This window comes from Rattus norvegicus, chromosome 18, assembly GCF_036323735.1.
Source record: "Rattus norvegicus strain BN/NHsdMcwi chromosome 18, GRCr8, whole genome shotgun sequence".
In the NCBI taxonomy this organism is placed as follows: Eukaryota; Metazoa; Chordata; class Mammalia; order Rodentia; family Muridae; genus Rattus; species Rattus norvegicus.
This window is the reverse complement of record NC_086036.1, coordinates 439,777-575,096: the sequence shown is the minus strand read 5'-3', so window position 1 is coordinate 575,096 and position 135,320 is coordinate 439,777. Positions and strand designations below refer to the sequence as shown.

The window sequence follows — 135,320 nt, the reverse complement described above, 5'->3', positions numbered from 1 at the left end:
TTTTAAAGGAAGACACATGCTTGTATTTTCGCACCAATTTCCTTTTAGCAGTGACATCTCTTGTTTTGGATTAATAATTAAGTACTCATATATTCATACCTCAATACCTCTTGTTTAATACCTTCAGCTGTCACAGAAGGCAGCTGAACTTCATGCTCCTACAATATCTTCCCTGGTGGCACTTTTGGCTGATAAGAAGCTGAAAATACAGTTATATTAAAGATGGCTTTACCAACCAAGGGCATTTTATTTCTACAAAAAATATACTAGACAACACAAGGAGACATGTTTTTCTCTGCTGGAAAACTCACCCTAATGGATTAACAACAGACACTAGAGGAAATGCTAATAGAAACACAAATTGTGCCTCAAGGTTCTGTGAAATTTTCTATATATTTCTTTATTTCTTTTTCCTCTATCATTCTCATATTATTTTAATACTTTACACCTATATACCATGTATTTGAAGATTCAGATGTTTCAGGAATGCAAGATGTAGAACTAGTCCAAGAGGAGATTTACAGTTTTATTGTGTACCTGTAAATTAGTACAATCTAGTAGTTAGAACTATACTAGAAATTCTTAGGCAAATGGATGGACCAAGAAAGTATCATCCTGAGTGAGGTACCCCAGTCATAATACAACACACACGGTATGGAATCACTGATAACTGGATATTAGCCCCAAATCTCAGAATGCCTAAAATACAATTCACAGGCTAAATGAAGCTCAAGATAAGGATGCTTGCAGCGAAACATCAGACTGAGCACACAGACCCCACTGGAGGAGATAGAGAAAGGACTGAAGGAGCTGAAGGGGTTTCTAAAACCATAGGAAGAAAAACAAGATCAACTAACCAGACACCCCAGAGCTCATGGGGACTAAACCACCAACCAAAGAGTGCACATGCAGAGACCCCTGGCTCCAGACACATATGTAGCAGATGAAATCATTGTCTGGCATAAATAGGAAGAGAAGCACATCTTCCTGAGAAGACTCCCTTCCTCAGTATAGGGGAATGCCAGTTGAGTTGGTAATGGGTGGGTTGAAGTGGGATCTTCTTCATAGAAGCAGGGAGAGGGTGGAAGAGGGATGAGAGAAGGGGGATAATATTTGAAATTTAAATTCGTAAAATATCTGATTTTAAAAATATAAAGAAAAATGCTGTACCTAAGAATATCTAGATGCATGGCACAATATCGCCCGATGAAAATACACTGCCCAAGAAGCTTTTAGTTCTAGGAAGATGGAAGTTGCTATCTCTTAAAATGTATTGTATAGTATTGTAAACTTTCTAAAATAGAAACACATTGGTTTAATAATTGAACACTATCTTTGTATGCTCTTGCCTCCAATAAATACTCAGCTCTGATTCTGCATGTTTTTTTTTCATTGATCAATTTTTTTTATTAACTTGAGTATTTCTTTTTTTTTTATTAACTTGAGTATTTCTTATATACATTTCGAGTGTTATTCCCTTTCCCGGTTTCCGGGCAAACATCCCCCTCCCCCCTCCCCTTTCTTATGGGTGTTCCCCTCCCAACCCTCCCCCCATTGCTGCCCTCCCCCCATAGACTAGTTCACTGGGGGTTCAGTCTTAGCAGGACCCAGGGCTTCCCCTTCCACTGGTGCTCTTACTAGGATATTCATTGCTACCTATGGGGTCAGAGTCCAGGGTCAGTCCATGTATAGTCTTTAGGTAGTGGCTTAGTCCCTGGAAGCTCTGGTTGCATGGCATTGTTGTACTTTTGGGGTCTCGAGCCCCTTCAGCTCTTCCAGTTCTTTCTCTGATTCCTTCAATAGGGGACCTATTCTCAGTTCAGTGGTTTGCTGCTGGCATTCGCCTCTATATTTGCTGTATTCTGGCTGTGTCTCTCAGGAGCGATCTACATCCGGCTCCTGTCGGTCTGCACTTCTTTGCTTCATCCATCTTGTCTAATTGGGTGGCTGTATATGTATGGGCCACATGTGGGGCAGGCTCTGAATGGGTGTTCCTTCAGTCTCTGTTTTAAACTTTGCCTCTCCCTTCCCTGCCAAGGGTATTCTTTTTCCTCATTTAAAGAAGGAGTGAAGCATTCACATTTTGATCATCCGTCTTGAGTTTCGTTTGTTCTAGGGATCTAGGGTAATTCAAGCATTTGGGCTAATAGCCACTTATCAATGAGTGCATACCATGTATGTCTTTCTGTGATTGGGTTAGCTCACTCAGGATGATATTTTCCAGTTCCAACCATTTGCCTACGAGTTTCATAAACTCCTTGTTTTTGATAGCTGAGTAATATTCCATTGTGTAGATGTACCACATTTTCTGTATCCATTCCTCTGTTGAAGGGCATCTGGGTTCTTTCCATTTTCTGGCTATTATAAATAAGGCTGCGATGAACATAGTGGAGCACGTGTCTCTTTTATATGTTGAGGCATCTTTTGGGTATATGCCCAAGAGAGGTATAGCTGGATCCTCAGGCAGTTCAATGTCCAATTTTCTGAGGAACCTCCAGACTGATTTCCAGAATGGTTTTACCAGTCTGCAATCCCACAAACACTGGAGGAGTGTTCCTCTTTCTCCACATCCTCGCCAGCATCTGCTGTCACCTGAGTTTTTGAACTTAGCCAATCGCACTGGTGTGAGGTGAAATCTCAGGGTTGTTTTGATTTGCATTTCCCTTATGACTAAAGATGTTGAACATTTCTTTAGGTGTTTCTCAGCCATTCGGCATTCCTCAGCTGTGAATTCTTTGTTTAGCTCTGAACCCCATTTTTTAATAGGGTTATTTGTTTCCCTGCGGTGTAACTTCTTGAGTTCTTTGTATATTTTGGATATAAGGCCTCTATCTGTTGTAGGATTGGTAAAGATCTTTTCCCAATCTGTTGGTTGCCGTTTTGTCCTAACCACAGTGTCCTTTGCCTTACAGAAGCTTTGCAGTTTTATGAGATCCCATTTGTCGATTCTTGATCTTAGAGCATAAGCCATTGGTGTTTTGTTCAGGAAATTTTTTCCAGTGCCCATGTGTTCCAGATGCTTCCCTAGTTTTTCTTCTATTAGTTTGAGTGTGTCTGGTTTGATGTGGAGGTCCTTGATCCACTTGGACTTAAGCTTTGTACAGGGTGATAAGCATGGATCGATCTGCATTCTTCTACATGTTGCCCTCCAGTTGAACCAGCACCATTTGCTGAAAATGCTATCTTTTTTCCATTGGATGGTTTTGGATCCTTTGTCAAAAATCAAGTGACCATAGGTGTGTGGGTTCATTTCTGGGTCTTCAATTCTATTCCATTGTTCTATCTGTCTGTCTCTGTACCAATACCATGCAGTTTTTATCACTATTGCTCTGTAATACTGCTTGAGTTCAGGGATAGTGATTCCCCCTGAAGTCCTTTTATTGTTGAGGATAGCTTTAGCTATCCTGGGTTTTTTGTTATTCCAGATGAATTTGCAAATTGTTCTGTCTAACTCTTTGAAGAATTGGATTGGTATTTTGATGGGGATTGCATTGAATCTGTAGATTGCTTTTGGTAAAATGGCCATTTTTACTATATTAATCCTGCCAATCCATGAGCATGGGAGATCTTTCCATCTTCTCAGGTCTTCTTCAATTTCTTTCCTCAGTGTCTTGAAGTTCTTATTGTACAGATCTTTTACTTGCTTGGTTAAAGTCACACCGAGGTACTTTATATTATTTGGGTCTATTATGAAGGGTGTCGTTTCCCTAATTTCTTTCTCGGCTTGTTTCTCTTTTGTATAGAGGAAGGCAACTGATTTATTTGAGTTAATTTTATACCCAGCCACTTTGCTGAAGTTGTTTATCAGCTTTAGTAGTTCTCTGGTGGAACTTTTGGGATCACTTAAATATACTATCATGTCATCTGCAAATAGTGATATTTTGACCTCTTCTTTTCCGATCTGTATCCCTTTGATCTCCTTTTGTTGTCTGATTGCTCTGCTTAGAACTTCAAGAACTATATTGAATAAGTAGGGAGAGAGTGGGCAGCCTTGTCTAGTCCCTGATTTTAGTGGGATTGCTTCAAGTTTCTCTCCATTTAGTTTAATGTTAGCAACTGGTTTTCTGTATATGGCTTTTACTATGTTTAGGTATGGGCCTTGAATTCCTATTCTTTCCAGGACTTTTATCATGAAGGGGTGTTGAATTTTGTCAAAGGCTTTCTCAGCATCTAATGAAATGATCATGTGGTTCTGTTCTTTCAGATTGTTTATATAATGGATCACGTTGATAGTTTTTCGTATATTAAACCATCCCTGCATGCCTGGGATGAAGCCTACTTGATCATGGTGGATGATTGTTTTGATGTGCTCTTGAATTCGGTTTGCCAGAATTTTATTGAGTATTTTTGCGTCGATATTCATAAGGGAAATTGGTCTGAAGTTCTCTTTCTTTGTTGTGTCTTTGTGTGGTTTAGGTATAAGAGTAATTGTGGCTTCGTAGAAGGAATTCGGTAGGGCTCCATCTGTTTCAATATTGTGGAATAGTTTGGATAATATTGGTATGAGGTCTTCTATAAAGGTTTGATAGAATTCTGCACTAAGCCCATCTGGAACTGGGCTCTTTTTGGTTGGGAGACCTTTAATGACTGTTTCTATTTCCTTAGGAGTTATGGGGTTGTTTAACTGGTTTATCTGTTCCTGATTTAACTTCGATACCTGGTATCTGTCTAGGAAATTGTCCATTTCCTGAAGATTTTCAAATTTTGTTGAATATAGGTTTTTATAGTAAGATCTGATGATTTTTTGAATTTCCTCTGAATCTGTAGTTATGTCTCCCTTTTCATTTCTGATTTTGTTAATTTGGACACACTCTCTGTGTCCTCTCGTTAGTCTGGCTAAGGGTTTATCTATCTTGTTGATTTTCTCAAAGAACCAACTTTTGGTTCTGTTGATTCTTTCTATGGTCCTTTTTGTTTCTACTTGGTTGATTTCAGCTCTGAGTTTGATTATTTCCTGCCTTCTACTCCTCCTGGGTGTATTTGCTTCTTTTTGTTCTAGAGCTTTTAGGTGTGCTGTCAAGCTGCTGACATATGCTCTTTCCTGTTTCTTTCTGCAGGCACTCAGCGCTATGAGTTTTCCTCTTAGCACAGCTTTCATTGTGTCCCATAAGTTTGAGTATGTTGTATCTTCATTTTCATTAAATTCTAAAAAGTTTTTAATTTCTTTCTTCATTTCTTCCTTGACCAGGTTATCATTGAGTAGAGCATTGTTCAATTTCCACGTATATGTGGGCATTCTTCCCTTACTGTTATTGAAGACCAGTTTTAGGCCGTGGTGGTCCAATAGCACGCATGGGATTATTTCTATCTTTCTGTACCTGTTGAGGCCCGTTTTTTGACCAATTATATGGTCAATTTTGGAGAAAGTACCATGAGGAGCTGAGAAGAAGGTATATCCTTTTGCTTTAGGATAGAATGTTCTATAAATATCCGTTAAGTCCATTTGGCTCATGACTTCTCTTAGTCTGTCTACATCACTGTTTAATTTCTGTTTCCATGATCTGTCCATTGATGAGAGTGGGGTGTTGAAATCTCCCACTATTATTGTGTGAGGTGCAATGTGTGTTTTGACCTTTAGTAAGGTTATTTTTACGTATGTAGGTGCCCTTGTATTTGGGGCATAGATATTTAGGATTGAGAGTTCATCTTGGTTGATTTTTCCTTTGATGAATATGAAGTGTCCTTCCTTATCTTTTTTGATGACTTTTAGTTAGAAAATGATTTTATTTGATATTAGAATGGCTACTCCAGCTTGCTTCTTCTGACCATTTGCTTGGAAAGTTGTTTTCCAGCCTTTCACTCTGAGGTAGTGTCTGTCTTTGTCTCTGACGTGTGTTTCCTGTAGGCAGCAGAATGCAGGGTCCTCGTTGCGTATCCAGTTTGTTAATCTATGTCTTTTTATTGGGGAGTTGAGGCCATTGATATTGAGAGATATTAAGGAATAGTGATTATTGCTTCCCGTTATATTCATATTTGGATGTGAGGTTATGTTTGTGTGCTTTCATTCTCTTTGTTTTGTTGCCAAGACGATTAGTTTCTTGCTTCTTCTAGGGTATAGCTTGCCTCCTTATGTTGGGCTTTACCATTTATTATCCTTTGTAGTGCTGGATTTGTAGAAAGATATTGTGTAAATTTGGTTTTGTCATGGAATATCTTGGTTTCTCCATCAATGTTAATTGAGAGTTTTGCTGGATACAGTAACCTGGGCTGGCATTTGTGTTCTCTTACGGTCCGTATGACATCAGGCCAGGATCTTCTGGCCTTCATAGTTTCTGGCGAGAAGTCTGGTGTGATTCTGATAGGTCTGCCTTCATAAGTTACTTGACCTTTTCCCCTTACTGCTTTTAATATTCTTTCTTTATTTTGTGCGTTTGGTGTTTTGACAATTATGTGACGGGAGGTGTTTCTTTTCTGGTCCAATCTATTTGGAGTTCTGTAGGCTTCTTGTATGCCTATGGGTATCTCTTTTTTTAGGTTAGGGAAGTTTTCTTCTATGATTTTGTTGAAGATATTTACTGGTCCTTTGAGCTGGGAGTCTTCACTCTCTTCTATACCTATAATCCTTAGGTTTGATCTTCTCATTGAGTCCTGGATTTCCTGTATGTTTTGGACCAGTAGCTTTTTCCGCTTTACATTATCTTTGACAGTTGAGTCAATGATTTCTATGGAATCTTCTGCTCCTGAGATTCTCTCTTCCATCTCTTGTATTCTGTTGGTGAAGCTTGTATCTACAGCTCCTTGTCTCTTCTTTTGGTTTTCTATATCCAGGGTTGTTTCCATGTGTTCTTTCTTGATTGCTTCTATTTCCATTTTTAATTCCTTCAACTGTTTGATTGTGTTTTCCTGGAATTCTTTCAGGGATTTTGGCGATTCCTCTCTGTAGGCTTTTACTTGTTTATTAATGTTTTCCTGTGCTTCCCTAAGTGTGTTCATGTCTTTCTTGAAGTCCTCCAGCATCATGATCAAATATGATTTTGAAACTAGATCTTGCTTTTCTGGTGTGTTTGGATATTCCATGTTTGTTTTGGTGGGAGAATTGGGCTCCGATGATGGCATGTAGTCTTGGTTTCTGTTTCTTGGGTTCCTGTGCTTGCCTCTCGCCATCAGATTATCTCTAGTGTTACTTTGTTCTGCTATTTCTGACAGTGGCTAGACTGTCCTATAAGCCTGTGTGTCAGGAGTGCTGTAGACCTGTTTTCCTCTCTTTCAGTCAGTTATGGGGACAGAGTGTTCTGCTTTCGGGCGTGTAGTTTTTCCTCTCTACAGGTCTTCAGCTGTTCCTGTGGGCCTGTGTCTTGAGTTCACCAGGCAGCTTTCTTGCAGCAGAAAATTTGGTCTTACCTGTGGTCCCGAGGCTCAGGTTTGCTCGTGGGGTGCTGCCCAGGGGCTCTCTGCAGCGGCAGCAACCAGGAAGACCTGTGCCGCCCCTTCCGGGAGCTTCAGTGCACCAGGGTTCCAGATGGTCTTTGGCTTTTTCCTCTGGCGTCCGAGATGTGTGTGCAGGGAGCAGTCTCTTCTGGTTTCCCAGGCTTGTCTGCCTCTCTGAAGGTTTAGCTCTCCCTCCCACGGGATTTGGGTGCAGAGAACTGTTTTTCCGGTCTGTTTCATTCAGGTTCCGGCGGTGTCTCTGGCAGGGGTCCTGCCGCTCTCCCACGGGAGCCCAGAGGCCTTATACAGTTTCCTCTTGGGCCAGGGATGTGGGCAGGGGTGAGCAGTGTTGGTGGTCTCTTCCGCTCTGCAGCCTCAGGAGTGCCCACCTGACCAGGCGGTTGGGTCTCTCTCTCACCGGGTCTGGGAGCAGAGAGCTGCTGGGGGCCGGGATCCGCGGGTGTGGGACTTCCGGTAAACACAGAACGTGCCCGGTCCTAGAGAAATTCTGCTTCCGTGTGTCCCAAGCTCACCAGGCAGCTTTCTTGCAGCAGATAATTTGGTCTTACCTGTGGTCCTGAGGCTCAGGTTTGCTCGTGGGGTGCTGCCCAGGGGCTCTCTGCAGCGGCAGCTACTTGAGTATTTCTTATATACATTTCAAGTGTTATTCCCTTTCCCGGTTTCCGGACAAACATCCCCCTCCCCCCTCCCCTTCCTTATGGTGTTCCCCTCCCAACTCTCCCCCCATTGCTGCCCTCCCCCCATAGTCTAGTTCACTGGGGGTTCAGTCTTAGCAGGACCCAGGACTTCCCCTTCCACTGGTGCTCTTACTAGGATATTCATTGCTACCTATGGGGTCAGAGTCCAGGGTCAGTCCATGTATAGTCTTTAGGTAGTGGCTTAGTCCCTGGAAGTTCTGGTTGCTTGACATTGTACTTTTGGGGTCTCGAGCACCTTCAAGCTCTTCCAGTTCTTTCTCTGATTCCTTCAACAGGGGACCTATTCTCAGTTCAGTGGTTTGCTGCTGGCATTCGCCTCTGTATTTGCTGTATTCTGGCTGTGTCTCTCAGGAGCGATCTATATCCGTCTCCTGTCGGTCTGCACTTCTTTGCTTCATCCATCTTGTCTAATTGGGTGGCTGTATATGTATGGGCCACATGTGGGGCAGGCTCTGAATGGGTGTTCCTTCAGTCTCTGTTTTAATCTTTGTCTCTCCCTTCCCTGCCAAGGGTATTCTTTTTCCTCATTTAAAGAAGGAGTGAAGCATTCACATTTTGATCATCCGTCTTGAGTTTCGTTTGTTCTAGGGATCTAGGGTAATTCAAGCATTTGGGCTAATAGCCACTTATCAATGAGTGCATACCATGTATGTCTTCATAGTTTCTGGCGAGAAGTCTGGTGTGATTCTGATAGGTCTGCCTTCATAAGTTACTTGACCTTTTTCCCTTACTGCTTTTAATATTCTTTCTTTATTTTGTGCATTTGGTGTTTTGACAATTATGTGACGGGAGATGTTTCTTTTCTGGTCCAATCTATTTGGAGTTCTGTAGGCTTCTTGTATGTCTATGGGTATCTCTTTTTTTAGGTTAGGGAAGTTTTCTTCTATGATTTTGTTGAAGATATTTACTGGTCCTTTGAGCTGGGAGTCTTCACTCTCTTCTATACCTATTATCCTTAGGTTTGATCTTCTCATCGAGTCCTGGATTTCCTGTATGTTTTGGACCAGTAGCTTTTTCCGCTTTACATTATCGTTGACAGTTGAGTCAATGATTTCTATGGAATCTTCTGCTCCTGAGATTCTCTCTTCCATCTCTTGTATTCTGTTGGTGAAGCTTGTATCTACAGCTCCTTGTCTCTTCTTTTGGTTTTCTATATCCAGGGTTGTTTCCATGTGTTCTTTCTTGATTGCTTCTATTTCCATTTTTAATTCCTTCAACTGTTTGATTGTGTTTTCCTGGAATTCTTTCAGGGATTTTTGTGTCTCCTCTCTATGGGTTTCTACTTTTTTATTTATGTATTCCTGGAATTCTTTCAGGGATTTTTGTGTGTCCTCTCTATGGGCTTCTACTTGTTTATTTATGTTTTCCTGGAATTCTTTCAGGCATTTTTGCGATTCCTCTCTGTAGACTTCTACTTGTTCTCTAAGGGAGTTCTTCACGTGTTTCTTGAAGTCCTCCAGCATCATGATCAAATATGATTTTGAAACTAGATCTTGCTTTTCTGGTGTGTTTGGATATTCCATGTTTGTTTTGGTGGGAGAATTGGGCTCCGATGATGGCATGTAGTCTTGGTTTCTGTTGCTTGGGTTCCTGCGCTTGCCTCTCGCCATCAGATTATCTTTAGTGTTAATTTGTTCTGCTATTTCTGACAGTGGCTAGACTGTCCTATAAGCCTGTGTGTCAGGAGTGCTGTAGACCTGTTTTCCTCTCTTTCAGTCAGTTATGGGGACAGAGTGTTCTGCTTTCAGGCGTGTAGTTTTTCCTCTCTACAGGTCTTCAGCTGTTCCTGTGGGCCTGTGTCTTGAGTTCACCAGGCAGCTTTCTTGCAGCAGAAAATTTGGTCTTACCTGAGGTCCCGAGGCTCAAGTTCGCTCGTGGGGTGCTGCCCAAGGGCTCTCTGCAGCGGCGGCAGCAACCAGGAAGACCTGTGCCGCCCCTTCCGGGAGCTTCAGTGCACCAGGGTTCCAGATGGTCTTTGGCTTTTTCCTCTGGCGTCCGAGATGTGTGTGCAGAGAGCAGTCTCTTCTGGTTTCCCAGGCTTGTCTGCCTCTCTGAAGGTTTAGCTCTCCCTCCCACGGGATTTGGGTGCAGAGAACTGTTTATCCGGTCTGTTTCATTCAGGTTCCGGCGGTGTCTCAGGCAGGGGTCCTGCCGCTCTTGGGACCTTCCCCACGGGAGCCCAGAGGCCTTATACAGTTTCCTCTTGGGCCAGGGATGTGGGCAGGGGTGAGCAGTGTTGGTTGTCTCTTCCACTCTGCAGCCTCAGGAGTGCCCACCTGACCAGGCGGTTGGGTCTCTCTCTCTCACCGATTCTGCATGTTTTAACACATTCTTTTAACTCTGGCTCTTAGGAGTCAGAGACAAGTGGATATCTGTGATTTGATAGGACGAGTCTCACACATGTATGTAGAAGCACCCCTGAATATTTTATTGATCTAACTACTAAGGATCTTGAAAACTTGTTGTGCATTTTTATTTGTTCGTGCTCTTCTCGTTTATATACTCAGCCTCCTGCTGCTGTTCATCTTTCTTTTTCTGTTATGAAAAGAGTGTTTTTTATTTGAGGCATAGTAATTTTCTCAGTATATTTTGTTCTACATTTTTTACTTTTATGCTTCTACCACACATCCATTTTCAGCAGTTGTATCACATCATTATTTATACAGTGTGTTTTATTGACTATCTTGCTTGTCTTAAATTAGAAAGCCATCGCATATTCAAGCAACCAATCCCTGACATTAGTAGTGATACTCTGTTATGCTTGCAGACAGGAACCTAGCATAACTGTCCTCTAAGAGGCTCTGACTGAAATAGGTACAGGTACACACAGCCAAACTTGTGATGGTGAGTAGTGACCCTTATGGAAGTGTGAGGGAAGGATGGGAGACCATGAATGGAATGGAACCCAGAGGCATGACCAAGAGATTCTACTGACCTGGAATCCAGGGCCTATCAGAGACTGAACCACCAACCAAGAAACATACAAGGACTGAAACACGTCCCCTGGTACATATGCTGCGGGTGTGCAGCTTAATTTTCTTTCGAGTCCAGAAAAAAGTGTTACAGAGGCTCTCACTAAAGTTGTAGCCTGATTGAGCTTTAGGGCTAACATCAACAGTATCAGTTGATCCACTCATGGTATCAGTAAGTGTATACCATGTGGTTTTTTTTGTGTTCCTGGATTATCTCACTCGGGATGATATTTTCTAGTTCCATCCATTACCCTAAGATTTTTATGAAGTCTTTGTTTTTAGTAGCTGAGTAGTACTCCATTGTATAAGTGCACCATATTTTCTATACCCTTTCCTCTGTTGAAGGCATCTGGGGTCTTTCCATCTTTTGGCTATTAGAAATAAGGCTGCTATGAACATAGTGGAGCATGTGTCCTTGTTATGTTTTTGGAGCTAATTATGGGTGTATGCCCAGGAGTAGTATAGCTGAGTCCTCAGGAAACACTATGGCCAATTTTCTGAGGAACCACCAGATAGATTCCCACCGTGGTTTTTCCAACTTGCATTCCCACCAACAATGGAGGAGTGTGCCTCTTTCTCCACATCCTCGCCTTTATCTACTGTCACCTGAGTTTTTATCTTAGTCATTCTGACTGGTGTGAGGTGCACACTCCCAGGTTGTTTTGATTTGCATTTCCCAGAAGACTAAGTATGTTGACCATTTCTTTAGTTATTTCTCAGCCATTCTATATTCCTCAGGTAAGAATTCATTGTTTAGCTCTGTACTCTTTTTTTTCTTTATTAACTTGAGTATTTCTTATTTACATTTCAATTGTTATTCCCCTTCCCACTTTCTGGGCCAACATTGAACTGCCTGAGGATCCAGCTATACCTCTCTTGGGCATATACCCAAAAGATGCCCCAACATATAAAAAGACACGATCTCCACTATGTTCATAGCAGCCTTATTTATAATAGCCAGAAGCTGGAAAGAACCTAGATGCCCTTCAACAGATGCATGGATACAGAAAATGTGGTACATCTACACAATGGAATATTACTCGGCTATCAAAAACAATGACTTTATGAAATTCGTAGGCAAATGGTTGGAACTGGAAAATATCATTCTGAGTGAGGTAACCCAATCACAGAGAAACACATATGGTATGCACTCATTGATAAGTGGCTATTAGCCCAAATTCCTGAATTACCCAAGATGCCTAGAACACAAGAAACTGAAGACAGATGATCAAAATGTGAATGCTTCACTCCTTCTTTAAAAGGCGAAGAAGAATACCCTTGGCAGGGAATAGAGAGGCAAAGATTAAAACAGAGACAGAAGGAACACCCATTCACAGCCTACCCCACATGTGGCCCATACATATACAGCCACCCAATTAGACAAGATGGATGAAGCCAAGAAGTGCAGGCAGACAAGATCCGGATGTAGATCTCTCCTGAGGGACACAGCCAGAATACAGCAAATACAGATGCGAATACCAGCAGCAATCCACTGAACTGAGAAAAGGACCCCCGTTGAAGGAATTAGAGAAAGAACTGGAAGACCTTGAAGGGGCTCGAGACCCCATATGAACAACAATGCCAAGCAACCACAGCTTCCAGGGACTAAGCCACTACCCAAAGAGTATACATGGACTGACCCTGGACTCTGACCTCATAGGTAGCATTGAATATCCTAGTAAGATCATCAGTGTAAGGGGAAGCCCTGGGTCCTGCTAAGACTGAACGTGATTATTGGGGGGAGGGTGGCAATGGGGGGAAGGATGGGGAGGGGAACACCCATAATGAAGGGAAGGGGGAGGGACTAGGGGGATATTGGCCCGTAAACCGGGAAAGGGAATAACAATCGAAATGTAAAAAAGAAATACTCAAGTTAAAAAAAATAAAAGAAAAAAAAAACACAATCCAAATGTAAGAAATACCCAGGTTAATAAAGATGGAAAATAAATTAATAATAAATAAATAAATTTTCCCAGTTAAAAAAAAAAAGAAGGGCATTTGGGTTCTTTCCAGCTCCTGGCTATTATAAATAAGGATGATATGAACATAGTAGAGCACGTGGCTTTGTTGTATGTTGGGGCATCTTTTGGGTACATGCCCAAGAGAGGTATAGCTGGATCCTCAGGTAATTCAATGTCCAATTTTCTGAGGAGCCTCCAGACTGATTTCCAGAATGGTTGTACCAGTCTGCAACAATGTACCCACCAACAATGGAGGAGTGTTCCTCTTTCTCCGCATCCTCGCCAGCATCTGCTGTCATCTGAGTTTTTGATCTTAGCCATTCTCACTGGTGTGAGGTGAAATCTCAGCGTTGTTTTGATTTGCATTTCCCTTATGGCTAAAGATGTTGAACATTTCTTTAGGTGTTTCTCAGCCATTCAGCATTCCTCAGCTGTGAATTCCTTGTTTAGCTCTGAAACCCATTTTTAATAGGGTTATTTGTCTCCCTGCGGTCTAACTTCTTGAGTTCTTTGTATATTTTGGATATAATTCCTCTATCTGTTGTAGGATTGGTAAAGATCTTTTCCCAATCTGTTGGTTGCCGTTTTGTCCTAACCACAGTGTCCTTTGCCTTACAGAAGCTTTGCAGTTTTAAGAGATCCCACTTGTCGATTCTTGATCTTAGAGCATAAGCCATTGTTGTTTTGTTCAGGTAATTTTCTCCAGTGCCCATGTGTTCGAGATGCTTCCCCAATTTTTCCTCTATTAGTTTGAGTGTATCTGGTTTGATGTGGAGGTCTTTGTTCCACTTGCACTTAAGCTTTGTACAGGGTGATAAGCATGGATCGATCTGCATTCTTCTCCATGCTGACCTCCAGTTGAACCAGCACCATTTACTGAAAATGCTATCTTTTTTCCATTGGATGGTTTGGGCTCCTTTGTCAAAAATCAAGTGACCATAGGTGTGCGGGTTCATTTCTGCGTCTTCAATTCTATCCCATTTGTCTATCTGTCTGTCTCTGTACCAATACCATGCAGTTTTTATCACTGCTCTGTAATACTGCTTGAGTTCAGGAATAGTAATTTTCCCTGAAGTCCTTTTATTGTTGAGGATAGTTTTAGCTATCCTGGGTTTTTTGTTTTTCCTGATGAATTTGCAAATTGTTCTGTCTAACTCTTTGAAGAATTGGATTGGTATTTTGATGGGGATTGCATTGAATCTGTAGATTGCTTTTGGTAAAATGGCCATTTTTACTATATTAATCCTGCCAATCCATGAGCATGGGAGATCTTTCCTTCTTCTGAGGTCTTCCTGAATTTCTTTCTTCAGAGGCTTGGAGATCTTTTACTTGCTTGGTTAAAGTCACACCGAGATACTTTATATAATTTGGGACTATAATGAAGGGTGTCATTTCCCTAATTTCTTTCTCAGCTTCTTTCTCTTTTGTGTAGAGGATGGCTACTGATTTATTTGAGTTAATTTTATACCCAGCTACTTTGCTGAAGTTGTTTATCAGCTTTACTAGTTCTCTCGTGGAACTTTTGGGATCACTTAAATATACTATCATATCATCTGCAAATAGTGATATTTTGACTTCTTCTTTTCCAATCTGTATCCCCTTGATCTCCTTTTGTTGTTTGATTGCTCTGGGTAGAACTTCAAGAACTATATTGACTAAGTAGGGAGCCAGTGGGCAGCCTTGTCTAGTCCCAGATTTTAGTGGGATTGCTTCAAGTTTCTCTACATTTATTTTAACCTTAGCGACTGGTTTGCTGTATATGGCTTTTACTATGTTTAGGTATGGGCCTTGAGTTCCTATTCTTTCCAGGACTTTTATCATGAAGGGGTGTTGAATTTTGTCAAATGCTTTGTCATCATCTAATGAAATGATCATGTGGTTTTGTTCTTTCAGTTTGTTTATATAATGGATCACGTTGATGGTTTTCCGTATATTAAACCATCCCTGCATGCCTGGGATGAAGACTACTTGATCATGGTGGATGATTGTTTTGATGTGCTCTTGGATTCTGTTTGCCAGAATTTTATTGAGTATTTTTCTGTCGATATTCATAAGGGAAAATGGTCTGAAGTTCTCTTTCTTTGTTGGGTCTTTGTGTGGTTTAGATATAAGAGTAATTGTGGCTTCATAGAAGGAATTCGGTAGTGCTCCATCTGTTTCAATTTTGTGGAATAGTTTGGATAGTATTGCTATGAGGTCTTCTATGAAGGTCTGATACAATTCTGCACTGAACCCATCTGGACCTGGGCTCCTTTTGGTTGTGAGACTTTTAATGACTGCTTCTATTTCTTTAGGAGTTATGGGTTTGTTTAAATGGTTTGTCTGTTCCTGATTTAACTTCGTTACCTGGTATCTCTCTGGGAAATTGTCAATTTCCTGTACATTTTCAAGTTTAGTTGAATATAACCTTTTGTAGTAGGACCTGATGATTTTTTGAACTTCCTCTGATTCTGTAGTTATGTCTCCCTTTTCATTTCTGATTTTCTTAATTTCGATACACTCTCTGTGTCTTCTCGTTAGTCTAGCTTAGGGCCAATCTATCTTGTTGATTTTCTCAAGGAACCAACTTTTGGTTCTGTTGATTCTTTCTATGGTCCTTTTTGTTTCTATTTGGTTGATTTCAGCTCTGAGTTTGATTATTTCCTGCCTTCTACTCCTCCTGGGTGCATTTGTTTCGTGTTGTTCTAGAGCTTTTAGGTGTGCTGTCAAGCTGCTGACGTATGCTCTCTCCTATTTCTTTCTGCAGGCACTCAGAGCTCTGAGTTTTCCTCTTAGCACAGCTCTCTTTGTGCCCCATAGGTTTGGGTATGTTGTACCTTCATTTTCATTAAATTCTAAGAAGTCTTTAATTTCTTTCTTTATTTCTTCCTTGACAAAGATATCGTTGAGTAGAGCATTGTTCAACTTCCATGTATATGTGGGCATTCTTCCCTTATTGTAGTTGAAGACCAGCTTTATCCCAGGGCGGTCTGATAGGACACATGGGATTTTTTCGATCTTTATATATCTGTTGAGGCCTGTTTTATGAACAGTTATATGGTCAAATTTGGAGAAAGTACCATGAGGTGGTGAGAAGAGGCTATATCCTTTTGTTTTAGGAGAGAATGTTCTATAAATATTTAAGTCCATTTGGTTCATGACTTCTCTTAGTCTGTCTACGTCTCTGTTTAATTTCTGTTTCCATGACCTGTCCATTGATGAGAATGGTGTGTTGAAATCTCCTCCTATTAATGTGTGAGGCACAATGTGTGTTTTGACCTAAATAAGGTTTCCTTCAACTCTGTAGGTGCCCTTGTATTTGGAGCATAGATATTTAGGATTGAGAGTTCACCTTGGTGCATTTTTCCTTTGATGAATGTGAAGTGTCCTTCTCATCTTTTTTGATGACTTTTAGTTGAAAATCAATTTTATTCGATATTAGAATGGCTACTCCAGCTTGCTTCTTCCTACCATTTGCTTGGAAAGTTGTTTTCCAGCCTTTTACTCTGAGGTAGAGTCTGTCTTTGTCTCTGACGTGTGTTTCCTGTAGGCAGTAGAATACAGGGTCCTCATTGTGTATCCAATTTGTTAATCTACATCTTTTTATTGGGGAGGTGAGACCATTGATGTTGAGAGATATTAAGGATTAGTGATTATTGCTTCCTGTCATATTCATATTTGGATGTGAGGTTATGTTTGTGTGCTTTTCTTCTCTTTGTTTTATTGCCAAGACGATTAGTTTCTTGCTTTTTCTAGGGTGTAGCTTGCCTCCTTATGTTGGGCTTTACCATTTATTATCCTTTGTATCACTGGATTTGTAGAAAGATTATTGTGTAAATTTGGTTTTGTCACGGAATATCTTGGTATCTCCATCTATGTTAATTGAGAGTTTTGCTGGATACAATAACCTGGGCTGAAATTTGTGTTCTCTTAGGGTCTGTATGACATCAGTCCAGGATCTTCTGGCTTTCATAGTCTCTGGCGAGACGTCTGGTGTGATTCTGATAGGTCTGCCTTTATATGTTACTTAACCATTTTCCCTTACTGCTTTTAATATTCTTTCTTTATTTTGTGCGTTTGGTGTTTTGACTATTATCTGACAGGAGGAGTTTCTTTCTGGTCCAATCTATTTGGAGTTCTGTAGGCTTCTTCTATGCTTATGGGCATCTCTTTCTTTAGGTTAAGGAAGTTTTCTTCTATGATTTTGTTAAAGATATTTACTGGTCCTTTGATCTGGGAGTCTTCACTCTCTTCTATACCTATTATGCTTAGCTTTGATCTTCTCATTGAGTCCTGGATTTTCTGTATGTTTTGGACCAGTAGCTTTTTCTGCATTACATTATCTTTGATAGCTGAGTCGATGATTCCTATAGAATCTTTTGCTCCTGAGAGTCTCTCTTCTATCGCTTGTATTCTGTTGGTGATGCTTGTATCTACAGCTCCTTGTCTCTTCCTTTGGTTTTCTATATCCAGGTTTGTTTGCCTGTGTTCTTACTTGATTGGTTCTATTTCCATTTTTTTTTTTTGGTTCTTTTTTTCGGAGCTGGGGACCGAACCCAGGGCCTTGCGCTTCCTAGGTAAGCGCTCTACCACTGTGCTAAATCCCCAGCCCCTCTATTTCCATTTTTAATTCCTTCCTGAATCCCATTCATTTTTTTAATTATCTTGAGTATTTCTTATATACATTTCGAGTGTTATTCCCTTTCCCGGTTTCCGGGCAAACATCCCCCTCCCCTTCTTTATGGGTGTTCCCCTCCCCATCCTCCCCCCATTGCCACCCTCCCCCCAACAATCTAGTTCACTGGGGGTTCAGTCTTAGCAGGACCCAGGGCTTCCCCTTCCACTGGTGCTCTTACTAGGATCTGAATCCCATTTTTTAATAGGGTTATGTGTCTCCCTGCGGTGTAACGTCATGAGTACTTTGTATATTTTGGATATAAGCCCTCTTTCTGTTGTAGGATTTGTAAAGATCTTTTCCCAATCTGTTGGTTGCCGTTTTGTCCTAACAACAGTGTCCTTTGCCTTACAGAAGCTTTGCAGTTTTATTAGATCCCATTTATCAATTCTTGATCTTAGAGCATAGGCCAATGGTGTTTTGTTCAGGAAATTTTCTCCAGTGCCCATGTGTTCAAGATGATTCCCCTTTTTCTCTTCTATTAGTTTGAGTGTATCTTGTTTGATGTAGAGGTTCTTGATCCACGTGGACTAAAGTTTTGTACAGGGTGATAAGCATGGATCGATCTGTATTCCTCAACATGCTGAACTCCAGTTGAACCAGCACCATTTGCCGAAAATGCTATCTTTTTTCCACTGAATGGTTTCGGCACTTTTGTTGAAAATCAAGTGACCATAGGTGTGTGGGTTCATTTTTGGGTCTTCAATTCTATTCTACTTGTCTATCTGTCTGTCTCTGTACCAATAACATGCAGTTTTTAATCACTATTGCTCTGTAATACTGCTTGAGTTGAGGGATAGTGATTCCCCCTGAAGTCTTTTATTGTTGAGGATAGTTTTAGCTATCCTGGGTTTTTTGTTATTCCTGATGAATTTGCAAATTGTTCTGTCTAACTCTTTGAAGAATTGGATTGGTATTTTGATGGGAATTGCATTGAATCTGTAGATTGTTTTTGATACAATGGCCATTTTTACTATATTAATCCTTCCAGTCCATGAGCATGGGAGATCTTTCCATCTTCTGAGGTCTTCTTCAATTTCTTTCTTCAGAAGCTTGAAGTTCTTACCATACCGATCTTTTACTTGCTTGGTTAAAGTCACACCGAGGTACTTTATATTATTTGGGACTATAATGATGGGTGTCATATCCCTAATTTCTTTCTTGGCTTGTTTCTCTTTTGTGTAGAGGAAGGCTACTGATTTATTTGAGTTAATTTTATACCCAGCTACTTTGCTGAAGTTGTTTATCAGCTTTAGTAGTTCTCTGGTGGAACTATTGGATCGCTTATATATACTATCATATCATCTGCAAATAGTGATATATTGACTTCTTCTTTTCCAATCTGTATCCCCTTGACCTCCTTTTATTGTCTGATTGCTCTGGGGAGAACTTCAAGAACTATATTGAATAAGTAGGGAGCCAGTGGGCAGCCTTGTCTACTCCCTGATTTTAGTGGGATTGCTTCAAGTTTCTCTCCATTTAGTTTAATGTTAGCGACTGGTTTGCTGAATATGGCTTTTACTATGTTTAGGTATGGGCCTTGAGTTCCTATTCTTTCCAGGACTTTTATCATGAAGGGGTGTTGAATTTTGTCAAAGGCTTTCTCAGCATCTAATGAAATGATCATGTGGTTTAGTTCTTTCAGTTTCTTTATATAATGGATCACGTTGATGGTTTTCTGTATATTAAACCATCCCTGCATGCCTGGGATGAAGCCTACTTGATCATGGTGGATGATTGTTTTGATGTGCTCTTGGATTCTGTTTGCCAGAATTTTATTGAGTATTTTTCTGTCGATATTCATAAGGGAAAATGGTCTGAAGTTCTCTTTCTTTGTTGGGTCTTTGTGTGGTTTAGTTATAAGAGTAATTGTGGCTTCATAGAAGGAATTCGGTAGTGCTCCATCTGTTTCAATTTTGTGGAATAGTTTGGATAGTATTGCTATGAGGTCTTCTATGAAGGTCTGATACAATTCTGCACTGAACCCATCTGGACCTGGGCTCCTTTTGGTTGTGAGACTTTTAATGACTGCTTCTATTTCTTTAGGAGTTATGGGTTTGTTTAAATGGTTTGTCTGTTCCTGATTTAACTTCGTTACCTGGTATCTCTCTGGGAAATTGTCAATTTCCTGTACATTTTCAAGTTTTGTTGAATATAACCTTTTGTAGTAGGATCTGATGATTTTTTGAACTTCCTCTGATTCTGTAGTTATGTCTCCCTTTTCATTTCTGATTTTCTTAATTTCGATACACTCTCTGTGTCCTCTCGTTAGTCTAGCTTAGGGCTTATCTATCTTGTTGATTTTCTCAAGGAACCAACTTTTGGTTCTGTTGATTCTTTCTATGGTCCTTTTTGTTTCTATTTGGTTGATTTCAGCTCTGAGTTTGATTATTTCCTGCCTTCTACTCCTCCTGGGTGCATTTGTTTCGTGTTGTTCTAGAGCTATTAGGTGTGCTGTCAAGCTGCTGATGTATGCTCTCTCCTATTTCTTTCTCCAGGCACTCAGAGCTATGAGTTTTCATCTTAACTCAGCTTTCATTGTGTCCCATAAGTTTGGATATGTTGTACCTTCATTTTCATTAAATTCTAAGAAGTCTTTAATTTCTTTCTTTATTTCTTCCTTGACCAGTTTATCGTTGAGTAGAGCATTGTTCAACTTCCATGTATATGTGGGCATTCTTCCCTTATTGTAGTTGAAGACCAGCTTTATCCCAGGGCGGTCTGATAGGACACATGGGATTTTTTCGATCTTTATATATCTGTTGAGGCCTGTTTTATGAACAGTTATATGGTCAAATTTGGAGAAAGTACCATGAGGTGGTGAGAAGAGGCTATATCCTTTTGTTTTAGGAGAGAATGTTCTATAAATATCTGTTAAGTCCATTCGGTTCATGACTTCTCTTAGTCTGTCTACGTCTCTGTTTAATTTCTGTTTCCATGACCTGTCCATTGAGAGTGGGGTGTTGAAATCTCCTCCTATTATTGTGTGAGGCGCAATGTGTGCTTTGAGCTTTCATAAGGTTTCATTTATGTAGGTAGGTGCCCTTTTATTTGGAGCATAGATATTTAGGATTGAGAGTTCATCTTGGTGCATTTTTCCTTTGATGAATATGAAGTGTTCTTCCTTATTTTTCTTGATGACTTTTAGTTGAAAATCAATTTTATTCGATATTAGAATGGCTACTCCAGCTTGCTTCTTCAGATCACTTGCCTTTCACTCTGAGGTAGTGTCTGTCTTTGTCTCTGAGGTGTGTCTCCTGTAGGCAGCAGAATGCAGGGTCCTCATCGCTTATCTAGTTTGTTAATCAATGTATTTTTTTTTGCAGCACAACATTTAATTGGGGCAGGCATACAAGTATAGAGGTTTAATCCATTATCATCAAGAAGAGAGCATGGTAGCATCCAGGGGGGCATGGTGCAGAATGATCTGAGTTCTACATCTTCACCCAAAGAAAGCCAGGAACAGACTAATCATCTGAGGGAGTAGGTAGAAGGAGCATCTCAAAGGCCATCACACAGTGACACACAACCTCAAACAAGGCCATCCCTGATAATAGTGCAAATCCCTGGGCCAAGCATATGCAAACCATCACAATTTATAATGAGATGAACATGGGTTTTTTCTTTGAGTTTGTTTATACAATGAATTACATTTATTGAGTTACATATACTTTACCATCCCTGCATTCCTTGGATGAAACCTTCTTGATCGGGATGGGTGATTATTTTGATGTGTTCTGGGATTTAGATTGCTAGAAATTTATTGAGTATTTTGTAATAGGTATTCTTATGGGAAATTGTTCTGGAGTTCTCTTTGATGGGTGTTTGTGTGCTCCCCTGCCGGGAAATTCCACCAGTTATACCTCCCCCACTCATTTGTGGTTTTATTACCTAGTTACATCCTCTCCTCTTGGTAGTCACATGACCGGTAGGAATGGCAGAGACTTTCCACCACCCGAAACCACAGCATTGTTCCAGGAACCAAGGACAATCTGACTATAGCTCCAAAAAAATCCTTGTGGGCCTTGATAGCCCCATCCCCATTCCTGTGGCTTTTTTTTTTTTGGTTGTTGTCCTTACATATAGCATATATCTGTAGAATGGGGTTCTTAGCCATCTTCTCCTGCTTGAAGGCTGAGGAACCCCGATGCCCCAGAATTAATAAACCTCTTGCTGATTGCATCAAATCTAGGCTCTGGTGGTCTTTGGTTACCTGTGGATCTTTGGTGGTATTCCTTCGGGTCCAAGAGTATCTGTGTAGAAAATTTTCCACTTTCTCCTGATGTTCAAGTTTTGTTGAGTATAGGTGTTTGGAATGGGATCTCATAATTATTTAGTATTTTCTGTTTCTGCTGTTTTTTCTCCCTTTTCATTTCTGATTTTGTTAATTTCGAAACAGTCAAGGTGCCCTCCCCTGAGTTTGGCAAAGGTTTTTCTACCTTGGCCATTTTCTCAAAGAACTAGCTTCTGGTTTTTTTCATTCTACATAGAGTTTGTTTTGTTGTTGTTGTTGTTGTTTCTTTGTATTTGTTTTGTTTGATTTTTCTTTTTGTTTTTCTTTCTTGTTTCTTTCTTTGTTTCCACTTGGTTGTTGACAGCACTGAGTTTCAGTATGCCATGCTGTCTTTTTGTGTATTTGTTCCATTTTGTTCTAGAGCTTGCAAGTGTGTTGTCAAGCTGCTGCTGTACTCTCTCCAGTTTGATTTTGGAGAAACTCAGAACTTTGAGTTCTCTTGTTAAGTGTGCTTTCATTGTGTCCCATGAGTTTGGGTATGTTGTCCCTTCATTTGCATTAAATTCTTAAAAGTCTTTAATTTTTTTCTTTCTTCCTTAACTAATTATGTTGTTGTAAAATTATTAAATATATAATGGTTGTCTTTTACTCCCTCTAGATCCAGCATTTGGGTCTTTCTTACTTACAGTTGGGTATTTCTTATTTACATTTCAATTATTATTACATTTACTGGTTTCCATGGAAACATCCACCTAACTCCTTCCCCTCTCCTTCTGTATGGGTATGGAGTATGCTAAGCAGTCCTGTTTAAGATTAGGATAGTAGTATATATGTTTGTTTAGCAGGATTGTCCAGATATTTGTCTCCAAACCATAAAAAAGGGGACAAATCTTGTTTAAACTCAGCGATAAGGCCCATGATGGTATAAAAAACAGGACCCTAATAAAATGCTCAAGATGAGATTAGAGTGCCACAAACAACATTGAGGCCTGGTCTTCCATATGGATACGATTATCAGTTCCAAGTCAAATGTGGACTTGGATAGGAATGTTTTTTGGATACTTAGGGTTCCCTTTGTACAGCACTGTTTTATTAGACTTCTCCTGAGTTTGTACCATTTTATGAGAGTTACTGACAGCTTCATAGAAATTTCCACTTGGTTCTACTTATCCCCTGTAAATAGTAAAAAACACGCTACTCTTCAGAAGCTCACTTCATATAAGACACAGCTTGTGCATGATCTACCCACCACAGCTGCTGCAGATTCTACCTTCTACCTTTCCTAGCATTGTCATCCTCTGGACCTCCAAATCAGGATCCCATCACTGGAAAAGAAACTACTATTTCAGGACTCTCATGCACTTAAGAAATGATTCTGGGGATCTTTGCTGTGTAAATCTGCTAGCTGCCTACGTAGCACTTGCAATCCTTATTTAAACTGTATTTCAACAACCTGAGGCCTTTTCTGGATAGAAAATCATCCATCCCAGCATATGTGGAATCCAAAACACTGTTTTTTGGCTAGCTCCTCTTTTAGCATTACACAGAACGGAGCCCATGGTATCATTAAATTGTTGATATTTTAATTGTATGGGAAGTGATTTCTTTCTGGGATATATTAACTCTGAGAGAGCTGTATCTTCTAGTCTGTATTGAAATGATTCTCAGACAATGTAGTCTTAGACTAGCCTAAGACTCAGGTAGCCTTGATCTTGGTCAGTTGCTCACCAGGGCGATGACCTTGCATTCTTTTACTGGAAATGCCTAAATTTTTGAGATAAAGGAATGAAGCAAAATGATTTTTTATACTTGCTTTTTTGAGTCATATAATGAACTGTCCATTTTTTCTACCTTCACATGAGAACCAGGGGAATTGTGTACTCTCTTAACTGTCAGATGAAAAAGGGTGGGCAATAGCTAGATCAACAACCAAAGTTGAAGGGAGTCTGCTGTAGCAGTCGCCATTCTGGAGAAGTACCTGATTCAGGCAGGGTGAAAAATTTGTAATTTCACATCACATATTAAATAATACATGTAATAAAAAAGTAGATTAGTGGATCCTTAATTTTTTTAATGTGGAAATCCATTGATATAATTCAGTATATAAAAACTGAAAAATGTCACATGATTATATCATTAGATGCTGAAAAATATCGCAAAATTCCATCATTTCTTTTTTTTTTTAAAGACACCTTCACACTTTTTACTCCCTTTACCTAATGCGTCCTTAATGCACAAACAACCTAAAGAATCCAATTAAAAGAATCGAAGTTTACAACACGGTGGGGCAGCGAGACCGCCATGGTTCTATATCATGACACAGTGAGTGAAGGGTTAATTTGGAATTTCTGCTCCATAAACTGTTCCCAAATGGTTTACTGCACCCATAAGAGATAAATACACAATACTGCCGCTGCTGATCCATAGCATGGCTTCTTTTCTTTTCTTTTCTTCTCTTTTCTTTTTTTTTAAGCTGAGCACAACTATTATCATTTTGTAATTAAAAGCATAAAATATATCTAACACCCAGTCCAACACTACATCAGTTGTACAGAATATTTAGTTATCCATTCCATTATTATCCATTATTTAAGAAAGGCCTAAAATCTATATTATATCTTGCTAGCTTGTACACTATCTGATAACTATCCAATAAAATATGTATTTTCAGAGTTAAACAGCCTGATAGGCTATGAAACTAGAATCAGTCTTCAACCCCATCAGAAATCTGAGAACGACCAAATATCTATACACATAGGAAGCCTAACATGGCTTCCAGAACTGAGAGGTTGTAGAGACAAATCTCCACTAGTGCAGTCGCCTGTTAGGAACATGTGAGTGCAAGTCTTCAGTCTTCGGGCCCAAAATCAACTGACAGACTCTTGAAATGGAGATTTTGGAGGGCTAATCACCCTGTCTTGGCAGTTTATCAGTCAAATATTCTGCATAATTTGTCCTTTTCTGGACAGTATAGTCTGCAGATGAAACAGGCAGTTTTGTCAAGTGGCTGCCTAGCCACAAATTATTTCCTCACCTGAAGGTAGAGATGTTCACATTCTTCGTTAAATCCACCAAAGGGGAACAGTTAGGAGCAGATATGACTCAAAAAAAGATAAATAACTTTAAATCTCATACTTTGTGGATTTCTGACGTTTGTGAAAACCATCTATGTATATGAGACTATCTGGACTGTTGTCTTTATATCTTTTTTCTTTTTCAGTTACTACTGTACATTATTGTGTTCAACCAAATCATCATGTTACAAAAATAGCAAGCTGCCATAATAAAAAATAAGGCTCCTCTATCCAGCACCAGATAGCATCATTTTACTTTCAAGCCTAGAAATTGCACACTTGTATATAAACCAACCGAAGATGAGCATTGAGAGTTCATCTTGTTGGATTTTTCCTTTGATGAATATGAAGTGTCCTTCCTTATCTTTTTTGATGACTTTTAATTGAAAGTTGATTTTATTTGATATTAGAATGGCTACCCCAGCTTGCTTCTTCTGACCATTTGTTGGGAAAGTTGTTTTCCAGCCTTTCACTCTGAGGTAGTGTCTGTCTTTGTCTCTGAGGTGTGTTTCCTGTAGGCAGCAGAATGCAGGGTCCTCATTGCGTATCCAGTTGTTAATCTATGTCTTTTTATTGGGGAGTTGAGGCCATTGATGTTGAGAGATATTAAGGAATAGTGATTATTGCTTCCTGTTATATTCATATTTGGATGTGAGGTTATGTTTGTGTGCTTTTCTTCTCTTTGTTTTGTTGCCAAGACGATTAGTTTCTTGCTTCTTCTAGGGTATACCTTGTCTCCTTATGTTGGGCCCTACCCTTTATTATCCTTTGTAGTGCTGTATTTGTAGAAAGATATTGTGTAAATTTCGTTTTGTCATGGAATATCTTGGTTTCTCCATCTATGTTAATTGAGAGTTTTGCAGGATACAGTAACCTGGGCTGGCACTTGTGTTCTCTTAGGGTCTGCATGACATCTGTCCAGGATCGTCTGGCCTTCATAGTTTCTGGTGAAAAGTCTGGTGTGATTCTGATAGGTCTGCCTTTATATGTTACTTGACCTTTCTCCCTTACTGCTTTTAATATTCTTTCTTTATTTTGTGCGTTTGGTGTTTTGACTATTATGTGACGGGAGGTGTTTCTTTTCTGGTCCAATCTATTTGGAGTTCTGTAGGGTTCTTGTATGTCTATGGGTATCTCTTTTTTTAGGTTAGGGAAGTTTTCTTCTATGATTTTGTTGAAGATATTTACTGGTCCTTTGAGCTGGGAGTCTTCACTCTCTTCTATACCTATTATCCTTAGGTTTGATCTTCTCATTGAGTCCTGGATTTCCTGTATGTTTGGACCAGTAGCTTTTTCTGCTTTACATTATCTCTGACAGTTGAGTCAATTATTTCTATGGAATCTTCTACTCCCGAGATTCTCCCTTCCATCTCTTGTATTCTGTTGGTGAAGCTTGTATCTACAGCTCCTTGTCTTTTCTTTTGATTTTCTATGTCCAGGGTTGTTTCCATGTGTTCTTTCTTGATTGCTTCTATTTCCATTTTTAATTCCTTCAACTGTTTGATTGTGTTTTCCTGGAATTCTTTCAGGGATTTTTGTGTCTCCTCTCTATGGGTTTCTACTTGTTTATTTATGTTTTCCTGGAATTCTTTCAGGCATTTTTGCGATTCCTCTCTGTAGGCTTCTACTTGTTCTCTAAGGGAGTTCTCCATGTCTTTCTTGAAGTCCTCCAGCATCATGATCAAATACGATTTTGAAACTAGATCTTGCTTTTCTGGTGTGTTTGGATATTCCATGTTTATTTTGGTGGGAGAATTGGGCTCCGATGGTGCCATGTAGTCTTGGTTTCTGTTGCTTGGGTTCCTGCGCTTGCCTCTCGCCATCAGATTATCTCTAGTGTTACTTTGTTCTGCTATTTCTGACAGTGGCTAGACTGTCCTATAAGCCTGTGTGTCAGGAGTGCTGTAGACCTGTTTTCCTGTTTTCTTTCAGGCAGTTATGTGGACAGAGTGTTCTGCTTTCGGGCGTGTAGTTTTTCCTCTCTACAGGTCTTCAGCTGTTCCTGTGGGCCTGTGTCTTGAGTTCACCAGGCAGGTTTCTTGCAGGTGAAAAGTTGCTCCTACCTGTGGTTCCAAGGCTCAAGTTTGCTCGTGGGGTACTGCTTAAGTCCTCTCCGTGGCGGCAGCAACCAGGAAGACCTGCGCCGCTCTTTCCGGGAGCCTCCGTGCACCAGGGTTCCAGATCGCGTTTGATGTTTTCCTCTGGCATCTGGATGTGTGCAGAGTGCAGTCTCCTCTGGCCTCCCAGGCGTGTCCGCCTCTCTAAAGGTTTAGCTCTCCCTCCCACGGGATTAGGGTGCAGAGAACTGTTTATCCGGTCTGTTTCCTTCAGGTTCCGGCGGTGTCTGAGGCGCAGGGGTCCTGCCGCTCCTGGGCCCTCCCCCACGGGAACCCAGAGGCCTTATACAGTTGCCTCTTGGCCAGGGATGTGGGCAGGGGTGGGCAGTGTTGGTGGTCTCTTCCACTCTGCAGCCTCAGGAGTGCCCACCTGACCAGGCGGTTGGGTCTCTCTCTCTCACCGATTCTGCATGTTTTAACACATTCTTTTAACTCTGGCTCTTAGGAGTCAGAGACAAGTGGATATCTGTGATTTGATAGGACAAGTCTCACACATGTATGTAGAAGCACCCCTGAATATTTTATTGATCTAACTACTAAGGATCTTGAAAACTTGTTGTGCATTTTTATTTGTTCGTGCTCTTCTCGTTTATATACTCAGCCTCCTGCTGCTGTTCATCTTTCTTTTTCTGTTATGAAAAGAGTGTTTTTTATTTGAGGCATAGTAATTTTCTCAGTATATTTTGTTCTACATTTTTTACTTTTATGCTTCTACCACACATCCATTTTCAGCAGTTGTATCACATCATTATTTATACAGTGTGTTTTATTGACTATCTTGCTTGTCTTAAATTAGAAAGCCATCGCATATTCAAGCAACCAATCCCTGACATTAGTAGTGATACTCTGTTATGCTTGCAGACAGGAACCTAGCATAACTGTCCTCTAAGAGGCTCTGACTGAAATAGGTACAGGTACACACAGCCAAACTTGTGATGGTGAGTAGTGACCCTTATGGAAGTGTGAGGGAAGGATGGGAGACCATGAATGGAATGGAACCCAGAGGCATGACCAAGAGATTCTACTGACCTGGAATCCAGGGCCTATCAGAGACTGAACCACCAACCAAGAAACATACAAGGACTGAAACACGTCCCCTGGTACATATGCTGCGGGTGTGCAGCTTAATTTTCTTTCGAGTCCAGAAAAAAGTGTTACAGAGGCTCTCACTAAAGTTGTAGCCTGATTGAGCTTTAGGGCTAACATCAACAGTATCAGTTGATCCACTCATGGTATCAGTAAGTGTATACCATGTGGTTTTTTTTGTGTTCCTGGATTATCTCACTCGGGATGATATTTTCTAGTTCCATCCATTACCCTAAGATTTTTATGAAGTCTTTGTTTTTAGTAGCTGAGTAGTACTCCATTGTATAAGTGCACCATATTTTCTATACCCTTTCCTCTGTTGAAGGCATCTGGGGTCTTTCCATCTTTTGGCTATTAGAAATAAGGCTGCTATGAACATAGTGGAGCATGTGTCCTTGTTATGTTTTTGGAGCTAATTATGGGTGTATGCCCAGGAGTAGTATAGCTGAGTCCTCAGGAAACACTATGGCCAATTTTCTGAGGAACCACCAGATAGATTCCCACCGTGGTTTTTCCAACTTGCATTCCCACCAACAATGGAGGAGTGTGCCTCTTTCTCCACATCCTCGCCTTTATCTACTGTCACCTGAGTTTTTATCTTAGTCATTCTGACTGGTGTGAGGTGCACACTCCCAGGTTGTTTTGATTTGCATTTCCCAGAAGACTAAGTATGTTGACCATTTCTTTAGTTATTTCTCAGCCATTCTATATTCCTCAGGTAAGAATTCATTGTTTAGCTCTGTACTCTTTTTTTTCTTTATTAACTTGAGTATTTCTTATTTACATTTCAATTGTTATTCCCCTTCCCACTTTCTGGGCCAACATTGAACTGCCTGAGGATCCAGCTATACCTCTCTTGGGCATATACCCAAAAGATGCCCCAACATATAAAAAGACACGATCTCCACTATGTTCATAGCAGCCTTATTTATAATAGCCAGAAGCTGGAAAGAACCTAGATGCCCTTCAACAGATGCATGGATACAGAAAATGTGGTACATCTACACAATGGAATATTACTCGGCTATCAAAAACAATGACTTTATGAAATTCGTAGGCAAATGGTTGGAACTGGAAAATATCATTCTGAGTGAGGTAACCCAATCACAGAGAAACACATATGGTATGCACTCATTGATAAGTGGCTATTAGCCCAAATTCCTGAATTACCCAAGATGCCTAGAACACAAGAAACTGAAGACAGATGATCAAAATGTGAATGCTTCACTCCTTCTTTAAAAGGCGAAGAAGAATACCCTTGGCAGGGAATAGAGAGGCAAAGATTAAAACAGAGACAGAAGGAACACCCATTCACAGCCTACCCCACATGTGGCCCATACATATACAGCCACCCAATTAGACAAGATGGATGAAGCCAAGAAGTGCAGGCAGACAAGATCCGGATGTAGATCTCTCCTGAGGGACACAGCCAGAATACAGCAAATACAGATGCGAATACCAGCAGCAATCCACTGAACTGAGAAAAGGACCCCCGTTGAAGGAATTAGAGAAAGAACTGGAAGACCTTGAAGGGGCTCGAGACCCCATATGAACAACAATGCCAAGCAACCACAGCTTCCAGGGACTAAGCCACTACCCAAAGAGTATACATGGACTGACCCTGGACTCTGACCTCATAGGTAGCATTGAATATCCTAGTAAGATCATCAGTGTAAGGGGAAGCCCTGGGTCCTGCTAAGACTGAACGTGATTATTGGGGGGAGGGTGGCAATGGGGGAAGGATGGGGAGGGGAACACCCATAATGAAGGGAAGGGGGAGGGACTAGGGGGATATTGGCCCGTAAACCGGGAAAGGGAATAACAATCGAAATGTAAAAAAGAAATACTCAAGTTAAAAAAAATAAAAGAAAAAAAAAACACAATCCAAATGTAAGAAATACCCAGGTTAATAAAGATGGAAAATAAATTAATAATAAATAAATAAATTTTCCCAGTTAAAAAAAAAAAGAAGGGCATTTGGGTTCTTTCCAGCTCCTGGCTATTATAAATAAGGATGATATGAACATAGTAGAGCACGTGGCTTTGTTGTATGTTGGGGCATCTTTTGGGTACATGCCCAAGAGAGGTATAGCTGGATCCTCAGGTAATTCAATGTCCAATTTTCTGAGGAGCCTCCAGACTGATTTCCAGAATGGTTGTACCAGTCTGCAACAATGTACCCACCAACAATGGAGGAGTGTTCCTCTTTCTCCGCATCCTCGCCAGCATCTGCTGTCATCTGAGTTTTTGATCTTAGCCATTCTCACTGGTGTGAGGTGAAATCTCAGCGTTGTTTTGATTTGCATTTCCCTTATGGCTAAAGATGTTGAACATTTCTTTAGGTGTTTCTCAGCCATTCAGCATTCCTCAGCTGTGAATTCCTTGTTTAGCTCTGAAACCCATTTTTAATAGGGTTATTTGTCTCCCTGCGGTCTAACTTCTTGAGTTCTTTGTATATTTTGGATATAATTCCTCTATCTGTTGTAGGATTGGTAAAGATCTTTTCCCAATCTGTTGGTTGCCGTTTTGTCCTAACCACAGTGTCCTTTGCCTTACAGAAGCTTTGCAGTTTTAAGAGATCCCACTTGTCGATTCTTGATCTTAGAGCATAAGCCATTGTTGTTTTGTTCAGGTAATTTTCTCCAGTGCCCATGTGTTCGAGATGCTTCCCCAATTTTTCCTCTATTAGTTTGAGTGTATCTGGTTTGATGTGGAGGTCTTTGTTCCACTTGCACTTAAGCTTTGTACAGGGTGATAAGCATGGATCGATCTGCATTCTTCTCCATGCTGACCTCCAGTTGAACCAGCACCATTTACTGAAAATGCTATCTTTTTTCCATTGGATGGTTTGGGCTCCTTTGTCAAAAATCAAGTGACCATAGGTGTGCGGGTTCATTTCTGCGTCTTCAATTCTATCCCATTTGTCTATCTGTCTGTCTCTGTACCAATACCATGCAGTTTTTATCACTGCTCTGTAATACTGCTTGAGTTCAGGAATAGTAATTTTCCCTGAAGTCCTTTTATTGTTGAGGATAGTTTTAGCTATCCTGGGTTTTTTGTTTTTCCTGATGAATTTGCAAATTGTTCTGTCTAACTCTTTGAAGAATTGGATTGGTATTTTGATGGGGATTGCATTGAATCTGTAGATTGCTTTTGGTAAAATGGCCATTTTTACTATATTAATCCTGCCAATCCATGAGCATGGGAGATCTTTCCTTCTTCTGAGGTCTTCCTGAATTTCTTTCTTCAGAGGCTTGGAGATCTTTTACTTGCTTGGTTAAAGTCACACCGAGATACTTTATATAATTTGGGACTATAATGAAGGGTGTCATTTCCCTAATTTCTTTCTCAGCTTCTTTCTCTTTTGTGTAGAGGATGGCTACTGATTTATTTGAGTTAATTTTATACCCAGCTACTTTGCTGAAGTTGTTTATCAGCTTTACTAGTTCTCTCGTGGAACTTTTGGGATCACTTAAATATACTATCATATCATCTGCAAATAGTGATATTTTGACTTCTTCTTTTCCAATCTGTATCCCCTTGATCTCCTTTTGTTGTTTGATTGCTCTGGGTAGAACTTCAAGAACTATATTGACTAAGTAGGGAGCCAGTGGGCAGCCTTGTCTAGTCCCAGATTTTAGTGGGATTGCTTCAAGTTTCTCTACATTTATTTTAACCTTAGCGACTGGTTTGCTGTATATGGCTTTTACTATGTTTAGGTATGGGCCTTGAGTTCCTATTCTTTCCAGGACTTTTATCATGAAGGGGTGTTGAATTTTGTCAAATGCTTTGTCATCATCTAATGAAATGATCATGTGGTTTTGTTCTTTCAGTTTGTTTATATAATGGATCACGTTGATGGTTTTCCGTATATTAAACCATCCCTGCATGCCTGGGATGAAGACTACTTGATCATGGTGGATGATTGTTTTGATGTGCTCTTGGATTCTGTTTGCCAGAATTTTATTGAGTATTTTTCTGTCGATATTCATAAGGGAAAATGGTCTGAAGTTCTCTTTCTTTGTTGGGTCTTTGTGTGGTTTAGATATAAGAGTAATTGTGGCTTCATAGAAGGAATTCGGTAGTGCTCCATCTGTTTCAATTTTGTGGAATAGTTTGGATAGTATTGCTATGAGGTCTTCTATGAAGGTCTGATACAATTCTGCACTGAACCCATCTGGACCTGGGCTCCTTTTGGTTGTGAGACTTTTAATGACTGCTTCTATTTCTTTAGGAGTTATGGGTTTGTTTAAATGGTTTGTCTGTTCCTGATTTAACTTCGTTACCTGGTATCTCTCTGGGAAATTGTCAATTTCCTGTACATTTTCAAGTTTAGTTGAATATAACCTTTTGTAGTAGGACCTGATGATTTTTTGAACTTCCTCTGATTCTGTAGTTATGTCTCCCTTTTCATTTCTGATTTTCTTAATTTCGATACACTCTCTGTGTCTTCTCGTTAGTCTAGCTTAGGGCCAATCTATCTTGTTGATTTTCTCAAGGAACCAACTTTTGGTTCTGTTGATTCTTTCTATGGTCCTTTTTGTTTCTATTTGGTTGATTTCAGCTCTGAGTTTGATTATTTCCTGCCTTCTACTCCTCCTGGGTGCATTTGTTTCGTGTTGTTCTAGAGCTTTTAGGTGTGCTGTCAAGCTGCTGACGTATGCTCTCTCCTATTTCTTTCTGCAGGCACTCAGAGCTCTGAGTTTTCCTCTTAGCACAGCTCTCTTTGTGCCCCATAGGTTTGGGTATGTTGTACCTTCATTTTCATTAAATTCTAAGAAGTCTTTAATTTCTTTCTTTATTTCTTCCTTGACAAAGATATCGTTGAGTAGAGCATTGTTCAACTTCCATGTATATGTGGGCATTCTTCCCTTATTGTAGTTGAAGACCAGCTTTATCCCAGGGCGGTCTGATAGGACACATGGGATTTTTTCGATCTTTATATATCTGTTGAGGCCTGTTTTATGAACAGTTATATGGTCAAATTTGGAGAAAGTACCATGAGGTGGTGAGAAGAGGCTATATCCTTTTGTTTTAGGAGAGAATGTTCTATAAATATTTAAGTCCATTTGGTTCATGACTTCTCTTAGTCTGTCTACGTCTCTGTTTAATTTCTGTTTCCATGACCTGTCCATTGATGAGAATGGTGTGTTGAAATCTCCTCCTATTAATGTGTGAGGCACAATGTGTGTTTTGACCTAAATAAGGTTTCCTTCAACTCTGTAGGTGCCCTTGTATTTGGAGCATAGATATTTAGGATTGAGAGTTCACCTTGGTGCATTTTTCCTTTGATGAATGTGAAGTGTCCTTCTCATCTTTTTTGATGACTTTTAGTTGAAAATCAATTTTATTCGATATTAGAATGGCTACTCCAGCTTGCTTCTTCCTACCATTTGCTTGGAAAGTTGTTTTCCAGCCTTTTACTCTGAGGTAGAGTCTGTCTTTGTCTCTGACGTGTGTTTCCTGTAGGCAGTAGAATACAGGGTCCTCATTGTGTATCCAATTTGTTAATCTACATCTTTTTATTGGGGAGGTGAGACCATTGATGTTGAGAGATATTAAGGATTAGTGATTATTGCTTCCTGTCATATTCATATTTGGATGTGAGGTTATGTTTGTGTGCTTTTCTTCTCTTTGTTTTATTGCCAAGACGATTAGTTTCTTGCTTTTTCTAGGGTGTAGCTTGCCTCCTTATGTTGGGCTTTACCATTTATTATCCTTTGTATCACTGGATTTGTAGAAAGATTATTGTGTAAATTTGGTTTTGTCACGGAATATCTTGGTATCTCCATCTATGTTAATTGAGAGTTTTGCTGGATACAATAACCTGGGCTGAAATTTGTGTTCTCTTAGGGTCTGTATGACATCAGTCCAGGATCTTCTGGCTTTCATAGTCTCTGGCGAGACGTCTGGTGTGATTCTGATAGGTCTGCCTTTATATGTTACTTAACCATTTTCCCTTACTGCTTTTAATATTCTTTCTTTATTTTGTGCGTTTGGTGTTTTGACTATTATCTGACAGGAGGAGTTTCTTTCTGGTCCAATCTATTTGGAGTTCTGTAGGCTTCTTCTATGCTTATGGGCATCTCTTTCTTTAGGTTAAGGAAGTTTTCTTCTATGATTTTGTTAAAGATATTTACTGGTCCTTTGATCTGGGAGTCTTCACTCTCTTCTATACCTATTATGCTTAGCTTTGATCTTCTCATTGAGTCCTGGATTTTCTGTATGTTTTGGACCAGTAGCTTTTTCTGCATTACATTATCTTTGATAGCTGAGTCGATGATTCCTATAGAATCTTTTGCTCCTGAGAGTCTCTCTTCTATCGCTTGTATTCTGTTGGTGATGCTTGTATCTACAGCTCCTTGTCTCTTCCTTTGGTTTTCTATATCCAGGTTTGTTTGCCTGTGTTCTTACTTGATTGGTTCTATTTCCATTTTTTTTTTTTTGGTTCTTTTTTTCGGAGCTGGGGACCGAACCCAGGGCCTTGCGCTTCCTAGGTAAGCGCTCTACCACTGTGCTAAATCCCCAGCCCCTCTATTTCCATTTTTAATTCCTTCCTGAATCCCATTCATTTTTTTAATTATCTTGAGTATTTCTTATATACATTTCGAGTGTTATTCCCTTTCCCGGTTTCCGGGCAAACATCCCCCTCCCCTTCTTTATGGGTGTTCCCCTCCCCATCCTCCCCCCATTGCCACCCTCCCCCCAACAATCTAGTTCACTGGGGGTTCAGTCTTAGCAGGACCCAGGGCTTCCCCTTCCACTGGTGCTCTTACTAGGATCTGAATCCCATTTTTTAATAGGGTTATGTGTCTCCCTGCGGTGTAACGTCATGAGTACTTTGTATATTTTGGATATAAGCCCTCTTTCTGTTGTAGGATTTGTAAAGATCTTTTCCCAATCTGTTGGTTGCCGTTTTGTCCTAACAACAGTGTCCTTTGCCTTACAGAAGCTTTGCAGTTTTATTAGATCCCATTTATCAATTCTTGATCTTAGAGCATAGGCCAATGGTGTTTTGTTCAGGAAATTTTCTCCAGTGCCCATGTGTTCAAGATGATTCCCCTTTTTCTCTTCTATTAGTTTGAGTGTATCTTGTTTGATGTAGAGGTTCTTGATCCACGTGGACTAAAGTTTTGTACAGGGTGATAAGCATGGATCGATCTGTATTCCTCAACATGCTGAACTCCAGTTGAACCAGCACCATTTGCCGAAAATGCTATCTTTTTTCCACTGAATGGTTTCGGCACTTTTGTTGAAAATCAAGTGACCATAGGTGTGTGGGTTCATTTTTGGGTCTTCAATTCTATTCTACTTGTCTATCTGTCTGTCTCTGTACCAATAACATGCAGTTTTTAATCACTATTGCTCTGTAATACTGCTTGAGTTGAGGGATAGTGATTCCCCCTGAAGTCTTTTATTGTTGAGGATAGTTTTAGCTATCCTGGGTTTTTTGTTATTCCTGATGAATTTGCAAATTGTTCTGTCTAACTCTTTGAAGAATTGGATTGGTATTTTGATGGGAATTGCATTGAATCTGTAGATTGTTTTTGATACAATGGCCATTTTTACTATATTAATCCTTCCAGTCCATGAGCATGGGAGATCTTTCCATCTTCTGAGGTCTTCTTCAATTTCTTTCTTCAGAAGCTTGAAGTTCTTACCATACCGATCTTTTACTTGCTTGGTTAAAGTCACACCGAGGTACTTTATATTATTTGGGACTATAATGATGGGTGTCATATCCCTAATTTCTTTCTTGGCTTGTTTCTCTTTTGTGTAGAGGAAGGCTACTGATTTATTTGAGTTAATTTTATACCCAGCTACTTTGCTGAAGTTGTTTATCAGCTTTAGTAGTTCTCTGGTGGAACTATTGGATCGCTTATATATACTATCATATCATCTGCAAATAGTGATATATTGACTTCTTCTTTTCCAATCTGTATCCCCTTGACCTCCTTTTATTGTCTGATTGCTCTGGGGAGAACTTCAAGAACTATATTGAATAAGTAGGGAGCCAGTGGGCAGCCTTGTCTACTCCCTGATTTTAGTGGGATTGCTTCAAGTTTCTCTCCATTTAGTTTAATGTTAGCGACTGGTTTGCTGAATATGGCTTTTACTATGTTTAGGTATGGGCCTTGAGTTCCTATTCTTTCCAGGACTTTTATCATGAAGGGGTGTTGAATTTTGTCAAAGGCTTTCTCAGCATCTAATGAAATGATCATGTGGTTTAGTTCTTTCAGTTTCTTTATATAATGGATCACGTTGATGGTTTTCTGTATATTAAACCATCCCTGCATGCCTGGGATGAAGCCTACTTGATCATGGTGGATGATTGTTTTGATGTGCTCTTGGATTCTGTTTGCCAGAATTTTATTGAGTATTTTTCTGTCGATATTCATAAGGGAAAATGGTCTGAAGTTCTCTTTCTTTGTTGGGTCTTTGTGTGGTTTAGTTATAAGAGTAATTGTGGCTTCATAGAAGGAATTCGGTAGTGCTCCATCTGTTTCAATTTTGTGGAATAGTTTGGATAGTATTGCTATGAGGTCTTCTATGAAGGTCTGATACAATTCTGCACTGAACCCATCTGGACCTGGGCTCCTTTTGGTTGTGAGACTTTTAATGACTGCTTCTATTTCTTTAGGAGTTATGGGTTTGTTTAAATGGTTTGTCTGTTCCTGATTTAACTTCGTTACCTGGTATCTCTCTGGGAAATTGTCAATTTCCTGTACATTTTCAAGTTTTGTTGAATATAACCTTTTGTAGTAGGATCTGATGATTTTTTGAACTTCCTCTGATTCTGTAGTTATGTCTCCCTTTTCATTTCTGATTTTCTTAATTTCGATACACTCTCTGTGTCCTCTCGTTAGTCTAGCTTAGGGCTTATCTATCTTGTTGATTTTCTCAAGGAACCAACTTTTGGTTCTGTTGATTCTTTCTATGGTCCTTTTTGTTTCTATTTGGTTGATTTCAGCTCTGAGTTTGATTATTTCCTGCCTTCTACTCCTCCTGGGTGCATTTGTTTCGTGTTGTTCTAGAGCTATTAGGTGTGCTGTCAAGCTGCTGATGTATGCTCTCTCCTATTTCTTTCTCCAGGCACTCAGAGCTATGAGTTTTCATCTTAACTCAGCTTTCATTGTGTCCCATAAGTTTGGATATGTTGTACCTTCATTTTCATTAAATTCTAAGAAGTCTTTAATTTCTTTCTTTATTTCTTCCTTGACCAGTTTATCGTTGAGTAGAGCATTGTTCAACTTCCATGTATATGTGGGCATTCTTCCCTTATTGTAGTTGAAGACCAGCTTTATCCCAGGGCGGTCTGATAGGACACATGGGATTTTTTCGATCTTTATATATCTGTTGAGGCCTGTTTTATGAACAGTTATATGGTCAAATTTGGAGAAAGTACCATGAGGTGGTGAGAAGAGGCTATATCCTTTTGTTTTAGGAGAGAATGTTCTATAAATATCTGTTAAGTCCATTCGGTTCATGACTTCTCTTAGTCTGTCTACGTCTCTGTTTAATTTCTGTTTCCATGACCTGTCCATTGAGAGTGGGGTGTTGAAATCTCCTCCTATTATTGTGTGAGGCGCAATGTGTGCTTTGAGCTTTCATAAGGTTTCATTTATGTAGGTAGGTGCCCTTTTATTTGGAGCATAGATATTTAGGATTGAGAGTTCATCTTGGTGCATTTTTCCTTTGATGAATATGAAGTGTTCTTCCTTATTTTTCTTGATGACTTTTAGTTGAAAATCAATTTTATTCGATATTAGAATGGCTACTCCAGCTTGCTTCTTCAGATCACTTGCCTTTCACTCTGAGGTAGTGTCTGTCTTTGTCTCTGAGGTGTGTCTCCTGTAGGCAGCAGAATGCAGGGTCCTCATCGCTTATCTAGTTTGTTAATCAATGTATTTTTTTTTGCAGCACAACATTTAATTGGGGCAGGCATACAAGTATAGAGGTTTAATCCATTATCATCAAGAAGAGAGCATGGCAGCATCCAGGGGGGCATGGTGCAGAATGATCTGAGTTCTACATCTTCACCCAAAGAAAGCCAGGAACAGACTAATCATCTGAGGGAGTAGGTAGAAGGAGCATCTCAAAGGCCATCACACAGTGACACACAACCTCAAACAAGGCCATCCCTGATAATAGTGCAAATCCCTGGGCCAAGCATATGCAAACCATCACAATTTATAATGAGATGAACATGGGTTTTTTCTTTGAGTTTGTTTATACAATGAATTACATTTATTGAGTTACATATACTTTACCATCCCTGCATTCCTTGGATGAAACCTTCTTGATCGGGATGGGTGATTATTTTGATGTGTTCTGGGATTTAGATTGCTAGAAATTTATTGAGTATTTTGTAATAGGTATTCTTATGGGAAATTGTTCTGGAGTTCTCTTTGATGGGTGTTTGTGTGCTCCCCTGCCGGGAAATTCCACCAGTTATACCTCCCCCACTCATTTGTGGTTTTATTACCTAGTTACATCCTCTCCTCTTGGTAGTCACATGACCGGTAGGAATGGCAGAGACTTTCCACCACCCGAAACCACAGCATTGTTCCAGGAACCAAGGACAATCTGACTATAGCTCCAAAAAAATCCTTGTGGGCCTTGATAGCCCCATCCCCATTCCTGTGGCTTTTTTTTTTTGGTTGTTGTCCTTACATATAGCATATATCTGTAGAATGGGGTTCTTAGCCATCTTCTCCTGCTTGAAGGCTGAGGAACCCCGATGCCCCAGAATTAATAAACCTCTTGCTGATTGCATCAAATCTAGGCTCTGGTGGTCTTTGGTTACCTGTGGATCTTTGGTGGTATTCCTTCGGGTCCAAGAGTATCTGTGTAGAAAATTTTCCACTTTCTCCTGATGTTCAAGTTTTGTTGAGTATAGGTGTTTGGAATGGGATCTCATAATTATTTAGTATTTTCTGTTTCTGCTGTTTTTTCTCCCTTTTCATTTCTGATTTTGTTAATTTCGAAACAGTCAAGGTGCCCTCCCCTGAGTTTGGCAAAGGTTTTTCTACCTTGGCCATTTTCTCAAAGAACTAGCTTCTGGTTTTTTTCATTCTACATAGAGTTTGTTTTGTTGTTGTTGTTGTTGTTTCTTTGTATTTGTTTTGTTTGATTTTTCTTTTTGTTTTTCTTTCTTGTTTCTTTCTTTGTTTCCACTTGGTTGTTGACAGCACTGAGTTTCAGTATGCCATGCTGTCTTTTTGTGTATTTGTTCCATTTTGTTCTAGAGCTTGCAAGTGTGTTGTCAAGCTGCTGCTGTACTCTCTCCAGTTTGATTTTGGAGAAACTCAGAACTTTGAGTTCTCTTGTTAAGTGTGCTTTCATTGTGTCCCATGAGTTTGGGTATGTTGTCCCTTCATTTGCATTAAATTCTTAAAAGTCTTTAATTTTTTTCTTTCTTCCTTAACTAATTATGTTGTTGTAAAATTATTAAATATATAATGGTTGTCTTTTACTCCCTCTAGATCCAGCATTTGGGTCTTTCTTACTTACAGTTGGGTATTTCTTATTTACATTTCAATTATTATTACATTTACTGGTTTCCATGGAAACATCCACCTAACTCCTTCCCCTCTCCTTCTGTATGGGTATGGAGTATGCTAAGCAGTCCTGTTTAAGATTAGGATAGTAGTATATATGTTTGTTTAGCAGGATTGTCCAGATATTTGTCTCCAAACCATAAAAAAGGGGACAAATCTTGTTTAAACTCAGCGATAAGGCCCATGATGGTATAAAAAACAGGACCCTAATAAAATGCTCAAGATGAGATTAGAGTGCCACAAACAACATTGAGGCCTGGTCTTCCATATGGATACGATTATCAGTTCCAAGTCAAATGTGGACTTGGATAGGAATGTTTTTTGGATACTTAGGGTTCCCTTTGTACAGCACTGTTTTATTAGACTTCTCCTGAGTTTGTACCATTTTATGAGAGTTACTGACAGCTTCATAGAAATTTCCACTTGGTTCTACTTATCCCCTGTAAATAGTAAAAAACACGCTACTCTTCAGAAGCTCACTTCATATAAGACACAGCTTGTGCATGATCTACCCACCACAGCTGCTGCAGATTCTACCTTCTACCTTTCCTAGCATTGTCATCCTCTGGACCTCCAAATCAGGATCCCATCACTGGAAAAGAAACTACTATTTCAGGACTCTCATGCACTTAAGAAATGATTCTGGGGATCTTTGCTGTGTAAATCTGCTAGCTGCCTACGTAGCACTTGCAATCCTTATTTAAACTGTATTTCAACAACCTGAGGCCTTTTCTGGATAGAAAATCATCCATCCCAGCATATGTGGAATCCAAAACACTGTTTTTTGGCTAGCTCCTCTTTTAGCATTACACAGAACGGAGCCCATGGTATCATTAAATTGTTGATATTTTAATTGTATGGGAAGTGATTTCTTTCTGGGATATATTAACTCTGAGAGAGCTGTATCTTCTAGTCTGTATTGAAATGATTCTCAGACAATGTAGTCTTAGACTAGCCTAAGACTCAGGTAGCCTTGATCTTGGTCAGTTGCTCACCAGGGCGATGACCTTGCATTCTTTTACTGGAAATGCCTAAATTTTTGAGATAAAGGAATGAAGCAAAATGATTTTTTATACTTGCTTTTTTGAGTCATATAATGAACTGTCCATTTTTTCTACCTTCACATGAGAACCAGGGGAATTGTGTACTCTCTTAACTGTCAGATGAAAAAGGGTGGGCAATAGCTAGATCAACAACCAAAGTTGAAGGGAGTCTGCTGTAGCAGTCGCCATTCTGGAGAAGTACCTGATTCAGGCAGGGTGAAAAATTTGTAATTTCACATCACATATTAAATAATACATGTAATAAAAAAGTAGATTAGTGGATCCTTAATTTTTTTAATGTGGAAATCCATTGATATAATTCAGTATATAAAAACTGAAAAATGTCACATGATTATATCATTAGATGCTGAAAAATATCGCAAAATTCCATCATTTCTTTTTTTTTTAAAGACACCTTCACACTTTTTACTCCCTTTACCTAATGCGTCCTTAATGCACAAACAACCTAAAGAATCCAATTAAAAGAATCGAAGTTTACAACACGGTGGGGCAGCGAGACCGCCATGGTTCTATATCATGACACAGTGAGTGAAGGGTTAATTTGGAATTTCTGCTCCATAAACTGTTCCCAAATGGTTTACTGCACCCATAAGAGATAAATACACAATACTGCCGCTGCTGATCCATAGCATGGCTTCTTTTCTTTTCTTTTCTTCTCTTTTCTTTTTTTTTAAGCTGAGCACAACTATTATCATTTTGTAATTAAAAGCATAAAATATATCTAACACCCAGTCCAACACTACATCAGTTGTACAGAATATTTAGTTATCCATTCCATTATTATCCATTATTTAAGAAAGGCCTAAAATCTATATTATATCTTGCTAGCTTGTACACTATCTGATAACTATCCAATAAAATATGTATTTTCAGAGTTAAACAGCCTGATAGGCTATGAAACTAGAATCAGTCTTCAACCCCATCAGAAATCTGAGAACGACCAAATATCTATACACATAGGAAGCCTAACATGGCTTCCAGAACTGAGAGGTTGTAGAGACAAATCTCCACTAGTGCAGTCGCCTGTTAGGAACATGTGAGTGCAAGTCTTCAGTCTTCGGGCCCAAAATCAACTGACAGACTCTTGAAATGGAGATTTTGGAGGGCTAATCACCCTGTCTTGGCAGTTTATCAGTCAAATATTCTGCATAATTTGTCCTTTTCTGGACAGTATAGTCTGCAGATGAAACAGGCAGTTTTGTCAAGTGGCTGCCTAGCCACAAATTATTTCCTCACCTGAAGGTAGAGATGTTCACATTCTTCGTTAAATCCACCAAAGGGGAACAGTTAGGAGCAGATATGACTCAAAAAAAGATAAATAACTTTAAATCTCATACTTTGTGGATTTCTGACGTTTGTGAAAACCATCTATGTATATGAGACTATCTGGACTGTTGTCTTTATATCTTTTTTCTTTTTCAGTTACTACTGTACATTATTGTGTTCAACCAAATCATCATGTTACAAAAATAGCAAGCTGCCATAATAAAAAATAAGGCTCCTCTATCCAGCACCAGATAGCATCATTTTACTTTCAAGCCTAGAAATTGCACACTTGTATATAAACCAACCGAAGATGAGCATTGAGAGTTCATCTTGTTGGATTTTTCCTTTGATGAATATGAAGTGTCCTTCCTTATCTTTTTTGATGACTTTTAATTGAAAGTTGATTTTATTTGATATTAGAATGGCTACTCCAGCTTGCTTCTTCTGACCATTTGTTGGGAAAGTTGTTTTCCAGCCTTTCACTCTGAGGTAGTGTCTGTCTTTGTCTCTGAGGTGTGTTTCCTGTAGGCAGCAGAATGCAGGGTCCTCATTGCGTATCCAGTTGTTAATCTATGTCTTTTTATTGGGGAGTTGAGGCCATTGATGTTGAGAGATATTAAGGAATAGTGATTATTGCTTCCTGTTATATTCATATTTGGATGTGAGGTTATGTTTGTGTGCTTTTCTTCTCTTTGTTTTGTTGCCAAGACGATTAGTTTCTTGCTTCTTCTAGGGTATACCTTGTCTCCTTATGTTGGGCCCTACCCTTTATTATCCTTTGTAGTGCTGTATTTGTAGAAAGATATTGTGTAAATTTCGTTTTGTCATGGAATATCTTGGTTTCTCCATCTATGTTAATTGAGAGTTTTGCAGGATACAGTAACCTGGGCTGGCACTTGTGTTCTCTTAGGGTCTGCATGACATCTGTCCAGGATCGTCTGGCCTTCATAGTTTCTGGTGAAAAGTCTGGTGTGATTCTGATAGGTCTGCCTTTATATGTTACTTGACCTTTCTCCCTTACTGCTTTTAATATTCTTTCTTTATTTTGTGCGTTTGGTGTTTTGACTATTATGTGACGGGAGGTGTTTCTTTTCTGGTCCAATCTATTTGGAGTTCTGTAGGGTTCTTGTATGTCTATGGGTATCTCTTTTTTTAGGTTAGGGAAGTTTTCTTCTATGATTTTGTTGAAGATATTTACTGGTCCTTTGAGCTGGGAGTCTTCACTCTCTTCTATACCTATTATCCTTAGGTTTGATCTTCTCATTGAGTCCTGGATTTCCTGTATGTTTGGACCAGTAGCTTTTTCTGCTTTACATTATCTCTGACAGTTGAGTCAATTATTTCTATGGAATCTTCTACTCCCGAGATTCTCCCTTCCATCTCTTGTATTCTGTTGGTGAAGCTTGTATCTACAGCTCCTTGTCTTTTCTTTTGATTTTCTATGTCCAGGGTTGTTTCCATGTGTTCTTTCTTGATTGCTTCTATTTCCATTTTTAATTCCTTCAACTGTTTGATTGTGTTTTCCTGGAATTCTTTCAGGGATTTTTGTGTCTCCTCTCTATGGGTTTCTACTTGTTTATTTATGTTTTCCTGGAATTCTTTCAGGCATTTTTGCGATTCCTCTCTGTAGGCTTCTACTTGTTCTCTAAGGGAGTTCTCCATGTCTTTCTTGAAGTCCTCCAGCATCATGATCAAATACGATTTTGAAACTAGATCTTGCTTTTCTGGTGTGTTTGGATATTCCATGTTTATTTTGGTGGGAGAATTGGGCTCCGATGGTGCCATGTAGTCTTGGTTTCTGTTGCTTGGGTTCCTGCGCTTGCCTCTCGCCATCAGATTATCTCTAGTGTTACTTTGTTCTGCTATTTCTGACAGTGGCTAGACTGTCCTATAAGCCTGTGTGTCAGGAGTGCTGTAGACCTGTTTTCCTGTTTTCTTTCAGGCAGTTATGTGGACAGAGTGTTCTGCTTTCGGGCGTGTAGTTTTTCCTCTCTACAGGTCTTCAGCTGTTCCTGTGGGCCTGTGTCTTGAGTTCACCAGGCAGGTTTCTTGCAGGTGAAAAGTTGCTCCTACCTGTGGTTCCAAGGCTCAAGTTTGCTCGTGGGGTACTGCTTAAGTCCTCTCCGTGGCGGCAGCAACCAGGAAGACCTGCGCCGCTCTTTCCGGGAGCCTCCGTGCACCAGGGTTCCAGATCGCGTTTGATGTTTTCCTCTGGCATCTGGATGTGTGCAGAGTGCAGTCTCCTCTGGCCTCCCAGGCGTGTCCGCCTCTCTAAAGGTTTAGCTCTCCCTCCCACGGGATTAGGGTGCAGAGAACTGTTTATCCGGTCTGTTTCCTTCAGGTTCCGGCGGTGTCTGAGGCGCAGGGGTCCTGCCGCTCCTGGGCCCTCCCCCACGGGAACCCAGAGGCCTTATACAGTTGCCTCTTGGCCAGGGATGTGGGCAGGGGTGGGCAGTGTTGGTGGTCTCCTCTGCTCTGCAGCCTCAGGAGTGCCCACCTGACCAGGCGGTGAGGTCTCTCTCCCACGGGGTTTGGGAGAAGAGAGCTGCTGCGGGCCGGGATCCGCGGGTGTGGGACTTCCGGTAAACACAGGAAGTGCCCTGTCCTAGAGGAATTTTGCCTCTGTGTGTCCTGAGTTCACCAGGCAGGTTTCTTGCAGGGGAAAAGTTGGTCCTACCTGTGGTTCCAAGGCTCAAGTTTGCTCGTGGGGTACTGCCTAAGTCCTCTCTGAGGCGGCAGCAACCGGGAAGATCTGCGCCGCTCCTTCCAGGAGCCTCTGTGCACCAGGTTTCCAGATGGTGTTTGGTGTTTTCCTCTGGCGTCTGGACGTGCGCAGAGTGCAGTCTCTTCTGGCCTCCCAGGCGCGCCCGCCTCTCTGAAGGTTCAGCTCTCCCTCCCACGGGATTTGGGTGCAGAGAACTGTTTATCCGGTCTGTTTCCTTCAGGTTCCGGCGGTGTCTGAGGCGCAGGGGTCCTGCCGCTCCTGGGCCCTCCGCTACGGGAACCCAGAGGCCTTATACAGTTGCCTCTTGGCCAGGGATGTGGGCAGGGGTGGGCAGTGTTGGTGGTCTCCTCTGCTCTGCAGCCTCAGGAGTGCCCACCTGACCAGGCGGTGAGGTCTCTCTCCCACAGGGTTTGGTAGCAGAGAGCTGCTGCCAATTAATGTATTTTTATTGGGGAGTTGAGACCATTGATGTTGAGAGATATTAAGGAATAGTGATTGTTGCTTCTTGTTATATTCATATTTGGATGTGAGATTATGCTTGTGTGCTTTTCTTCTCTTTGTTTTGTTGCTAAGACGATTAGTTTCTTGCTTTTTCTAGGTTGTAGCATGCCTCCTTGTGTTGGGCTTTGCTATTTATTATCCTTTGTAGGGCAGGATTAGTAGAAAGGTATTGTGTAAATTTGGTTTTGTCATGGAATATCTTGGTTTCTCCATCTATGTTAATTGAGAGTTTTGCTGGATACAGTAACTTGGGCTGTCATTTGTGTTCTCTTAGGGTCTGTATGACATCTGTCCAGGATCTTCTGGCTTTCATAGTCTCTTGTGAGAAGTCTGGCGTGATTCTCATAGGTCTGCCTTTATATATTACTTGACCTTTTTCCCTTACTGCTTTTAATATTCTCTTTTTTTTTTTTTTGCATTTGGTGTTTTGACTGTTATGTGATGGGAGGAGTTTCTTTTCTGGTCCAATCTATTTGTAGTTCTGTAGGCTTCTTGTATGTTTATGGGACTCTCTTTTTCTAGGTTAGGTAAATTTTCTTCTATGATTTTGTTGAATATATTTATTGGTCCTTTGAAATGGGAGTCTTTACTCTCTTCTACCTGTTATCCGTAGCTTTGATCTTCTCATTGAGTCCTGGATTTCCTGTAAGTTTTGGGCCAGTATCTTTTTCTGTTTTACATTATCTTTAACAGTTGTCTCAATGATTTCTATGGAATCTTCTGTTCCTGAGATTCTCTCTTCTTTCTCTTGCATTCTGTTTGTGATGCTGGTATCTATGGCTCCTTGTCTCTTCCTTCAGTTTTCTATATCCAGGGTTGTCTCCCTGTGTGCTTTCTTTATTGCTTCTTTTTTTTTTTCCGGAGCCGGGGACCGAACCCAGGGCTTTGCGGTTGCTAGGCAAGCGCTCTACCACTGAGCTAAATCCCCAACCCCCTCTTTATTGCTTCTATTTCCATTTTTAATTCCTTCACCTGTTTCATTGTGTTTTCCTGGAATTCTTTCAGGGATTTTTGTGATTCCTCTCTGTAGGCTTCTACTTGTTTATTTATGTTTCCTGCATTTCTCGAAGGGAGTTCTTTATTTCTTTCTTGAAGTCCTCCATCATCATGATCAAATGTGATTTTCCATCTAGATCTTGCTTTTCTGGTGTGTTTGGATATAGAGTGTTTCCCTTGGTTGGAGAATTGGGCTCCGATGATGCCATGTAGTGTTGCTTTCTGTTGCTTGGGTTCCTGTGCTTGCTTCTTGCCCTCAGGTTGTCTCTGGTGTTACCTTGTTCTGCTATTTCTGACAGTGGCTGGACCGTCCTACAGACCTGTGTGTCAGGAGTGCTGTAGACCTGTTTTCCTCTTTTCTTTCAGCCAGTTATGGGAACAGAGTGTTCTGCTTTCAGGCATGTAGTCTTTCCTGTCTACTGGTCTTAAGATGTTCTTGTGGGGCTGTGTCTGGAGTCCACCAGGCAGGTGGCTTGGAGCAGAAAAGTTGGTCTTACCTGTGGTCCTGTGGCAGAAGTCGTTCCTGGGGGGCTGCTTTTGAGCTCTCTTTTGGGCGGCAATCAGGAGGGCTGGCACCGCCTTTTCCTGAGTTCCCTGTGCATCAGGGTACCAGGTGGCACTAGCTGTTTTCCCCTGGAGTCAGAAATATGGGCAGAGTGTAGTCTCTTCTGGCTTCCCAGGCATTTCTGCCCCTCTGAAGGTTTAGCTCTCCCTCCCACGGGATTTGGGTGCAGGGCGTTTTTGATCAGGTCCCTTCAGATCCGGGCGGTGTCTGACCTGCAGAAGAGCTGCCGCTTGAGTGCCCCTATCTTCTGGTTCACAGATGCCCTATACAGTTTCCTCTTGGGCCAGGGATGTGGGCAGGGTGGGCCTTGACCTTACCCCAATGACTGTACTGTTGGAGGTAGAATAATGCTCACAGCTTGCTTATGTGACTCAGACCACTTGTCAATATTTCTCAGAAAAGTGTTAGAAGGCCTTGGCCACTTTCATTTTCCCTATCAATGAATATTGCTGGGCAAATATGAGGGGAACAAATTTTCTACAGAGAGAACATGACTTTAATGTATAGAAACACCAGAATGGTGATACAATCTTAATATGACTAAAGAATATATACAAGAAATGGAAAGATATGAGCTGATATGGAGCATCACTCTAACTAGAGTGCAGGTGTGTGCTTGGGTCACCTAGCTCTTCTAGACATCCTGCTAACTGGTGTGAGATGCAGGAACAGGGTTTCTGGTAGATCTCTCTTTGTTATTTAGACTGAATTCAAACTGACAGGACCCCTGTCTCAACCTGTTCAGTTCTGGCTACCATGCCATGCTGGAACATGAACTTAACTCACAAGCATATAGAGACAGTACTTTTGTTCCTTGAAGGTGGCTCATGCAGAGAAGAGTGTATAATTTGATGGCTGCATGTCTAACAAAATGTTCAACATCCTTAGTCTTCAGGGAAATGCAAATCAAAACAAGCCTGAGATTCCAACTCACACCAGTCAGCAGGGCTGAGATAAAAAAACTCAGATGACAACAGGTGCTAGTGAAGATGTGGAGAAAGAAGAAAACTAGTCCATTGTTGGTGGTATTCCAAGCTGGTACAACCACTCTGGGTATCAGTGTGGAGGTTGCCCAGAAAATTGGACATAGGACTACCTGAGAACCAAGCTATATAACTCCTGGGCATATACCCAAAATATGTTCCAACATATAGCAAGCACACATGCTCTCCTATGTTCAGAGCAGCCTTTTATAACAGCCAGAAGCTGGAAAGAACACAGATGTCCTTCAACAGACAGATGGTTACAGAAAATATAGCACATTGACACAATGGGAGACTTCACAGCTGTAAAAAAATGACTTCATGAAATTCATAGCCAAATGAATGGAACTAGAAAATATCTTCCTTTGTGTGGTAACCCAATCACAAAAATCACATATAGTATGCACTCACTGATAAGTGGCTGTTAGCACAAAAGTTTGGATTACCCAACATACAATACACAGATCACATGAAGCTAAAGGAAAAGGACAATGAGAATGTAGATGCTTCATTCCTTCTTAAAAGGGGGAACAAAACTATTCATAGGAGGAGATAAGGAGACAAAGTTTGGAGCAGAGACTGAAGGAATGGACATTCAAAGACTGCCCCAAATAGAGATCTAATCCATAAACACACAGCCACCAAACCCAGACAATGTTACTGATGCCAAGAAATTCATGCTGACAGGAGCCTGATATAGCTATCTCCTGAGATATCTGTCAAAGCATGACAAATACAGAGGTGACAGCTCACAGTCAATCATTGAACTGAGAACTTGGCCCGAATTGGAAGAGTTAGAGAAAGGATTGAAGGAGATTAAGTGGTTTGGAACCCCACAAGAACAAAAATACCAACCAACCAGTGCTCCCATGGACCAAACCACAACCCTAATAGTACACATTGACAGACCCATGGCTCCAGAAACATATGTAGCAGTGGATGACCATCTTGGGCACCAATAGGAGGAGAAGCACTTGGCCCTGCCAAGGCTGACCCCCCTCAAGTATAGGGGAATGTCAAGGTGCGAAAGCAGGAAGGTGTGGGTTGACAGGTAGCAGAACACACTATAGAAGATGGGTGAGAGGGTAGCGGCTGGGTGTTTAGGGATGGGAAACAGGGAAAGTGGATAAAATTTGAAAAGTAAATGAAAAAACTGGGGGGTGCCTGAACATGCCTTTTATCCAAGCTCCCTCTCCCTGCCCCAAAGCAGGTAGGTCTCTATAAGTTTGAGGCCACACTCATGTACAAAGAGAGTTCCAAAACAGCAAGTGACATACAGAGTAGATATATCTCAATGAAAAATAAAATTCTTTTTAAAGTTTAGAAAGAAAGAAAAAGAGAAAGAAAGAGTGAATGAATGAAAGTAAGAAATGACAGCACAGGAAAACTAATAGAAGTCCTTAAAGGAGAAACACAGTAATCCCTTAAAAATTACAGGAAAACACAAACAGGTGAAGGAATTGAACAAAACAATCCACGATCTAAAAATGAAAATAGAAACAAGAAAGTAATCACAATGGGAGGCAACACTGGAGATATAAAACCTAGGAAAGAGATCAAGAGACACAGACAAGCATCACCAACATAATACAAGAGATAGAAGAGAGAATTTCAGGGAAAGAAAATACCATAGAAAACATAGATACAACCATCAAAGAAAATGCAAAATGGAAAAGGCTCCCAAGCCAACACATCTAGGAACTCCTGGACACAAAGAGATGTTGCAGTAAAATTAAAAAGGAGGATTTTTTTATCCCTAGTAGTTCTGGAACCATAGTGCCACATGGAATCTATTGGATATTTTCATCTCAGTCAACAAACTGTTTCGCCTGCTAAGCTCCATCCCATATCACACTGCCAAAGACTACTCTCAGAACCTGGCAACAATCTCTCTACCCATCTAGTTTCCAAGGAAGGTTGCCACCATGCCACACACACACATCCCAATTCTGTAGCATCCCAGTGTATCCAATCACCACACGCTGGCTTAAACTCAATTAAACCGTCATATGAGAAACACACAACACAATAACCTCTGTTCCAATTGATAAGATATAATTTGATCATCTAGCCCTGTACACAAGCATGACTCAAATTAATCATAATAACCTGTAGATGTGCAAAGACAAATCTTAACATTCCCTGCCATGTACTCTCTCAGCTGTTTCCCTCTCATCTCCTTCCAGTCTCCTCTTCCTCTAAAATGTTGCTCCTGCCCATTGTTCCTTCTTGTCCAGTGACAGGCCCCATCCTGTACCTGCCTTCACCTGCATAAAGGCATCAACCTACAATGAAAAGACCAAACCTAAAGATAATAGGAATAGAAGAAAGTGACAATGCCCAAATTAAAGGTCCAGTAAATATCTTCAAAAAATTATAGAAGAAAACTTTCCTTACCTAAAGAAAGATGCCCATAATCATACATGGAGCCTACATAACTACAAATAGAATGGATTAGTAAAGAAATTCCTCTGATCCCATAATAGTCAAAACCTCAAATGCACCAAACTAAGAATATTAAAAGCAGTACAAGAAAAGTGTCAAATCATTTATAAACTCATATCTATGAAAATTATATCAGACTTCCCACCAGAGACTGTGAAATCCAGAACGTACTAAGCAGAGGTAATACAGAGAGAACATAAATGCTAACCCAGACTACTATGTCCAGCGAAATTCTCAATTAATATAGATGGAGAAACCAAGATATTCATGACAAATCCAAATTTACACAACATCTTTCAACAAATCCAGTCCTACAAAGCCTAATAGAGGAAAAACTCCAACACAAGGAGGGAAACTCCACCCTAGAAAAAGCAAGAAAGATATCTTACAACAAATCCAAAAGAAGGTAGCCACACAAATATAATTCCATCTCTAACTACAAAAATAAAAGGAAACAACAACCACTATTCCTTAATATCTCTTAACAACAGTGGACTCAACTCCCCGATAAAAAGACATGGACTAACAGATTGGACAAATAACCAGGAACCAGCATTTTGTTGGATACAGGAAATGCACCTCAGTGACAAAGACAGACACTACCTCGGGGTAAAAGGCTGGAAAAAAAATTCTGAGCATTTGGTCCCAAGAAAGAAGCTGGAGTAGCCATTGCAATATCAAACATAATTGATTTTCAACCAAAAAATATCAAAAATTATAAGGAAGAACTGAAATAATCCCATGCATCCTATAATATCACCATGGGCTAAGTCTGGTCTTCATTAATAACAAAAACAACAGGAACCCCACAAATGCATGGAAGCTGAACAATGTTCTATTCAATGACAACTTGGTCAAGAAAAAAAATAAAGATAGAAATTAAAGAACACATAGATACTAGGTGAAATTTTCCTAAACAGAAAACCAATGGAAATCAGTATGGCAGTTCCTAAAAATCTTGGACATAGTACTACCTGGGGACCCAGCTATACCACCCCTGGGCATACAACAAGAAGATACTTCAACATACAACAAGGATACATGCTTCCATATCTTCATAACAGCCTTATTTATAATAGGCAGAAGCTGGAAAGAACCCAAATATCCTTTATCAGAATAATGTATATACAAAATGTAGTAAATGTATACAATGGAATACTACTCAACTTCTAAAACAATGAATACATGAAATTCTTAGTAAAATGGATGGAACTAAAAGATATCATCTTAAGTGTGGTAACCCAGTTACAAAAGAACACACATGGTAAACAATTATTGATAAGTGGAAATTAGCCCAAAGGTTTGGAAAAAATTCAAAGACCATGTGAAGCTCAAGAAGAATTCCAAAGTGTGGGTGCTTCAGTACATCTTAGAAGGGAGAACAAAATATTCACTGGTGGAAATACAGGGATAAAGAGTAGACCAAGGACTAAAGAAAAGGTCATTCAGAAACTGCATAACTTGGGGATCCATCCCATATCGAGCCACCAAACCCTGACACTATTGCTTATGCCAAGAAGTGCTTGCTGACAGGAGCCTGACATGGAAGTCTCCTGAGAGGATCTGCCAGAGTACTACTGATACAGATGAGGATGCTTGCAGCTAAACATTTGACTGAACAAGGGGACCCCAATGGAGGAGTTAGAGGAAAGACTGCAGGAGCTGAATCAATAGATAGAAAAGCCTTTGGTTCTGTGATGACTTACTTCTACAGTGTAGAGCAATGCCAGGGCATTGAAGGGGACTTGGAGTGCTTCCTCATAGAAGAAGGGAGAGGAGGGAGGCATACTCAAGAATGGAGGAAGGGGATAACATTTGAAAGGTAAATACATAAAATATCCAAGAAAAATAAAAAATTTTAAAAAGTAAAAAATAAGAAAACAGAGATATGTTAGGACAATTTTCATAATATGAGTAAGCATATTGTCTCATCTTAAAGAAGAAATATGTTTAAAGAGCAAAAGTTCTGAAAAAATATACTAAAATATTTTCCCTTGGTTCCCAGTATTTCTTTCTGTTTTTTTCTCCCTCAAAAATTTGGGATTTTTAAAATTAAATTTTGGAAGTTGGATGTACTTGCTGGTTTTATATCGACTTGACATAGCCATGGGCATCTGGAAAAGAGGAATTTTGATTGATAAGATGTCTCTCAATAATTGGCTTGTAGGCAAGGTCCTAGGGTATTCTCTTCATGTGGGAGGGCTTAGATCACCGTGGTCAGTGCTACCTCTAAGCAGATGATCCTGGAATATATAAGAAAGCAGGTTGAGCAATCTGGTAAGCAGTACAATTCACTGCTCTGCATCAGCTCCTCCTTTCAGGTCCTTACCATGAGCTCCTGCCCCGAATTCTTCCAATGAAGAACAGTGATACAGAAGTATAAGTCAAATAAACCCTTTCCTCTCCAAAATAAAATGATGCTTCTGCTTTCTAAGAACACATTGAAGTTATAAATTATAATTTTATGTTAGAACAAATATTGCTCTTGTATCTAAAATTAAGAGAGATGTCTATTTGTGATTATAGAAGAGATGGCAGATTTCTTCTTTCTATAGAAACAGGAGAGGGACAGGTACAATTGTGCACAACTTTTATCCTGGCACTCACAGAGGCAGATGTGTCTCTGAGTTTGAGATCAAGATGGTCTACATAGTAGGTTACAAGATAGCAGGAGGTACATGGTGAGATACTGGCTCTAAAAAGCCTTAAAAGGGTAAAGTAAATCTAGCCTTCTCTGCAGATTACATCTTATTAGCTAAATCAAAAAAATCAACTAAAAACCTTCTACAAATGGCAGGCAGGTTTATCACTTTGATTTTCACCTTTTAACAAAACTATCTAAAGATGGATTAAACACATAAACCTGAAATAAAAACCTAGAAACAGTAGGAATAAATCATAAATTATGCTTTATATGTGTATCTGTAACTTTTTATCTATGATACCTATACTATATCATATCATTACATAGTTTATGCCTCTATATTTATCAGTAGAATTACAGATAAAAGATACATGTTTATATGAATTAACATTGATGTTACAGGTATATATGATTCAGATACACATATAGATAATTATACATGTTAATATAGGTAAACGTAGAGATAAATATATTACATATGTATGTATATTCATCTCTATAAATTCCCATTGTCAATTGTTGATCTTAATCTTGGAGAAAATGGAGTCCAACTTAGAAAATATATGTATATATTGCATATGTACATATGTAAATTGGCATTTAAATAGATATAATAGATACGTTTTCATATATTCCTTTATACAAAAGGTCTCTATATACAAATATATCTATGATATACCTATATAGACTTGAGGCACCAGAGAGTGGGGAGGTCTGGTGGGGTGGGTGAGACATGCCTTTGGAGTTTGGGAACAGTAATTGGATTAGAAACTGTTAGAGGGAAGAACAAGAGGGAGATAATGACTGGAATGTAGAAAACGATTAAAGATATTTTCCTTTAAAAAGAAAGAAAAGAAGAGCCAGAACACACAGAACAGGTAGGGACAACCAGAGTCCTGTCTGCAGCCACACCATGTGGCACAGATAAGAGGAATATAGCCAGAGGTCAGCCCACTGCTCCTCACATTGGGAACTGTTAGAATATGCAAGTGCATGATAGACAGATGGTAGAAAAATGAAAGTGGAATAGTTTCAGCAATGTGAATAAAGACAGAACTACAGAGTCAAGGATCGAGAAGAACAGACTGGTATGGATAGCCTGCCCTGACCCCTCAGGCCATGGTGAATTCCAAGTCCATGCTACAACTGATGGTCATGCCTGTGTCTATGCCCATGAAGCAGCAAGGGATTATGTGAATGACAATGGCTCATATTACCACTTAGGACCATGTGGTTCTCCTTGGTCTGGACTGCCATCTTGAATAATATGTGATACTGAAAGAACCTAGCTCGAGTCTCGGGATGGCGCACCCCAGGAAACACCAATTTCGGATGAGCCCCAAATTGAAAGATCCCCGAAGAGAGACCCTTACTCAAGTCTCGGGAAATTGCGGACCCCAGACACAGAGAGACCATTTTGCATGTAATAAGCAAAGACGAGGTTTATTACAGAGATCTATTACGGAAATCTCCAGGCCGACACGTATCCAGTGCAGGAGACAGAGGTGTAGACCCCGAAACTCAAAAGTCAGGGGTTTATATAGGGAAGGCTAGGGGTTTTGGTGCAGTTTCACATAATTGGCTGTTTCAAACAGTGGCGGCTAATTTTTGGCACGGCTGTAAGTGATTGGCTCATTTAAACATAGCAGTGAGATTACAGCACAGCCGAAGAGTACATGCTGACTGGGGCATTCAGGGTTTTAGAAGCTCGGGGCTTATCTGTGTTTGAAGGACAACTGGTTAAAGTGTGACTATGAGTAAGCTGGGGGAGGTGCCCTCCTGTCAAATGGTTTATGAGTCAGACCTGATAACTCAGGCTGGTTTTTGCATTCCTTTTCTTTATCTTTATGGTCTGTTAGTCCGGGCGGGGCTGCCTGGACTTGCTTTTCACAGTGTTTAGCCCTGAGTCTGTGAATTTTGAAACTTATTCTTTTAACTTCATATTTTTAAACCCTAAATCTGTATAATTTTCCTTTCAATAACCAATGGCTGTGTGGACCCCACCACTCACTGGCTGTAACATTGATGAGAGCTAAGCATATACTTTGCTGCTTGCAGGATTTGGGAAACACAATGCTGTACTTCAACTGGATACCAAAGTGGATCTGGCCTTGATTGTAATGGCACCATGGAGCAGACTGAGGGTGTGAGAACAGGAGTGCTGGCCCCTCTCTGATGCTACATGCAACATGCAGGAGAGAGGTATCCAAACCTCAACTGATCTGTAAATTATATCTGTTCCTGATAGTGAACTCATGTATAATCGAGCCTTTACAGCATGAGAGAGGTAGAACTTGCCAGCTGAGGCATTGGGTGAGCAAGTCTAGGCAGTGACAAGGGCTGACCCGAGTAGTAATGGTTGTGGAGAGCTGGTGGGCAAAGCAACTCAACTACCATTCATGCCCAAATCCAGGGCTATCCCCTTATCTGTTAATATATACTGTATGTGTCTTTTGTGGTCTGCTTTCCCTCACTCAAGAAGATATTTTCTAGTTCACAGACTAAGATTTTATATAATTAAATATAGTATACATCCATTTCTTAAAGCAAATTTAATTTCAGTACAGTTAAAAATGTATTAACTTAAAGAGATGGTAAATTTTCATTAACATGGACAAAGAACATTTTAAGAACTGAAAAAATAATCCCCATCAAAATACCAACCCAATTCTTCAGAGAGTTAGACCGAACAATTTGCAAATTCATCTGGAATAACAAAAAACCCAGGATAGCTAAAACAATAATAAAAGGACTTCCGGGGGAATCACTATCCCTGAACTCAAGAAGTATTACAGAGCAATAGTGATAAAAACTGCATGGTATTGGTACAGAGACAGACAGATAGACCAATGGAACAGAATTGAAGAACTAGAAATGAACCCACACACCTATGGTCACTTGATTTTTGACAAAGGAGCCAAAACCATCCAATGGAAAAAAGATAGCATTTTCAGCAAATGGTGCTGGTTCAACTGGAGGTCAGCATGGAGAAGAATGCAGATCGATCCATGCTTATCACCCTGTACAAAGCTTAAGTGCAAGTGGAACAAAGACCTCCACATCAAACCAGATACCCTCAAACTAATAGAAGAAAAAGTGGGGAAGAATCTCAAACACATGGCTACTGGAGATAATTTCCTGAACAAAAACACCAATGGCTTATGCTCTAAGATCAAGAATTGACAAATGGGATCTCATAAAACTGCAAAGCTTCTGTAATGCAAAGGACATCGTTGTTAGAACAAAACGGCAACCAACAGATTGGGAAAAGATCTTTACCAATCCTACAATAGGGGGCTTATATCCAAAATATACAAAGTACTCAAGAAGCTAGACTGCAGGGAGACAAATAACCCTATTAAAAAATGGGGTTTGGAGGTAAACAAAGAATTCACAGCTGAGGAATGCCGAATGGCTGAGAAACACCTAAAGAAATGTTCAATATCTTTAGTCATAAGGGAAATGTAAATCAAAACAACCCTGAGATTTCACCTCACACCAGTGAGAATGGCTAAGATCAAAAACTCAGGTGACAGCAAATGCTGGCGAGGATGTGGAGAAAGAGGAACACTCCTCCATTGTTGGTGGGGTTGCAGACTGGTACAACCATTCTGGAAATCAGTCTGGAGGTTCCTCAGCAAATTGCACATGAACTAATTGAGGACCCAGCTATACCTCTCTTGGACATATAGCCAAAAGATGCCCCAACATATAACAAAGCCACATGCTCCACTATGTTCATAGTGAAGAGTTCAATTTCAAAAAGTTAGTCATAAACAAGGTCCGAACTACCTGAGGGAAACTATAGGGCTTGCCGGACCATTTGGAGCTGAAGAGTTAAAATAAAAACTTCATAAAAACTGCAAAAGAACAGCAGATAAGGGGGCAGGACAGAGCTGGCCTGAGATGTGCCCAGCCAAGCCCAAAAACAAGGTCAAGGGATTGTTCCAGGAAGGGGGCCATCTGGACGGATGACTCCCTGCTCTACAGATAAAGATAAGACATTCTCCTATATCGAGAACACCCCAGCCTGCACGTACTGCTTGCACATGAGACCTTGTACCCATTTCCCTTGGTGATAACCACGCGAAACCCTCTGGCTTCTCCTATATAAACCCCTGCCTGAAGAGGCTCAGGGCCGATTCCCATGTCTCCTGTGTGAGATACGTGTCTGTCTGGGATCTCGTTAATAAACGCTACCTCTTGCTGTTACATCAAGAACGGCTACTCGCGTTTCTTGGGGGCACCTCAACCTGTGCCTGGAGCGAGAGTCTCCCCAAGTTTGGGGGTCTTTCATTTGGGGGCTCATCCGGGATGGGAGCGTGACCCTCCCGGAGACTCAAATGCCCCTTGTAGGTACGTCGGTATGTGTGTTGAGAAGTGGCCGCTGTGTGTGTGTGTGTGTGTGTGTGTGTGTGTGTGTGTGTGTGTGTGTACATGGTTTTTGTGCTGTAAATTGTGTCTTTTTCGGTACCGGTTTTCAGTTTGAGTGCACTCGGGTGGATGAAGGATTCCCAACCCGTATAGGCGCCTGAGAGTAGATGCAGGATTCCTACTCTGAGAGAGAGTAGATGCAGGATTCCTACTCTGAGAGAGAGTAGATGCAGGATTCCTACTCTGAGAGCAGATGCAGGATTCCTCCTCGGAGAGTAGATGTAGGGTTCCTACTCTGGGAGTCGATGCAGGATTCCTGCTCTGGGAGCAGATGCAGGATTCCTGCTCCGGGAGCAGATGCTGGATTCCTGCTCCAAACAACCACCCTTCTTAAATTTTTTTGACTGTGGACAGGGGGACACCCCGGTGCTACAGGCTCTGGAAGACGTTCCAAGAGCCGAACATAGTCGGGAGGATAGTAAAGAAGATCTGACTGTGACTTTCCGGAACCAGGGGGACGGAGAGCTCCTCCTACCAAGGCGGTCCTATTTTTCTTCACCATGGGACAGTCTGTGTCCACCCCGTTGAGTCAAACTTTGAATCATTGGTCAGAGGTTAAAGCTAGAGCTCGAAATTTATCTGTGGAAGTGAGAAAGGGACGCTGGCAGACTTACTGCACATCTGAGTGGCCAAGGTTTGGAGCAGGCTGGCCACAGAGGGCACCCTAGACAAAGCTATTATTTTGTCAATTAAAAAGATTGTTTTTCAGTCCGTACCTGGATCTCACCCGGATCAGGTCCCCTACATCGTGATATGGGAGAACCTCGCCTCCGACCCTCCCCCATGGCTGAAGCCCTGGTCCCGGGCATCCCCATCCCTGTCCTCACACATATTGGTAGCCCAGGAGCTGCAGACGGAGAAGAAGACGACTCCTCGAATTTATCCTGACATCGAAGGTCTTCCAGATGAAGATGAACCCACACCTGAACCCACACCGTGGGCGCCCAGTCCTCCCCCACCCCCTTATCAACATAACAAATCTGAGGGCCCCGCGGCCAGTACTAGAAGCCGGCGTGGAACAAATATAGTGAGTAAAAAAACTTTATTTTGTGGATCCCGCTCTAGTGGCGGTGTGTTGGTTGATAGCCAACGTTAATTTTTTAAAAAAACATATGTTTTATCTGTGCTTGTGCTCGCAGCCCACACAATAGGGGAAAGGGAAACTAGCTGCGGAGCTGCTGCAGCGAGCATGGGGACTTCTCAAGTCTCACCCAATTTTTCTGGCTCTTCAAGAGCTGTTTAAAAGAAAAAGGCTTAAGGTAAAAAGAAAGACTATAGTGAATTGCTACATCTTGGTTCGCTATCTCTGGAAATCTCACGGTAGACATCTGTAATAAGTGGAAAAGATTTAAATTTTGCTTGGGAGCAAAGAACCTTAAAGGGACAGGCTACATTAGAAATGCTACAGGAGGAATATCTGAAAAGGCTTAGAGCGAGGTGGGAGAGGACTCTAAGGAAAACAAGAACAAGAAAGGAATTTCTGACATTTGCTCACAGAAGGAGAGCGCTCATTAAGAGAAGTTCTTTAAGGAAGCCTGCCTTATCTGCTGGCCCTATTCCAAGAGAGGAGTCAGTCTCCAGCATTAAATTACTTTTTTCGTTGGTCATCATTAACATGGAGAGTGTCTTTGATCCTATTCCCACAGCAGCCAGTTCCTGCCCCTTTGGTCAAAATGCCCCAGGTTGGGGGACAAAAAGAGCCCCTAAAATAGTTTCAAAGAATCTACAACAAACTGAAAAAAAACCAACTATGTTTTGCCAGTCAAGATTTAGAATTCAGGCTTTGGCGGTGGCCAAGGTCAGGATTAATGTTTTCTTTTCCACGGGCCTTTAACCCAGTGAGACAGTTTGGTAAAGGGCTACTACTGAGGTCCTTATAGCCCCAGGTAAACTGGTTACAATTCTTTTGTCAGCCACCTGGCATTTAACACCCAGGTTCTAACGTCCCTCCATCCTTTTGTTATTAGTTCTTACTGGAAGCCTAGTGTCTTTTGGAGGCCGGTTCTCTTGAGAGGCAAAGCCACCAAGCAGACTCTGAAGAGAGACATTCCTTGAGAGAAAATCTAAGTCTAGAGAGATAGTCGATAACAGATCGGCTGCCTCTCTGCTCGCCTTTCTGGTTCATAGACAAAGCTTGTGCTTATTTGTACAATGGCCTTTTTGTCCAAGAAGGCCTCCTGGTTTAGCTGTGTGACTAAATGCTGTTTGCCCTCTTCAGTAGACCTCTATTCTCAAGATTCTCTTGTATTCTCACCATCCCATTTGAGATGCTTGTTAGTAACTATTACAGGCCTTCTTTACCACTGAGGAAAGACAGAATCCTACTGGAGGCCAGAAAGAATGTTCCAGACATAGATGGAAGGCCCGCACTTCTGCCTGTTGACTTCAATACACCTAAAGGTAGGGAGTGCCAGGTCTGCCACCAGGCTCCAAGGGTGGGTCTCTGAGGGGCTGGAAAATGCCCCACCAATCTGGCTAAGATAAGGAAAAGATATGAAGAAAAAGTTACAGAAACTTGAAGGGTTAAGCTAAGTTGCTGAGAGTTAGTGTAAGTTACAGAAAAAGTAAAGTTAAAGTGTGGTTACGTGGACAGCATCTAATAGCTGTAAAAGAAGATACAGAAGATATGAGAGAGACTGTGGAAGAGAAAGAGAAAAAAAGGTAAAAAGAACAGGAAGCTAGGGAAGAAAAGAGACAAAGAGAGGAGGTTAAAGAGCTAAAGAGAGATAAAAGACAAGAGAGAAACATATACTGGCCACAGTAGTTAGGGAACCTAGGAAGATAGTACCTGGCAACTGAAGAGAATTCCTGACTAAAGATCAATGTGCCTAATTCAAAGAAAAAGGACACTGGGTCAGGGACTGCCCAAGAAAGAACAAGAGGGGCCACTGGAGAGCTTCTTGGTCCTAGAGTGCTGGCTATGTACAGAGAGAGAAGAGAAGTGTGAATAGAGGGACCCAATGCTCTGTGCTCCTATGCCCCCCCCCCGTGGGCCAATATCCAAAGACCTTGAGTACAAGGGGCTACTGACAACAAACAATACTTATGGACTGCCCGAAGAACAGTGGACCTTGGCGTGGGCTGGGTAACCCACTTGTTCATGGTTATACCTGACTGCCCCTATCCTGAGAAATTTGCTCTCCAAAATGGCTTGCGTGGACTGAAATGGCTGGGTGAGGCCATGTATATGCATATCTACAGACTGTGTATGTGGAGCTTAAGACCTGTCTCAGTGCACCAGTACCTGATGCTGAGAGATGTGTGGCTTAGTCCTGTTCTGCCTGGAACACATTACTCCTGCCAGCCGGGCACTAACAATTATCACCCAATCCAGGACTTATACTGTGGTAGAGTGGCTGATGTTTTGCATTTAAATGAAATGTCCCAGAAGATGGGACCACTGGTCAGCTGCCATGGAGACAATCTGGTCACCTTGCTGCCCAATCCTGACCTGGAGCCACTGCAACATGAGTGTCAAGCACTGGCAGAAGCCCATGGGTGGAGAAAAGACCTCTGCGACTGGTTGATTGACCCCTGCTGAAAGCCGAGGCTACCTTGTCTACAGATGGAACAGTTCTCTTCATGAAGGTCAGAGATAAGTGGGTGCTGCCATGGTGGACAACACAATGTCATCTGGGATGGCTGAACCTCAACCCCCCAGCACATCAGTGCCGCAGATTCCTTTGCCATCTCTTGGATGCCCTGGTGAAGCCAACAACTGTGAGTACTATTCATTGCTCAGGATATCAGAAGGAAGAGATTCAGTGGCATGGGGCAGTAACAAAGCAGATAAAGTGGCTCAGGAAATGGCTATACAGGAGCCTATCCTGGTTACAGGCCTACAAGAGACAGCCACTGGGAACTGGGATTGGACTAAGTGATGGCCTCACTTAGAATGTACAACAGAAGAAAAGGCCCAAATTGCTTAAACAAACAAACAAACAAACAAACAAACAAAAAGACAATGGCACACTTGAGAAAGCTATACTCCTCAGAGAACAAAGAAAAAAACTCACTTTGCCAAATACAGAAATGGACTCATTTAAGAGATAAAAAGTTTGTCCAAGTAGTTAAGTATATGTAATAGACTTTAAGATTTTAGCCAGAGAGACAGTAAAAAATATAAGGTATGTCAATAAGTGAATACTTAACAAGCAAACAGGGCAAAGAGACCTAAAGAGTTTAGTGAAAAGTTGAAGTGAACTTCACTGAGACAAAAACCGGAAAATATGATCACAAGTATCTCCTAGTGCTTGTAGATACTTTTTCAGGAATAGATAGAAGCTTTCCTCACCAAACGAGAGACGGCCTCTACAATCATCAAGAAGATACTGGAAGAAATCTTCCCCAGGTCTGGAATGCCCAAGGTAATCTGGTCAGACAACGGCCCTACTCTCATTGCCAAGGTAAGCCAGGGTGTGGCCAAGTATTTAGAGGTCGATTAGAAATTACATTATATTTACAGACCTCAAAGTTCAGGATAGGTAGAATAAAAAAAATAAGACTCTAAAAGAGACCCTATTCAAATTGACCATGGAGACTGGCACAGAGTGGGTGACACTCCTTCCCTCTTGCTCTCTTCAGAGCAAGAAATACCCCTTCCAGATTCAGCTTTACCCCCTTTGAGATCTTATATGGGGCCTCAGCTCCTCTGACTGTATCAGATGATGTTACTGAACCAACATGTCATAGTAATAATGATTTGTATGCCAGGCTAAAAGACCTACAGGTGATATGGAAAGAAATCTGCTCACAGCTGACAGCAGCCTATGCCCCGGGGACCCCTGAGACATTTCATCAGTTCCAGGTCAGAGACTGCAGCTACACTGAGCCCAGACACTCGAGCCTCACTAGAAAGGACTGTACCTGGTGCTACTGACCACCCTGACAGCCATCAAGTCCCAGCCCTCACCAACAGCGTACTAGCTGTTGGAGCTGAGAGCTGGGACCTAGAGGGACACTCAGATCTTCAAAAAGCTCCCTAGGCTTAAGTGACTGGGAGGTTGCCAAAATGCAACAAGAATTTCATGTTTGCCCTGGGTTCCATCGGGATAGGTGAGGAGATAGGCTTGATTTAACATTACATATGTTAGTACTCCTAACACTTCTTGAGACTGTGCCTCAGGAATCACAATCTGTATAAGTTTAAAAGTTCTGAAAGCTGGTCATGACCTTGGTGTATAGGTTTAGATAGTGTCCAGATTAGAATCCTGATGCTAAAAACTTAATAAGACACAAAAGAGAGTTAAAAATTATTTAAGGCTATCTAGGTGCTACAAGGACAGCACAAGGACATCTGATGTTGCCCTACAATACAAGGCTTATAGAGAATTCAGAACTGTCATTGACTCTGACCTCCAAGAATATCTAACCTTCCTCTCAGAGGTAGTCCTTCAAAATAGGAGAAGATTAGACCTGATATTCCTTAAAGAAGGAGGGCTATGTGCTGCTTTGAAAAAAAAATGTTGTTTTTACCTCGATCACTCAGGGACCATTAAAGATTCTATGGCTAAACTTAGAGAGAGGCTAGACAAGAGACGACGAGAATGAGAAGCCACTTATAGCTGGTTTCAAAGCTGGTTCAATAGGTCCCCATGGCTTACCACCCTGTTGTCGGCCTTAGCCGGTCCCTTGATTATCCTCCTCCTTTTGCTCACTTTTGGACCTACATCATTAATCGCCTTTTAACATTTGTCAGGGAACGGATTAGTGCTATACATGTCCTCATGTTAAGACAACAGTATCAGGCTGTACGGGGTGAAGAGCCTCTAGATGCTGAACTCATCATGTAGTTCTAAGATTAGAACTACTCACAACAAGTAGAGAGGAATGAAGAGTTAAATTTAAAAAAGTTAGTCATAAACAAGGTCCGGTCTACCTAAGGGAGACTATAGGGCTTGCAGGACATTTGGAGCTGAAGAGTTAAAATAAAAACTTCATAAAAACTGCAAAAGAACAGCAGATAAGGGGGCAGGACAGAGCTGGCCTGAGATGTGCCCGGCCAAGCCTCAAAACAAGGTCAAGGAATTGTTCCAGGAAGGGGGCCATCTGGACAGATGACTCTCTGCTCTACAGATAAAGATAAGACATTCTCCTATATTGAGAACACCGCAGCCCACACGTACTGCTTGCAGATGAGACCTTGTACCCATTTCCCTTGGTGATAACCACGCAAAACCCCCTGGCTTCTCCTATATAAACCCCTGCCTGAAGAGGCTCGGGGCCGATTCCTCTGTCTCCTGTGTGAGATACGTGTCGGTCCGGGATCTCGTTAATAAACGCTACCTCTTGCTGTTACATCAAGACCAGCTACTCGCGTTTCTTGGGGGCTCCTCAACCTGTGACTGGAGCGAGAGTCTCCCCAAGTTTGGGGGTCTTTCAATAGCAGCCTTATTTATAATAACCAGAAGCTGGAAAGAACCCAGATGCCCTTCAAGAGAGGAATGGATACAGAAAATGTGGTACATCTACACAATGGAGTACTACTCAGCTTTCAAAAACAATGACTTTATGAAGTTCATAGGCAAATGGTTGGAACTGGAAAATATTATCCTGAGTGTGGTAACTCAATACTCGAAAAACATACATGGTATGCACTCATTGATAAGTGGATATTAGCCCAAAGGCTCGAATTACCCTAGATGCACAGAACACATGAAACTCAAGAAGGATGACCAAAGTTCAAATGCTTCACTCCTTCTTTATAAAGGGAACGAGAATACCTTTGGGAGTCAAAGTGCAGAACAGAGGCAGAAGGAACACCCATTCAGAGTCTGCCCCATGTGGCCCATATATATATACAGCCACCAAACTAGATAAGATGGATGAAGAAAGAAGTGCAGGCTGAAAGGAACTGGATGTAGATCTCTCCTGAGAGACACAGCCAGAATACAGCAAATACATAGGCGAATGCCAGCAGTAACCCACTGAACTGAGAATGGGACCCCCGTTGAAGGAATCAGAGAAAGGACTGAAAGAGCTTGAAGGAACTTGGGACCTCATATGAACAACAATGCCGACCAACCAGAGCTTCCAGGGACTAAGCCACTACCAAAAGACTATACATGGACTGACCCTGGGCTCCAACCTCATAGGTAGCAATGAATAGACTTGTAAGAGCACCAGTGGAAGGGGAAGCCCTTGGTCCTGCCAAGAATGAACCCCCAGTAAACGTGATATTTGGGGGGGATGGCGGTAATGTGGGAAGGATGTGGAGGGGAACACCCATATAAAAGGGGAGGGGGAGGGGTTAGGGGGATGTTGGCCTGGAAACCCAGAAAGGGAATAACAATCGAAATGTAAATAAGAAATACCCAAGTTAATAAAGACGGAGAAAAAAAAAAGATCTGAAGAAACAATATTTTCTGGGCTTCCAGGAAAGTAATCATTTCTGAATTTTAAGACTTGTACCAATGTCATAGCTTAGTTTATGAATATATTAAAGGAAACAATTCTAAGAATTGGTTTTATTTAGAAAAGGTTCTTTCTATGAATTTATGTCCATAAGATGTTATCTGTAAAGACTTGCTGATGTAATAATTTTTGTTTAATGAACTATAATTTTCCACCTTAATAAGAAAGTATGAATAAATTTCATTTGAAAGACTGAAAATACTTCTTTAACCAAAAAATTGTTGTCCTAAACGTGTCAATGGCAGAATATCTCCAGCAATGGAACTGATGCTGTGTCGAGGCAATATTTAAAACAGAAAAAAACAAACAAACGGACCTGTTTCAAAGATAGGACCTACTAGTGTTCTAGTGATTGAACTGCAGTGTTGACACACTGCACCCAGGAAGCTCAGCAGGATCATTACACACAGATTAACAGATTAACAAGGAAGCCAGTTTATACCAACAAACCAGAAGAGACTCAAGGTTAGAGTGAGTGTGTGTGTGTGTGTGTGTGTGTGTGTGTGTGTGTGTGTGTATGTGTGTGGTGTGTGTGTGTGTGTGTGTGTGTGACTAAGTACTTTCTTCATCTTTGTAGATAAAGTTTCCTTATGGGAGCAATACTTAGGACAAAACTTCTATGAGCAACACTTGTATGATATACAATATAAAGCACACTGCATGAATATGAATATTTTGGCCAATGGAGAAGTTGTTATGTTAAAGCTTCAACCCTCTCCTCCACAAATGGGTCCACATAGGATTTTTCACTAGAACAGAGACTAGGTTCTTTGAAATGTCAGTGAATTTATGCCTAAAACTTACACATGCATGCACACTCACACACACACACACACACAAACACATACACACACAGGCACACAAACTCAGATAGCCTGATGGTGTCCTTGGATCACCATATATATGCTTCATAATTACTGTCTGGAATTTGGGTAAAGCAATCAAATTTATGCTTTTGGGACAGGTTTCTCTTGGCATCATCAATCAGGAAATGGAATATATGAATGACTTCATCCTTGCACAAAATAGATACTAATCGCACTAAGGTAGTAGTAATGAAAAACTTGTAATATATTTATTAATAATTGTGACAAAGAAGGGATTAGTTTCAGATTAAAAATTACTCTATAAAAGCTTAAAGACAAACACCACAATAAAATCTACAGAAAATATATATCACAAAAACAAATATTCTATCAAACTAAACAATATAGAGCTTTAAACAACAGGTTTGTATAAGAATAGTTATTAATATTATTTTGGCTTAAATGCTTAAATTTTAAAATACTGTTATTTAATGAGTTTGAAAATGAAATCTATACTATCACTAATCAATGGTGTCAGATTAATGCTGGGTGAATTTTTTCATAGTTTATAGCTAATAAAACAACTTAAAATGTAGAAAGGGTCATTTCTGAATAAAATATTTCCAACTACTATCAAGTATATGCCTACCCTATGGGAATTATTTATAATGCTTTAGGTTTCAACAATATTTTTAAATAAGTATTTCTATATAAATATGCATAAAGTAATTACCTATTAAGTTAATCTTATGCATGGAGAAAGTTGATTCAAGGTTTGAACTTGTTCTAAATGATTAGCCATACTGTTTACATTTGTAAGGTTTCTCACCAGTATGCATGGTGTGCTGTATTTGAAGATATGATTACTTTGAACAAATATTTACATCCATTACATTAGTAATGTTTTTTCTACTTAATGGATTCTGTGGGGACCTTGAAGAGGTGAGGAACAGGAAAAGTATTTCTCACATTCATTATACTTATAAGGCTGCTTTCCAGGATGGATTCTTTGATGAATTTGAAGAGTTGAGAACCAGGAAAAGACTTGCCAACTTTTTTCATTAGTGAAGATTATCTCTTCTCTAGATCCTATAGTGAACTTAAAGATTTGAGGACTGGGTAAATGATATTCTACAGTGATTTCATTTAAATGGTTTTTCTCCAGTATGTAACCTGTTGTGACTTTTATGACTTCAGTAGTCTGTAAAAGATTCCCCACATTCATTACACTTGCAAGGTTTTTCTCCTGTATGGATTCTGTGGTGAATTTGAAGACTTAAGGAGTTTGTAAAAGATTTTCCACATCCATTACATTTGTAAGATTTGTTTCCAGTATGGATTATATGGTGAACATTAAGAGCTGAAGACTGTGTAAAAGATTTCCCACATTCATTTCATTTATAAGGTTTGTCTCCCCCATGGATTTTGTGGTGAGTTTTAAGATGTGAAGACTGTGTAAAGGATTTCCCACATTCATTACATTTGTATGGTTTATCTCCAGTATGGGTTCTGTGGTGAGTTCTGAGTTTTGAGTACTTGATAAAAGATTTGCCACATTCATTACATTTGTAAGGTTTTTCTCCTGTATGGATTCTGTGGTGAATTTTAAGGCTTGAAGACTCTGTAAAAGATTTGCCACATTCATTACATTTGTAAGGTTTGTTTCCAGTATGTATTCTGTGGTGAATTTTAAGACCTGAAGACCGTGTAAAAGATTTCCCACATTCATTACATTTGTAAGGTTTTTCTCCTGTATGGATTCTGTGGTGATTTTGAAGACTTAAGGAGTTTGTAAAAGGTTTTCCACATCCATTACATTTGTAAGGTTTGTTTCCAGTATGGATTCTATGGTGAACTTTAAGACCTGAAGACTTTGTAAAAGATTTGCCACATTCATTACATTTGTAAGGTTTTTCTCCAGCATGGATTCTGTGGTGAGTTTTAAGATTTGAAGACTGTGTAAAAGATTTGCCACATTCATTACATTTGTAAGGTTTTTCTCCAGTATGGATTCTGTGGTGAGTTTTAAGACTTGAAGACTGTGTAAAAGATTTCCCACATTCATTACATTTGTAAGGTTTGTCTCCAGTATGGGTTCTGTGGTGAGATCTGAGTTTTGAGTATTTGACAAAAGATTTGCCACACTCATTACATTTGTAAGGTTTTTCTCCTGTATGGATTCTGTGGTGAGTTTTAAGATTTGAAATCTGTGTAAAAGATTTGCCACATTCATTACATTTGTAAGGTTTGTCTCCAGTATGTATTCTGTGGTGAATTTTAAGACCTGAAGACCGTGTAAAAGATTTCCCACATTCATTACATTTGTAAGGTTTTTCTCCTGTATGGATTCTGTGGTGAATTTTAAGACTCGAGGAGCATGTAAAAGATTTCCCACACTTATTACATTTGTAAGGTTTGTCTCCAGTATGAAATCTGTAATGAATATGAAGATTTGAGAGACCTGTTAAGGATTCCTCCCATTCGTTATATTTGTAAGGTTTGTCTCTGGCATGGATTCTGTGATGACCTTTAAGTCTTAGGAACTGTGTAAAGATTTTTCCACATTCATTACACTTGAAAGTTGTCTCTTGAGTAGAAATTCTGTAGTGACCCTTAAGAGTTGAGGACTGAATTCTCTCAGGAGGAGAATCTGGAGATTCCTGAGCTTCTTCAGGAATGAAACAGATGACTTTTGCAAAGAAATCATTTCCATACTCATCTATTTCATGTTCTTCATTGTCATATCTACATTCCCAGAATTTCTCTCTATGTAGATCTGAAACGTCATTACATGCAAATCTTTGTATTATTTTCTTGAGAAAATAATCCTGTGTAAATGCCTTTGAGAATAGCTTCTTTGTAGAATCACAACACAGACCTGAAATTAATGAGAATATGTCATTATATGACACATTGCAATTGGTTGAAAATCATAAATATATATATATATATATATATATATATATATATATATATATATATATATATAATCATGACAGAAATATGCAACACCAAACTGCACAAATTTTGTCCAAAGAAACAAATATCATAGATATAATGTACATTAGGAGATATTTCATGAAATCTATGATATATTTTATATAAGTGAACTTCATCAATAATAACTCAATGGCAAATACATCAACAAGATATTTTTGTTTATATGTCTTTTTATTTATTCTTTATTTTTTTTACAGAACAAAATGTACCACATCAAGTTCCCCCCTATAAGTGTTGCACATCAAATACCAGTTTGAGACACTCCCAACACCAAGAAGATATCCCAACCCACACAAAAACCACTCTACCAGATAACCCCAATCCTTGAGGCCTCAAGTTTCTTGAGGATTAGATATATCTTCTATGGCTGAAGTCAGACCCTGCAGTGTTCTACTATAAAGTGTTGGGAGCCTCATATCCACTGGTGAATGTTGGCCGGTTGGTGGCTCAGTATCGGACAGATTTCATGGGTCCAGGTTAGTTGAGACTTACACACTTCCTATAGGGTTGTCCTGCTCCTCATTTTCTTCAAGTATTTCCTTAATTCAAAAACAGGGGTAGAAATCCTGTGGAGGAGAGAGCTGGACCCTCAGAAGTACAGACACTCCTGAGAATCCATAGTCGACAAAAACATTCTGCCCTCATTCCTGACCCTAGGGGACATCGCCTAGGCCCAGGGATATAGCAAGAGTCAGGGGCAGGACCCTATGAGATCCAGATGAAAGAAAACAGGTCAACAGGAGTTCTGTCACAGAGGCCTAATGGAAGGACAAGCCACTTTTACAGTCAGCAAGACAAGCCAACGCCAAAGAAAACCTGTTGGTGAGAGGCAAGCATGGGAACATAAGCATTAGAAACCAAGACTACTTGGCATCATCAGAGCCCAGTTCTCCCAAAAAAGCAAATACTGGATATACAAACATGCTGGTAAAGCAAGATTTGGATTTAAAACCAAATTTATGGTGATGATGGAGGACTTTAATAAGGACATAAATAATTCCCTTAAAGAAATACAACACAAGTACAAAAATAGAAACCCTTAAGGAGGAAACACAAAAATTCCATAAAAATGGCAATTTTGCCAAAAGAAATCTACAGATTCAATGCAATCTCTATCAAAATATCACCTGATTTCCCCATACAGTTAGATAGAGCTATTTGCAAATTACGTTGGAATAACAAAAACCCAGGATAGCGAAAAATATACTCAACAATAAAAGAACTTCTGGGGGAATCACCATCTCTGACCTCAAGCAGTATTACAGAGCAATAGTGTTAAAAAATTTTATGGTATTGGTACAAAGACAGGCAAGTAGATCAGTGGAATAGAATTAAGACCCAGAAATGAATCCACACACCTATGGTCATTTGATCTTGGACAAAGGAGGTAAAAAAATCCAATGGAAAAAGGATAGCATTTTCAAAAAATGGTTCTGGTTCAGCTGGAGGTCAGCATGAAGAAAAACACAATTTGACCCACTCATATCACCCTGTACAGAACTTATGTCCAAGTAGACAAGTACCTCCAAATCAAACCAGATACACTCAAACTAATAGAAGAAAAAGTAGGGAAGAGTCTCGATCACGTGGACACTTTGGAAAATTTCATGAAAGAAACACAAATGACTTATGCTCTAAGATCAATAATTGACAAATGAGACCTCATAAAGCTGCAAAGCTTATGAAAGGCAAAGGACATTGTCATTAGTACAAAAGAACAACCAACAAATTGGGAAAAGAAAACCTACATCAGAGGGAGTGCTAATATCAAAAAATAGACACTAGAGAGGCAAATAACAGTATTAAGAAATGGGGTAAAGGTATAACAAAAGAATTCTCAACTAAGGAATATCCAATGGCGGAGAAATACCTAAAGAAATGCAAACAAACAAACAGATAAAAACAAACAAAAACAAACAAGCAAAAAATGTGAAATTCCAACTCACACCAGTGAAAATGGCTAAGATTAAAAACTCAGATGACAACAGATGTTGGTGAGAATGTGGAGAAAGAGGAACACTCCTCCATTGTTGGTGGGATTGCAAACTGGTACAACCACTCTGGAAATCAGTCTGGAGGTTCCTCAGAAATTTTCATATTGCAATACCTGAGGACCCAGCTATACCTCTGCTGGGCATAAGCCCATAAGATGCTCCAACACACAATAAGACACATGCTCCACTATGTTCATAGTAGCCTTATTTATAAGAGCCAGAAGCTGGAAATAAAACAGATGCCCTTCAACAGAGGAATGGACACAGAAAATGTCATATATCTACACAGTGGAGTACTAAAAAGCTATCAAAAACAATGACTTCATGAAATTCATAGGCAAATGGAATGAACTAGAAAATATCATCCTGAGTGAAGTAACCAAATTCCAGAAAAACACACAAGGTATGCTCTCACTTATAAGTGGGTATTAGCCCAAAAGCTCTAATCACCCAAGGTACAATACCCAGACCACATTAAGCTCATGAAGAAGGATGTCCAAAGTGCAGATGCTTCACTCCTTCTTAAAAGGGGTAACAAAAATATTTGTAAAGGGTAAGTGGGGGCAAAGTTTGGAACAACGAATGAAGGAATAGCCATTCAAAGTCTGCCCCACATATGCCCCATATATGTACAGTCACCAAGACTAGGCAAAATTGATGAAGCTAAGAAAGGTATGCTGACAGGAACTAAATATGAATGTCTCCTGAGAGACACAGCTAGATCATGTCAAATACAGACATGAAGGGTAGCAGCAAACCACTGAACTGTGAACAGGACACATGTAGGAGGAATTAGAGAAGGGATTGAAAGAGCTGAAGGGGACTGCCACACCACAAGAACAGGAATGCCAACCAGGGAGTAAATTATTACCTAAGGACTATATACATGGAATGACACATGGCTCCCACTAAATATGGAGCAGAGAAAGGCCTTGTTGGGCAACAATGGAAGAATAATCCCTTGGTCTTATCAAGGTTGTATCCCCAATTTATGGAAATGTCAAGGAGTCAGTAAGAGGAGGTGGACGGGAAGGGGAACACTCTTATAGAAGATGGGGAGAGGGATGGAGCAGTGGTAGTATGTCCTGGAAACCAGGAAAGGAACGACATTTGAAATGGAAATAAAATATATCCAAGAAAAAAAGAAGAAAAAACACAGCTGAAAAAAAAAGAATTGACAAATGGAACCTAAGAAAACTGCAAAGCTTTCATAAGGCAACAAACACTATCATTAGATGAAAATGGCAAGGAACAGATTGGGAAAAGATCTTTCCCAATCCTCCATCTGTTAGAGATGCAAGAACTTAGACTCTAGAGAGACAAATAACTCTATAGAAAACTGGAGTACAGAGCTAAACAATGAATTCTTACCTGAGGAATATAGAATGGCTGAGAAGTAACTAAAGAAATGGTCAACATCCTTAGTCATCAGTTTAATGCAAATCAAAACAACTGTGAGATTCCACCTCACACCAGTCAGAATGGCTAAGATCAAAAACACAAGTGAAAAGAGATGCTGATGAGGACATCGACACCCGGCATTTTGCTGCATGCAAGAAATACACCTCAGAGAGAAAGACAGACACTCTACTCAGAGGAAATGGCTGGACAACAATTTTCCAAGCAAAAGGCCCGAAGAAACAAGCTGGAGTTGCCATTCTAATATCAAATAAAATTGACGTTTAACCAAAAGTCATTAAAAAAGATAAGGAAGGACACTTCATATCCATTAAAGTAAAAATCCACCAAGATGAACTCTCATTCCTAAATATCTATGCTCTGATTGCAAGAGCACCTACATTTATAAAAGAAACCTTACTAAAGCTCAAAGAACACATTGCCCCTCAGACGATAATACTAGGAGATTTCAACACCCCACTCTCATCAATGGACAAATCATAAAAACAGAAAAAAAAAACAGAGACATAGAGAAACTAACAGAAGTTATGAAACAAATGGTTTTAAGAGATATTTATAGAACATTCCATCCTAAATCACAAGGATATACCTTATTCTCAGTACCTCATGGAACCTTCTTCAAAATTGATGATATATTTGGTCAAAAAAGAGGCCTCAACATATACATGAAGATAGAAATAATCCTGTGCATCCTATCAGATCACCACGAACTAAGACTGGTCTTTAATAACAACAGTAATGACAGAAAGCCCACACAACATGGAAGTTTAACAATGCTCTACTCAATGACAACTTGGTCAAGGAAGAAATAAATGAATACATTAAAAACTTCTAAGAACTTAATGAAACTGAAGATACAACATTCCCGAACTTATAGGACACAATGAAAGCAATACTAAGAGGAAAATTCATAGCTCTGAGTGCCTAGAAAAAGACACAGGAGAGAATATATATCAGCAGCTTGGCAGCACACCTACAAGATCTAGAACAAAAAGAAATAAATAAACCCAAGAGGAGTAGAAGGCAGGAAAAAAATCAAACTGAGGGATGAAATCAACCAAGTAGAAACAAAAAGGACTATACAAAGAATCAACAAAAGCAAGAGCTGGTTCTTTGAGAAAATAAACAAGATAGATAAACCCTTAGCCAGATTATCCAGAGGTTACAGAGAATGTATCCAAATTAACAAAATCAGAAATAACAACAGAATCTGAAGAAATTTTTAAAAAATCATCAGATTCTATTACAAAAGCCTATATTCAACAAAACTTAAAAATCTGGAGGAAATGGACAATGTTCTAGACAGATACCAGGTACCAAAGTTAAATCAGGAACAGATAAACCATTTAAACAACCCCATAACTCCTACAGAAATAGAAGCATTCATTAAAGGTCTCTCAACCAAAAAGAGCCCAGGTCCAGACGGGTTCAGTGCAGAATTCTATCAGACCTTCATAGAAGACCACATATGAATACTGTCCAAACTATTCCACAAAATAAAAACAGACAGAACACTACCAAATTCCTTCCATGAAGCTAGAATTACAGTTATTCCAAAACCAAAGACCCAACAAAGAAAGAGAACTTCAGACCATTTATTAATATTGATGCAAAAATACTCATTAAAATTGTTGCAAACCGAATCCAAGAACACATAAAAATGATCATCCATCATGATGAAGTAGGATTCATCCCAGGGATGCAGGAATGTTTAATATACAAAAATCCATCAGTGTAATCCACTATATAAACAAATTCAAAGATAAGAACCACATGATCATTTCATTATATGCCAAGATGCATTTGACAAAATATAACACCCTTCATGATAAAAGCCCTGGAAAGATCAAGAATTCAAGGTCCATATCTAAACATATTAAAAGCAATATATGGAAAACCAATAGCTAACATCAAACGAAGTGGCAAGAAACTTGAAGCAATCCCACTGTAATCAGGGACTAGACAGGGCTGCCCACTCTCTCCCTACCTATTGAATATAGTACCTGAAGTCCTAGACAGAGCAATCAGACAGCAAAATGAGGTTAAAGGGATACAAGTTGGAAGGGAAAAAATCAAAATGTCACTGTTTGCAGATGACATGATAGTGCACTTAAGTGACCCCAAAAGTTCCACCAGAGAACTACTAAGCCTAATAAACAACTCCAGCAAAATGACTGGGTATAAAATTACCTAAAAACAAATCAGTAGCCTTCCTTTCCTGAAAAGATAAACAGCCTGAAAAAGAAATTTGGGGAATGACTCCCTTCACAATAGTTACAAATAACATAAAATACGTCAGTGTGACTCTAACCAAGCAAGTTAAAGATCTGTATGACAAGTACTTGAAATCTCTGAAGAAAGAAATTGAAGATACCAGCAGATGGAAAGAGTTCCCATACTCGTGGATTGACCAGATAGATGTAGTAAAAATGGCCATTTTGCCAAAAGCAACCTTCACAGTCAATGCAATCCCCATCAAAATCCCAATTCAATTCTTCAGAGAGTTAGAAAGAGCAATTTGTAAATTCATCTAAAATAACAAAAAAACCCAGGAGAGCAAAAACTATCCTCAACAATAAAAGAACTTCTGGGGGAATCACCATCCCTTACCTCAAGCAATATTACAGAGAAATGGTGATAAAAACTGTATGGTATTCATACAAAGACAGGCAGATAGATCATTGGGATAGAATTGAAGACCAAGATTTTAACCCACACTCCTATGGTCACTTGATCTTCGTCAAAGGAGCTAAAATTATCCAGTGGAAAAAGGATAGCATTTTCAACAAATTGTCCTAGTTGAAATGGAGGTCAGCATGCTGAGGAATACAAATCGATGCATTCTTAATGGCCGTGCATAAAACTTAAGTGTAAGTCAATCAAGGACTTCAACTTGAAACCAGACACACTAAAACTAATAGAAAAAATGGAGAAAAGCCTGGATTGCATGGGCACTGGGGAAGATTTCCTGAACAGAACACCAATGGCTTATGCTCTAAGATCAAAAATCAACAAATGGGACCTCATAAAACTGCAAAGCTTCTGTAAGGCAAAGGACACTCCCTTTAGGACAAATCAGTAACCAACAGATTGAAAAAAGGTCTTTACCAATCCTACATAAGATAGAAATATATACAAAGAAATATATACAAAGAAATCAAGAAGGTAGACCACAGAGAATCAAATAACCCTTATTAAAAATATCAAGTAGGACTCACAGGGATACAGGGATAGTTCAATACACAAATATCCATGAACCTAATCTACTGTAGAAACAATCTCAAAGAATATATATAATCATCTAATTAGATGCTGAGAAAGCATTTGAAAGATCTCAACATCCCTTCATGATAAAAGTCTTGGAAGATCAGGAATTCAATGCCCACAACTAAACATAGTAAAAGCAATATACAACAAACCCTTAGCAAACATCAATATAAAAGTACAGAAATTTGAAGCAATCCCACTAAATTCAGGGAATAGACAAGACTGCCCACTCTCTCCCGATCTATTCAGGATAGTACTTGAAGCCCTAAAGAACAAAAATAGGTCAAAGGGATACAAATTGGAAAGGAAGAAATCAAAATATCACTATTTGCAGATGATATGATAGTAAACTTAAGTGACCCAAAAGTTCCACCACAGAACATTTAAACCTGATAAACAAAGACGTCAAAGGGGTTGGATTAACAAAATAATGGAAAGAAAACAATAGGCTGTCTCTACTTAAAAGATAAAAAGGCTGAGAACGAAATTAGTGAAACAACACCCTTTACATTAGTTACAAATAATATGAAATAACTTGGTGTGACTTTAACCAAGCAAGTGAATGATTTGTATGACAAGAACTTCACTTCTCTGAGGAAAGAAATGGAAAAAGATCTCAGAAGATAGAAAGATCTCCTTTGCTCATGGATTGCCAAGATGGATATATTACAATGGCCATTTTGTCAAAAGCAATATAAAGATTAAATGCAATCGCATCAAAATCCCGACTCAATTCTTCATAACTTATAAAGAGCAATTTGCAAATTCATTTTGGAATAACCAAAAAGCCAGGATAGCAAAAAATATTTTTACAACAACAACAACGAACTTCTGAGAAAAACCACCATACCTGACCTCCAGCTATATTCCAGGGCAATTGTGATCAAACAAACAAACAAACAATGAACAAACCAACATGGTATTGGTAGAGAGACAGGCTAGTTGAGGAACAGAATAGATCAGTAGACCCAGAAATGAACCCACATACCTATTGTCACTTGACCACAGGAGCAAAAACCAGCAAATGGAAAAAATACACTGTTCTCAACAAATGGTGCTGGTTCAACAGGAGGTCAGCATGGAACAGAATGCAAATCATTCCATTCTTACTGCCTTGTACAAGGATCAAATCCAAGTGACTTAAGGACCTCTCATAAAACCAGATACACTGCAACTAACAGAAAACAAAGTGGTAAGAAGCCTTAATCACAGGGGAACAGGGGAAAGTTTTCTGAACAGAATACCAATGGCCTATGCTCTAAGATCAAGAATTGACAAATGTGACCAAATAAAAGTGCATAGCTTCTGAAAGGCAAAGGACACTGTCAATAGGACAAAGCTGCAACCAACAGATTGCAGCTTTACTAAGATACATAGTACTAATGAGTACCCAGTTACAAGACACCTTGCAATATACCCAAAATATGCTCCAACATATAACAAGAACACATACTCGACTATGTTCATAGTGGCCTTATATATAATACCCAGGAATTGGAAACGATGTGGATGCCCTTAGACAGAGGACTGGATACATAAAATGTGGTACATTTACACAATGGAGTACTACTCAACTATTAAAAGCAATGACTTCGTGTAATTCATAAGCAATGAATGGAACTAGAAAATATGATCATGATTGAAGTAACCCAATCACAAAAAAGGCACATGGTATATACTCACTGATTCTTGGATATTAGCCGAAAGGCTGGGAATACCCAAAATACAAATTACAGACCACATGAAGCTCAAGATTATGGAAGACCTAAGTGTGGATGCTTCAAGCCTGTCAAGAATGGGGAACAAAATACCCATAGGAAGAAATATGGAAACAAAATGTGGATTAGAGACTGAAGGAAAGGCCATCTAGAGACTGCCCCACCTGGGGATGTGTTCTATATACAGTCACCAAAACCAGGCACTATTGCTGATGCCAAGAACTACATGCTGACAGGAGCCTGATATAACTGTCACCTGAGAGGCTTGCCCAAGCCTTACAAATACAGAGATGATTAGTCATATCTAACCATGGCACTAAGAATGGGGTCCCCAATGGTGTAGGTGGATAAAGGACTGAAGGAGCTGAAGGAGTTTGAAATCCCATAGGAAGAACAACAATATCAACCAACCAGATACCCCAGAGTTCCCAGGGACTAGACCACCATCTCAAGAGTATAAAGGGATAGATCTATGTCTCCAGCACATATGTAACAGAGGATGGACTTGTCAGGCATCAATGAGAAGAGAGGCCTTTGGTCCTGTGAAGTCTCAATGACCCAGTGTAGGGGAATGCCATGGCAGGGAGGAGAAATAGCTTGGTTGGGTAGAGGTACACCCACATAGAATCAGGAGGAGGGGAGTTGGGATAGGGGATACCAAGAATGGTATAACATTTGAAATGTAAATAAAGACCTATCCAATCAAAGAAAAAAAGTGAATGTGTGAGTCACAGTGCATTCAAATATAAATGTTACTAAATGCTTATTCCAAGGACATATAAGAATGAAGAATCCTTATATAAAATGTAAAACCAAGATAAAGGTACTTAACATGTTAACTGTAAAGAAGATACTAATCAATCTGTAACAATTTAAGACACCTAATGATTAATGTAAGTCAGACCAAAACACTAAGTAGAGTTTTACAAATCCCTTAAGTAGAAATTACGAAAAAAAATTTCTCACCTGCAGAAACCAGGTTGTTATAATTCTCCAACATGACATCTCTGTACAAAGTCCGCTGAGCAGAATCCAGACATTCCCACTCCTCCCTAGAGAACTCTATAGCCACATCCATGAAAGTCAATAGACCCTGAAATTAAAATTAACAGTATCCCTTTGTATCCATTATCCAAGTTCTATATTTCACCCAAGGAAAGATTCATTAATTATGGAACTTGGTCTGGTATAAATAACTAGTATACATTTTTGATAAATTGTGCTCTGAATGAAAGAATGCTGTGCAAAGAATCTTTGCAAAGATTCAATATGCTATCAGTTCTCAACCTGTGGGTGGTGACCCCTTTGGAAATGAAACTGCATGACCCTCTAGTATATCTAATGGTAGTTGCCTATGGTACCAGAAAACAGAGGTATTTACTTTCTGCCTCATACACTAGAAAAATTGCAATTATGAAGTAGCAATAAAAATAAAATTATAGTTGGGATCACCATGACTTGAGGAACCCTAATAAAAGGTTGCAGCAGTAGGAAAGCAGAGAATTACTGCCTTGGGACTGAGATGCAACATTCATGAAACATGAGCCTTTATCTCAGGTAAAGAATGACACAAGCGACTCTGTAGAATTATACATTCACCTTTGCCATCATGTACATTCAGCTTTGTTAGCAGAAGCTTCACAAGATTTTCAGAATACATTTCCATATATATATTGAAAAATAAGTAGCCTGCAATAAGTAAAAACCTGTCTTTAGCACACCATTGACATAAGTTTTGAAAACTTAATTCTGAGAGTCATATGAAAAAATAGTGCTGTAAATGTGAGTCAGCATAGGAAAGTTTGGAAGTTTTGGCAATGAAGATTCTGTAAGAATACTCAACCTTTCCCATCATCATGCATACATTTACCTGACAAGAAGCCATCTTTCCTTTCTCCTTCAGAAGGGAATATCTCACAGAAGTTCACATTTCACATTTCACATTTCACAAAGTCACTCTGTACTTAGAGAGAGCAGGTCCTCCTGTTCCTTGTAAAACTGAAGAGCAGAAAGCAGGAATCAAAACTAACCACACACTGTGACTCGTCTCAGAGAAGAGATGGGAAAAATGATTTCTATAGGCAGAAATAAAACAAAAGATTTTCTTGTTCTGAATTTAGGTGCTGTTTTTCTAGAAAATGGTGTACTCTCTTCCGACCTGGAAATGCGGCTGCAGCGACATGCTATAAACCTAATTCAGGCAGATCAGAGTTGTAAATGCAGGATGAGCAGAGCCGTCAGTTGAACATGATGGTCACCTTTTCTTTCCTTATATTTTTCTCAGATGGTTATTCAAAATCAAGTGGAGGCATCCCTTTTCAATAATTGCCAGAATCTGTGAGGTGTCCACAGCTGAAGGCATTTTTCATGCTGGGAATGCATTAGAGTCTCCTGAGGCTGAGAAAAGCAAGTCAGTCAGTGCCTGTCTCACCAGTCTGAGAAGAGATAGTACTTTTGGAGTTTATGTCCTCTTCTAAGAGGCCATGATGTTGTCGTTTTAAAGGAAGACGCATGGCTGTATTTTCGCACCAATTTCCTTTTAGCAGTGACATCTCTTGTTTTGGATTCATAATTGAGTACTCATATATTCATACCTCAATATCTCTGCATCTTGTTTAATATCTTCAGCTGTCACAGAAGGCAGCTGAACTTCATGCTCCTACAATACCTTCCCTGGTGGGACTTTTGGCTGATAAGAGGCTGAAAATACAGTTATATTAAAGATGGCTTTACCAACCAAGGGCATTTAATTTCTACAAAAAAATATACTAGACAACACAAGGAGACATGTTTTTCTCTGCTGGAAAACTCACCCTAATGGATTAACAACAGACACTAGAGGAAATGCTAATAGAAACACAAATTGTGCCTCAAGGTTCTGTGAAATTTTCTATATATTTCTTTATTTCTTTTTCCTCTATCATTCTCATATTATTTTTAATACTTTACACCTATATACCATGTATTTGAGATTCAGGTGTTTCAGGAATGCAAGATGTAGAACTAGTCCAAGAGAGATTTCAAATTTTATTGTGTACCTTTAAATTAGTACAATCTAGTAGTTAGAACTATACTAGAAAAAAATACTGTACCTAGGGGAAAAAAGCAATGTCTTCATGAAATTCTTAGGCAAATGGATGGACCAAGAACGTATCATCCTGAGTGAGGTACCCCAGTCACAATACAACACACACGGTATGGAATCACTGATAACTGGATATTAGCCCCAAATCTCAGAATGCCTAAAATACAATTCACAGGCTAAATGAAGCTCAAGATAAGGATGCTTGCAGCGAAACATCAGACTGAGCACACAGACCCCACTGGAGGAGATAGAGAAAGGACTGAAGGAGCTGAAGGGGTTTCTAAAACCATAGGAAGAATAACAAGATCAACTAGTCAGACACCCCAGAACTCATGGGGACTAAACCACCAACCAAAGAGTGCACATTCAGAGATACCTGGCTCCAGACACATATGTAGCAGATGATATCATTGTCTGGCATAAATAGGAGGAGAAGCACATCTTCCTGAGAAGACTCCCTTCCTCAGTATAGGGGAATGCCAGTTGAGTTGGTAATGGGTGGGTTGAAGGGGGATCTTCTTCATAGAAGCATGGAGAGGGTGGCGGAGGGATGAGAGAAGGGGGAAAGGGGATAATATTTGAAATCTAAATTCGTAAAATATCTGATTTTAAAAATATAAAGAAAAATGCTGTACCTAAGAATATCTAGAGGCATGGCACAATATCTCCAGATGAAAATACACTGCCCAAGAAGCTTTCAGTTCTAGGAAGATGGAAGTTGCTATCTCTTAAAATGTATTGTTTTGTATTGTAAACATTCTAAAATAGAAACACATTGGTTTAATAATTGAACACTATCTTTGTATGCACTTGCCTCCAATAAATACTCAGCTCTGATTCTGCATGTTTTAACACATTCTTTTAACTCTGGCTCTTAGGAGTCAGAGACAAGTGGATATCTGTGATTTGATAGGACAAGTCTCACACATGTATGTAGAAGCACCCCTGAATATTCTATTACTCTAACTACAAAGGATCTTGAAAACTTGTCGTGCATTTTTATTTGTTCATGCTCTTCTTGTTTATATACTCAGCCTCCTGCTGCTGTTCATCTTTCTTTTTCTGTTATGAAAAGAGTGTTTTTTATTTGAGGCATAGTAATTTTCTCAGTATATTTTGTTCTACATTTTTTACTTTTATGCTTCTACCACACATCCATTGTCAGCAGTTGTATCACATCATTATTTATACAGTGTGTTTTATTGACTATCTTGCTTGTCTTAAATTAGAAAGCCATCGAATATGCAAGCAACCAATCCCTGACATTAGTAGTGATACTCTGTTATGCTTGCAGACCGGAACCTAGCATAACTGTCCTCTAAGAGGCTCTGACTGAAATAGGTACAGATACACACAGCCAAACTTGTGATGGTGAGTAGTGACCCTTATGGAAGTGTGAGGGAAGGATGGGAGACCATGAATGGAATGGAACCCAGAGGCATGACCAAGAGATTCTACTGACCTGGAATCCAGGGACCTATCAGAGACTGAACCACCAACCAAGAAACATACAAGGACTGAAACATGTCCCCTGGTACATATGCTGTGGGTGTGCAGCTTAATTTTCGTTCGAGTCCAGAAAAAAGTGTTACAGAGGCTCTCACTAAAGTTGTAGCCTGATTGAGCTTTAGGGCTAATATCAACAGTATCAGTTGATCCACTCATGGTATCAGTAAATGTATATACCATGTGGTTATCTCACTCAGGATGATATTTTGTAGTTCCATCCATTACCCTAAGATTTTTATGAAGTCTTTGTTTTTAGTAGCTGAGTAGTACTCCATTGTATAAGTGCACCATATTTTCTATACCCTTTCCTCTGTTGAAGGCATCTGGGGTCTTTCCATCTTTTGGCTATTAGAAATAAGGCTGCTATGAACATAGTGGAGCATGTGTCCTTGTTATGTTTTTGGAGCTAATTATGGGTGTATGCCCAGGAGTAGTATAGCTGAGTCCTCAGGAAACACTATGGCCAATTTCTGAGGAACCACCAGATAGATTCCCACCGTGGTTTTTCCAACTTGCATTCCCACCAACAATGGAGGAGTGTGCCTCTTTCTCCACATCCTCGCCTTCATCTACTGTCACCTGAGATTTTATCTTAGCCATTCTGACTGGTGTGAGGTGGAAACTCCCGGTTTGTTTTGCTTTGCATTTCCCTGAAGAGTAAAGATGTTAAACTTTTCTTTAGGTTTTTCTCAGCCATTCAGTACTCCTTAGTATAAAATTCTTTGATAGATCTGTACCCTTTTTCTAAAAGTAGGATTATTGTCTTCTCTGGGGTCTAACACCCAGACTTCTTTTTATATATTAGTTATTGGCTTTCTCTTGGATGTAGAATTGGTAAAGATCTTTTCTCAATCTGTTGATTGCTGTTTTGCACTACTGACTGTGATGATTGCACATGGGAGGGCTCATGGCTTCAGACGTATATGTAGCAAAGGATAGCATTGTCTGGCATCAATAGGAGGACAAACCCTTGGTCCTGGCAAGACTTGTTTCCCGAGTGAGTGGAAAACCAGTGTTTAGAGGTAAGAGTGGGGAGGTAGGAGAGGGAGTATTCTCAAAGAGACGGGGTGGGGGAGTATTAGAGAGGGGGAACTGGGAAAAGGGATAACATTTGAATTATACATACATAACATATTCAATTAAAAAAACTTAGGAGAGAAGAGCTAACGGTGGTGGTGCATATTTTTAGTCACAGAAACTGGGAGGTAGCATGAGATAAATCTCTGATTTCAAGGCCAGTCTAGTCTACAGAGTGAGTTCCAGGTCGTCCAGTGCTACACAGAGAAACCCTGTCTCTGCAACTCAAAAGCCATAAGATTTTAATTCATTCTGAAGCCAATCAGGCCTTTGAGATGTGAGAATTTTTAAATATTTAACTGTCAAATATCACAAATAATTATGCATGCATGCAGTGGGAACTACAGTGTGGAAAGAGGCTTCAAGATGTGAGGGTGCAGACATGTGACTATACATCACACATGACAAGTACTCACCGTGATGGTGGTAAAACCAAAGACCCCTCAGGTTTAGAATGTTATCCCTGAAGATTACTTTGTTATTCCCAGAGTACTTGACAACTCTTTCAATGACCTCTTACTGTTCATCAGTAATAAAGGAAGGGTCCATAGAACAGAAGACCCCATGGGTAAACCCAGGAATGCACCAGAAACATACTCTCTGCTCTGCCCACATTTCCTCTTTTGATCTGAAAGATCAGAATTCTCACTACTTGACTGATTCATAGTGAATGACATAAGAGAACATTCTTTTATTACTTAAATTAACATTCTCTTGAAAATTAAAACAAATAAACACAACAGAAAAACAAAACAAAAAACCCCCTTGTAATCTGTCTGTAGTATTTGAGTCCCCTATTCATTAAAATTACTATATGCTAACAAAACATTAAAAATTAATGCCTCATTGCCTTTACGTTGTAGTTAGACCTAGTGATAGGTGGAAGTTGAGCTTCTAGTACAAAGAATATTTTGTAGAGGAATTTAGGCATGGATAGGAATCAGAAAGGGGACCTCTGTGGTTGTCGCAGGAAAACTGGTATTATAGATGTTTTGAATTTAAAAGAAAGTAAAGATATTTAGCTTTAATAATTAGAAAAATGGTAAATTAAATTTCAAAGAGTGGCTGAAGAGGTGGCTCAGTAGATGAAGTGCTTTAAGCACATGAGAGAGGGTCTGAATTTAGATTTTTCAGTAGCCCATAAAATCAGGAATGGTAGGTGTTTTTCTGTAACCACAGCACTAGGAACATGGAGTAGTGAATAGAGACTAATTCCTAAAATTCCATGGTCAGCTGCTGTCACCAAAATTGTGAGCTCCAAGTATTATGAGAGACCTTGTTCCAGAAAAACTAGAAATACTAGAGCATATTAGTATCCAGAAGGCATATGATTTTGTCTTTTGCCTGCACAGTTTAAGGGTTATATGTATGTAGCTGGTTTTTATATAGGAACTTGAGATTCAAAAGTTTTTGTTCTCGTGCTTTGCCTGGTGCTTTTACCCACTGAGTCATGACACCATTCAAGATTAAGTACAATTTATTAATCTTTTATGAATTAATGTTAATTATTAACTCAATTGATAAAGAATAATAAACTATGCTTCCATAAACATACTCAAAGGAAATGCATTTTCAGTAGTTATTTTAGTTCACAAAATTTATATTAATTTATTTACTAATATTAAATACAAAACATTAAATATAAAACATTTCCCATAATTATTGATATATGTTATTTTAGCAATTCAGTAATAATTATTCCGACTGATTCTATTTCACCATATAATCAAGTTAGTATAACTGATTTGAAAAATTTTTATGGTTTTTTTTTCTATTTTGTTTTTGGGTAGTGCTTTTTTTAAATTATTTTATTTATATTTTATTTATTTACATTCCAGTCATTGCCCATGCACTTGGTGCCCCCCCCTACTTCTCTATACTTTATCCCCTTTCCATACCAGAGGATATACCCCCAGCAGGCCTCCCCCTTCACTGGGATCTCAATTATCTCAAGGATTAAGAATATCTTCTCCCACTAAGGCCCAAACAAGCAGACCTATGCTGTACATGTGACAAAGACCTTGGACCAACTGGTGTGTGTTCCTGTTGGATCAGGCCCTCAGAGATCCCCAGCAACTGGTTAGTTGAGACTGCTGGACTTCTTATAGGGTTGCTCTGTCCTTCAGTTCTTTCATTCTTATTCCTAATTCAACCATAAGGGACTTCAACTTCATTACTACGATTGGGTTTAAGAGTCTGCTTCTGTAACAGTCAGCTGCCAGTAGGGCTTCTCGGAGGACAGCCATGCCAGGCTCCTGTCTGTAAGCCCATCACAGCTTCAGTAATAATATCAGGCCTTGGTGTCCACCAACCATGAGATGGATCCCAATTTGGGTCAGTATTTGGACCACCTTTCATTCAGTCCCTTCTCCATTTTTGTCCATGCAGTTCTTTTAGACAGGAACAATTCTGGGTCAGAAATTTTGACTGTGGGTTGATAACCCTGTCCTTCCACTACAGGCTTAGGCATTCTACTCCTCTCTCCCCAGTATTGAACATTTTGCTTAAGGTAAGCCTAATTGAGTCTTGAGAGTCTATCACCTAGCTTCTGGTACTTGCTAGAGGGTCCCCTTACCTCCCACCACCCAAGGATGCTTACTTTTATTCATACCCCTGACCTTCTGGGCTCTTCTCCTGTTCCCCCAGACACATAACTGATCCCCTGCCTTTTTCCTCCTCCCCCTTCACACTTCCACCCAGGTCCATCCCTCCCTCTGTCCCCATGATCATTTTCCCCCTTTGTAAGTGGAATTGATGCATCCTCACTTTGGCATTCTTCCTGTTATATTTCATATGGTATGTGGGTTGTATTATAGATATTGTGTATATTTGACTAAGAACCACTAGTCAGTGAGTATGTACCATGCATGTTATTTTGAGTCTAAGATACCTCACTTAGGATGATATTTTCTAGATCCATCTATTTGCTGCAAAATGCATGGTACATACTCATTTTTAATAGCCAAGTAGAATTCCATTGTGTAAATGGACCACATTTTCTGTATCCATATTTGGGTGTGGATATCTGCTTTTCTCTTCTCTAAAGCTGAACATTGAAGGGCTGGAATGATGCTTCAGTGGTTAAGAGTTCTTTAAGTGGATACAAGTAAATTTAGATATCCTAGGTGTCTCCAATGGTCTATACTCCAGCTCCAGGGAAACTGATCACCTTCTCTGGTCTCTGCATATTTGTGCCATGAATTTACTCAAACATATATTCAGGTAAATAAAAATTATAATAAAATTTTTTTCATCTTTATTAACTTGACTATTTGTTATTTACATTTCAGTTGTTATTCCCCTTCCCGGTTTCCGGGCCAACATCCCCCTAACCCCTCACCCTCTATACGGGCTTCCCCTCCATATCCTCCCCCCATTACCACCCTCATCCCAAAAATCACATTCACTGGGAGTTCAATCATGGGAGGACCAAGGGCTTTCCCTTCCACTGGTGCTCTTAATAGGCTATTCATTGCTACCTATGAGGTTGGAGCCAAGGATCAGTCCATGTATAGTCTTTGGGTAGTGGCTTAGTCCCTGGAAGCTCTGGTTGGTTGGCATTATTGTTCATATGGGGTCTCGAGCCCCTTGAAGCTCTTCCAGTCCTTTCTCAGCTCAGTGGATTGCTGCTGGCATTCACCTATGTTTTTGCTGTATTCTGGCTGTGTCTCTCAGAAGAGATCTACATACGGTACCTGTTGGCATGCACTTCTTTGCCAATCCAAGAGCATGGGAAATCTTTCCCTCTCCTGAGATCTTCTTCAATTTCATTTGTTAGAGACTTGAAGTTCTTATTGTACAGATCTTTTACTTGCTTGGTTAAAGTCACATCGAGGTACTTTATATTATTTGGGACTGTTATGAAGGGTGTCATTTCCCTAATTTTCTTGGCTTGTTTCTCTTTTGTGTAGAGGAAGGTTAGTGATTTATTTGAGTTAACTTTATACCCAGCTACTTTGCTGAAGTTGTTTATCAGCTTTAGGAGTTCTCTGGTGGAACTTTTGGGATCACTTAAATATAATATCATATCATCTGCAAATAGTGATATTTTGACTTCTTCTTTTCCAATCTGTATCCCTTTGATCTCCTTTTGTTGTCTGATTGCTCTGGCTAGAACTTCAAGAACTATAATGAATAAGTAGAGAGCCAGTGGGCAGCCTTGTCTAGTCCCTGATTTTAGTGGGATTGCTTCAAGTTTCTCTCCATTTAGTTTAATGTTAGCAACTGGTTTGCTGTATATGGCTTTTACTATGTTTAGGTATGGGCCTTGAATTCCTATTCTTTCCAGGACTTTTATCATGAAGGGGTGTTGAATTTTGTCAAAAGCTTTCTCAGCATCTAATGAAATGATCATGTGGTTTTGTTCTTTAAGTTTGTTTATATAATGGATCACGTTGATGGTTTTCTGTATATTAAACCATCCCTGCATGCCTGGGATGAAGCCTACTTGATCATGGTGGATGATTGTTTTGATGTGCTCTTGGATTCGGTGTGCCAGAATTTTATTGAGTATTTTTCCATCGATATTCATAAGGGAAATTGGTCTGAAGTTCTCTTTCTTTGTTGGGTCTTTGTGTGGTTTAGGTATAGGAGTAATTGTGGCTTCATAGAAGGAATTCGGTAGTGCTCCATCTGTTTCAATTTTGTGGAATAGTTTGGATAGTATTGGTATGAGGTCTTCTATGATGGTCTGAAAGAATTTTGCACTAAACCTATCTGGACCTGGGCTCTTTTTGGTTAGGAGACCTTTAATGACTTCTTCTATTTCTTTAGGAGTTATGGTGTTGTTTAAATCGTTTATCTGTTCCTGATTTAACTTCGGTATGTGGTATCTGTCTAGGAAATTGTCCATTTCCTGCAATTTTCAAGTTTTGTTGAATATAGGCTTTTGTAGTAAGATCTGATATTTTTTTTAATTTCCTCTGATTCTGTAGTTATGTCTCCCTTTTTATTTCTGATTTTGTTAATTTGCACACATTCTCTGTGTCCTCTCGTTAGTCTGGCTAAGGATTTATCTATCTTTTTGATTTTCTCAAAGAACAAATTTTTGGTTCTGTTGATTCTTTCTATTTTCCTTTTTGTTTCTACTTGGTTGATTTCAGCTCTGAGTTTGATTATTTCCTGCCTTCTACTCCTCCTGAGTGTATTTGCTTCTTTTTGTTCTAGAGCTTTTAGGTGTGCTCTCAAGCTGGTGACATATGCTCTCTCCTGTTTCTTTCTGCAGGCACTCAGAGCTGTGAGTTTTCCTCTTACCACAGCTTTCTTTGTGCCCCATAAGTTTGGGTATGTTGTACCTTCATTTTTCATTAAATTCTAAGAAGTCTTTAATTTCTTTCTTTATTTCTTCCTTGACCAAGTTATCATTGAGTAGAGCATTGTTCAACTTCCATGTATATGTGGGCATTCTTCCCTTATTGTTATTGAAGACCAGCTTTAGCCGGTGGTGGTATGATAGGAGGCATGGGATTATTTCTATCTTTCTGTACCTGTTGAGGCCTGTTTTTTGACCAATTATATGGACAACTTTGGAGAAAGTACGATGAGTTTCTGAGAAGAATGTATATCCTTTTGCTTTAGGATAGAATGTTCTATAAATATCTGTTAAGTCCATTTGGTTCATGACTTCTCTTAATCTGTCTGTTTCTCTGTTTAATTTCTGTTTCCATGACCTGTCCATTGATGAGAGTGGCGTGATGAAATCTCCTCCTATTATTGTGTGAGGCACAATGTGTGTTTTGAGCTTTACTAAGGTTTCTTTCACTTATGTAGGTGACCTTGTATTTGGAGCATAGATATTTAGGATTGAGAGTTCATGTTGGTGGACTTTTCCTTGATGAATATGAAGTGTCCTTCTCATCTTTTTTGATGACTTTTAGTTGAGAATTGATTTTATTCGATATTAGAATGGCTACTCCAGCTTGCTTCTTCAGATCATTTGCTGGGAAAGTTGTTTTCCAGCTTTTCACACTGAGGTAGTGTTTGTCTTTGTCTCTGAGATGTGTTTCCTGTAGGCAGCAGAATGCAGGGTCCTCGTTGTGTATCCAGTTTGTTAATCTATGTCTTTTTATTGGGGAGTTGACGCCATTGATGTTGAGAGATATTAAGGAATAGTGATTATTGCTTCCTGTTATATTCATATTTGGATATGAGGTTATGTTTGTGTGCTTTTCTTCTCTTTGTTTTTTTGCCAGGACAATAAGTTTCTTGCTTCTTCTAGGGTATAGCTTGCCTCCTTATGTTGGGCTTTACCATTTATTATCCTTTGTAGCGCTGGATTTGTAGAAGATTATTGTGTAAATTTGGTTTTGTCATGGAATATCTCGGTTTCTCCATCCATGATAATTGAGAGTTTTGCAGGTTATCGTAACCTGGGCTGGCATTTGTGTTCTCTTGGAGTCTGTATGACATCTGTCCAGGACCTTCTGGCTTTCATAGTCTCTGGTGAGAAGTCTGGTATGATTCTGATAGGTCTGCCTTTATATGTTACTTGACATTTTTCCCTTACTGCTTTTAATATTCTTTCTTTATTTTATGCATTTGGTGTTTTGACTATTATGTGACGGGAGGAGTTTCTTTTCTGGTCCAATCTACTTGGAGTTCTGTAGGCTTCTTCTATGCTTATGGGCATCTCTTACTTTAGGTTAGGGAAGTTTTCTTTTATGATTTTGTTGAAGATATCTACTGGTCCTTTGATCTGGGAGTCTTCAGGCTCTCTATACCTGTTATCCTTAGGTTTGGTCTTTTCATTCAGTACTGGATTTTCTGTATGTTTTGGACCAGTAGCTTTTTCTGCTTTACATAATGTTTGACAGTTGTGTCGATGATTTCTATGGAATCTTCTGCTCCTGAGAGTCTCTCTTCTATCTCTTGTATTCTGTTGTTGATGCTTGTATCTACGGCTCCTTGTCTCTTCCTTTGGTTTTCTATATCCAGGTTTGTTTGCCTAGGTTCTTACATGATTGCTTCTATTTCCATTTTTAATTCCTTCCTGAATCCCATTTTTTAATAGGGTTATGTGTCTCCCTGCAGACTAACGTCATGAGTTCTTTGTATATTTGGATATAAGCCCTCTATCTGTTGTAGGATTTGTAAAGATCTTTTCCCAATATGTTGGTTGTCGTTTTGTCCTAACAACAGTGTCCTTTGCCTTACAGAACCTTGCAGTTTGATTAGATCCCCTATATAGATTCTTGATCTTAGAGCATAGGCCATTGGTGATTTGTTCAGGAAATTTTTTCCAGTGCCCATGTGTTCCAGATGCTTCCCCACTTTTTCTTCTATTAGTTTGAGTGAATGTGGTGTGATGTGGAGGTCCTTGATCCACTTGGACTTAAGCTTTGTACAGGGTGATAAGCATAGATCGATCTGCATTCTTCTACATGCTGACCTCCAGTTGAACCAGCACCATTTGCCGAAAATGCTATCTTTTTTCCACTGAATGGTTTTGGCTCCTAGGTTGAAAATCAAGTGACCATAGGTGTGTGGGTTCATTTCTGGGTCTTCAATTCTAGTCCACTGATCTATCTGTCTGTCTCTGTACCAATACCATGCAGTTATAATCACTATTGCTCGGTAATACTGCTTGAGTTCAGGGATAGTGATTCCCCCTGAAGTCCTTTTATTGTTGAGGATAGTTTTAGCTATTCTGTGTTTTTTGTTATTCCAGATGAATTTGCATATTGTTCTGTCTAACTCTTTGAAGAATTGGATTGGTATTTTGATGGGAATTGCATTGAATCTGTAGATCGTTTTTTATAAAATATCCATTTTTACTATATTAATCATGCCAGTCCATGAGCATGGGAGATATTTCCATCTTCTGAGGTCTTCTTCAATTTCTTTCTTCAGAGGCTTGAAGTTCTTACCATACAGGTCTTTTACTTGCTTGGTTAAAGTCACACCGAGCTATGTTATATTATTTGGGACTATAATGAAGGGTGTCATATCCCTAATTTCTTTCTCGGCTTGTTTCTCTTTTGTGTGGAGGAAGGCTACTGATTTATTTGAGTTAATTTTATACCCAGCTACTTTGCTGAAGTTGTTTATCAGCTTTAGGAGTTCTCTGGTGGAACTTTTGGGATCGCTTAAATATACTATCATATCTTCTGCAAATAGTGATATTTTGACTTCTTCTTTTCTAATCTGTATCCCCTTGATCTTCTTTTGTTGTCTGATTGCTCTGGCTAGAACTTCAAGAACTATAATGAATAAGTAGGGAGCCAGTGGGCAGCCTTGTCTAGTCCCTGATTTTAGTGGGATTGCTTCAAGTTTCTCTCCATTTAGTTTAATGTTAGCGACTGGTTTGCTGTATATGGCTTTTACTATGCTTAGGTATCAGCCTTGAATTCCTATTCTTTCCAGGACTTTTATCATGAAGGGGTGTTGAATTTTGTCAAAAGCTTTCTCAGCATCTAATGAAATGATCATGTGGTTTTGTTCTTTCAGTTTGTTTATATAATGGATCACGTTGATGGTTTTCTGTATATTAAACCATTCCTGCATGCCTGGGATGAAGCCTACTTGATCATGGTGGACAATAGTTTTGATGTGCTCTTGGATTCGGTGTGCCGGAATTTTATTGAGTATTTTTCCATCGATATTCATAAGGGAAATTGGTCTGAAGTACTCTTTCTTTGTTGGGTCTTTGTGTGGTTTAGGTATAGGAGTAATTGTGGCTTCATAGAAGGAATTCGGTAGTGCTCCATCTGTTTCAATTTTGTGGAATAGTTTGGATAGTATTGCTATGAGGTCTTCTATGAAGGTCTGATACAATTCTGCACTGAACCCATCTGGACCTGGGCTCCTTTTGGTTGTGAGACTTTTAATGACTGCTTCTATTACTTTAGGAGTTATGGGTTTGTTTAAATGGTTTGTCTGTTCCTGATTTAACTTCATTACCTGGTATCTGTCGGGGAAATTGTCAATTTCCTGTACATTTTCAAGTTTTGTTGAATATAAGCTTTTGTAGTAGGATCTGATGATTTTTTGAATTTCCTCTGATTCTGTAGTTATGTCTCCCTTTTCATTTCTGATTTTCTTAATTTGGATACACTCTCTGTGTCCTCTCATTATTCTGGCTAAGGATTTATCTATCTTGTTGATTTTCTCAAAGAACCAACTTTTGGTTCTGTTGATTCTTTCTATGGTCCTTTTTGTTTCTACTTGGTTGATTTCAACTCTGAGTTTGATTATTTCCTGCTTTCTACTTGTCCTGGGTGTATTTGCTTCTTTTTGTTCTCGAGATTTTAGGTGTGCTCTCAAGCTGGTGACATATGCTCTCCTGTTTCTTTCTGCAGGCACTCAGAACTATGAGTTTTCCTCTTTGCATAGCTTTCATTGTGTCCCATAGGTTTGGGTATGTTGTACCTTCATTTTCATTAAATTCTAAGAAGTCTTTAATTTCTTCCTTTATTTCTTCCTTGACCAGGTTATCATTGAGTAGAGCATTGTTCAACTTCCACATATATGTGGGCGTTCTTCCCTCATAGTTATTGAAGACCAGCTTTAGCCCGTGGTGGTCTGATAGGACGCATGGGATTATTTCTATCTTTCTGTACCTGTTGAGGCCTGATTTTGACCAATTATATGGTCAATTTTGGAGAAAGTACCATGAGGTGCTGAGAAGAATGTATATCCTTTCGCTTTAGGATAGAATGTTCTATAAATATCTGTTAAGTCCATTTGGTTCTTGACTTCTCTTAGTCTGTCTACGTCTCCATTAAATTTCTGTTTCCATGACCTGTCCATTGATGTGAGTGGTGTGATGAAATCTCCTCCTATTATTGTGTGAGTTACAATGTGTGTTTTGAGCTTTAGTAAAGTTTCTTTCACGTATGTAGGTGCCCTTTTATTTGGAGCATAGATATTTAGGATTGAGAGTTCATCTTGGTGGATTTTTCCTTTGGTGAATATGAAGTGTCCTTCTCATCTTTTTTGATGACTTTTAGGTGAAAATCAATTTTATTCATTATTAGAATGGCTACTCCAGCTTGCTTCTTCAGACCATTTGCTTGGAAAGTTGTTTTCCAGCCTTTTACTCTGAGGTAGAGTCTGTCTTTGTCTCTGACGTGTGTTTCCTGTAGGCAGCAGAATGCAGGGTCCTCATTGTGTATCCAGTTTGTTAATCTAGGTCTTTTTATTGGGGAGTTGACGCCATTGATGTTGAGAGATATTAAGGAATAGTGATTGTTGCTTGCTGGTATATTCATTGGATTTGAGATTATGTTTGTGTGCTTTTCTTCTCTTTGTTTTATTGCCAAGACGATTTGTTTCTTCCTTTTTCTAGGGTGTAGATTGCCTCCGTATGTTGCGCTTTGCTATTTATTATCCTTTGTAGGGCAGGATTAGTAGAAAGGTATCGTGTAAATTTGGGTTTGTCATGGAATATCTTGGTTTCTCCATCTATATTAAGTGAGAGTTTTGCTGGTACAGTAACCTGGGCTGGCATTTGTGTTCTCTTCGGGTCTGTATGACATCTATCCAGGATCTTCTGGCTTTCATAGTCTCTTGTGAGAAATCTGGTGTGATTCTCATAGGTCTGCCTTCATATATTACTTGACCTTTTTCCTTTACCACTTTTAATATTCTTTCTTTGTTTTTTGCATTTGGTGTTTTGACTGTTATGTGATGGGAGGAGTTTCTTTTCTGGTCCAATCTATTTGGAGTTCTGTAGGCTTCTTGTATGTTTATGGGACTCTCTTTCTCTATGTTAGGTAAGTTTTCTTCTATGATTTTGTTGAAGATATTTAATGGTCCTTTGAATTAGGAGTCTTTACTCTTTTCTACCTATTATCCTTAGGTTTGATCTTCTCATTGTGCCCTGGATTTCCTGTGTGTTTTGGGCCAGTATCTTTTTCTGTTGTACATTATCTTTGTCAGTTGTGTCGATGATTTCTATGGAATCTTCTGCTTCTGAGATTCTTTCTTCTTCCTTTGCATTCTGTTTGTGATGCTTCTATCTACGGCTCCTTGTCTCTTCCTTCAGTTTTCTATATCCAGGGTTGTCTCCCTTTGTGCTTTCTTTATTGCTTCTATTTCCATTTTTAATTCCTTCACCTGTTTGGTTGTGTATTCCTGGAATTCTTTCAGGGATTTTTGGGATTCCTCTCTATAGGCTTCTACTTGTTTATTTATGTTTCCTGCATTTCTCTAGGGGAGTTCTTTATTTCTTTCTTGAAGCCTCCATCATCATGATCAAATATGATTTTCCATCTAGATCTTGCTTTTCTGGTATGTTTGGATATTCAGTGTTTCCTTTGGTGGAAGAATTGGGCTCCGATGATGCCATGTAGTGTTGCTTTCTGTTGCTTGGGTTCCTGTGTTTGCTTCTTGCCATCAGGTTGTCTCTGGTGTTACCTTGTTCTGCTATTTCTGACAGTGGCTAGACTGTCCTACAGACCTGTGTGTCAGGAGTGATGTAGACCTGTTTTCCTGTTTTCTTTCAGCCAGTTATGGGAACAGAGTGTTCTGCTTTCAGGCGTGTAGTCTTTCCTGTCTACTAGTCTTCAGATGTTCTTGAGGGCCTGTATCTGGAGTCCACCAGGCAGGTCGTTTGGAACAGAAAAGTTGGTCTTACCTGTGGTCCCGTGGCTGAAGTCGTTCCTGGGGGGCTGCTTTTGAGCTCTCTTTTGGGCGGCAATCAGGAGGGCTGGCACCACCTTTTCCTGGGTCCCCCATGCATCGGGTACCCAGGTGGCACTAGCTGTTTTCCTCTGGAGTCAGAAATGTGGGCAGAGTGTAGTCTCTTCTTGCTTCCCAGGTGTGTCTGCTCCTCTGAAGGTTTAGCTCTCCCTCCCACGGGATTTGGGTGCAGGGGGCTTTTGATCGGGTCCCTTCAGATCTGGGCGGTGTCTGGCCTGCAGAAGACCTGCCACTTGAGTGCCCCTATCTTCCAGTTCCCAGATGCCCTATACAATTTCCTCTTGGGCCACAGATGTCGGCAGGGTGGGCCTTGACCTTACCCCAATGACTGTACTGTTGTAGGTAGAATAATGCTCACAACTTGCTTATGTGTTTCAGACCACTTGTCAGTATTTCTCAGAAAAGTATTAGAGGGCCTTGGCCACTTTCATTTTCCCTATCAATGCATATTGCTGGTCAAATATGAGTGGAACAAATTTTCTACAGAGAGAACATGACTTTAATGTACAGAAACATCAGAATGGTGATACAATCTTAATATGACTAAAGAATATATACAAGAAATGGAAAGATATGAGCTGATATGGAGCATCACTCTAACTAGAGTGCAGGTATGTCCTTGGGTCACCTAGCTCTTCTGGACATCCTGCTAACTGGTTGCCTTTGTGTGAGATGCAGGAACTGGGTTTCCGGTAGATCTCTCTTTGTTATTTAGACTGAATTCAAACTGACAGGACCTCTGTCTCAACCTATTCAGTGCTGGCTACCATGCCATGCTGGAACATGAACTTAACTCACAAGCATATAGAGACAGTATTTTTGTTCTTGAAGGTGGCTCATGCAGAGAAGAGTGTATAATTTGATGGCTGCATGTCTAACAAAATGTTCAACATCCTTAGTCTTCAGGGAAATGCAAATCAAAACAAGCCTGAGATTCCAATTCACACCAGTCAGTAGGGCTGAGATAAAAAAAAACTCAGATGAAAACAGGTGCTAGTGAAGATGTGGAGAAAGAAGAAAACTAGTCCATTGTTGGTGATATTCCAAGCTGGTACAACCACTCTGGGTATCAGTGTGGAGGTTGCCCAGAAAATTGGACATAGGACTACCTGAGAACCAAGCTATATAACTCCTGGGCATATACCCAAAATATGTTCCAAAATATAGGAAGGACACATGCTCTCCTATGTTCAGAGCAGCCTTTTATAACAGCAGAAGCTGGAAAGAACACAGATGTCCTTCAAAAGACAGATGGATACAGAAAATATAGCACATTGACACAATGGGTGACTTCACAGCTGTAAAAAATGACTTCATGAAATTCATAGCCAAATGAATGGAACTAGAAAATATCTTCCTTTGTGTGGTAACCCAATCACAAAAATCACATAGAGTATGCACTCACTGATAAGTGGATGTTAACACAAAAGTTTGGATTACCCAACATACAATACACAGATCACATGAAGCTAAAGGAAAAGGACGATGGTAATGTAGATGCTTCATTCCTTCTTAAAAGGGGGAAAAACTATTCATAGGAGGAGATAAGGAGACAAAGTTTGGAGCAGAGACTGAAGGAATGGACATTCAAAGACTGCCCCAAATAGAGATCTAATCCATAAACACACAGCCACCAAACCCAGACAATGTTACTGATGCCAAGAAATTCATGCTGACAGGAGCCTGATATAGCTATCTCCTGAGATATCTGTCAAAGCATGACAAATACAGAGGTGACAGCTCACAGTCAATCATTGAACTGAGTACTGGGTCCGAATTGGAAGAGTTAGAGAAAGGATTGAAGGAGGTTAAGTGGTTTGGAACCCCACAAGAACAAAAATACAAACCAACCAGCCTTCCCATAGACCAAACCACCACCCAATGTACACATTGAAAGACCCATGGCTCCAGTAGCATATGTAGCAGTGGATATCCATCTTGGGAACCAATGGGAGGAGAAGCACTTGGCCCTGCCAAGGCTGACCCCCCCCAAGTATAAGGGAATGTCAAGGTGGGAAAGCAGGAAGGTGTGGGTTGACAGGTAGCAGAACACACTATAGAAGATGGGTGAGAGGGTAGGGGTGGGGGTTTAGGGATGGGAAACAGGGAAAGTGGATAACATTTGAAAAGTAAATGAAAAAAAAACTGGGTGGTGCCTGAACATGCCTTTTATCCAAGCTCCTTCTCCCTGCCCCAAAGCAGGTAGGTCTCTGTAAGTTTGCGGCCACACTCGTGTACAAAGGGAGTTACAAAACAGCAAGTGCTATACAGAGAAGATATATCTCAATGAAAAATAAAATTCTTTTTAAAGTTTAGAAAGAAATAAAAAGAAAAAGAAAGAGTGAATAAATGAAAGTAAGAATGACAACACAGGAAAACTAATAGAAGTCCTTAAAGAAGAAACACAGAAATCCCTTAAAAATTACAGGAAAACACAAACAGGTGAAGGAATTGAACAAAACAATCCAGGATCTAAAAATGAAAATAGAAACAATAAAGTAATCACAAAGGGAGGAAACACTGGAGATATAAAACCTAGGAAAGAGATCAAGAGACACAGACAAGCATCACCAAAATAATACAAGAGATAGAAGAGAGAATGTCAGGGAAAGAAAATACCATAGAAAACATAGATACAACCATCAAAGAAAATGCAAAATGCAAAAGGCTCCCAAGCCAACACATCTAGGAACTCCTGGACACAAAGAAATCTTGCAGTAAAATTAAAAAGGAGGATTCTTTTATCCCCAATAGTTCTGGGACCATAGTGCCACATGGAATCTGTTGGATATTTTCATCTCAGTCAACAAACTGTTTTGCCTGCTAAGCTCCATCCCATATCACACTGCCGAAGACTACTCTCAGAACCTGGCAACAATCTCTCTACCCATCTAGTTTCCAAGGAAGGTTGCCACCATGCCAGACATACGCATCCCAATTCTGTAGCGTCCCAGGGTATCCAATCACCACACACTCACTTAAACTCAATTAAACCGTCATATGAAAAACACACAACGCAATAACCTCTGTTCCAATTGATAAGATATAATTTGCTCATCTAGCCCTGTACACAAGCATGACTTAAAAATAATCATAATAACCTGTAGATGTGCAAAGACAAATCTTAACATTCCCTGCCATGTACTCTATCAACTGTTTCCCTCTCATCTCCTTCCAGTCTCCTCTTCCTCTAAAATGTTGCTCCTGCCCATTGTTCCTTCTTATCCAGTGACAGGCCCCATCCTGTACCTGCCGTCACCTGCATAAAGGCATCAACGTACAATGAAAAGACCAAACCTAAAGATAATAGGAATAGAAGAAAGTGACAATGCCCAAATTAAGGGGCCAGTAAATATCTTCAAAAAATTATAGAAGAAAACTTTCCTTACCTAAAGAAAGATACCTATAATCATACATGCAGCCTACATAACTACAAATAGATTGGATTAGAAAAGAAATTCCTCTGATCCCATAATAGTCAAAACCTCAAATGCACCAAACTAAGAATATTAAAAGCAGTACAGGAAAAGTGTCAAATCATTTATAAAGTCATATCTATGAAAATTATATCAGACTTCCCACCAGAGACTGTGATATCCAGAACGTACTAAGCAGAGGTAATACAGAGAGAACATAAACGGTAGCCCAGACTACTATTTCCAGCGAAATTCTCAATTAATATAGATGGAGAAACCAAGATATTCCATGACAAATCCAAATTTACACAACATCTTTCAACATGTCCAGTCCTACAAAGCCTAATAGATGAAAAACTCCAACACAAGGAGGGAAACTCCACCCTAGAAAAAGCAAGAAAGATATCTTACAACAAAAAGAAGAAGGTAGCCACACAAACATAATTCCATCTCTAAATACAACAATAAAAGGAAACAACAACTACTATTCCTTAATATCTCTTATCAACAATGGACTCAACTCCCCGATAAAAAGACATGGACTAACAGATTGGACAAATAAGCAGGTACCAGCATTTTGTTGGATACAGGAAATGCACCTCAGTGACAAAGACAGACACTACCTCGGGGTAAAAGGCTGGAAAAAAAATTCTGAGCATTTGGTCCCAAGAAAGAAGCTGGAGTAGCCATTGCAATATCAAACATAATTGATTTTCAACCAAAAAATATCAAAAATTATAAGGAAGAACTGAAATAATCCCATGCATCCTATAATATCACCATGGGCTAAGTCTGGTCTTCAATAATAACAAAAACAACAGGAACCCCACAAATGCATGGAAGCTGAACAATGTTCTATTCAATGACAACTTGGTCAAGAAAAAAAATAAAGATAGAAATTAAAGAACACATAGATACTAGGTGAAATTTTCCTAAACAGAAAACCAATGGAAATCAGTATGGCAGTTCCTAAAAATCTTGGACATAGTACTACCTGGGGACCCAGCTATACCACCCCTGGGCATACAACAAGAAGATACTTCAACATATAACAAGGATACATGCTTCCATATCTTCATAACAGCCTTATTTATAATAGGCAGAAGCTGGAAAGAACCCAAATGTCCTTTATCAGAATAATGTATATACAAAGGGTAGTAAATGTATACAATGGAATACCACTCAGCTTCTAAAACAATGAATACGTGAAATTCTTAGTAAAATGGATGGAACTAAAAGATATCATCTTAAGTGTGGTAACCCAGTTACAAAAGAACACACATGGTAAACAATTATTGATAAGTGGAAATTAGCCCAAAGGTTTGAAAAAATTCAAAGACCATGTGAAGCTCAAGAAGTCCAAACTGTGCGTGCTTCAGTACATCTTAGAAGGGAGAAGAAAATATTCACTGGTGGAAATACAGGGATAAAAAGTGGACCAAGGAGTAAAGAAAAGGTCATTCAGAAACTGCCTTACTTGGGGATCCATCCCAAATCCAGCAACCAAACCCTGACACTATTGCTGATGCAAAGAAGTGCTTGCTGACAGGAGCCTGACATGGAAGTCTCCTGAGAGGATCTGCCAGAGTACTACTGAAACAGATGAGGATGCTTGCAGCTAAACATTTGACTGAACAAGGGGTTCCCAATGGAGGAGTTAGAGGAAAGACTGCAGGAGCTGAATCAATAGGAAGAAAAGCCTTTGGTTCTGTGATGACTTACTTCTAGAGTATAGAGCAATGCCAGGGCATTGAAGGGGACTTGGAGTGCTTCCTCATAGAAGAAGGGAGAGGAGGGAGGCATACTCAAGAATGGAGGAAGGGGATAACATTTGAAAGGGAAATACATAAAACATCCAAGAAAAATAAAAATTTTTAAAAAGTAAAAAATATGAAAACAGAGATATGTTAGGACAATTTTCATAATATGAATAAGCATATTGTCTCATCTTAAAGAAAAAATATGTTTGAAGAGCAAAAGTTCTGAAAAAATATACTAAAATATTTTCCCATGGTTCCGAGTATTTCTTTCTGCTTTTTTCTCCCTCAAAAATTTGGGATTTTTAAAATTAAATTTTGGAAGTTGGATGTACTTGCTGGTTTTATATCGACTTGACATAGCCATGGGCATCTGGAAAAGAGGAATTTTGATTGATAAGATGTCTCTCAATAATTGGCTTGTAGGCAAGGTTCTAGGGTATTCTCTTCATGTGGGAGGGCTTAGATCACCGTGGTCAGTGCTACCTCTAAGCAGATGATCCTGGAATATATAAGAAAGCAGGTTGAGCAATCTGGTAAGCAGTACAATTCAGTGCTCTGCATCAGTTCCTCCTTTCAGGTCCTTACCATGAGGTCCTGCCCCGAATTCTTCCAATGAAGAACAGTGATACAGAAGTATAAGTCAAATAAACCCTTTCCTCTCCAAAATAAAATGATGCTTCTGCTTTCTAAGAACACATTGAAGTTATAAGTTATAAGTTTATGTTAGAACAAATATTGCTCTTCTATCTAAAATTAAGAGAGATGTCTATTTGTGATTATAGAAGAGATGGCAGAATTCTTTTTTCTTTCTACATGAATATAGAAAGCAGGAGAAGGACAGGTACAATTGTGCACAACTTTTATCCTGGCACTCACAGAGGCAGATGTGTCTCTGAGTTTGAGATCAAGATGGTCTACATAATAGGTTACAAGATAGCAGGAGGTACATGGTGAGATACTGGCTCTAAAAAGCCTTAAACGGCTAAAATGGTGGATGGAGGGGATTTGCACCTCATAGATAGGACAAGTGATAAATACAGAGCATGTAAAATTTATAGAGTCAATGAAATGGGATCATGAGACTGTCCAACTTTACATAAAATTAGGTTGGTATAAATGCATTCTTTTTATCAGTTTCCATAACACTCACTAGGTTACAAGAAGATTGCTAAATTTTCACAATTTTTTTCTTAGAGTGATGAAGGGGAAAGAGCAATAGTATTCTCACTGATTAATACTTATGACAATAGCCTTCCTATTTCTGCATGTGCCCAGAGATGAAAGCCAGTCACCAGGAGCAGGGACACATCTGATAGCAGAGGAAAGGCCAACTCTTCTGCTGCAAGCAACCAGCCTGCAGGCCTCAGGACACACAAACCCAGGAGCAATCTGTGACATGAATATTTTGATTTCTGCCTGCTCCTAGAGCTAAAGCGGTCCCTCAGCTCTCTGTACCCAGATCCACCTGTAAGAAAACAGATCTGCAGGAGTGCAGACACACATGGGTAAAGCCACTGTAAGAGACAGTAAGACAAGCTAACTCCAGAGACAACCTAATGGCAAAAGGCAAGTGCAGGAACCTAAGCAACAGAAACAAAGACTACTTGGCATCATCAGAACACAGTTCTCCCACCAAAGCAAATACTGAATATCCCAACACACTGGAAAAGCAAGATTGGCATTTAAAATCACATCTCAAGTTGATGATAGAGGACATTAAGAAGGACACAAATAATGCTCTTAAAGAAATATAGTACAACATAAGTAAACAAGTAGAAGCCCTTAAAAAGAAAGACAAGAATGCCTTAAAGAATTACAGGAAAACCCAAACAGGTGAAGAAATTGAACATAACCATCCAGGATTTAGAAATGGATATGGGAATACTAAAGAAAGCACAAAAGGAGATAACCCTGAATATACAAATCCTAGGAAAGAGATCAAGAGTCATAGATGCAAGCATCACCAATAGAATACAAGAGACAGAAGAGAGAATCACAGGGACAGAAGATGCCATAGAAACCATCAACACAACCATCAAGGGTAATATAAAATGCGAAAGGCCATACTTCTCCTGGGCATATACCCTAATGGTCCAACATACAACAAGGAAACATACTTCACTATGTTCATAGCAGTCTTATTTATAATAGCCAGAAGGTGGAAACAGCCAGATGCCTTTCAACAGAGGAATGGATTCAGGAAATTTGGTACATCTACACAATGGAGTACAGATCAGTTTTCAAAAACAGTAACCTCATGAAATTCATAGGCAAATGGAAGGAACTAGAAAATACCATCCTTGTCACAGCCCACGGGAATGTCAACAGAGATGCTGGAGAGAGGAATGGGAATGGATCGAACAAGAGACATGAGAAATGGAGACGAGACAGTATTATGTTCAAGTCTCATCTAATAAAGCAAAGGGTACTTGCTTAAAAGCAGAAAACTCACACAACACAAACTGATAATCAAGTCAACAATGAACATACATCACATCAGAAACCAATGGCAGAATTTTTGATTGCCCTAAATCTTCCAACATACAATAAATATCAATTTCCTGAAGCTTCTAACTAACAATAGAATGAAATCTCATTCTAGTGTAGAAGCAACACACCAGGACGTCTCCAGTATTCTTGACTAGTGGTAACTCAAATGTATGTTACTTGAAAACAAGGGCCCATGGAGGGGAAAACACCTAGTTCAGACAAAGAAAGGCATAAGTAGGCCAGTTGGCCCCGGACATATCCTGAGTAAGGTAACCCAATTAAAAAAAAGCTTACATTGTATGCACTCACTGATACGTAATTATTAGCCCAAAAGCTCAGTTTACCCAAGATATAATCCACAGACTACATGAAGCACAAGAAGGGGGATGACCAAAGTGCAGAAGCTTCACTCCTTCTTAAAAGGGGGAACAAAATTATTCATAGGAGGGGATATGAAGGCAATGTTTGGAGCAGAGACTGAAGGAATTGCCATTCAGGGCCTGCACCACTGTGGATGTAGCCTATATGTACACCAACCAAAACTGGACAATATTGATAAAGCCAACAGGAACCTGATATAGTTTTCTCCTGAGAAGCTCAGCCAGAGCATGACAAATACAGAGGTGAATGCTAGCAGCAAATCATTAAACTGAGAACGGGGGGAATTAGAGAAAGGATTGAGGGAGCTTAAGGAGCTTGCTACCCCAAAAGAACAACAATATCAACCAAACATAGATCCTAGAGACTAAAGCAGTATTCAAAGAGTACACATGGACAGACCCAAGGCTCCACCTGCATGTGAAGCAGAGGAGGGCCTTGTTGGGTACCAATGGGAGAAATAGCCCTTAGTCTTGCCAAGGTAGAACCCCTAGTGTACGGGAATGTCAGGGTAGGGAGAGGGAATGGGTGGTGGATGCGAAGGGGAAACACCCTTAAAGGAAAATGTGGAGGGAGATAGCATAGGGGCCTTATGGATGGGCAATAAGGAAAGGGCAAAATATTTGAAATGTAAATTAAAAAGTCCAATAAAAAATATCTTCAATAAAATTTAGAAGAAAGCTTCCCTAACCGAAAGAACAAAATGTTCTTAATCACGCAAGAAGCCTACAGAACTCCAAATAGATAGGACCAGAAAAGAAATTCCTCCTATCCCGTAATAGTCAAAACACCAAATTCACAAAACAAAGAAAGAATTATGAAAGGAGTATGGGAAAAAGGTCAAGGCATACCTATTAGAATTACACCAGACTTCTCACCAGAGACTATTTAACCAGAAGATCCTGGGAAGATGCCATATACACCCTAAGAGAACTCAAATGCCAGCCCAGGTTACTATATCCAGCAAACTCTCGATTAACATAGATGGAGTGCTAAGAGAAAAAGTCAAAGTTCTGAGTGCCTCCAAAAGCAGTTGAAGAGAGCATACACTAACAGCTTGACAACACACCTGAAAGCACTAGAACAAAAAAAGAAGCAAATACACCCAAGAGGAGTAGATAGCAGGAAACAATCAAACTCAGGGCTGAATTGAACTAAGTAGAAACAAGAACAACTATACAAAAAAAATCAACAAAACCAGGAGCTGGTTATTTGAGAAAATCAAAATGATAGATAAAACCTTACCCAGACTAACCAGAAAGCACAAAGACAGATTCCAAATTAACAAAATCAGAAATGAAATAGGGAGACATGTCAACAGAAATGGAGGAAATTTTAAAAATTATCACATATTACTACAAAAACTTGTAGTCAACAACACTAGAAAATCTGGATAAAAGAAACAATTTTCTGGACAACTACCAGGTACCAAAGTTAAATCAGGATCAGGTAAGCCATCAAAATAATCCCAAACCCCCAAAGAAATAAAAGCAGTTATTAAAAGTCTGGCAACCAAAAAAAGTCCCGGACCAGATGTGTTTAGAATTCTAACAGACCTTCATAGAAGACCTCATACTAATACTGTCCAAACTATTCCACAAAATAGAAACAGAAGGAACACTACAATGTCCTTTCTTTAAGGCCACACTTGTGCTTATACCTAAACCAAAGGCCCAACAATTTCCGTGGTTAACGTCGACGCAAAAATAGTCAATAAAATTATCTCAAACTAAAGGCAAGAACACACCAAAATGATTATCTATCCTGATCAAGTTGACTTTATCCCAGCGATGCAGGGATGATACAATATATAAAAAATCCATCAATGTACTCCACTATATAAACAAATTCAAAGGAAAAAAAAAACAGATCATCATTTCATTTAATGCTGAGAAACCATTTGACAAAATTCAAGAATACATCATGAAAAAAACAACACTTGGGAAAGTTCCGGAATTCAAGGCCCATATCTAAACATAATAACAGCAATATACAGCAACCCAGTAGCCAATATCAAACTAAATGGAGAGAAATTTGAAACAATCCTACTAAACAATGCACTATCTCCCTTCCTATTCAAATACTAGACACTGGAATTAGACAACAAAAAGTGTCAAAGGGATACAAATAGGAAAAGAAGTCAAAATATCACTATTTGCAGATGATATGGTAGTATATGTATGTGACCCACAAAAACTCTGCCAGGGAACTCCTAAACCTGAAAAAACTTCAGCAAATTGATTGGATATAAAATTAACTCAAGTAAATCAGTAGCCTTCCTCTACTCAAAGGATAAACAGGCTGAGGAAGAAATTAGGGAAATGACATACTTCACAATTGTCACAAATAAAATACTTCGGTATGACTCTAACCAAGCAAGTGAAAGATCTGTATGACAAGAACTTTAAGTCTCTGAAGAAAGAACTTTAAGAAGATCCTAGAAGGTAGGAAGATTGGCAGGGTTAAGATAGTAAAAATGACCTTCTTGGTGAAAGCAATAAATAGATTCAAGTCAATTCTTCACATAGTCAAAAAGAGTAATATATAAATTTATTTGGAATAACAAAAACCCCATGAAAGCGAAAACTATCGTCAACATAAAAGAATTCAGTATTTTACTGTATACTCTAGCTGGACCAAGAAGGCAAAAGAAGGAGATTAATCTGATGCAAATAAGTAAAGAACAAGTAAAGCTAGCCTTCTCTGCAGATTACATCCTATTAGCTAAATCAAAAAAATCAACTAAAAACCTTCTACAAATGGCAGGCAGGTTTATCACTTTGATTTTCACCTTTTCACAAAACTATCTAAAGATGGATTAAACACATAAACCTGAAATAAAAACCTAGAAACAGTAGGAATAAATCATAAATTATGCTTTATATTTGTATCTGTAAATTTTATCTATGCATACCTATACTATATCATATCATTACATAGTTTATGCCTCTATATTTATCAGTACAATTACAGATAAAAGATACACATTTACATGAATTAACATTGTTGTTACAGGTATATATGATTCAGATACACATATAGATAATTATACATGTTTAGGTAAACATAGAGATAGATATATTACATATGTAGAATAGACTGGTATGGATAGCCTGCCCTGACCCCTCAGGCCATAGTGAATTCCAAGTCCATGCTACAACTGATGGTCATGCCTGAGTCCATGGCCGTGAAGCAGCAAGGGATTATGTCAATGACAATGGCTCATATTACCACTTAGGACCATGTGGTTGTCCTTGGTCTGGACTGCCATCTGGAATAATATGTGATACTGAAAGAACCTAGCTCGAGTCTCGGGATGGCGTGCCCCAGGAAACACCAATTCCGGATGAGCCCCCAAATGAAAGATCCCCGAAGAGAGACCCTTACTCAAGTCTCGGGAAATTGCGGACCCCAGACACAGTGCGGACCCCAGACACAGAGAGATGATTTTAGATGTAATAAGCAAAGGCAAGGTTTATTATGAGATCTATTACGGAAATATTCGGGCCGTCATGTATCCCGCACAGGAGACAGAGGTGTCGACCCCAAAACTCAAAAGTCAGGGGTTTATATAGGGAAGGCTTGGGGGTTTGGCACGGTTTCACACAATTGGCTGTTTCAAACAGTGGTGGCTAATTTTTGGCGCGGCTCTAAGTGATTGGCTCATTTAAACATAGCAGTGAGATTACAGCACAGCAGAAGAGTACGTGCTGACTGGGGCATTCAGGGTTTTAGAAGCTAGGGGCTTATCAGGGTTTGAAGGACATCTGGTTAAAGTGTGACTCTGAGTAAGCTGGGGGAGGTGCCCTCCTGCCAAATGGTTTATGAGTCAGACCTGATAACTCAGGCTGGTTTTTGCATTCCTTTTCTTTATCTTTATGGTCTGTTAGTCCGGGCAGGGCTGCCTGGACTTGCTTTTCACAGTGTTTAGCCCTGAGTCTGTGAATTTTGAAACTTATTCTTTTAACTTCATATTTTTAAACCCTAAATCTGTATAATTTTCCTTTCAATACCCAATGGCTGTGTGGACCCCACCACTCACTGGCTGTAACATTGATGAGAGGTAAGCATATACTTTGCTGCTTGCAGCATTTGGGAAACACAATGCTGTACTTCAACTGGATACCAAAGTGGATCTGGCCTTGATTGTAATGGCACCATGGAGCAGACTGAGGGTGTGAGAACAGGAGTGCTGGCCCCTCTCTGATGCTACATGCAACATGCAGGAGAGAGGTATCCAAACCTCAACTGATCTGTAAATTATATCTGTTCCTGATAGTGAAATCATGTATAATCGAGCCTTTACAGCATGAGAGAGGGAGAACTTGCCAGCTGAGGCATTGGGTGAGCAAGGCTAGGCAGTGCCAAGGGATGACCCAAGTAGTAATGGTTGTGGAGAGCTGGTGGGCAAAGCAACTCAACTACCACTCGTGCCCAAATCCAGGGCTATCCCCTTATCTGTTAATATATACTGTACATGTCTTTTTTGGTCTGGTTTCCCTCACTCAAGAAGAGATTTTCTAGTTCACAGACTAAGATTTTATATAATTAAATATAGTATACATCCAGTTAAAAATGTACAATTTAAAGAGATGGTAAATTTTCATTAACATGAACAAAGAATATTTTAAGTACTGAAGAAATAATCCCCATCAAAATACCAACCCAATTCTTCAGAAAGTTAGACAGAACAATTTGCAAATTCATCTGGAATAACAAAAAACCCAGGATAGATAAAACAATAATAAAAGGACATCTGAGGGATTCACTATCCCAGAACTCAAGAAGTATTACAGAGCAATAGTGATAAAAACTGCATGGTATTGGTACAGAGACAGACAGATAGACCAATGGAACAGAATTGAAGACCCAGAAATGAACCCACACACCTATGGTCACTTGATTTTTGACAAAGGAGCCAAAACCATTCAATGGAAAAAAGATAGCATTTTCAGCAAAAGGTGCTGGTTCAATTGAAGGTCAACATGTAGAAGAATGCAAATCGATCCATGCTTATCACCCTGTACAAAGCTTAAGTCCAAGTGGATCAAGAACCTCCACATCAAACCAGATACACTCAAACTAATAGAAGAAAAATTAGGGCAGCATCTCGAACACATGGGATCTGGAAAAAATTTCCTGAACAAAACACCAATGGCTTATGCTCTAAGATCAAGAATTGACAAATGGGATCTCATAAAACTGCAAAGCTTCTGAAAGGCACAGGACATCGTTGTTAGAACAAAACGGCAACCAACAGATTGGGAAAAGATCTTTATCAATCCTACAACTGATAATGGGCTTATATCCAAAATATAAAGAACTCAAGAAGTTAGACTGCAGGAAGACAAATAACCCTATCAAAAAATAGGGTTTGGAGCTAAACAAAGAATTCACAGCTGAGGAATGCCGAATGGCTGAGAAACACCTAAAGAAATGTTGAATATCTTTGTCATAAGGGAAATGCAAATCAAAACAACCCTGACATTTCACCTCACACCAGGGAGAATGGCTAAGATCAAAAACTCAGTTGACAGCAAATGCTGGCGAGGATGTGGAGAAAGAGGAACACTCCTCCATTGTTGGTGGGATTGCAGACTGGTACAACCATTCTGGAAATCAGTCTGGAGGCTCCTCAGAAAATTGGACATGAACTAACTGAGGACCCACCTATACATCTCTTGGACATATAGCCAAAACATGCCCCAACATATAACAAAGCCACATGCTCCACTATGTTCATAGCAGCCTGGTTTATAATAGCCAGAAGATGGAAAGAACCCAGATGCCCTTCAACAGAGGAATGGATACAGAAAATGTGGTACATCTACACAATGGAGTATTACTCAGCTTTCAAAAACAATGACTTTATGAAATTCATAGGCAAATGGTTGGAACTCGAAAATATCATCCTGAGCGAGGTAACTCAATCACCGAAAAACATAATGGTATGCACTCATTGATAAGTGGATATTAGCCCAAAGGCTCAGATTACCCTAGATGCACAGAACACATGAAACTCAAGAAGGATGACCAAATTTCAAATGCTTCACTCCTTCTTTAAAAGGGGAACAAGAATGCCCTTGGGAGGCAAAGTGCAGAACAGAGGCAGAAGGAACACCCATTCAGAGTCTGCCCCACATGTGGCCCATACATATACAGCCACCAAACTAGATAAGATGGATGAAGAAAGAAGTGCAGGCTGACAGGAACTGGATGTAGATCTCTCCTGAGAGACACAGCCAGAATAGAGCAAATACATAGGCGAATGCCAGCAGTAAACCACTGAACTGAGAACGGGACCCCTGTTGAAGGAATCAGAGAAAGGACTGAAAGAGCTTGAAGGAACTTGGGACCTCATATGAACAACAATGCCAACCAACCAGAGCTTCCAGGGACTAAGCCACTACCAAAAGACTATACATGGACTGTCCCTGGGCTCCAACAGCATACATAGCAATGAATAGCCTAGTAAGAGCACCAGTGGAAGGGGAAACCCTTGCTCCTGCCAAGACTGAACCCCCAGTGAACCTGATTGTTGGGGAGATGGCGGTAATGTGGGAAGGATGTGGAGGGGAACACCCATATAGAAGGGGAGGGAGAGGGGTTAGGGCGATGTTGGCCTGGAAACCGGGAAAGGGAATAACAATCGAAATGTAAATAAGAAATACCCAAGTTAATAAAGATGGAGAACAAAAAAGAACTGAAGAAACAATATTTTCTGGGCTTCCAGGAAAGTAATCATTTCTGAATTTTAAGACTTGTACCAATGTCATAGCTTAGTTTATGAATATATTAAAGGAAACAATTCTAAGAATTGGTTTTATTTAGAAAAGGTTCTTTCTGTGAATTTATGTCCATAAGATGTTATCTGTAAAGATTTGCTGATGTAATAATTCTTGTTTAATGAACTATAATTTTCTACCTTAATAAGAAAGTATGAATAAATTTCATCTGAAAGACTGAAAATACTTCTTTAAACAAAAAATTGTTGTCCTAAACGTGTCAATGGCAGAATTTCTCTAGCAATGGAACTGATGCTGTGTCGAAGCAATATTTAAAACAGAAAAAAACAAACAAAGGGACCTGTTTCAAAGATAGGACCTACTAGTGTTCTAGTGATTGATCTGCAGTGTTGACACACTGCACCAGGAAGCTCAGCAGGATCATTACACACACATTAAAAAGGAAGCCAGTTTATACCAACAAACCAGAAGAAACTCAAGGTTAGTGTGTGTGTATGTGTGTGTGTGTGTGTGTGTGTGTGTGTGTGTGTGTGTGTGTGTGACTATGTAGTTTCTTCATCTTTGTAGATATAGTTTCTTTATGGGAGCAATACTTAGGATAAAACTTCTATGAGCAAGAGTTGTATGATATACAATATAATGCACATTGCATGAATATGAATATTTTGGCCAATGGAGAAGTTGTTATGTTAAAGCTTCAACCCTCCCCTCCGCAAATGGGTCCACATAGGATTCTTCACTAGAACAGAGACTAGGTTCTTTGAAATGCCAGTGAATTTATGCATAAAACTTACACATGCATGCACACTCACACACATACACACACAAACACATACACACACAGGCACACAAACTCAGATAGCCTTATGGAGTCCTTGGATCACCATATATATGCTTCATAATTACTGTCTGGAATTTGTCTAAAGCAATCAAATTTATGCTTTTGGGACAAGTTTCTCTTGGCATCATCAATCAGGAAATGGAATATATGAATGACTTCATCCTTGCACAAAATAGATACTAATCACACTAAGGTAGTAGTAATGAAAATTTGTAATATATTTATTAATAATTGTGACAAAGAAGGGATTAGTTTCAGATTAAAAATTACTCTATAAAAGCCTAAAGACAAACACCAGAATAAAATCTACAGAGAATATATATCACAAATCCAAATATTCTACCAAACTAAACTATATAGAACTTTAAACAACAGGTTTGTATAAGAATAGTTATTAATATTATTTTGGCTTTAATGCTTAAATTTTAAAATACTGTTATTTAATGAGTTTGAAAATGAAATCTATACTATCACTAATCAATGGTGTCAGATTAATGCTGGGTGAATTTTTCATAGTTTATACCTAATAAAACAACTTAAAATGTAGAAAGGGTCATTTCTGAATAAAATATTTCCAATTACTATCAAGTATATGCCTACCCTATGGGAATTATTTATAATGCTTTAGATTTCAACAATATTTTTAAATAAGTATTTCTATATAAATACGCATAATTTAATTACCTATTAAGTTAGTCTTATGCATGGAGAGAGTTGATTCAACGATTGAACTTGTTCTAAATGATTAGCCATACTGTTTACATTTGTAAGGTTTCTCACCAGTATGCATGGTGTGCTGTATTTGAAGATATGATTCCTTTGAACAAATATTTACATCCAATACATTAGTAATGTTTTTTCTACTTAACGGATTCTGTGGGGACCTTGAAGAGGTGAGGAACAGGAAAAGTATTTCTCACATTCATTATACTTATAAGGCTGCTTTCCAGGATGGATTCTTTGATGAATTTGAAGAGTTGAGAACCAGGAAAAGACTTGCCAACTTTTTTCATTAGTGAAGATTATCTCTTCTCTAGATTCTATACTGAACTTAAAGATTTGAGGACTGGGTAAATGATATTCTACAGTGATTTCATTTAAATGTTTTTTCTCCAGTATGTAACCTGTTGTGACTTTTATGACTTCAGTAGTCTGTAAAAGATTCCCCACATTCATTACACTTGCAAGGTTTGTCTCCTGTATGGATTCTGTGGTGAATTTGAAGACTTAAGGAGTGTGTAAAAGATTTTCCACATCCATTACATTCATAAGGTTTGTTTCCAGTATGGATTCTATGGTGAACTTTAAGATTTGAAGACTTTGTAAAAGATTTCCCACATTCATTACATTTATAAGGTTTGTCTCCAGCATGGATTCTGTGGTGAGTTTTAAGATTTGAGGACTTTGTAAAAGATTTCCCACATTCATTATATTTGTATGGTTTGTCTCCAGTATGGGTTCTGTGGTGAGTTTTGAGACTTGAAGACTCTGTAAAAGATTTCCCACATTCATTACATTTGTAAGGTTTTTCTCCTGTATGGATTCTGTGGGGAATTTTAAGATTTGAAGACTGTGTAAATGATTTGCCACATTCATTACATGTGTAAGGTTTTTCTCCTGTATGGATTCTGTGGTGATTTTGAAGACTTAAGGAGTTTGTAAAAGATTTTCCACATCCATTACATTCGTAAGGTTTGTTTCCAGTATGGATTCTATGGTGAACTTTAAGACCTGAAGACTTTGTAAAAGATTTGCCACATTCATTACATTTGTAAGGTTTTTCTCCAGCATGGATTCTGTGGTGAGTTTTAAGATTTGAAGACTGTGGGGGCAGGGGATTTAGCTCAATGGTAGAGCGCTTACCTAGGAAGCGCAAGGCCCTGGGTTCGGTCCCCAGCTCCGAAAAAAAGAACCAAAAAAAAAAAAAGATTTGAAGACTGTGTAAAAGATTTGCCACATTCATTACATTTGTAAGGTTTTTCTCCTGTATGGATTCTGTGGTGAATTTTTGGACTTGAAGACTTTGTAAAAGATTTCCCACATTCATTACATTTGTAAGGTTCGTCTCCAGTATGTATTCTGTGGTGAATTTTAAGACCTGAAGACCATGTAAAAGATTTCCCACATTCATTACATCTGTAAGGTTTTTCTCCTGTATGGATTCTGTGGTGAATTTTAAGACCCGAGGAGCATGAAAAAGATTTCCCACACTTATTACATTTGTAAGGTTTGTCTCCAGTATGAAATCTGTGATGAATATGAAGATTTGAGAGACCTGTTAAGGATTCCTCCCATTCGTTATATTTGTAAGGTTTGTCTCTGGTATGGATTCTGTGATGCGCTTTAAGTCGTAGGAACTGTGTAAAGATTTTTCCACATTCGTTACACTTGAAAGTTGTCTCATGAGTAGAAATTCTATAGTGACTCTTAAGATTTGAGGACTGAATTCTCTCAGGAGGAGAATCTGGAGATTCCTGAGCAGCTTCAGGAATGAAACAGATGACTTTTGCAAAGAAATCATTTCCATAATCACCTATTTCATGTTCTTCATTGTCATATCTACATTCCCGGAATTTCTCTCTATGTAGATCTGAAACGTCATTACATGCAAATCTTTGTATTATTTTCTTGAGAAAATAATCCTGTGTAAATGCTTTTGAGAATAGCTTCTTTGTAGAATCACAACACAGACTTGAAATTAACGAGAATATGTCATTATATGATACTTCGCAATTGGTTGAAAATCATATATATAATATATGTATCATATATATAATCATATATATAATCATTGAAGAAACATGGAACACCAAACTGCACAAATTTTGTCCAAAGAAACATCCTAAGAAATATCTATGATATTTCATAGATATAATGTTCATTAGGAGATATTTCATGAAATCTATGATATATTTTATATAAGTGAACTTCATCCATAATAACTCAATGGAAAATACATCAACAAGGTATTTTTCTTTATATGACTTTTTATTTATTCTTTATATTTTCTACAGAACAATATATACCACATCAAGTTTCACCCTATAACTGTTGCACATCAAATACCAGTTGAGACACTCCCAACACCAAGGAGATATCCCAACCCACATAAAAACCACTCTACCAGATCACCCCATTGCTTGAAGCCTCGTTTCTTGAGGGTTAGGTATATCTTCTATGAATGAAGTCAGACCCTGCAGTGCTCTACTATAAAGGGTTGGGAACCTCATATCCACTGGTGAATGTTGGCTGGTTGGTGGCGCAGTATCGGACAGATCTCATGGGTCCAGGTTAGTTGAGACTTACACACTTCCTATAGGGTTGTCCTGCTCCTCATTTTCTTCAAGTATTTCCTTAATTCAAAAACAGGGGTAGAAATCCTGTGGAAGAGAGCTGGACCCTCAGAACTATAGACATTCCTGAGAATCCATAGTCGACAAAAACATTCTGCCCTCATTCCTGACCCTAGAGGACATCGCCTAGGCACAGGGATATAGCAAGAGTCAGGGGCAGGACCCTATGAGATCCAGCTGAAAGAAAACAGGTCAACAGGAGTGCTGTCACAGAGGCCTAATGGAAGGACAAGCCACTTTTACAGTCAGCAAGATAAGCCAATGGCAAAGACAACCTGTTGGTGAGAGGCAAGCACGGGAACATAAGCATTAGAAACCAAGACTACTTGGCATCATCAAAGCCCAGTTCTCTCAAAAAAAAGCAAATACTGGATATACAAACATGCTGGTAAAGCAAGATTTGGATTTAAAACCAAATTTATGGTGATGATGGAGGACTTTAATAAGGACATAAATAATTCCCTTAAAGAAATACAACACAAGTACAAAAATAGAAACTCTTAAAGAGGAAACACAAAAATCCCATAAAGAATTTTTTAAAGAATTATAGGAAAAAAAAATATGTGAAGAAAATGAACAAAACCATCCAGGTTTAAAAATTGAAATGGAAACAATAAAGAAAGCACAAAGGGAGAAAACCCTGGAGATAGAAAACCTAGGGAAGAAATCAGGAGACAGAGATGCAAGCATCACAACCTGAATATAAGAGATAGAAGAGAGAATCTCAGGGGTAGCAGATACTATAGTAAACATTGACACAACCATCAAAGATAATGAAAAATGTCAAAAGTTCCTAGCACAAAACATCAAGGAAATCCAGGACACAATGAGAAGATCAAACCTAAGGAAAATAGGTATAGAAGAGTGAAGACTCCCAACTTAAAGAACCATTAAATATCTTCAACAAAATTATAGAAGAAAGCTCCCCTAACCTAGAGAAAGAGATAACCATAAACATACAAGAAGCCTAGAGAACCCCAAATAGAATAGACAAGAAAAGCAATTCCATCTGCCACAGAATAGTCAAAACCCCAAATGCAGAAAACAAAGAAAGAATTTTGGAAGCAGTATGGGAAAAAGGTCAAGTTACATATAAAGGCAGACCTATCAGAATTAAGCAAGACTTCCCACCAGAAACTATGAAAGCCAGTATATCCTGGGCAGATGTCATAAAGACCCTAAGAGAACAAAATGTCAGCTCAGGCTACTGTATTCAACAAAACTCACAATTAACATAGATAAAGAAACCAAGATATTCCATGACAAAACCAAATTTCTACAATATCTTACTAAAAATATAGCCCAAAAATGATAAGAGATGGAAAACTACAACACAAGGAGGGAAAATACACCCTAGTAAAAGCAAGAACGTAATCTCCTTTCAAGGACAACAAAAAAGGAGAGAGACACACAAACAGAATTCCAATTTTAACAAAAATAACAGGAAGAAACAACCACTATTCCTTAATATATCTTAACATCCATGGACTCAATTTCCCACTAAAAAGACATAGACTAACAGACTGGATATGTAGGAAGGACCCAGAATTTGGCTGCTTACAGGAAACACACCTCAGAGACAAAGAGAGACACTACCTTATTGTAACAGGCTGGAACAAAACTTTCCAAGGAAGTGGTCCAAAGAAAATGCTGGAGTAGCCATAGTAATATCCAGATTATTATAATAAAAATGGCAATTTTGCCAAAAGCAATCTACAGATTCAATGCAATCCCTATCAAAATTCCACCTGATTTCCTCATACAGTTAGAAAGAGCTATTTGCAAATTACTTTGGAAGAACAAAAACCCAGGTAGCGAAAAATATACTCAACAATAAAAGAACTTCTGGGGGAATCACCATCTCTGACCTCAAGCAGTATTACAGAGCAATAGTGATAAAAAATTATATGGTATTGGTACAAAGACAGGCAAGTAGATCAGTGGAATAGAATTAAGACCCAGAAATGAATAGACACACCTATGGTCATTTGATCTTGGACAAAGGAGGTAAAACAATCCAAAGGAAAAAGGATAGCATTTTCAAAAAATGGTTCTGGTTCAGCTGGAGGTCAGCATGAAGAAAAACACAATTTGACCCATTCTTATCACCCTGTACAGAACTTATGTCCAAGTAGACCAAGTACCTCCAAATCAAACCAGATACACTCAAACTAATAGAAGAAAAAGTAGGGAAGAGTCTCGATCACGTGGACACTTTGGAAAATTTCATGAAAAAAAAACACAAATGACTTATGCTCTAAGATCAATAATTGATGAATGAGACCTCATAAAACTGCAAAGTTTCTGAAAGGCAAAGCACATTGTCATTAGTACAAAAGAGCAACCAACGAATTGGGAAAAGATAACCTATATCAGATGGAGTGCTAATATCAAAAATATACAAAGAACTTAAGAATTTAGACTCTAGAGAGGCAAATAACAGTATTAAGAAATGGGGAAAACGTTGAAGGAATCAGAGAAAGAACTGGAAGAGCTTGAAGGGGCTCGAGACCCCATATGTACAACAATGCCAAGCAAGCAGAGCTTCCAGGGACTAAGACGATACCTAAAGACTATACATGGACTGACCCTGGACTCTGACCTCATAGATAGCAATTAATATCCTAGTAAGAGCACCAGTGGAAGGGGAAGCCCTGGGTCCTGCTAAGACAGAACCCCCAGTGAACTAGACTGTTGGGGGGAGGGTGGCAATGGGGGGAGGGTTGGGAGGGGAACACACATAAGGAAGGGGCAGGGGGACGGGGATGTTTGCCCGGAAAACGGGAAAGGGAATAACACTCGAAATGTATGTAAGAAATACTTAAGTTAATAAAAAAAAAAAGAAAGAAAAAAAAAGAAATGGGGTAAAGATCTAACAAAAGAATTCTCAGCTAAGGAATATCCAATGGCTGAGAAATACCTAAAGAAATGCAAACAAACAAATAAAAACAAACAAACAAAAACAAACAAACAAAAAATGTGAAATTCCAACTCACACCGGTGAAAATGGCTAAGGTTAAAAACTCGGATGACAACAGATGTTGGTGAGGATGGGGAGAAAGAGGAACACTCCTCCACTTTTGGTGGGATTGCAAACTGGTACAACCACTCTGTAAATCAATCGGGAGGTTCCTCAGAAAATTTCATATTGCAATGCCTGAGGACCCAGCTATACCTCTGCTGGGCATAAACCCATAAGATGCTCCAACATACAACAAAGACACATGCTCCACTATGTTCATAGTAGCCTTATTTATAAGAGTCAGAAGCTGGCAATAAAACAGATGCCCCTCAACAGAGAAATGGACACAGAAAATGTCATATATCTATACAGTGGAGTACTAATCAGCTATCAAAAACAATGACTTCATGAAATTCATAGGCAAATGGAATGAACTAGAAAATATCATCCTGAGTGAAGTAACCAAATTCCAGAAAAACACACAAGGTATGCACTCACTTATAAGTGGGTATTAGCCCAAATGCTATAATCACCCAAGGTACAATACCCAGACCACATTAAGCTCATGAAGAAGGATGTCCAAAGTGCAGATGCTTCACTCCTTCTTAAAAGGGGGAACAAAAATATTCGTAAAGGGGAAGTGGGGGCAAAGTTTGGAACAACGAGTGAAGGAATAGCCATTCAAAGTCTGCCCCACATATGCCCCATATATGTACAGTCACCAAGACTAGGCAAAATTGATGAAGCTAAGAAAAGCATGCTGACAGGAACCAAATATGAATGTCTCCTGAGAGACACAGCTAGATCATGTCAAATACAGACATGAAGGGTAGCAGCAAACCACTGAACTGTGAACAAGACACATGTAGGAGGAATTAGAGAAGGGATTGAAAGAGCTAAAGAAGACTGCCACACCACAAGAACAGGAATGCCAATCAGGGAGTAAATTACTACCTAAGGACTATATACATGGAATGACCAATGGCTCCAACTAAATATGTAGCAGAGAAAGGCCTTGTTGGGCAACAATGGAAGAATAATCCCTTGGTATTATCAAGGTTATATCCCCAACTTATGGAAATGTCAAGGGGTCAATAAGAGGTGGTGGATTGGAAGGGGAACACTCTTATAGAAGATGGGGAGAGGGATGGGGTAGGGGGCTTACGTCCTGGAAACCAGGAAAAGGAATGACATTTGAAATGTAAATAAAAAATATCCAAGAAAAAATGAAGAAAAAACACAGCTGAAAAAAAAAAGAATTGACAAATGGAACCTAAGAAAACTGCAAAGCTTTCATAAGGCAACAAACACTATCATTAGATGAAAATGGCAAGGAACAGATTGGGAAAAGATCTTTCCCAATCCTCCATCTGTTAGAGATGCAAGAACTTAGACTCTAGAGAGACAAATAACTCTATAGAAAACTGGAGTACAGAGCTAAACAATGAATTCTTACCTGAGGAATATAGAATGGCTGAGAAGTAACTAAAGAAATGGTCAACATACTTACTCATCAGGGAAATGCAAATCAAAACAACCCTGAGATTCCACCTCACACCAGTCAGAATGGCTAAGATCAAAACACAAGTGAAAACAAATGCTGATGAGGACATGGAGACCCAGCATTTTTCTGCATGCAAGAAATACACCTCAGAGAGAAGGACAGACACTATTCTCAGTGTAAATGGCTGGAAAATAATTTTCCAAGCAAAAGGCCCAAAGAAACAAGCTGGAGTTGCCATTCTAATATCAAATAAAATTGACGTTCAACCAAAAGTCATTAAAAAAGATAAGGAAGGACACTTCATATCCATTAAAGGAAAAATCCACCAAGATGAACTCTCATTCCTAAATATCTATGCTCTGAATGCAAGAGTACCTACATTTATAAAAGAAACCTTAGTAAAGCTCAAAAAACACATTGCCACTCAGACGATAATAGTAGGAGATTTCAACACCCCATTCTCATCAATGGACAAATCATAAAAACAGGAAAAAAAACAGAGACATAGAGAAACTAACAGACGTTATGAAACAAATGGTTTTAACAGATATTTATAGAACATTGCATCCTAAATCAAAAGGATATAACTTCTTCTCAGTACCTCATGGAACCTTCTCCAAAATTGACGATATAATTGGTCAAAAAACAGGCCTCAGCAGATACATGAACATAGAAATAATCCTGTACATCCTATCAGATCACCACGAACTAAGACTAGTCTTTAATAAAAATAATGACAGAAAGCCCTCATATACATGGAAGTTTAACAATGCTCTACTCAATGACAACTTGGTCAAGGAAGAAATAAATGAAGAAATTAAAAACTTCTTAGAACTTAATGAAAATGAAGATACAACATTCCCAAACTTATAGGACACAATGAAAGCAATACTAAGAGGAAAATTCATAGCTCTGAGTGCCTACAAAAAGAAACAGGAGAGAATATATATCAGCAGTTTGGCAGCACACCTACAAGATCTAGAACAAAAAGAAATAAATAAACCCAAGAGGAGTAGAAGGCAGGAAAAAATCAAACATAGGGATGAAATCAACCAAGCAGAAACAAAAAGGACTATACAAAGAATCAACAAAAGCAAGAGCTGGTTCTTTGAGAAAATAAACAAGATAGATAAACCCTTAGCCAGATTAACCAGAGGTTACAGAGAATGTATCCAAATTAACAAAATCAGAAATAACAACAGAATCTGAAGAAATTTTTAAACAATCATCAGATCCTATTACAAAAGACTATATTCAACAAAACTTGAAAATATGGAGGAAATGGACAATTTCCTAGACAGATACCAGGTACAAAAGTTAAATCAGGAGCAGATAAACCATTTAAACAACCCCATAACTCCTACAGAAATAGAAGCAGTCATTAAAGGACTCTCAACCAAAAAGAGCCCAGGTCCAGACGGGTTCAGTGCAGAATTCTATCAGACCTTCATAGAAGACCACATATGAATACTGTCCAAACTATTCCACAAAATAAAAACAGACAGAACACTACCAAATTCCTTCCATGAAGCTAGAATTACTGTTACTCCAAAACCAAAGCCCCAACAAAGAAAGAGAACTTCAGACCAATTTCATTTATTAATATTGGTGCAAAAATACTCATTAAAATTGTTGCAAACCGAATCCAAGAACACATCAAAATGATCATCCATCATGATCAAGTAGGATCCATCCAAGTGATGCAGGAATGTTTAATATACAAAAATCCTTCGGTGTAATCCACTATATAAACAAACTCAAAGATAAGAACCACATGATCATTTCATTAGATGCCGAGAATGCATTTAACAAAAATTTAACACCCCTTCATGATAAAATCCCTGTAAAGATCAAGAATTCATGGTCCATATCTAAACATATTAAAAGCAATATATGGAAACAAGTAGCTAACATCAAACTAAGTGGCAAGAAACTTGAAGCAATCACACTGAAATCAGGGACTAGACAGGGCTGCCCACTCTCTGCCTACCTATTGAATATAGTACTTGAAGACCTAGACAGAGCACTCAGACAGCATAATGAGGTTAAAGGGATACAAGTTGGAAGGGAAAAAAATCAAAATGTCACTGTTTGCAGATGACATGATAGTGTACTTAAGTGACACCAAAAGTTCCACCAGAGAACTACTAAGCCTAATAAGATGACTTCAGCAAAATGACTGAGTATAAAATTACCTAAAAACAAATCAGTAGCCTTCCTTTCCTGAAAAGATAAACAGCCTGAAAAAGAAATTTGGGGAATGATTCCCTTCACAAAAGTTACAAATATCATAAAATACCTCAGTGTGACTCTAACCAAGCAAGTTAAAGTTCTGTATGACAAGTACTTGAAATCTCTGAAGAAAGAAATTTAAGATACCAGCAGATGGAAAGAGCTCCCATACTCGTGGATTGGCCAGATAGATGTAGTAAAAATGGCCATTTTGCCAAAAGCAACCCACAGATTCAATGCAATCGCCATCAAAATCCCAATTCAATTCTTCAGAGAGTTAGAAAGAGCAATTTGTAAATTCATCTAAAATAACAAAAAACCCAGGAGAGCAAAAACTATCCTCAACAATAAAAGAACTTCTGGGGGACTCACCATCCCTTACCTCAAGCAATATTACAGAGAAATGGTGATAAAAACTGTATGGTATTCATACAGAGACAGGCAGATAGATCATTGGGACAGAATTGAAGATCAAGATTTTAACCCACACTCCTATGGTCACTTGATCTTCGTCAAAGGAGCTAAAATTATCCAGTGGAAAAAGGATAGCATTTTCAACAAACGGTCCTAGTTCAAATGGAGGTCAGCATGCAGAGGAATACAAATCGATGCATTCTTAATGGCCATGCAAAAAACTTAAGTGTAAGTCAATCAAGGTCTTCAACTTGAAACCAGATACGCTAAAACTAGTAGAAAAAAATGAAAAAAAAGCTTGGATTGCATGGGCACTGGGGAAGATTTCCTGAACAGAACACCAATGGCTTATGCTCTAAGATCAAAAATCAACAAATGGGACCTCATAAAACTGCAAAGCTTGTGTAAGGCAAAGGACACTCCCTTTAGGACAAATCAGTAACCAACAGATTGAAAAAAGGACTTAACCCAGATAGACAAATGGAAGAGAATTGAAAACCGAGAAATGAACCCACACACCTATGGGTACTTGATTTTTGACAAAGGAGCAAAACCATCCAATGGAAAAAAGATAGCATATTCAGCAAATGGTGCTGGTTCAACTGGAGGTCGACATGTAGAAGAATGCAGATCGATCCATGCTTATCACCCTGTACAAAGCTTAAGTCCAAGTGGATCAAGGACCTCCACATCAAACCAGATACACTCAAACTAATAGAAGAAAAACTAGGGCAGCACCTCAAACACATGGGCACTGGAAAAAATTTCCTGAACAAAACACCAATGGCTTATGCTCTAAAATCAAGAATCGACAAATGGGATCTCATAAAGCGGCAAAGCTTCTGTAAGGCAAAGGACGCTGGTTAGGACAAAACGGCAACCAACAGATTGGGAAAAGATCTTTACCAATCCTACAACAGATAGAGGCCTTATATCCAAAATATAGAAAGAACTCAAGAAGTTAGACCGCAGGGAGACAAATAACCCTATTAAAAAATGGGGTTCAGAGCTAAACAAAGAATTCACAGCTGAGGAATGCCGAATGGCTGAGAAACACCTAAAGAAATGTTCAACATCTTTAGTCATAAGGGAAATGCAAATCAAAACAACCCTGAGATTTCACCTCACACCAGTGAGAATGGCTAAGATCAAAAACTCAGGTGACAGCAGATGCTGGCGAGGATGTAGAGAAAGAGGAACACTCCTCCATTGTTGGTGGGGTTGCAGACTGGTAAAACCATTCTGGAAATCAGTCTGGAGGTTCCTCAGAAAATTGGACATTGAACTGCCTGAGGATCCAGCTATACTTCTCTTGGGCATATAGCCAAAAGATGCCCCAACATATAAAAAAGACACGTGCTCCACTATGTTCATAGCAGCCTTATTTATAATAGCCAGAAGCTAGAAAGAACCCAGATGCCCTTCAACAGAGGAATGGATACAGAAAATGTGGTACATCTACACAATGGAATATTACTCAGCTATCAAAAACAATGACTTTATGAAATTCGTAGGCAAATGGTTGGAACTGGAAAATATCATCCTGAGTGAGGTAACCCACTCACAGAGAAACACAATGGTATGCACTCATTGATAAATGGCTATTAGCCCAAATGCTTGAATTACCCTGTAGGCCTAGAACACATGAAACTCAAGACAGATGATCAAAATGTGAATGCTTCACTCCTTCTTTAAAATGGGAACAAGAATACCCTTGGCAGGGAATAGAGAGGCAAAGATTAAAACAGAGACAGATGGAACACCCATTCACAGCCTGCCCCACATGTGGCCCATACATATACAGCCACCCAATTAGACAAGATGGATGAATCAAAGAAGTGCACGCAGAGAGGAGCCGGTTGTAGATCTCTCCTGAGAGACACAGCCAGAATACAGCAAATACAGAGGTGAATGCCACCAGCAAACAACTGAACTGAGAATGGGACCCCTATTGAAGGAATCAGAGAAAGAACTGGAAGAGCTTGAAGGGGCTCGAGACCCCATATGTACAACAATGCCAAGCAACCAGAGCTTCCAGGGACTAAGCCACTTCCTAAAGACTATACATGGCTGACCCTGGACTCTGACCTCATAGGTAGCAATGAATATCCTAGTAAGATCACCAGTGTAAGGGGAAGCCCTGGGTCCTGCTAAGACTGAACCCGCAGTGAACGTTATTGTTGGGGGCAGGGCGGCAATGGGGGGAGGATGGGGAGGTGAACTCCCATAAAGAAGGGGAGCGGGAGGGGTTAGGGGGATGTTGGCCCTTAAACCGGGAAAGGGAATAACACTCGAAATGTAAATAAGAAATACTCAAGTCAATTAAAAAAAAGAAATGTAAATAAGAAATATCCAATTTAATAAAGATGGAAAAACAAAAAAAAAGTTCTTTACCAATCCTACATAAGAGAGAGGGCTAATATCTAATATATACAAAGAAATCAAGAAGGTAGACCACAGAGAGACAAATAACCCTATTAAAAATATCAAGTAGGACTCATCACAGGGATACAGGGATGGTTCAATACACAAATATCCATGAACCTAATCTACTGTAGAAACAATCTCAAAGAAAAAATATAATCATCTATAGATGCTGAGAAAGCATTTGAAAGATCTCAACATCTCTTCATGATAAGTCTTGGAAGATCAGGAATTCAATGCCCACAACTAAACATAGTAAAAGCAATATACAACAAACCCTTAGCGAACATCAAAATAAAAGTACAGAAATTTGAAGCATTCCCACTAAATTCAGGGAATAGACAAGACTGCCCACTCTCTCCCGATCTATTCAGGATAGTACTTGAAGCCCTAAACAACAAAAATAGGTCAAATGGATACAAATTGGAAAGGAAGAAATCAAAATATCACTATTTGCAGATGATATGATAGTAAACTTAAGTGACCCAAAGTTTCCACCAGAGAACATTTAAACCTGATGAACAAAGACATCAAAGGGGTTGGATTAACAAAATAATGGAAAGAAAACAATAGGCTGTCTCTACTCAAAAGATAAAAAGGCTGAGAACGAAATTAGTGAAACAACACCCTTTACAATAGTTACAAATAATATGAAATAACTTGGTGTGACTTTAACCAAGCAAGTGAATGATCTGTATGACAAGAACTTCACTTCTCTGAGGAAAGAAATGGAAGAAGATCTCAGAAGATAGAAAGATCTCCTTTGCTCATGGATTGCCAAGATGGATATATTAAAATGGCCATTTTGTCAAAAGCAATATAAAGATTAAATGCAATCGCATCAAAATCCCAACTCAATTTTTCATAGACTTATAAAGAGCAATTTGCAAATTCATTTGGAATAACCAAAAAGCCAGGATAGCAAAAAATATTTTAACAACAACAACAACAACAACAACAACAACAACAAACTTCTGAGAAAAACCACCATACCTGACCTCTAGCTATATTCCAGGGCAATTGTGATCAAACAAACAAACAATGAACAAACCAACATGGTATTGGTAGAGAGACAAGCAAGTTGATGAACAGAATAGATCAGTAGACCCAGAAATGAACCCACATACCTATTGTCACTTGATCACAGGAGCAAAAACCAGCAAATAGAAAAAATACACTGTTCTCAACAAATAGTGCTGGTTCAACAGGAGGTCAGCATGGAACAGAATGCAAATCATTCCATTCTTACTGCCTTGTACAAGGATCAAATCCAAGTGACTTAAGGACCTCTCATAAAACCAGATACACTGCAACTAACAGAAAACAAAGTGGTAAGAAGCCTTAATCACAGGGGAACAGGGGAAAGTTTTCTGAACAGAATACCAATGGCCTATGCTCTAAGATCAAGAATTGACAAATGTGACCAAATAAAAGTGCATAGCTTCTGAAAGGCAAAGGACACTGTCAATAGGACAAAGCTGCAACCAACAGATTGCAGCTTTACTAAGATACATAGTACTAATGAGTACCCAGTTATAAGACACCTTGCAATATACCCAAACTATGCTCCAACATATAACAAGAACACATACTCGACTATGTTCATAGTGGCCTTGTGTATAATTCCCAGAAATTGGAAACAATGCGGATGTCCTTTGACAGAGGACTGGATACATAAAATGTGGTACATTATAACAATGGAGTACTACTCAACTATTAAAAACAATGACTTCGTGTAATTCAGAAGCAATGAGTGGAACTAGAAAATATGATCATTATTGAAGTAACCCAATCACAAAAAAGACACATGGTATATACTCACTGATTCGTGGATATTAGCCGAAAGGCTGGGAATACCCAAAATACAAATTACAGACCACATGAAGCTCAAGATGAAGGAAGAGCTAAGGGTGGATGCTTCAAGCCTGTCAAGAATGGGGAACAAAATACACATAGGAAGAAATATGGAAACAAAATGTGGATTAGAGACTGAAGGAAAGGCCATCTAGAGACTGCCCCACCTGGGGATGTATCCCATATACAGTCACCAAAACCAGACACTATTGCTGATGCCAAGAACTACGTGCTGACAGGAGCCTGATATAACTGTCACCTGAGAGGCTCTGCCCAAGCCTTACAAATTGAGATGATTAGTCATATCTAACCATTGTACTAAGAATGGGGTCCCCAATGGTGTAGGTGGATAAAGGACTGAAGGAGCTGAAGGAGTTTGCAATCCCATAGGAAGCACAACAATATCAACCAACCAGATACCCCAGAATTCCCAGGGACTACACCACCATCTCAAGAGTATAAAGGGATAGATCTATGTCTCCAGCACATATGTAGCAGAGGATGGAGTTGTCAGGCATCAATGAGAGGAGAGGCCTTTGGTCCTGTGAAGTCTCAATAACCCAGTGTAGGGGAATGCCATGACAGGGAGGAGGAAGGCTTGGTTGGGTAGAGGTACACCCACATAGAATCAGGGGGAGGTGAGTTGGGATAGGGGATACCAAGAAGGGTATAACATTTGAAATGTAAATAAAGAACTATCCAATCAAAGAAAAAAAGTGAATGTGTGAGTCACAGTGCATTCAAATATAAATGTTACTAAATGCTTATTCCAAGGACATATAAGAATGAAGAATCCTTATATAAAATGTAAAACCAAGATAAAGGTACTTAACATGTTAACTATAAAGAAGATACTAATCAATCTGTAACAATTTAAGACACCTAATGATTAATGAAAGTCAGACCAAAACACTAAGTAGAGTTTTACAAATCCCTTAAGTAGAAATTACGAAAAAAATATTTCTCACCTGCAGAAACCAGGTTGTTATAATTCTCCAACATGACATCTCTGTACAAAGTCCGCTGAGCAGAATCCAGACATTCCCACTCCTCCCTAGAGAACTCTATAGCCACATCCATGAAAGTCAATAGACCCTGAAATTAAAATTAACAATATCCCTTTGTATCCATTATCCAAGTTCTATATTTCACTCAAGGAAAGATTCATTAATTATAGAACTTGGTCTGGTATAAATAACTAGTATACATTTTTGATAAATTATGCTATGAATGAAAGAATGCTGTGCAAAGAATCTTTGCAAAGATTCAATATGCTATCAGTTCTCAACCTGTGGGTGGTGACCCCTTTGGAAATGAAACTGCATGACCCTCTAGTATATCTAATGGTAGTTGCCTATGGTACCAGAAAACAGAGGTATTTACGTTCTGCCTCATACACTAGAAAAATTGCAATTATGATGTAGCAATAAAAATAAAATTATAGTTGAGATCACCATGACTTGAGGAACCCTAATAAAAGGTTGCAGCAGTAGGAAAGCAGAGAATTACTGCCTTGGGACTGAGATGCAACATTCATGAAACATGAGCCTTTATCTCAGGTAAATAATGACACAAGCGACTCTGTAGAATTATACATTCCCCTTTGCCATCATGTACATTCAGCTTTGTTAGCAGAAGCTTTACAAGATTTTCAGAATACATTTCCATATATATATTGAAAAATAAGTAGCCTGCAATAAGTAAAAACCTGTCTTTAGCACACCATTGACATAAGTTTTGAAAACTTAATTCTGAGAGTCATATGAAAAAATAGTGCTGTAAATGTGAGTCAGCATAGGAAAGTTTGGAAGTTTTGGCAATGAAGATTCTGTAAGAATACTCAACCTTTCCCATAATCATGCATACATTTACCTGACAAGAAGCCATCTTTCCTTTCTCCTTCAGAAGGGAATATCTCACAGAAGTTCACATTTCACGTTCCACAAAGTCACTCTGTACTTAGAGAGAGCAGGTCTCTTCACTCCTTCTTTAAATGAGGAAAAAGAATACCCTTGGCAGGGAAGGGAGAGGCAAAGATTAAAACAGAGACTGAAGGAACACCCATTCAGAGCCTGCCCCACATGTGGCCCATACATATACAGCCACCCAATTAGACAAGATGGATGAAGCAAAGAAGTGCAGACCGACAGGAGCCGGATGTAGATCGCTCCTGAGAGACACAGCCAGAATACAGCAAATACAGAGGCGAATGCCAGCAGCAAACCACTGAACTGAGAATAGGTCCCCCGTTGAAGGAATCAGAGAAAGAACTGGAAGAGCTTGAAGGGGCTCGAGACCCCAAAAGTACAACAATGTCAAGCAACCAGAGCTTCCAGGGACTAAGCCACTACCTAAAGACTATACATGGACTGACCCTGGACTCTGACCGCATAGGTAGCAATGAATATCCTAGTAAGAGCACCAGTGGAAGGGGAAGCCCTGGGTCCTGCTAAGACTGAACCCCCAGTGAACTAGACTATGGGGGGAGGGCGGCAATGGGGGGAGGGTTGGGAGGGGAACACCCATAAAGAAGGGGAGGGGGGAGGGGGATGTTTGCCCGGAAACCGGGAAAGGGAATAACACTTGAAATGTATATAAGAAATACTCAAGTTAATAAAAAAAAAAAAAAAAAAAAAAAAAAAAAAAAAAAAACTAACCACACAATGTGACTCGTTTCAGAGAAGAGATGGGAAAAATGATTTCTATAGGCCGAAATAAAACAAAAGATTTTCCTGTTCCGAATTTAGGTGCTGTTTTTCTAGAAAATGGTGTATTCTCTACTGACCTGGAAATGCGGCTGCAGTGACCTGCTATAAACCTAATTCAGACAGATCAGAGTTGTACATGCAGGCTGAGCAGAGCCATAAGCTGAAGTTGATGGTCACCTTTTCTTTCCTTAATATTTATTCAGATGGTTATTCAAAATCAAGTGGAGTCATCTCTTTTCAATAATTGCCAGAATCTGTGAGGTGTCCACAGCTGAAGGTATTTTTCATGCTGGGTATGCATTAGAGTTTCCTGAGGCTGAGAAAAGCAAGTCAGTCAGTGCCTGTATCACCAGTCTGAAAAGAGATAGTACTTTTGGAGTTTATGTCCTCTTCTAAGAGGCCATGATGTTATTGTTTTAAAGGAAGACACATGCTTGTATTTTCGCACCAATTTCCTTTTAGCAGTGACATCTCTTGTTTTGGATTCATAATTAAGTACTCATATATTCATACCTCAATACCTCTGCATCTTGTTTAATACCTTCAGCTGTCACAGAAGGCAGCTGAACTTCATGCTCCTACAATATCTTCCCTGGTGGCACTTTTGGCTGATAAGAGGCTGAAAATACAGTTATATTAAAGATGGCTTTACCAACCAAGGGCATTTAATTTCTACAAAAAATATACTAGACAACACAAGGAGACATATTTTTCTCTGCTGGAAAACTCACCCTAATGGATTAACAACAGACACTAGAGGAAATGCTAATAGAAACACAAATTGTGCCTCAAGGTTCTGTGAAATTTTCTATATATTTCTTTATTTCTTTTTCCTCTATCATTCTCATATTATTTTTAATACTTTACACCTATATACCATGTATTTGAAGATTCAGGTGTTTCAAGAATGCAAGATGTAGAACTAGTCCAAGAGGAGATTTCCAGTTTTATTGTGTACCTTTAAATTAGTACAATCTAGTAGTTAGAACTATACTAGAAATTCTTAGGCAAGTGGATGGACCAAGAACGTATCGTCCTGAGTGAGGTACCCCAGTCACAATACAACACACACGGTATGGAATCACTGATAACTGGATATTAGCCCCAAATCTCAGAATGCCTAAAATACAATTCACAGGCTAAATGAAGCTCAAGATAAGGATGCTTGCAGCGAAACATCAGACTGAGCACACAGACCCCTCTGGAGGAGATAGAGAAAGGACTGAAGGAGCTGAAGGGGTTTCTAAAACCATAGGAAGAAAAACAAGATCAACTAACCAGACACCCCAGAGCTCATGGGGACTAAACCACCAACCAAAGAGTTCACATGCAGAGACCCCTGGCTCCAGACACATATGTAGCGGATGATATCATTGTCTGGCATAAATAGGAGGAGAAGCACATCTTCCTGAGAAGACTCCCTTCCTCAGTATAGGGGAATGGCAGTTGAGTTGGTAATGGGTGGGTTGAAGTGGGATCTTCTTCATAGAAGCAGGGAGAGGGTGGAGGAGGGATGAGAGAAGGGGGATAATATTTGAAATCTAAATTCGTAAAATATCTGATTTTAAAAATATAAAGAAAAATGCTGTACCTAAGAATATCTAGAGGCATGGCACAATATCGCCAGATGAAAATACACTGCCCAAGAAGCTTTCAGTTCTAGGAAGATGGAAGTTGCTATCTCTTAAAATGTATTGTTTTGTATTTTAAACATTCTAAAATAGAAACACATTGGTTTAATAATTGAACACTATCATTGTATGCACTTGCCTCCAATAAATACTCAGCTCTGATTCTGCATGTTTTAACACATTCTTTTAACTCTGGCTCTTAGGAGTCAGAGACAAGTGGATATCTGTGATTTGATAGGACAAGTCTCACACATGTATGTAGAAGCACCCCTGAATATTCTATTACTCTAACTACAAAGGATCTTGAAAACTTGTCGTGCATTTTTATTTGTTCATGCTCTTCTTGTTTATATACTCAGCCTCCTGCTGCTGTTCATCTTTCTTTGTCTGTTATGAAAAGAGTGTTTTTTATTTGAGGCATAGTAATTTTCTCTGTATATTTTGTTCTACATTTTTTATTTTTATGCTTCTACCACACATCCATTGTCAGCAGCTGTATCACATCATTATTTATACAGTGTGTTTTATTGACTATCTTGCTTGTCTTAAATTAGAAAGCCATCGTATATGCAAGCAACCAATCCCTGACATTAGTAGTGATACTCTGTTATGCTTGCAGACAGGAACCTAGCATAACTGTCCTCTAAGAGGCTCTGACTGAAATAGGTACAGATATACACAGCCAAACTTGTGATGGTGAGTAGTGACCCTTATGGAAGTGTGAGGGAAGGATGGGAGACCATGAATGGAATGGAACCCAGAGGCATGACCAAGAGATTCTACTGACCTGGGACCTATCAGAGACTGAACCACCAACCAAGAAACATACAAGGACTGAAACATGTCCCCTGGTACATATGCTGTGGGTGTGCAGCTTAATTTTCGTTCGAGTCCAGAAAAAAGTGTTACAGAGGCTCTCACTAAAGTTGTAGCCTGATTGAGCTTTATGGCTAATATCAACAGTATCAGTTGATCCACTCATGGTATCAGTAAGTGTATACCATGTGGTTTTTTTGTGTGTGCCTGGGTTATCTCACTCAGGATATTTTCTAGTTCCATCCATTACCCTAAGATTTTTATGAAGTCTTTGTTTTTAGTAGCTGAGTAGTACTCCATTGTATAAGTGCACCATATTTTCTATATCCTTTCCTCTCTTGAAGGCATCTGGGGTCTTTCCATCCTTTGGCTATTAGAAATAAGGCTGCTATGAACATAGTGGAGCATGTGTCCTTGTTATGTTTTTGGAGCTAATTATGGGTGTATGCCCAGGAGTAGTATAGCTGAGTCCTCAGGAAACACTATGGCCAATTTTCTGAGGAACCACCAGATAGTTTTCCACAGTGGTTTTTCCAACTTGCATTGCCACCAACGACGAAGGAGTGTGCCACTTTCTCAACATCCTCGCCTTCATCTACTGTCACCTGAGTTTTTATCTTTTGCCATTCCGACTGGTGTGAGGTGGAAACTCCCAGATTGTTTTGATTTGCATTTCCCTGAAGAGTAAAGATGTTAAACTTTTCTTTAGGTTTTTTTTTCAGCCATTCAGTACTCCTTAGTATAAAACTCTTTGATAGGTCTGTACCCTTTTTTTAAAAGTAGGATTATTGGCTTCTCTGGGGTCTAACACCCAGACTTCTTTTTATATATGAGTTACTGACCCTCTATTGGATGTAGAATTGGTAAAGATCCTTTCTCAATCTGTTGATTGCTTTTTTGCACTACTGACTGTGATGATTGCACATGGAAGGGCTCATGGCTTCAGACTTATATGTAGCAAAGGATAGCATTGTCTGGCATCAATAGGAGGACAAACCCTTGGTCCTGGCAAGAATTGTTTCCCGAGTGAGTGGAAAAACAGGGTTTAGAGGTAGGAGTGGGGAGGTAGGAGAGGGAGTATTCTCAAAGAGACAGGGCGGGGGAGTATTAGAGAGGGGAAACTGGGAAAAGGGATAACATTTGAAATATAAATACATAACATATTCAATTAAAACAAAACTTAGGAGAGAAGAGCTAACAGTGGTGGTGCATATTTTTAGTCACAGAAACTGGGAGGTAGCATGAGATAAACCTCTGATTTCAAGGCCAGTCTAGTCTACAGAGTGAGTTCCAGGACGTCCAGTGCTACACAGAGAAACCCTGTCTCTGCAACTCAAAAGCCATAAGATTTTTTTTTTTTATTAACTTGAGTATTTCTTATATACATTTCGAGTGTTATTCCCTTTCCCGGTTTCCGGGCAAACATCCCCCTCCCCCCTCCCCTTCCTTATGGGTGTTCCCCTCCCAACCCTCCCCCCATTGCCGCCCTCCCCCCATAGACTAGTTCACTGTGGGTTCAGTCTTAGCAGGACCCAGGGCTTCCCCTTCCACTGGTGCTCTTACTAGGATATTCATTGCTACCTATGGGGTCAGAGTCCAGGGTCAGTCCATGTATAGTCTTTAGGTAGTGGCTTAGTCCCTGGAAGCTCTGGTTGCTTGGCATTGTTGTACTTTTGGGGTCTCGAGCCCCTTCAAGCTCTTCCAGTTCTTTCTCTGATTCCTTCAATAGGGGACCTATTCTCAGTTCAGTGGTTTGCTGCTGGCATTCGCCTCTATATTTGCTGTATTCTGGCTGTGTCTCTCAGGAGCGATCTACATCCGGCTCCTGTCGGTCTGCACTTCTTTGCTTCATCCATCTTGTCTAATTGGGTGGCTGTATATGTATGGGCCACATGTGGGGCAGGCTCTGAATGGGTGTTCCTTCAGTCTCTGTTTTAATCTTTGTCTCTCCCTTCCCGGCCAAGGGTATTCTTTTTCCTCATTTAAAGAAGGAGTGAAGCATTCACATTTTGATCATCCGTCTTGAGTTTCGTTTGTTCTAGGGATCTAGGGTAATTCAAGCATTTGGGCTAATAGCCACTTATCAATGAGTGCATACCATGTATGTCTTTCTGTGATTGGGTTAGCTCACTCAGGATGATATTTTCCAGTTCCAACCATTTGCCTACGAATTTCATAAACTCGTTGTTTTTGATAGCTGAATAATATTCCATTGTGTAGATGTACCACATTTTCTGTATCCATTCCTCTGTTGAAGGGCATCTGGGTTCTTTCCAGCTTCTGGCTATTATAAATAAGGCTGCGATGAACATAGTGGAGCACGTGTCTCTTTTATATGTTGAGGCATCTTTTGGGTATATGCCCAAGAGAGGTATAGCTGGATCCTCAGGCAGTTCAATGTCCAATTTTCTGAGGAACCTCCAGACTGATTTCCAGAATGGTTTTACCAGTCTGCAATCCCACCAACAATGGAGGAGTGTTCCTCTTTCTCCACATCCTCGCCAGCATCTGCTGTCACCTGAGTTTTTGATCTTAGCCAATCGCACTGGTGTGAGGTGAAATCTCAGGGTTGTTTTGATTTGCATTTCCCTTATGACTAAAGATGTTGAACATTTCTTTAGGTGTTTCTCAGCCATTCGGCATTCCTCAGCTGTGAATTCTTTGTTTAGCTCTGAACCCCATTTTTTAATAGGGTTATTTGTTTCCCTGCGGTCTAACTTCTTGAGTTCTTTGTATATTTTGGAAATAAGGCCTCTATCTGTTGTAGGATTGGTAAAGATCTTTTCCCAATCTGTTGGTTGCCGTTTTGTCCTAACCACAGTGTCCTTTGCCTTACAGAAGCTTTGCAGTTTTATGAGATCCCATTTGTCGATTCTTGATCTTAGAGCATAAGCCATTGGTGTTTTGTTCAGGAAATTTTTTCCAGTGCCCATGTGTTCCAGATGCTTCCCTAGTTTTTCTTCTATTAGTTTGAGTGTGTCTGGTTTGATGTGGAGGTCCTTGATCCACTTGGACTTAAGCTTTGTACAGGGTGATAAGGATGGATCGATCTGCATTCTTCTACATGTTGCCCTCCAGTTGAACCAGCACCATTTGCTGAAAATGCTATCTTTTTTCCATTGGATGGTTTTGGCTCCTTTGTCAAAAATCAAGTGACCATAGGTGTGTGGGTTCATTTCTGGGTCTTCAATTCTATTCCATTGTTCTATCTGTCTGTCTCTGTACCAATACCATGCAGTTTTTATCACTATTGCTCTGTAATACTGCTTGAGATCAGGGATAGTGATTCCCCCTGAAGTCCTTTTATTGTTGAGGATAGCTTTAGCTATCCTGGGTTTTTTGTTATTCCAGATGAATTTGCAAATTGTTCTGTCTAACTCTTTGAAGAATTGGATTGGTATTTTGATGGGGATTGCATTGAATCTGTAGATTGCTTTTGGTAAAATGGCCATTTTTACCACATTAATCCTGCCAATCCATGAGCATGGGAGATCTTTCCATCTTCTGAGGTCTTCTTCAATTTCTTTCCTCAGTGTCTTGAAGTTCTTATTGTACAGATCTTTTACTTGCTTGGTTAAAGTCACACCGAGGTACTTTATATTATTTGGGTCTATTATGAAGGGTGTCGTTTCCCTAATTTCTTTCTCGGCTTGTTTCTCTTTTGTATAGAGGAAGGCAACTGATTTATTTGAGTTAATTTTATACCCAGCCACTTTGCTGAAGTTGTTTATCAGCTTTAGTAGTTCTCTGGTGGAACTTTTGGGATCACTTAAATATACTATCATGTCATCTGCAAATAGTGATATTTTGACCTCTTCTTTTCTGATCTGTATCCCTTTGATCTCCTTTTGTTGTCTGATTGCTCTGGCTAGAACTTCAAGAACTATATTGAATAAGTAGGGAGAGAGTGGCAGCCTTGTCTAGTCCCTGATTTTAGTGGGATTGCTTCAAGTTTCTCTCCATTTAGTATAATGTTAGCAACTGGTTTGCTGTATATGGCTTTTACTATGTTTAGGTATGGGCCTTGAATTCCTATTCTTTCCAGGACTTTTATCATGAAGGGGTGTTGAATTTTGTCAAAAGCTTTTTCAGCATCTAATGAAATGATCATGTGGTTTTGTTCTTTCAGTTTGTTTATATAATGGATCACGTTGATGGTTTTCCGTATATTAAACCATCCCTGCATGCCTGGGATGAAGCCTACTTGATCATGGTGGATGATTGTTTTGATGTGCTCTTGAATTCGGTTTGCCAGAATTTTATTGAGTATTTTTGCGTCGACATTCATAAGGGAAATTGGTCTGAAGTTCTCTTTCTTTGTTGTGTCTTTGTGTGGTTTAGGTATAAGAGTAATTGTGGCTTCATAGAAGGAATTCGGTAGGGCTCCATCTGTTTCAATTTTGTGGAATAGTTTGGATAATATTGGTATGAGGTCTTCTATGAAGGTTTGATAGAATTCTGCACTAAACCCGTCTGGACCTGGGCTCTTTTTGGTTGGGAGACCTTTAATGACTGCTTCTATTTCCTTAGGAGTTATGGGGTTGTTTAACTGGTTTATCTGTTCCTGATTTAACTTCGATACCTGGTATCTGTCTAGGAAATTGTCCATTTCCTGAAGATTTTCAAATTTTGTTGAATATAGGTTTTTATAGTAAGATCTGATGATTTTTTGAATTTCCTCCGAATCTGTAGTTATGTCTCCCTTTTCATTTCTGATTTTGTTAATTTGGACACACTCTCTGTGTCCTCTCGTTAGTCTGGCTAAGGGTTTATCTATCTTGTTGATTTTCTCAAAGAACCAACTTTTGGTTCTGTTGATTCTTTCTATGGTCCTTTTTGTTTCTACTTGGTTGATTTCAGCTCTGAGTTTGATTATTTCCTGCCTTCTACTCCTCCTGGGTGTATTTGCTTCTTTTTGTTCTAGAGCTTTTAGGTGTGCTGTCAAGCTGCTGACATATGCTCTTTCCTGTTTCTTTCTGCAGGCACTCAGCGCTATGAGTTTTCCTCTTAGCACAGCTTTCATTGTGTCCCATAAGTTTGAGTATGTTGTATCTTCATTTTCATTAAATTCTAAAAAGTTTTTAATTTCTTTCTTTATTTCTTTCTTGACCAGGTTATCATTGAGTAGAGCATTGTTCAATTTCCACGTATATGTGGGCATTCTTCCCTTATTGTTATTGAAGACCAGTTTTAGGCCGTGGTGGTCCGATAGCACGCATGGGATTATTTCTATCTTTCTGTACCTGTTGAGGCCCGTTTTTTGACCAATTATATGGTCAATTTTGGAGAAAGTACCATGAGGAGCTGAGAAGAAGGTATATCCTTTTGCTTTAGGATAGAATGTTCTATAAATATCCGTTAAGTCCATTTGGCTCATGACTTCTCTTAGTCTGTCTACATCACTGTTTAATTTCTGTTTCCATGATCTGTCCATTGATGAGAGTGGGGTGTTGAAATCTCCCACTATTATTGTGTGAGGTTCAATGTGTGTTTT

At 39.4% G+C, this 135,320-nt stretch overlaps 1 protein-coding gene and 1 pseudogene across 1 annotated transcript; both read right to left on the bottom strand.

Annotated features, from left to right (window-relative positions):
• Positions 1–66,776: 66,776 nt before the first annotated feature.
• LOC120098303 (zinc finger protein 850-like) lies at positions 66,777–125,751 on the bottom strand (annotated as a pseudogene).
• LOC134482990 (zinc finger protein 320-like) lies at positions 77,844–79,168 on the bottom strand. The gene is made up of 3 exons (XM_063277678.1): positions 79,145–79,168; positions 77,953–78,079; positions 77,844–77,848 (listed from the first exon to the last, which is right to left on the bottom strand). Exons 1-3 carry the CDS (start codon positions 79,166–79,168, stop codon positions 77,844–77,846), a joined length of 156 nt encoding a protein of 51 aa, XP_063133748.1.
• Positions 125,752–135,320: the final 9,569 nt, after the last annotated feature.

Bases quoted from the DNA above. Each gene is read 5' to 3' on its own strand.
- LOC134482990 (XM_063277678.1), bottom strand. From the start codon at position 79,168: ATGTCGCTGCAGCCGCATTTCCAG. The intron at 78,080-79,144 runs GTCGGAAGAGAG...TTTTAATTTCAG, and splicing joins CGCTGCAGCCGCATTTCCAG to GGTCTATTGACTTTCATGGA.